General features: G+C 39.4%; 4 protein-coding genes and 1 long non-coding RNA gene across 11 annotated transcripts; 2 read left to right on the top strand and 3 right to left on the bottom strand.

Moving 5' to 3' along the window:
* Window positions 1-42,160: 42,160 nt before the first annotated feature.
* On the bottom strand, window positions 42,161-42,906 carry LOC6548315 (60S ribosomal protein L21). The gene is made up of 2 exons (XM_001973894.3): window positions 42,801-42,906; window positions 42,161-42,735 (listed from the first exon to the last, which is right to left on the bottom strand). Exon 2 carries the CDS (start codon window positions 42,717-42,719, stop codon window positions 42,240-42,242), a length of 480 nt encoding a protein of 159 aa, XP_001973930.1. The 5' UTR covers window positions 42,720-42,735; window positions 42,801-42,906; the 3' UTR covers window positions 42,161-42,239.
* A 26,471-nt stretch (window positions 42,907-69,377) lies between these two features.
* On the top strand, window positions 69,378-87,354 carry LOC6548321 (lipase 3). Its single transcript, XM_026982878.1, has 3 exons — window positions 69,378-69,580; window positions 86,186-86,914; window positions 87,056-87,354. The coding sequence occupies exons 1-3, from the start codon at window positions 69,455-69,457 to the stop codon at window positions 87,077-87,079; spliced, it is 879 nt and encodes a 292-aa protein (XP_026838679.1). The 5' UTR covers window positions 69,378-69,454; the 3' UTR covers window positions 87,080-87,354.
* A 19,109-nt stretch (window positions 87,355-106,463) lies between these two features.
* LOC6548324 (ionotropic receptor 40a) lies at window positions 106,464-134,165 on the bottom strand. The gene is made up of 7 exons (XM_001973903.3): window positions 133,951-134,165; window positions 133,320-133,888; window positions 132,995-133,258; window positions 132,513-132,936; window positions 119,507-120,011; window positions 106,704-106,933; window positions 106,464-106,646 (listed from the first exon to the last, which is right to left on the bottom strand). The coding sequence occupies exons 1-7, from the start codon at window positions 134,051-134,053 to the stop codon at window positions 106,543-106,545; spliced, it is 2,199 nt and encodes a 732-aa protein (XP_001973939.2). The 5' UTR covers window positions 134,054-134,165; the 3' UTR covers window positions 106,464-106,542.
* A 5,619-nt stretch (window positions 134,166-139,784) lies between these two features.
* Window positions 139,785-141,160, bottom strand: LOC113564617. 6 transcript variants are annotated; one of them, XR_003408143.1, is made up of 4 exons: window positions 140,804-141,160; window positions 140,507-140,711; window positions 140,371-140,446; window positions 139,785-140,111 (listed from the first exon to the last, which is right to left on the bottom strand). It is a non-coding gene; the product is annotated as an uncharacterized LOC113564617 (long non-coding RNA). The 6 variants fall into 6 exon arrangements; XR_003408140.1 differs by having other exon boundaries at window positions 140,507-140,696; XR_003408141.1 differs by lacking the exon at window positions 140,804-141,160 and having other exon boundaries at window positions 139,785-140,015; window positions 140,081-140,111; window positions 140,507-140,767.
* Window positions 141,161-141,207: 47 nt separating this feature from the next.
* LOC6548595 (iron-sulfur protein NUBPL) lies at window positions 141,208-142,341 on the top strand. Of its 2 annotated transcripts, none has more exons than XM_001973904.3 (3): window positions 141,208-141,310; window positions 141,376-141,568; window positions 141,627-142,341. In XM_001973904.3, exons 2-3 carry the CDS (start codon window positions 141,397-141,399, stop codon window positions 142,337-142,339), a joined length of 885 nt encoding a protein of 294 aa, XP_001973940.1. In that variant the 5' UTR covers window positions 141,208-141,310; window positions 141,376-141,396; the 3' UTR covers window positions 142,340-142,341. The 2 variants fall into 2 exon arrangements, with proteins under 2 accessions (XP_001973940.1, XP_026838684.1); XM_026982883.1 differs by having other exon boundaries at window positions 141,368-141,568.
* The last annotated feature ends 1,838 nt before the right edge of the window (window positions 142,342-144,179 follow it).

Below are 144,179 nucleotides of genomic sequence, written 5' to 3'. Positions count from 1 at the left end.
TTACTTACGGTTGTGAAAAATATAATTCAAGCTCGAACAGTTCGAATGATTTAAATTGCCAAGATCATAACACTCGTGCCTTTTTGTTTTGTTTAAATTCGTTTTGTGTAAGTGTTGTCCGAGTTAAAAGCCAACATGGCAAACCCCAATAATCTAATAAGACCACCGGTTCTCAGTTCAAATGAGAGACTGGTACCCGTAGAAAGACCCGACCTGCCTGAACGGCTTAATGGGCCAAACGGTAGCCCAAATTTTACCTGGACTGATGAAACAAATGAACAATGACACACTTGAATTTAATGACGTGAGAGATCAGGTCGTCGAGCCTGAATACAGAAACAATTTAGGGGACTTTGACAGGGTACCTGATATCGTAAAATCGATCAGGGAATTCTCTGGGGTCCCAGCAGAATTCGGCTCTTGGAAAAAGAGCGTTGATAGAATCATGGAAACTTATACCCCATTTGTGGGTACTCCAAAATATTATGGTATACTTCATACTATAAGAAATAAAATTGTCGGAAGTGCCGACGTGGCACTCGAGTCCTACAGCATTCCGCTGGATTGAAATGCCATGTCAAGATGTCTCACTCTGCATTACGCAGATAAACGAGACATAACTACACTAGAATACCAAATGTCAATTTTGGTCCAAGGTCGCCAACAGTCGGTGGAAGACTTCCACCAAGACGTTTATAAAAATCTCTCGCTTATTTTAAATAAGCTTAGCTGCATGCAAATGACCCGAGAATCCGAGCATTTCATTACAAAAATGTACAGAGACACTGGACACTTTTATTAGAGGCCTTCGAGGAGACTTACCTCGCCTCTTGGCTATAAAGGAGCCAGCCGATCTCCCTTCAGCTTTGCATTATTGCTTAAAACTTGAAAACCAAACATACAGATCAAACCATGCGGCAAATAAGGGGCAACAGTCGAGCTTCAGGGTAAACGAAAAACTCATACCGGCACAGTGTTGCATTTTTTAGATTAGAAGACTCCTCACTGCCATACTTCGAATGTAGAGTGAGGAGTGGAAAGGTTCTAAAGGTGTTGATCGACACGGGCTCCAACAAAAATTATATTCAGCCCAAACTGGTGTCGAATGCAATACCAAATAACAAAAGTCTTTCATAGCTGCTCCGGGTGGCGATATAAAAATAACACACTACAAGAGAGCAGACCTTTTTGACTGGGAAATAAAATTTTTCCTATTAACATCTCTTACGACATTCGACGCAATTCTCGGCAAAGACACCCTGAAAGAAATGGGAGCACAGATAGATTTAGGAAATTTGACCATGACACTAGGAAATGGGAAGAGGATTGCTATCAAGGAACGAAGGTTCGAGGCTGTTAATACAATCAGCCCCAGAATAGATCACTTGGGACAAAAACAAAAAGAAAAACTGAATCGGGTAATTAATAATTATCCAGGTCTCTTCGCAGACCCAAACCAAAAACTGACCTTCACAACAAATGTAAAGGCAGCAATTCGAACCACATCGGATACACCTGTGTATTCGAAGTTTTATCAGTAACCACGGAGCTTTTGCGCGACGGAATAATTCGACCATCAAGGTCACCCTACAATTCACCAGTGTGGATTGTGCCAAAAAAAACTCGACTCCTCTGGTATAAAGAAATACAGAGTCGTGATTGATTACCGAAAACTCAATATGGTAACAGTGGCAGATAGGTACCCTATCCCCGATATTAACGAGGTTTTAGCCCAACTTGGTGACAACAAAGTTTTCTCGGTGCTCGATCTTAAAAGTGGGTTTCACCAGATCCCACTAAAAGACTCCGATATCGAAAAGACCGCCTTCTCCATAAATCATGGAAAATACGAGTTCACTCGACTCCCATTCGGTCTGATGCACCATCAATATTCCAACGCGCACTCGACGATATCAATCGACTCAATCAGAAAAGATTCTACCTTAAAGGATGAGTTGGCCATAAGGCTACAGAACCAGATTAGGCTCGTAAAAGAAGAGATAGTCAACATTAAATTTGCCATTCAATGGCAAGGCTGGGTGTTATGAACACATTCCTGCTAAACGAGTTCGAGTTGAAAGAGATCGACAGCCTATTGAAAATCAATAATACGCCGACTTCTGCCTTAACGGTCGAAGAAATGTTAAAACTCTCAGACGTTTCCGTTTTGCATAACGGAACTACAATTTTGTATATTATCAAAATCCCAATTTTAAAACCAACTAATTTCCTAAATTATCAAAAAAGGCCGGTAAGGAAAAACAATAATATCATTTACCAGCTAAAGAAATTTTTAAATTTAAAGACGAAATGTACGGAATTAATGCCTTCTGCAAAAGTTCCAACAGCTTAAAAATATGTAAAGATAAATTCATTAGTAATTTAAGTAAAGACCTTTGTCTACCCGAACTATTAAATGGAAAGCAATCAAGGTGTGAGTTCGCCAATGCAGAACACATCCCTGCAATAGAAGAAATAGACGACGGGCTGATATTACTCAACGACTTCAATAACACGGTGAACTGGAGGGACATCGAGAGACGATTGAGCGGCACTTACTTGATAACGTTCCTGAACGAGACCCTGAAAATCAACCCTCTCGCTAGAAGCACTCGAGCAACTTCTTCTGAATAACACATCCGAGTTGCGCAAACTTCGAACGCTCTCAACAATAAACAGAGTGTTCGGCGCAACAATACTAATGATGATTGCTGTCCTGATCTTCGTGACAAATCGGTGCTGCCGGAGACAAAAAAAGGTGGTTCTTCAAATCGACGCACCTGGCATTCAAACCATTGACGCGGTGCCCAAACCACCACAGATCACCCCACCAACAATGCGTTTCAACAACATCCCGTTTTTTCGATGACCGCTTGAGGACAAGCGTCGATTAAGAGGGGAGGAGTTATTGCCCTATAAGTTATTGTCCCACATCTTATATTTCAACATCATTTCTGGGTAAAAACAAGTGCCAAAAATGCTGACCAAAGGTCTGCATTCTTTCCGCTGTCAACGACCAGTTAAAAGTGCGATCATCTGCACTTGTTTTTTTCTCAAATAAGTTTTCTGGCGGTTTTATTCTTTTATTTCTACAATTCGTTCTAGCTTTTTCATATCCGATTTGAGGTTAGGTTTTGTGCGCACTTCTAATTTTCCCGGCACCATCATGTTTTCACTCACCCGTCTCGCTCATCGCACACACACACGCGCTGCCTCCGCTCTACGTGGAAATGGTCTGTGCTTCGCCGCTGGTCGTGGGCCGGGCACCAACTTTACCTTCCTCTCCTTTGAGGGCGTGCCAACTTTCGGAGTGGGTTTTCTGACGATCTCGTGTTCTCTCTCTCCCAGACATCTCCGATCATGTGACCAATTTTCGTGAACAATTTCGTTGTGTGCGCCTGTAGGTGTCTGTCTGTGTGCGGCTAGCCTTCCAGCCTAGTGATAATAATAGTGGTAATAGTTTACTTTAGCTATCGTATTCGGCTTTCGTTGCGTTATTTCTATTTCTTATACTAGGATTAGGATGTTTGACAGCTAATTTTTAAATTATATTCTTAAAGCTAATATTTACATTATAATTTATTTATTTAATTTATAAGTTTATTTCTAGAATTTCCATGGTTATTTCTATTATTTACATTATTGTTGAGATTTTTGTTGAGCTTTTTAAATTTTTATTTACTTTACTTTTTATTTTTAACCCTATTTGTGTATAGTGATTTCGAACGAATAGATTTATTTGTATTGTTAGAGCACAAGTCTGCATCAATGCGCATATGCAGAAGTTACGAAAGTGATTGATGTTATCGCTGAGGTGGCGGAGAGATAAATTGTGCCTCTAATGTTGACAATAAATATAAGCAAAATTTTTTGCACTGCCGGCTGCTGCGAAACTCGACATACTCCCTACGTTTGAAGCAAGCCTTTCAACAGAATCCCTAAGGGGCATCAGACGCAGCTAGCTGCTCGCTTCGAGGGGTTTATCACTAGTAAGGTGGCAGTGGCTAGGAGCACAACGTCCTTACTAAGATCCTGTGCAAGAAGAGCAGCAGACGTTCAAGGCAGTGCAGAGGTTCGACAGCATGATGTGAGTCAGGAGCAAGCATTTCTCCAAGCTGTGATCTTTCTTGTGGCGAAGGCGAGGCCAAATTTCTCAGGTGAAGCAGGGTATGGTGCTTAGATCTACATGCACTGCAGCTGGCGGAATTTCATTGCCTCAGTGGATGACCAGTCTTGAGGCAATTTATCCAAAGAGCGAGACTCCTTGCTTCTCTAAGGTTCTCAGGATTTTAAAGCTCTGGCAATAATATATTGATGGCCCAGAAGCATTGCTGAAGACACAGGTCGATGGGCTGAGACTTCTGGCAAGCACTTTACTTTACTTTGCACCTGGTTGCTATGGCAAAATTTATAGTCTCCAGTGGCCTGCATCGCTTCTGCTTGAAGACTGGGTCCTTTGAATTCCCCTTCCCTTTAGCCTGACTCGCCGAATCCAGCTTTTGGACAAGTACGTGGGCGATAATCCATACAGCGATTTGTTCCATTGTTGTATTTAACCGACAAGTCACGAAGCATTAAAACGGAACCACCCTGCTCTGTCCTTAGCCCCAGAATCTCAGTAATATTAACCTGAACAAGGAAGAATGCTATAGTCGAGTTCCCAGACTATCAGATACCCGTTACTCAGCTAATGAGAATGCGAATGAGAAATGTCTTTATTTTCTGGCAAATCCGTAGAAATTGCGAACAAACATAAAAAAATTAAAAATATTTAAAATTGTTTCAAAAGTGTGGCCATGAATGTTTTGGGCGGCTTGTGGGCTATAGAGGCGGCGTGGCAACAAGTTCTTTAGCAAATTTTAAAATTTAAAAGGCTAAAAAAAAAAAAATTTTTTTTTCTAAAGTGTTGACAGTGTGACAGTTTTGGCTGGTAGAGCGTGATCGTGGCAAAAAGATTTTTGGCAAATCTATTCAAAATTTGTAATACTATGTAGTGACCAACATAACATTACACTGCAATAACTCTTCAAGACACCCTCGCCCTAAATTATAGCAGCTTTTGTGTAACCCAAAAAGTGAGAGAATTGTCTTAGACCAATCAGGACAGAATATGATCGTAGGATTGTACAGTTAGAAAAAGAAAAGCTATAGCAGCGACCACCGGCATGCAGCTTCCCAGAGCTTAATTCATTATCGGATTAAACCTCGTGGCGAACGCTCCCAATTTTTGACGCTGCCCATTTAAACTGCACATACATGTGGAAATATAATTAAATTATATATATCCAATCGCATAAAAACAAGAGTGGGATATTTCAATAAATTTCCGTGTGCGATTTGTGTGAAAGTGGCAAAGAGATTCGACCCCAAGGCGTAAGAAAGGCCAGGCCTATATAAGGGCATTTGGTTGCTCTACAGCCGACTACCCCCCCGTCTCGTCGACCGCCGCATCAGCTCATGGTTTAAACCCCGTTCGCTCCAAGAAGAGGCCACGAGGCGACATAACCTTCAGCCAACAAGTTACGCAACCGGCCACCTGCCGAATGATAACTGGCCAAATATATTGAAAGGCTAGAGCTCATCCAGATTATTCAGCTGTGCAGAAGTTTAGACGACCGGATCAGGTTTAATTATATTTGGACATCATCAACGTTACGCAAGGAAGATCATCTCCTATGACCAACGGAGGTCTAACTTTGTGATTCCGTCTTATCGCAGCGCAGTGTAGCAGCCAGCGGTCTCCTAAGGTCTTATCGCTGTGCTGCAGTTACATTTCGAGTTTTGTTTTGATTCTTGATTTTCTTTTGTACAGCAATTAATAATGAATTAAATACTCGCAGATTGACGGAACTTTTGGCATTTGAATAGGAATTTAACTTAGAACCTTTAAAATGTGATCTACAGCTCGACAATGTCAACGTGAACTTGGGCCCAACTTTACGCACATCATGGAGTGGATATTTAAGGTCGTGAGTACTACCAAACAACAATGATAAAAAACCTTATTATGAATCACCTATATTAAAATTCTACAAAATGCCACTCGAACGTCTAAATAAAATAAGATCTGCATTTGACTAAAGATTATATAACTATATTTGCTAATTTTATATTCAATTACTTATGACTCTTTGCTTTATACTTTACTTTTATACTTTATTTTACTCACTAAATATAAGCGAAAATGAAGAGTTAGAGAATGACTAGGATAATTATGCGTAGGTTAAAATTTGTTAGTTTGTAAAAGAGATTTAATGGAACCGCTTATTAACCTGAATTTATATAATATATTATAAATGGAATTATAATTGAAGATATATTGAAAAAGAATGAATTGTGAATAAACACTTGAACACTTTCTTAAATATGTGGTAGAGTTATTTTGAACTTGGCCAAAAGACAATGTAAATATTTTAAGTAGCATTGTCATGGTAGGGAGGGTAAAGACTTAGGGAATTATTAACATCCAAAATTCCCAATACTTATCAGAATCCGAAGCTTATCTTCACACGTGTCGGCGTGTATCAGAAGTATCAATATAGAGCCATTTCTTTTATTAATCGATAGTCCAGTTTTGAATATTGTTTTTGAGTAAGACGCACTTATTAAAATGTAGTAGCGTTTCGTACTATCCTAAGCTAAAAGAACCCCGACCTGCGGCGAGCTAGACCCGAGCATAGCAAGAGTGCGCATCCCTAGCGAAGGAAGTACAAGGTCCTCTTTCTTAGTAATTACCACCCACTATTAAAAGACCAACTAGTTAAAAATCTTTCGAACTACGTACACTACACATTTTTGCCGCCCAGACGTGAAGCCCGACCAGTCCTTAACTTGTTATAGCACACTAAGCTCTAAAGTAATCCATCCACAGTTAAAACACAATATAACTAATTCCAATAAATTAACATATTGGATTGAGAGCATCTATTTGGAAAGGATAGTAAAACTTAGGAACATGCGATTTAATTTGAAAGAGAATTAATCGACCAAGTGGAACTGTTTGGAATCCACAGAAGCTCATCACCATACGTTTCTTTACTCAACTTTATTTACAATTTGATTTTTTTTGGAATACATTATACTTACACTTCAATAAGTCCGTATATGGTCCGATTTTCAAGTAAATAAAAGCATGAGGCAATAGACCACCTACAATCCACTAACAAATAAAGATACATCTAAGATTCTGATAGAAGTGATCGACATAAAGAAAGACAAACCAAATAATTACAACATATCTTAACAACAATAATATGGCAGACAAGAATAGTGCAGGTAATGCAGTTGAAGTTTCACAAGGCGTTGAAAATAGCTGTGCCATATGTAAAGAAATCTTAGCACCAACCGTTTTGTCAGCAACAACATCGTGCAGGCATACATTTCATAAAAAGTGCATTATAAATCACTTAAAAAGTACACAAACATGTCCAATTTGCAATGCAGATTGCAACGAATCGAATTTATCTCACTCTAATAACACTCTGTTCGCTGAATTAGATGCTGCAACAGCTGGCACATCCGGCGTAAGCGAATGTCAAGATAATAATGATATTTTACCATTAAGGAGAAATACCAGATCAGGCAGGATCCGAGGTACACCTAGACGAGGAGTGTCTACAAGAAATACTTACACAGGAAATTTGGATAGGATCTTAACAGAACCTCCAACGAATTCCAGTATGGCTCTTAGTACTCAACCAGAGTTGATGAACTTTATACAGTTTACTGTTAGCCAACAACAGGCTCAACTTATGGATAACCTTACCACTTATTTAGGGAAGACTATAGAGACATCTATTAAAAGTCATTTAGACAACTTACAATTATCTCAGCCCACACATACAAATTACGCACATGACAATATCCAACCAAATACAGATTTGAGCAGGAACTATTCCACTCAAAATCGGTATTCTCAGAATTTAGACAATAATGTAGAAGAAAGAGGCGGAAACAGGAGCAATGCAAGCTCATATGTTAGCCCGGAAAAAGTATCAGGAATCATTCAAAAATGGGGATTAAAGTTCAATGGTAGCAAAACAAGCATCAGGATAGATGAATTCATTTACAGGATATGCTCACTTACCAAACAAAATCTAGGTAATGATTATGGACTTCTATGTGACCATTTGTACCTTCTGTTTGCAGGAAAAGCAAGCGATTGGTATTGGAAGTTTCATCGAAAAAATCCAAATTTCGATTGGAACACATTTTGTGGCGAATTTAGGAAGAGATTCGAAGATATAGAGACAGATTATGATATTTGGGAGGGAATCCGAAAACGCAAGCAAGGAGAAAATAAAGCATTTGAAGATTTCCAGGAAACCATGGAACGGTTGATTGACAGACTGCAAAATGGAGTTTCCGAAACACAATTAGTTGAGTTATTGGTTAGAAATTCGAAGCCTAGCTTACATCATGAGTTGCTGCATCTTAAAATCCCAAACAGAACACAACTCCAATACGAAGTGCGCAGGCATGAACAGTTTTATAACAATCTCAGGACGTTTCAGCCGAAACCCTATCGCTCCTGCGTGGCAGAATTAACCACTGAAGAAGAGGAGACAGGTTTAGTAAGAGTAGGTGAAGAAGTAAACCAAATTCAACGTCGAAATACCACAACTTGTTAGAATTGTGACAAACAAGGCCACAGATTCGATGATTGTATGGCTAAAAGAATTATATTTTGTTACGGTTGCGGACTTAAAGAAAAGTACAAGCCAACATGTCCAAACTGTAATCCGGGAAACCGACAAAAGGATGTTTCTCTGAGTAACAAGATACATCCGTAGATTCAGAAGTTGCTAAGTCAAAATCAACCACTGAAGCCCGTGAGTTCCAGGAGATAAAACCTTTAGGTCAGCCTGATATTCATTTTTCCTTTATACCCTTACATATAAGTATTCTAAATTACAATAATAAGCGTAGAGAAATATTTGGTAAAGTAGGTAGTATAGGGACTCATTTAAAACCCAGACGATCTACTAGCCGATTGAGAGAATTTTGGAAGAAGGTTCGTCGTGACCGACAGAAACTTATTTCCGCTATAGTACTTAGCTCTGACCAAAGACTCTATACGGATATCAATATAGAGGGTCAAACTTACAAGGCTTTATTAGATTCTGGAGAAACAATAAGTTGTGTAGGCGGATTAGCTGCTCAGAACTTCCTTAAACACAACAACGTAAAAAAAATGTTCTAACGAAATTCGCGCTGCGAACGGAACAAGAAGCAAAGTAGTGTCAAAACGTATAACTTCCATTAAGTATGGAGATACGATAGACAATCTTGAATTATTTATAATACCAGAACTTCAACAGGATGTATATTTAGGCATTGATTTTTGGCAAAAGTTTGGATTACTAAATAAAATTACGAGCAATCCGACCATTGCTGAGTTAGACATTGGTACTTGGATGATGATGAAGATTCTCCAAAATATCATGAGCTGAACGAAGGAGAAAGACTTCGGCTGGAGACAGTAATAAAAACATTTCCATCCTTTGCTTCCGAAGGTTTAGGTCGTACTACCTTGTTCACACATAGCATTGATGTAGCAAATGCGAGTCCTGTTAAACAACGGTATTGGCCAGTTTCACCTGTCATTGAAAAGCTGATGTTCGCTGAAGTGGATAACATGCTAGCCTTAGATGTTATCGAAGAGTCAACTAGCGCTTGGAGCAGTAATTGCGTGTTAGTGAAGAAAGGAGACAAGAACCGTCTATGTCTTGATTCTAGAGAGGTAAACAAGGTTACTCAGCGGGACGCATATCCTTTACCTCATATAGACGGCATCTTAATCCCGTTACCACCAGCTAAATTCATAAGTGGTATCGACATGAAGCATGCATATTGGCAGATACCGCTCGACGAAAATTCTAAGCAATACACTGCGTTTACAATACCGAATAGACCGCTATATCAGTATAAAATGATGCCCTTTGGTCTCTGTAACGCGGCCCAAACTCTTTGTCGTCTTATGGATCGAGTCATTCCAGCTCATCTTAGGAATAGAGTATTTGTTTATCTTGACTACTTATTAGTTTTGTCTGAGGATTTTGAATCCCATATGCTTTTACTACAGGAGATAGCTTTATGCTTACGTAAAGCAAATCTCACTATCAATGTCAGAAAATCTAAATTTTGTATGAAGGAGATCATATATCTCGGTTTTATAATTGGGAATGGACAAATAAGAACCAACCCAGATAAGGTTAAAGCGATAGCAGAATTTCAACAACCAACTTCGATAAAGCAGTTGCGAAGATTTCTAGAATTAGCGGGATGGTACCGACGGTTTGTAGAAAGCTTTGCCACTATTAGTTTCCCTTTGACGGAACTTCTTAAAAAGAACAATACGCTTGAATGGAACGAAGAGGCTCAAACCGCTTTTGAAAACTTGAAATCATGTCTTACTGCCTCACCAATTCTCATAACACCAGATTTTTCCAAGCAATTCATTTTGTTGTGGGACGCCAGATCTTTTGGTGTTGGTTGCGTACTGGCTCAGGAGCGAGATGGAGTAGAACTTCCGATTTCGTATATGTCCGAAAAATTGTCCAAAGCACAACGTAACTTTTCAGTTTCCGAATTAGAATGTCTTGCCGTTATAAAAGGAATTAAAAAATTCCGCGCGTATATGAAGGCCAGGATTTCCCAGTCATAACAGACCATGCAGCCCTTCAATGGCTGATGCGGCAGAAGGATTTATCAGGAAGGTTAGCTCGATGGTCAATGAAGTTGAGAGCGTTTACGTTCACTATAAAACATCGTAGCGGTTCTCAGAACGTCGTTGCAGACACCTTATCCAGACAGAACGATCCAGCCATCGATGAATTTTGTCCAAATGGACCCATAGTTGACGTAGATTCCCTACATTTCAAATCCACGGAATACTTGGACTTAATAAAGACAATATCTAACAATCAATTAAGATTTCCCGATCTACAAATCAGGGATGGATATATTTACAAAAGAACTACTTTTGTATCAGACGATATAAAGCAAGAAAATCCATGGAAACTATGGATACCGTCGGCTTTAGTACCCGATATATTGTTTCAGGCTCATGATGCACCAAGTTCATCTCATTGTGGCATGAGTAAAACTGTAGAAAAACTAAAAAGATATTTGTTTTGGCCTTGTATGGTTACGCAAATACGCAACTATATATCTAATTGTGTAATTTGTCGTACCACGAAAAGTCCAAACACGGTTCTAAAACCGCCAATGGGTAAACCGTTAGCCTCAGACAGGCCATTCCAAAAATTATATTGACCTCTTAGGCCCATACCCTCGCACAAAAAAAGGTCACATAGGTTTGTTGATTGTCGTTGACCATAACACCCGTTTCCACTTTTTGTTACCTCTTAAGAAGTTCACCGCTCCTAAAATCTGTGATTACTTAAAGGGGGCTATATTCTATACGTTTGGCGTTCCAGAAGTAATACTTTCTGATAATGGCAGTCAGTTTAAGTCAAGCTATTTCCAAGCTTTCCTTACTAGTTTTGGCGCACAGCAAAAACTTACAGCCATATATTCTCCACAGGCTAACGCGAGTGAAAGACTTAACAGATCGGTGTTAGCCGCTGTAGGAGCTTATATAGGGAAAGATCACACAAATTGGGATGACAGCTTAGACGCTATTAGCGGATCTTTAAGAGCGTCGTTACATAGAAGCACAGGTTCGTCACCTTACTTTCTGACATTTGGACAAAATATGATCCTTAACGGCAAGGACTATAGTCTCCTGCGTACTCTAAATATGTTAGCGGACGACACTCGGTTATCTAAACCGGAGGCTTTAGAACTGCAGAGACGGCAAGCTAAACTGAACCTAAGCCGATCCCATGAAGAAAACGCGAATAGATACAACCTACGCACTCGGCAGATAGAATTTAAAAACGGATATTTCGTTTACGCTAGAAACTTTACACAAAGTAATGCCGTAAAGAAATTCAGTAGTAAATTGGCACCCGTATTTATCCCAGCTAAAGTTTATAAGAAACGTAGCTCGTACTACTACGAATTAGAGGATGAGAGAGGAAAGAAATTAGTAGTATTCCATTTGAAGGATATACAAGCTAGAAAACAAGGAGTTTCTTCAGATAAGGCTTCCTTGAAATAGTCTCGTTACCCTTATCTGTGGGTGTAGTGACCAACTTAACTTTACACTGCAATAACTCTTCAAGACACCCTCGCCCTAAATTATAGCAGCTTTTGTGTAACCCAAAAACTGAGAGAATTGTCTTAGACCAATCAGGACAGAATATGATCGTACGATTGTACAGTTAGGAAAAGAAAAGCTATAGCAGCGACCACCGGCATGCAGCTTCCCAGAGCTTAATTCATTATCGGATTAAACCTCGTGGCGAACGCTCCCAATTTTTGACGCTGCCCATTTAAACTGCACATACACGTGGAAATATAATTTAATTATATATATCCAATCGCATAAAAACAAGAGTGGGATATTTCAATAAATTTCCGTGTGCGATTTGTGTGAAAGTGGCAAAGAGATTCGACCCCAAGGCGTAAGAAAGGCCTTATTATGAATCACCTATATTAAAATTCTACAAAATGCCACTCGAACGTCTAAATAAAATAAGATCTGCATTTGACTAAAGATTATATAACTATATTTGCTAATTTTATATACAATTACTTATGACTATTTGCTTTATACTTTACTTTTATACTTTATACTCACTAAATATAAACGAAAATGAAGAGTTAGAGAATGACTAGGATAATTATGCGTAGGTTAAAATTTGTTAGTTTGTAAAAGAGATTTAATGGAACCGCTTATTAAACTGAATTTATATAATATAAATGGAATTATAATTGAAGATATATTGAAAAAGAATGAATTGTGAATAAACACTTGAACACTTTCTTAAATATGTGGTAGTTATTTTGAACTTGGCCAAAAGACAATGTAAATATTTTAAGTAGCATTGTCATGGTAGGGAGGGTAAAGACTTAGGGAATTATTAACATCCAAAATTCCCAATACTTATCAGAATCCGAAATTTATCTTCACACGTGTCGGCGTGTATCAGAAGTATCAATATAGAGCCATTTCTTTTATTAATCGATAGTCCAGTTTTGAATATTGTTTTTGAGTAAGACGCACTTATTAAAATGTAGTAGCGTTTCGTACTATCCTAAGCTAAAAGAACCCCGACCTGCGGCGAGCTAGACCCGAGCATAGCAAGAGTGCGCATCCCTAGCGAAGGAAGTACAAGGTCCTCTTTCTTAGTAATTACCACCCACTATTAAAAGACCAACTAGTTAAAAATCTGTCGAACTACGTACACTACAACTAATAAAAAATAAAAAAATATCAAAACAGTTTTCAAAACTGTGGACGTGGCGTCTATGTCTCTGGAATCTGCATGCTTAATGCCAACTTTCTAGCTTTATAGTTCCGTATACAAACGAACGGACATTGACAGTTCGACTATTGATTCTGATCTAGAATATATATACTTTATATGGTCGGAACGCTTCCTTCTGCCTGTCATATACTTTTCAATGAATCTAGCATACCCTTTTACTCTACGAGTAACGGGTATAAAAGCCAAACGCCGATAAGCAAATCTGTATGAATTCCAACGCTGTAGCATAGCTGCCGTCCGATATTTTCAGTGAGCGAATGGTTTCGAACGCAGTGTCCCACAATGCTTTTTCAGCACAGCCTCTAGCGAATTTTGGAAGTTCAAGAGGGGGCAGAGTCGGTGCCCTATACCGATCGCACGGAGGTATTCCATCAGCAAAGGTGGACTGTAATTACGTGGCGCTTTGAAATCTCCTTCAGAATTGAGGATTTAGGCGTTAGGAGAACAATATCAAATTTCTCACTCAGATTACTTTAACTTTCGTCAAAATCCAGTTCTTCGAGCTCTGTGAGAATTTTCTTAAATGTTTGCTCATCGGTCAGCTTCAACCTGACATGCAGAACGGAATTGTCAAACGAAGTGAGCGCAGAGCTTGACAAGGAATCCACTAACCGCTCATAGAATGGAATTCATAAAATTGCAGTCGCCTTTCGCCTTTAAAATGTCACCCTGTTCGCGGCAGCGGTAACGTTCAGAATTTTTAGCAGCCATGGCAACAACAACAAACCGGCAGAAGAAGCGACTCGAAATTCGGTTCAAGCGGGAGGATGAGCGCAAAGAGAATTAGCGGCAGCTTCCGTTATTTGGCTAAATACGGTCGCGCAAAAATGAATCCTTATGTATATGCAGTTTACTTTTACTTCTTATGTTCACTGCCTTTAATCTTGTCTGAATATTGCAACAGCAACTTAATTAAAGTTAAAGCTTTAAACAGTTTTGTATAATTTGCATTATGTATTGTTTACGCACAATTAATATCAGGGCTACCATATTGAGTTAATAAGCTTTTTTATTAGCGAAATAAAAAGACGATTTTGAACGAATAGGCGTCGGCCCCAGTCCACTTGTCCGAAGGGCATCGACCCAAAACCTTGGTATCTCTCTTCCTCTACCCTTTGTAGCGCCTTTAACTCCGGCGAGCACTAAGGGGGGGGGGGTTAAAACAGCTTTATTGCAAACTTCTTTAATGACAGATTGTCCTTCCTTTGCTTCACGGCGTGTCGGCTCGAATGGGGCTTAGGATGTTATGGTGGGGAGGTGTATCGTCCGTGAGCCCGGACCACCTTGACCGACCAATGACTCCACTGACCCTTCTGACCGTGCTAGGTTCCTGTGCGCTGCCGATGCCCTTCGTTGTCCTGCGGCGTCCTCGACCGTGGTCCCGTGTTTAGGATTGGGGCTTAGGATGTTATGGTGGAGAGATATATCGTCCGTGAGTCCGGACCACCCTGACCGACCAATGACTCAGGGACTGTCCTCCTGCGCCGCTCGCGTTCTCACTGAAAATTCACTTGTCCCGGGGCACAGATTTTTGCGTACTCTCGCTTATTCTCCCTAACTGATTGGTTATCCTCTTGCACGTAGAGCTCTTCGCGTGTTTAGCTGACTGTCCGTCGCGCGGCCGCGCCGGGACTGCGCCCGTACTCTGCCCGATTATCCTCTTGCACGTATGACTTTTGCGCCCGCTCGGGTACAAGGTCCAACCCAGGTCCCGTTAGTTCACGGTGCGTCCTTTTTGTTCTTGTCCAAAGTCCGCACCGTTACCGTTCGACCTCAAAATAACATATTACCGTTCGACCATGAAAATAAACATAATGCAACCGGACAGATTTCAGTTGACATTCTACTCCACATTAGCCTATAATACCCAAAAGATTAAAGAAAATAAAATTAAAATCTAATAAGAACTGACAAAATTGTGAAATTTACCCAAAATATAGACAAGACCCCATAACACGTTGAAAATCTAAAAATCCCTATAGGAAAAGAGTCAAAAATGAATAATTAGATGAAAACCAATAGAGGCCAAATAGTAACACGTAAAATTTAACACAGACTCCCGGTAGCCAACGGCTGTGTTCTCCAGGCAACCGCCGGGTGAATCAACAGCACGTTAACCCCACATCTGATTTTTCATCTAATCTGACCGGTGCCAGCGGTACCACGCATGCTTGGTTCTTACGAACGCTCTAGGCAACCGCCTGGTTTACGTACGCAATCTCCGACACAGTCGACCGGGTCTTCACCACTCCTTATACTCCTGTCCAGCTCTAGTTCGTGCCGTCTCATTCTCGCTCTCTCCAACTCTATTCTCTTTTTCCAACTCTTTTCCTCCAAATACCTTTTCTCGTATCGCACTGCTGTTACTACGCACAGAATTGTTCCGTAACTGGCAACAAGCTGGCCCTTCTTCCGTAGTTGACATCCGCATTTGTGCGGAGTTTGTTGTTTAACCACTTCAGTGTAATGTGATCCGTCACCATCTTAAAATGACAGCCCTCCAGGTATGGCTTTCATTTAAGAATTGGCAAGCACTCCCTCTTGTATTCATCTAGGGTGCGCCCAATTACGATAATATTATCTTGGTACGCCAAGGCATGTGGTGACATTTCCGGTCCAATCACCCGGTCCAGTGCTTGTTGAAATGTGGCCGACGCGGAGTATAATCCGAACGGCATCCCTCGCCACTGGAACATCTTTTCCTGGACTGTGATTTCCTTTATGGATGTCGTGTTTATCTACCTAAAGTCTAGCTGTATGGGCTTCTCGAGTGCTCTATGAGTCCCTACCCTTAAATATTTGGATTTCTGCTTAATCGGTTTATCTTTATTCATGGTTATCGTGTGCTCGGTTAAACTTGATGTTTCAGCCATAGAGCGAAATTCCAATAGTTTTGCTTCCAGGAATTTATCCACGTCGTCTTCCTTGCCGTCTTTTGGACCACTGCGACCAATAACTTGTCCTCGAGCCTGTTTTCGGCCGGTATCCGAATTTTGTGACCGGCGCATCAGCTTTCGGTCCCGACTTACGTGAGGAAGTATCAGGAGGCTCATGTAGAGTCTTCGGTTGCCGAATTTGACTTTTACCTCGAGCTGTGTACTGATCTCGCCGCACCTTCCATCTGTTAACCTTACTTGCCGTCTTATCCTTGTAATCGATCCTCGGGCAGCCAACTTGTCCACCAGCTCTTCGCTAACGCAGCTCGCTGTTTCCCCGGTGTCGATTGTGGACTTGTATGTGTCACCACCAATCGTCACCGCTGCGGACAACTGCTGCTCCTCTTCGATTAGTCTGCCAGTTAGTTTGGAGAGGCGGCACCTTGCGGCTCCTGTGGACAGTCGACAGTGGAGGACTTGGGCCGAGTTCATGGAGACTTCCCAGACATACTTCCTGCTCAGGGGATACTTTGCAAAACTGGCAGACAAGGTGCGGCAAAGGAAGCAAGCGTTTATTGAGTCATTCAAGGACTAAAAGAAGATGCAGACCCTAATAAGGCCTCTGGGACACGGAAAAAAGGAAACGCTAGAGATCATTAAGGAGAACTGCACGCCAGACCTACGAATAGCGCTAAGAATCTACCACGTGAACAACCTAGAGGATCTCATGAACCTGGAAGACGAGTCGCACAGCGTATCGCACAGGGAATGGAAAGCTTTTGTGAAAGAGCAAAAATTTAGCCTAAACAAAGACCGGCCGCGGCACAGGTCACGTGCAGAAGGTGTGAGAAAACAGACCCAGGACCAGTGGGCTCAGGGCTCACCCTACGGAGGCCTCCCATTACTTCCCAAAGATTCTATAGAACGACACCCTCGGGCTAAAACCAAACCCACGTTGCCAATCCCCAAGAAGCCTGTCGCACGTGCGGTGCACGTGCGGAAATGAATCTTTTTAACGTATTCCCATGCATCATTCCTGCATTGCTTTGCGAATCATGTTTAGGTGCAAGCTCCAACTCCACCTGCTCCATGAATTTGAGGGGATTTTCTCCTCCGTCAAAACTGAGAGATTCCCTGACCTGTTTTGCGATTTTCGCGTAATCCGGTTGACTAGAGTTGGATCTCTCTGGACTTGGCCTTTTTTCTTTGTTCTATTCTCTTCGTTGACCCACCTGCTGCACTTCCTCCATGCTCAGACGAGCGATGAGGTCTTCGGATCGTTTTCCGTTTCGCCGTTTTCAGGCTGGGTCTTTCGAATGCCTTCGGTTCTTCCAGACAGCGACATGCTATCAACCTGCTTCTTAAGGCGAGAGCTATTTCTTTCCATACTGCTTGTTTTTTTCTTTTTTTTTTGTATACTGCCGGGATAATCACGTTTTGGACGCCACATGTAACGAACTGATTTTTGTTGGTCTGCTCGCTACGCGGTACTTGCAGCTAGCTCAAAATATGTTCTTCTCACCAAATTTATATTAAACTTGATCACCCCATTACCAGTAACACTTAGCAGTTTTTGTTTCCTTGATCTTTATTTGTCTCTTTTTACAATTTGGTTTGACTCTCCATTGTGGGTTTCACCTCCGTCGTGGAAGTGATTGCTTGCTCTGGTACTGCCACCCGTAATTGGTGGCGAGGAAATGGCTTATGGGCTTAGGGAAGCGTTATCGTTCCTAGGCTAGGGTAACCAGGTGCTGGGCTCTCAAGCAAGGCGCTAGCCGCAACCTATCCTTTGCTCTGTCCCCGCCGGTCCCGCCAGACGCCTGTTCAGTTCCTACAAACGCTCCGTGCAATCGCCCGGCTTACAACGCAGTCTGTAGTTAGACTCCTATTGAAAGACGAACGTTCCGCCCTAACCTTTCGTCAAGCTTGTGCAGACGGACCTGGGCGAGTCTCCTCGGCGGCCTCATTTCTGCTGTTCTGCCGCTCTCGTTGTCCTGGACTGCGCTACTGGGTGCTTGGTACTTGTTCTTGGTCACGGTATCTAACGGCTGTGTCCTCCAGGCAATCGCCGGGTGAAACAACAATACGTCAAACGCACGTTTGCTCTGATCGGTCGCGCCGGTACCACGCATGCTCGGTTCTAACGAACGCTCCAGACAACCGCCTCGTTTACGTACGCAATCTCTGACACATTCGTCCGGGTCTTCCACACAATTCCGCCGCGCACTCGGGTCCTTGCTAGGATTGGCGTACCTGTTTCTCAGCTACCTGTGTCTCAATTCGAAGACTTGCGTCGCTCCTGGCTTACTTTCACGGCTGTAGCTGCCCCGCTGATACCGTTGTTTCGCGTTGTTCAATATAAAGGCCACACTTAAAATAATATAAACCTCGAGGTGACAAAAGTAAATTAAATTTATTGCAATCCATTTTTTTCAAGTTTATTGAATAAAATCAGTTACAGTTTTGACTAAACTGATTACTTATTGCAACAGAGGCTGTCGCTGGGACGGATCCTCATATGAAACTAGATTCTAGTTGCAACGACCGAGATAACGAGTTAATAACATTTGTTATTTTTAACAAATCGTTTCGTTTAGCACATCTGATGTTTTCAAATTTAGAAGACTCGCAAAATTATAAGCAACAAAACTGCTCAAGACACTGCTGACAAAAAGACTTATTCAAAAGTCTTCGGCATCTTTGACAAATTCCGGTTGCGAATAGGAGCATATCCTGCTGTTATAGTAAATAAAACTCTTCCAACGGATCAGAAGCGAAGAATCACAAGTTGATATAATGGAAGGACAAGCACAAGAGGAATTAGACCTACAACAAGATATCAGTCAAGAAATCTCGAGATTTATTCGTAGCTACAAAAAAGATTCAGCAGAAAGAAAAATAAAGTTGACTTACACTACGTTCAAGCTAAGTTGGCTGCACTCGGTGAGACTTGGGAACCTTTAAAAACAATCTCTACATCCCAGATAACACACAGATTTTCGTAAATCATACGAAAAGTACAGAACTATCATGACGCGGCAAATTTGGCTGTGCGAGCATACGGCACCCATTGAATTCAACCGGAAAAAGTTTATAGAGCCGGAAAACCCCGTTACAAGTGATTTGATAAACACAGAAAATTCCTTATTCGTTCACAAAGAATATGATAACCCAGTCAAAGGAGGTTATGATGTACAATCCTTCGTATATTTAGAGAAGGAGATTTAACTGGTTCTTTGGGCAATATGAAATACTTCAAGCTTAGAAGATGTACACTTGCCCAAAATCAGCATCTTAAAATGCTTTGGAGACTTGCGCCAATGAACCAAATTTTTAAATCAATTAAAATGCATTTCCATGACACAAGCATGCCCTCGGTATGGAAGACACCACCGTAACTTGAGAGATTCAAAGATTGATCTTAAATAAGAGAACTACATGAGCGCATGCAACAATCCTCAATATGTAGCAGACATGATCCTATCACCTTTTTATGCAATGACACGTATTCCGTCGCGATCCTAATTCACGAAAAGAGTTATACAGTACAACCATTGAGTCTCTAGCATCGTTGTCCAACTGGGACACAATAATAGTTGCCATTATTAAGCAAGCCCTTTACGAGCAGATGGCTCTAGGGAGTCTTGACACACTTCTGAACTGAAATCTCCGAGAAAAGACTTCATAAAGCATATATTGCACTGTTTTGCTGTTTCGCCACAATGTCAGTAAGTCTAGAGCTAGTGAGTTATCTAACGACAGGTGCACTCTTGGCAGTTTGTAACACTGGTTGATTTTCTAGAGCGTTTTGATGCGCTCTCCTACGTATTTGCAGAATTCGCTCTACTTCTACCATTGACTAAGTTAATCGTATCTTGATACCCTTGAAATGGTTTGGTCGAGTACATTCCTTTCATTATTGATTGCTTCAAGTTCAATGGATTTTTTAATTTCTGATTCTATGTCGACTGTAGAGCAATTGAGTTGGTATTATTGGTGTCTATGGTAAGTAGAAAATTGTAAGTTGAATTGTAAGTCGGGTCTTATAGAAAATGATTTGAATCTTAAAAACGTGTCCTTTTCTGTTTTATAGGATATTCTACAGAGTGCATCCTTACCAACATTTTCTTTTCCCAATTTATAGATAATTGGCTTGATGCTGACATTTGCATTTGAGCTACTCAGAGAATCTGTTAGATTCGTTTTATTGTTTGCCTTACATCGCCCAAATTGTCCGTCTGTCCGTTCGTATGAACGTCGAGTTCTCATGAACTATAAAAGATAGAAAGTTGAGATTACGCATGCAGATTCCAGAGACAAGACTCAACCAACACACATTTTTGAAATATGCTTTGGCATTTTTCAGTTTTGAATTGGTTTTGTAAATTTCTATTGATTTGAAAAAAAAAAAAAAACTGCTTGCTACACTTACTATAACGTCTACAAAGCGACAAAAACAGCCACCCCCTAAGTTTTATAAACTAAATAAAAATTTTTCAGTTTCTTATTTGATTTTCAAATTTCTATTGGAAAGGCAACCATTTTTTTTACACGCCCACTCTAATGCCTACAAAACCGCCCGAAAATGCCAAGCCCACAGCTTTAAAAAATGTGTTGAAATTGTTTCATTTTATTATTTTTTATTTTTTTTTGGCGAATTCCATCGATATGCCAAACAGAACGGGGAAAGACTATAAAGTTCTCTCTTGTTGTATATTGTAATTCAAACGAACACTTGTTGCCTCTTCTCTCTTATTTTACATCGTAATTCAAACACACACATATCAGGTTGTATTAACATATGGCTCTCTTTTATTTATTAATCACTTGTACACTCTATATGTCCAAGTACAATACAGAATATAACCCTCGTTCGCGCAGCAAGCCCACATACGTCCGCACTCGCTAGCATCTCGAATGCAACTCCCCTACTCTTCCCCTAGCTCTTCCTCTTGACACCCGGCCTCTCCTGACATTCTGCCGTCCAGGTTTGGAATTAAGGAACACATTGGCTTCATATGGTTGCTTGACATTATGTTACAGTAGCGTCGTTGAGTAACAGTGTGGTCTGGCAGATCTTTATACCCAGGTCCTTTATACCCAGCATCCTATTTATGAGACTTTCCTGTAGCCTTTGGTACGAAGCTAAAGACGACTAAATCGTTTACTTCGTTGGTTGTGCGTGCTTTGCGTCAAACCTAATTTTCCATTTCTTCTGCTCGTTTGTTATATTTGCTGCTGCTTGCTGTCTTTTAATTTTTTATATCCGATTCGGAAATGGAATCATCTGATAGTGCCTGTATTAGGCGGTTGTTTGTTACGTCTCTTTGGTTAAAGTTAAAAACGAAATCGTTTGAAGAAAATTTAGTGGTGGCATTTATGTGTGAACTAAGGCTCCACTGTATCTTGAATAACTGCTGGTCCCATTCTTTAGTATTTTTTGTGCTGGTCCTTAAAGCATTTAATAACGTTTTATTCGTTTTTTCAGCTTCTGAAGTGCTTTAATTACTGGCGTTGTCTTCGTTGTTCGTGTTGCTGCCAAAAACGTGTATTTGGTAAATGCGCATACAATGTGAAGATTTACACTTTTGCTCTTTTGGGACGGGCCTATGTGATCCATATTTATTGTACGGAATGCTATAGGTACAGTTCAGTGACCCTTCAGGCTTGCCTCCTTTTACTTGGTATATACAGCACTCTGGGCACGAAAATATGTACAACATTACATACCTCCTCATGCGTGGGAACCAAAAGTTGCGTTGAATATGGTGGATTGTCTTATCAGTGCCGTAATGTCTGTTCACATTATAAACTAATGGGTACACTTAATGAGTTCAATTCGGGTGTTTGAATCTAACTGACTCGCTACTGCGAGGGCATCGCCTTTTTTTCATTCTTACATAGGTTCTTATCATCTAATTATATAATGTAGTGCTTGTAAGACGCTGCAGTCTGCGTTGGTCAATGCAGCTGAGGTTTATCTTAAATCTATGTTTGAAGCCTATGACCGCGCTAGTCACCTCCCGCGGGATCATATCTCTTGACACTTCGGCAATAGACCACTGCAATCGTACTTATCTGTAGTTGCCACTTATGCTGTCCCGTGACATGTTTATTGTAGCCCATAAATAGAACATATTTATAGATTGTCTACTTATCATGTCTAAACATATGATATGTACATATGAGAACATATGAGAAATGTACGGCCAGTAGTTGTCTCTCATTTATGTGTTGCCTCCGGATATAAATGACCATTATAATTATAATAAATTACTTTTTGAGGAGTAATTATTGTTGTATCCCCTAATATTGCTGTGCATCCTGCAAGTAGTTGTATAATGCCTTGATTGGGCAGTCTTATAACTTGATGCTGTTCGTTGCATCTTATATTAGCTGTTGTATTCCGAAACAGTCTAAATAGCGAACGGTTGGATCCACTTATCTCTTTGATGAACGAATTGCCTTGGAATTCCATCATTTCGCATGAGTGTGCCTTGCTTGGTTTCAATGGAGATATTTCGCAAGAGTGATCATCCGCGTTTTTCTATGCCCAATTACTTTCGCAAAGCCATGTTGTCGAATCCTCTTGTCTACATTGGTTAATTTCGATTTCAGACATTAGGTGATATGCGTTTATGTCTGTATTGAACGCAAAATATTTAGAATTCAATTTCGGAATAAGCTTTGTTCCGTTTGTCCACAGTGGTATTGGGATTACTTCAAAGAGATCCGTTTCCTGATTGTTGTATATCGGCAATTTTGCTTCAATGAATAGGACATTATCCTTCAACATAGCTTGTGCCTTCATCAGTTTATAGATCAGTGGTAATTGTATAACTGAATTTCCACCCGGTAGCATTTGTTTTCGTCCTAATTTTTGCTTAACTTTTTCGAGCTCCTCCAGCATTTTGTTAGGCGCAATTAGTGTAGGATGAATTCTTCCTTCACTAATGTCCGTTATCATTGAGATCGCTGTTGCTTGTAGGTTTTCTGCCTCTTCAATCCAGTTTTGCACTTGATTTGATAACATAAGGAATTTAATTGACTCCTTATATACCATAAAGTGCTCCTTCATGGTTTCTGCAATAATATTGACTTGTTGGGTCAGTTCTCCCAAATTCCGGTTGGCTTCTATCGTAGTTGCTCTTACTAATTCTTCCGTGGCATTGATGACCGAGGTCTGATTGTCAACATATTCCATTAGATGTTTTTCGTTTTTTATGATCGTTTGCATATTTTTCCTGTATTCTATTTGCATTTCCGATATCAAAGAACAGTATAAACCCTTTCTTTCGGTTGGTACTGTGCCGTAGTATTTTGTCTTTTTCTTTTATGTTGTCAATTTTTTGTCCGTATTGTCGTGCCGAAGAAATCGCAGTAGTCCTTGAAGTCTCCCATTTTTTTGCAAACCAAGCGGGATTTTTCCAGGAAGTCCTCTGATTGTTTTATGACATCAAAATAGGCTTGCATGTCATAATAAAACAATAATTGCCAACTGGATGTAGCGACATCAATTTTACCAATTTTGTTCACCATAACTGCAGCTTTTGCGTCGATGTCGTAAATTTTCCCAAGTTCTTTGGCCTGTTTTTGAGGTTCCGATTTTTCTGTCGCAGTTGTAGCTTGCAATATCAATAAACAGCATAGCACGGTAGCTATGCTTCCAGTGCCATTCCTTTTGTCTTTTGGAACTCGCTGCCTAAGCTTCTTGTCCTTGCGTAGCTGCATTGACTCCGTTATAGATGGCGTTGCAGCTCCAGCTGGTTTTGCTTCGCTAACACGAAGTTGACAGATCTTATTTAGCGATCTTTTTACTTCCCCCTCGTTTGTTTTGACCGTGACTACCCGGACTTTATCATCTTGTCCTTTAGTCGTACTAATGATTCTTCCCATTGGCCATCTTGCAGGGTGAGTGTTCTCATGTTTTATAAGAACCAGCTGTCCCTCCTTCAGATTTGGCTTTACTTGGCGCCATTTGGTTCGCTGTTGCAATGACACCAGATACTCCTCTTTCCATTTCTTCCAAAAATCACCTCTGATGCGTTGAATAAGCTTCTATCTATCCAAAGAGCTGATTGTCTTACTTTCGTCAAAATGTTCAGGAGCTCCAATTAGAGGTCTTCCCACCAGGAAATGACCCGGCGTTAATATGTCCTCACCATCGTTTTCGCTCCTTACAGTGACTAAATGGCGCGAGTTTAGCACTGCTTCGATTTGACATAGCAGCGATGCGAATTCTTCATATGTAAAGCTGTTTTCACCAATAACTCGTTTAAGGTGATGCTTCAATGATTTTACACCGGCTTCCCATAAACCTCCCATGTGGGGGCTTCCCGGGGGAATAAAGTGCCACTTGATGCCTTCTTTTTCTAGTGTAGGTGCTAACTCATTATTGTTTTTAATGGCAGCTACAAATTCTTTGTCCAATACTCTTGTTCCATTTTCTGAGTATCTCTTGCTTGTATCGTATGCATACAATACATTCCCTTAAATATTTCTTTAAGGAATTTTGCATGCCAAATATCCAGAACTCCCTCTGAATATAAGTTCTCATAATGTTAATTCCGCCATGCAGAGTTTCTTTATGAGAATCCTTTACAATTAACCAAATCAAATGTGACTTATCCAGTATAATTGGATGTTTTACATTATACGGTATCATTGAGTTTTGTAGTCATCCACCAATATATATAACTCGAAGTACGCCATCACTATCCAAAAAAGGATTCAGCGCCTGTAAATTACTCTTTGGGTCTAATGGTCTTTTGTTTTTGAGTAGTCTGACTTCGTGTCCAAAATCTAGCTGTTGTTGTATCTTTACCACAGCAATCTTCGCTAGCTTTAATTCCTCCACCGTAAGATGTGACGGCTGTTGCGATTTTCCTCTCAGCTTTGTTATGAAGCGTAATACATACGCCATTACTCTAAGAAGTTTGTCGATCGATGAATACTTCGATAAAAGATGGTTTTGCAGATATTCGGATTTTATCAATGTGGATACCACAACAATTTCCGATTCTTTTTGAGTGGGCCAGTGTTGTGCATCTATAGATAGCCAATTCGGCCCTCTCCACCAAATTTCACAGATTTTAAGAGCTTGTGGTGATATCCCTCTTGAAGCCACGTCTGCTGGATTTTCTTCCGACTTAACGTAATTCCATTTGACATTGGGAATTAGTTTATAGATTTCTTCCACTCTAGTTCTGACGAACTTATCTTTGCTGCGCTTGTTCTGTATCCAAGCAATAGTAATTTGCGAATCACTCCATGCATGCGTTGTAATCTTGTTGCTCCATATAGTCTGCACTTTCGCTAATAACTTAGCTAGTAAATGCGCAGCACATAATTCCAACTTTGGAATTGTTTTCCTGTTTTTTATAGGATTAACTTTGCTTTTTGCTGCTAGCAAGGTGACTCTGCCGCCTACTTTTGTATACACAGCCGCTGCATATGCTTTCTCTGATGCATCGCAGAATCCTTGTAGCTCCATAATACCTTTGGAGCATCCAGTCCAGCGTGAAATGCTAATTTCTTCTAAATCTGATATACCTTTAGCATATTCCATCCACCAGTTTGCTAAGTTGGATTCCAATTCCACGTCCCAAATCATCGGTAACTTCCACAGTTCCTGAATGAAACATTTGCCTTGAATCGTTACAGGTGCCAACCATCCTAGTGGGTCGAAAATTCTGGACAACTGTGATAACACTAACCGCTTTGTTATGCGTGTTAGCATTGGGTTTTCTGCCGAAAACGTAAATGTATCCTTCTTCGGATCCGATTGGAGTCCTAAGGTTTTGATCGATTCATTCTCCTCAATGCAGATTTTCTCCGTAGCACCGTCGTCCTGAATGTCGGCTAAAATACGTTCGTCATTTTCAACCCATTTTCGCAGATGCATGCCGGCCTTCTCCATTACTTGTCTCAATTTCCTTTGAAGTTCATAGCACTCGTTGACTGTGTCTCCACCAGTTATGAGGTCATCCATATAAAAGTCGTCTCTTATTGTTTCTGCTAAGACGCTATCCTCTTGGCAAAAGCGATCTGCCAACTCTGGTAGACATCGGACTGCTAAGAAAGGTGCTGCCGAGGTGCCATAAGTTACGGTTGTTAACTTAAACTCACTGATCGGCAATTTTGGATCATCTCTCCATAGGATATATTGGTATTCTTGGTCTTTCTCAGCAACCTTTATTTGGCGATACATTTTTTCAATGTCAGCTACCATAACATATTGCCACTTACGCCATTTAATTAGAATATCGAATATTTTCTTTTGAATCTTAGGGCCAGCTATAATAACGTCATTTAGGCTTAGTCCATTTGTCGTCTTTGCGGATGCGTCAAAAACTACTCGTAACTTCGTAGTTAAGCTTCCAGGCCTGATGATTGCTTGATGGGGTAAATAGTATTTACCTTGACCCGTTGTCTTTACAGATTCCATATGTCCCATCTTAAGGTATTCTTTCATGAATTCGTTGTATGCAGCCCAGTTCTTTGGGTTTCTTTGAAACTTCTTTTCCATTTGCATAAGCCTTGCCATTGCCTGTTTGCGAGAGTCCCCCAGCTTTGCCTCTTGGTGGAATGGAATTGAAACCACAAATCTGCCTTCCTCGTTGATGACAGTTGTTTCTTGGAATTTTCTTTCGCATTCTGCATTGCCTGTAATCGTCTCATCGGCTTCATCTTCCAATTCCCAAAAGCGTTCCAGGTCCTTTAGATTTATTGTTGTAGTGGCACTTATAATTTTTTGCTTTGCTGCTCGAGTTATATTTCCGGACACAATCCATCCAAATCTGGTTTTTTGTCCCAAGATTCCATTCACGGTTTTTATTTTCTCCATCATAATCAGGGGAAATAGCTCCACACCTATCACCATGTCAATTCTGCTTGGCTCGTTGAATCGTGGATCTGCTAGCCTGTAGCCCTTCCACTCTTTGTTAATATCAATATCAAACTTTTTGCTGGGAAGGGCTCTATGGAGTGTTGGTAAAACCAATGCTTCCGTTGATGCTTTGAAGCTGGTTGGAATTTTTTGCTTGATCGTCAGGTGGACACTATTTTTTGATAATTGAGTAGTCTGGGAGATACCTTCGACCTCTGTAGTACTCCTTACTCTGGGAATCCTTAATATTTGTGCTGCTTCGTCTGAAATCAGCGTCTTCTGAGATCCACCGTCAATAAGCGGCCTCAACTCGTTGTAACCTCCAGCTTTGTTTTTCACTAAAACAACAGCTGTAGCCAATAGTGTGTATTGGCCTTGCTTAAGGCTATTGCTGTTGATACTGCGTTTTGTGTCTTCATGACGAAGGCTGTTGTGTCTTTTGGAGCATCGATTGCATGTAATTTCCTTTCTGCAGTCGATAGCATTATGCTTTCCAAAGCATCTAAAGCACATGCTGTTCTTTTGAACGAATTCTTTTCTTTTTTCGATTGATTGTGCTCTGAATTTGAGACACTTTATTATATCGTGGCCATCCTTAGAACAAAAGGCACACGATCTAACGTGCACTTTTCTTGTAGCAAGCTGAGCGGTATTTTTGGTAATGGCGTTTACTGAGTTGTATTGTTGCTCAATAAACTCCAGTACATCTTGTAAGGACTGTATAGCTCTTGCCTTTTTTACATGCTGTTCATACAGCTGCAAGGCTTCTGGCGAAAATTTCCGCCACAGAATTTCTGCTAAAATTACGTCAGCAGAGCTTCCTATTTTTCCTTTTTGCTTTATGATGAATATGCTCTCGGTCGCAGTATCCAAAAACTTCCCTAAATTTTTCTCATCATGGGGCAGCAAGCACTTCAGTTCCATTAATTTGTTGAAGTGTTGGGAGAATATTTTTCTGCTATTCTCATAGCGTTTGCAGATAAGCTCTCACGCTGCTGCATAGCTAGCTGCTGATCCCGTTATCAAATGGCTAACCACCATTTGAGCTTCTCCTTTTAAGCAGGCTCTTAAATATCCCAGCTTCCTTGTGTTGCTGAGATCCTACCTGCTGTCTATTAGCTCAGAGAACAGCTCGTAAAATGTTGGCCATTCCTTCGCATTTCGATTGAACGTTGGAAGGTCCACTTTTGGGAGTTCTGGCACGTCGTAGTTGGAACTTTTGAACTGTTTCAACTTTCTCTGAAGTACCATCTCTAGTGCGGCAACATCAGATTGCAGAATGTCTGCCTCATCTTGATCAAAGGCAGTTCTGTCATACTTGTTTTCAAGCAGTTTCAGTGTGTCCGTCACGTTGGACCAATGACTTTTTATCATTGCCAGCTGCTTGACTAGTTCAATCTCACTTGAACTATCCAGGGTTTCGTAGATTAGGCTTATCTGTTGCCTCACCCTGTCCGCTATTCTGTCCACCAGTTGAACCAGATTATCAACTGGACTGGAGCTCCGAGCTGATGCGGTATCAGATAATTTTGATCCGCTTGGTATATTTATCTCTTCAAGTGTTTCTACCTTTAATTGTGACTCCTTGTAGGCCTTGATAGCATCCATAGTTTTAATAAATATTTTATCATTAAAATATTGATGATCGCCAACTCCCAATTTTACCAGCGCATTGTGGTTAGTAGTAAATCGGACTACCAATGCTTCAATTGCTGGTATAGATGCCTTTTCCTTGATGGCTGGCAGTATTTTGTTCTGCAGCTCTCCTTGGTCTTGCATCAGATCTTTCCGGCAACATATTGGGAAAACAATCACTGTGATTTCTGCTTTCTGCTTGTATTCTTTGGCGTGATCCGTTGGAGGATTTTTTGATTGGTCGCCCAGTTGACCTAGCTGTGCCTCGACTCACAGCTGATTGATCAGCCAAGGAAAAGCAAGAACACAATGTTTCACATTATAGTCCTAGTACTTTAAGGCGTGGTCTTTTATTCTGTGTTTCTTACCACTGGTGGGGAAACAACAGAATCACTCGAATAACCTTGCTCTTTTTACTTTGAAGCGCTGGTTTTTTTCTTCTGTGTTTCTTACCACTGGTGAAGGAAAACAACAGAATTTCTCGAAGGACCAAAATGTTCACACTATAAACTAATGCGTACACTTAATGAGTTCAATTCGGGTGTTTGAATCTAACTGACTCGCTACTGCGAGGCATCGCCTTTTATTCATTGTTACATAGGTTCTTATCATCTAATTATATAATGCAGCGCTTGTAAGACGCTGCAGTCTGCGTTGGTCAATGCAGCTGAGGTTTATCTTAAATCTATGTTTGAAGCCTATGACCGCGCTAGTCACCTCCCGCGGGATCATATCTCTTGACACTTCGGCAATAGACCACTGCAATCGTACTTATCTGTAGTTGCCACATATGCTGTCCCGTGACATGTTTATTGCATCCCTTAAATAGAACATATTTATAGATTGTCTACTTATCATGTCTAAACACATGTGTAGACAATGTCCTTCGTGGTTTGCTTTTGTTATCCTCCAGCGGATTGCTTGGGGTACAACTTATTTATTGCCGTTGGCCGTTTTGCGAAGAAACCTTCTCGCATCAATAACGTAATCTGATTTTTACTTGGATCCATTTTGAACTCTTGTTCTTAGTTCTGAATACTTCAAGTAACTGTGTTAGTATTGGGTCTTGCCTTTCTCCGTGTGGCAGCGTTGGTTGTCTGCTCATGCCATCCACGTGTGGTATATCCGCTCCTGGTCGATTTTTACAAGTGAAATCAAACTCTTGTAGTTTGAGGCACCATCTTGGTATTGCTGGCTGTAGCTCTGTTGATTCCTTCAGAGTCATCACCGCTTTGCAGTTAATATATACGGAATCTATCCAGTGTCTCCGTAATTGCTAATATGTATTTCTAACGTATAGCTTGAGTATCTGCTCTCTGCGTCACTGCATAGCTGGCTATTATTAAATACAGGCTTAATTCCGTCATCTTATCGTTAGAACATAATTCCTGCTATTCCCAGTCTACTCGCATCAGTGTGTGATTCATGATATTTCGTTGGTTCGTACAGGGTCAACACCGGCTCCTTGACAAATTTTCTGAAGAATCCTGTAATTCCCAGGAATCTGGGACTTCTGTACTTCTGTTTCATTACATGGTCTTTGATATTCGTTGATGCACTCAGTCTTCTCGTTGTTTTCTTTTTCTTTGCGATCAACCGTTACAATTCGTTTTGAAAAATAAGAACTATATAACAGGTAAAGGTAGGCATTTCCGACCATATAAAGTATATATAATATATTCTTGATATCTCGGCAGCGGGCAGACTAAGCACTACTCTATTACCAGAGTACAGACGTCACTCGCTTAACCCTGTTCGGAAATACATTGGAAATAAATAAATAAATTTTATGTAATTTAATTTTTTTCATTAATGTGAAAAAGAACAGAACCACATACATTTTATAAATTTACAGTAGATTTTTTTTAACCCTGCAGTTCCTCGAATCCTGCAACTAAAAACAACACAAAATCGTCGGCTTCGGCAGCAGCTTCGGCTGTTTTCTATTTCAAGGGTAATCGATCATGTGGAAAACATAATAAGAAGTGCCGAGTCTTACCAAATTAATTGATGAAGTGATTACCCGCTCGTAATAAATATATGGATGTGATTCATCACTAAAACCTGAAATTAATGGAACTACAGAGAATAAATATAATAGTATTGTTGGGTATTGCAGCCGCCAGCAGCACCTAAATTTATGCCTTCAGTTATGCCAACATTGGCGACACAATTAGTATACGGCAACATAGCTTTCATTATCTATGCAGATCAGTTGTGGTGAGTAAGCTCTCCCCTCTCGCGCTCTCTCTCTCTTTCTAGTACTCTTGCACATACACATTTGGCTTAGCGTTCTTCTGTTCTCAATGCAATTTTTTTTTGCATATACGCATCGATCCAGAATCTCGTTCGCTGAAACCAATAAAAAAAAGCTTATTAGCTCAACAAGTATATATTAACTATTTTCTGTAAAAGTATGTACTTTTTTGTTCTCCTATATAGCCTAAAGTCTTATTTATAAGGATGGTGCTTTTAAAAGCAAATTGTAAAAAAGAGTACATTGGATGAATAAATTTTAAAAATATAAGGATTCGCAAATTTTCGGTTTTAATGCCGATTAGGTTAAAAGATTAGTCAGAAGATTGCAAAGCAATGAGCAAGATATTTAAGACCACATAAAATGTATACATATAAGATATGATTTAAAGATAGATGCGGCAAGGTAGTTGCGCATAAGATCCTCCACCTGCGTCGTTTGCTGCAGGAGATGTCCTTGTGGCACGGTATTTCTGCATGGGTGTTGCGGCACGTTGCTGCCCACAACATAGTCACCTCGATGTCGCCTCTGTAGAGTGCGGATCGGGACCAGGTGGTGGCCACGATCGGTGACTATAGCTCAGGTGACCAACTGGAATAAGCCGGTAGCAGGCTTTAAATAAAAGTCTCGACTACGATGATGTGCCTTTATTCTTCGGCTGTCAGTTTAGAAGTGATTAATATAAAAAAAGAGAACTTAAGATTACCCTATCTCGCACAGATCACGGCCGACGACCAGCATCCGAAGTAAACCATTTATGTGTCGTTCGTCGTCACACACAGCTTTTTTTTACTGCTGTTACTTGTTAACTTATACTCTTAACCAGTATCAACAGACAAATCGATGTATCAATGTACGTCCATCTGCTTCTAAGCAAAGTAATCTGTTTTTTAAAACGATCTGCATGAACATTTCTTAAAAGTTTTCGATTCATTGCCTTATTAATATAAGACGGATCGGACATCTATAACATATGTACATAAAGCTGCCACATATCATCAATATTTTTGGCTGTGTATACAAATCCCATTAACATGAAACAGCTCCATTGACAATGACGAGAAAAGCAAAGACTACAGATGAAAAAGTTGACGAATTAGCGAGGTGACGAATTCACAAGGACAACGATGAGCACCGCTCTCTTCGATTCGGGCTTTCCAACGCTTAATTTTTGAATTTGGGTTCTTGTCAGAGACCGCAAATATAACGGGCTGATGGTCCGTAAATATGTTTATGTCATTTTTGCCATACAGGTAGTGTTTGAGGCAGTCCAAGGCACAAATGATTGCCAATAATTCCCTTTCATTTGTAGCATAATTTAATTCCCTTTATTTTAGTGTTCGGGATATCATTGTTATAGGCAGGTTGTCCTGGGACAATACTGTACCTATGCCAAAAGATGACGCATCGGTCATCAAATCAAATGGTCGCGTAAAATCAGGATAATGAAGAATAACGTCCTCTAATGCAAGGATACTTTTAAGCTTGTCAAATGCTCTAAGCTGAGACTTATCAAAGCTCACCGGAATGCCTTTTGAACGGTATTTGCTGACCCTGCCACCTTCACCTATCAGAATATTCGTCAAAGGTCTTGCTATTGATGCGAAATCCTTTATGAAGCATCTATAATAACTTGCCAAACCCAAGAACGATCTCAGCTAGAACTGAATTGCTGGGCTGTCCTTGATGGCCTTGACCTTGTCCTGGATCGTCTTAATACCCTCCTTTGTGACAACAAAACCAAGAAAGTCAACACTTTCTTTTAAAAACTTTTGACTTTTGCCTAGACACAAATGTTGGCCTTATGGAGGCTCTCTAAGCCCTGTCCAAAATGAACAATGTGGGATTCTTCAGTTTCTGAAAAAACAATAACGTTATCCACCTAAACGTAACAAATTCTAAAATCGACTACTAAGAGCTTATTGGGCGATCCCGCAGCGTCGGTGACTTTTTTACCTACAACCCATAGGTTATTGTAGGGAGACCTGGTTGGCGAATAATACCATTTCTGAGTAGATCTCCCGATCTCCCGATTCACAAAATTGGAAGCACCCATAGGAAACGCATACAATTTTTAATATATACGGGCTCATTATCCTGTGTCCGACTGATCGCTACCACATTTGTGTTGAATGGTAACTTCTCATTGGGGTCATCAAAGGCCCTCGAGTTTTTACACATAATCTGCTGAAAATCTTCTTGAACTTTTGGGGGCACGACAATATCCTCAAACTGCGTGACGTTAACTTGAGCGCATTTTTGAAAGTGTCCTTCACGTCCTCTATTATACTTGATGGAATTGGCCTTGACGTCAATTGTCGCACCTACTTGCGCTAATAGGTCAAGGCTAATTATGCCGTCAAATGTTTTAAGTCCGGGTAATAAGAAGAAATGGCTTTCTACACCAAACAGATCAAGCTCACATTTGCGTTCTATTTTTCCAAAGCCATGAAGTGACTTAACAATAAAGGGCGAGTCGACGGAAAATGAAGTCAGCAATCCTATCTCTTTCTGATATAGCTTTTAGAGCCCCCGTCTCCAATAGAAATTTTCGTTGCTCCCCCGCTGGACGAAACCTCGACGATGTTGGATCTACGTCCATCTTCTCTAACGGTCTATTGTCAACAACGAGTCGTTCACCATTATCCCTGGTAAAATACTGATTTTTTAACCCCTCTTGAAACGTCTGTTCATGATTGGATTCTGATGTCCTTTGTAATGGACGATTTTGGGCCAGTCTGTTTTCTAAAGTTTTCTTGAGCCCAGAAATAAAGATACGCAGGGCATCAGTACTATGCTTGTCATTCATATATCGGGCATGGTCAGTCTCACATCTCATAGTCACAAACCGTCCAAAACTGTCACGCCCACACTTTTGAAATCGGTTGATATTTTTATACACACTTTAAAAAAAAAAGTTTTTTTTCCACAATTTCTACCGATATTTCAGAAATGTTGAAATTTCTCGTTCGCACTTCCACTAGCTGAGTAACGGGTATCTGATAGTCGGGGAACTCGACTATTGCATTCTCTCTTGTTTTGTCAGTACGTTCTCGAACTTTCGATTGGGTGGGTACTGATAGGACCCCATCTAAAACCTTATTATTTGTATTGGATGAGCCTTCTACACATATATAGTGAAATATTCACATATATAGTACTGTTCGAACATATAAGAATATAAGAATTAGGCGATCCCATGCAATCCACATTAAATATAAACAACCACATCCGGAGTAGGCGATGCCGTTCTCCTTACATGCACTGAAAATCTTTCGTTATTGTATAAGTTAAATAAAAGATTATTTATTTATTTTAAAAGAATGTTATTCGGATCAGATGTCCTGGATTTATTTGCACAAAATTTGGAACTAAATCTGAATTTGCCTTTGCCTGCGTCGGTGCCAACTCCGTCGCGACCTCTGCCTGTGTCGGTGCTGTTGGCTGCCGTCAGCGCTCCCACGGGAAGCCCTCCAGACGCTGATCTTGCACCTTTCGGTTATTGCAACTGCAAGGCCGGATGCGCGTGAGTTACCACCCCACCCCCTACACATCCACGCCTCTAACTCTGTCGGACACCGAACCGGGAAGACGAACAACTGGAACACCGCATCCGGCCAAGTGCTGACTTCGCGTACAAGGTTGCACAGCAACATTGTCTGCGAGGGACCCGGCCAGCCGAATGCTGAAGCGGCACAAAATATCATGTCTATGTTTACATTAAAAACCTATGTACTCTTAAGAACTACACACTTATGTATAAACTCGAAAACAGAGTAACGGAGAGCTAGAGGAGACTTCTCCGAGACAATAAAAATCACTCTGGTTTTAAACTCGAAACAAAGCAGTCGCACTTTATTCAATCTCTGAAATTCAACTTACAATATTGACAACTAAAAGGATTCATACTTCCTTGACATCGAAATCCAACGTTGGCAACCTAAGGATCTATTCACCTTCATTATCCGAGATCACAAGCTCCCCCCCCTTGGACACACTGATAACTCGTGCAAGCTTTTGCTGTTTGTGGTTCCAAATTCTTTTGGTTTTAACTCCTCTACCTTTAAAGTCGAGTGAACCCACTCGTTGCGGTCGTTGATCTGTTTGTCATTTGTGGATCGGTTGATATGGAATTTTGTAACCTTCTTAATCAAGATGCGGATCGTTATTTCGACGATTCCGGTGATTATGAAGCAGCTCATCAGAATATCGGCTGTGTGGGAGGTCGTTTTTAACAGCTCTAGGGTTTTAGTATTATTGACATTAAGTTCCTTGACCAATTCTAGGATAGCTCCGGGTGCGATTTCATCGATTGTGGAGATGTGTTGCTTGTTAATTCTAGTGCAGGTGGCAGGGCGACTTTTTAGGAAATTTGGCAGGCAAGATGAATTACTAATGTCTTTCATATTTTTATGTTTACAAAAAATTTATTATTTCATTATAGTTATTACATTTTGCAGTTTTTAGGAATATTTTTTCCTTACATCTAATTACATTTTCGTTTTCTATTTTGTTGACATATTGGCGAATTTTTATTTGCTTAATTAGAATTTGTTCGCATAGCTTGGTATCGGTTACAGGAATTTTTACAATATAGATTAACATTGGTCCGTTACTCGCTATGCTTACTTCTGCTATGTGCATGCCTTCCTCAAAATTTGTGTAAGGTAATTGATTCTGATCTAATATTCTTTTAACTTCATTGATCTCCTGGTCTCCCAGTATTTGAGAATTGCTTAGGTCTGCTTTTGCCCACTGAGATTAAGAATTTCCTCTTTAAGCATTTGAATTTGAAACATTAATGTGGTGCAAGTATCCCTTCAAGCGTCTCCTTCATATTTTGGGCTGTTCATTAAATTTCTATTGGCCAGCTTGATTTTATTTATTTGGTCATTGATAAGCCTATTAAGAATAACATGGTTATTGTTGTTAGTTAGAGCTGAATTTATTTTTTCTTGAATTATTTCAAAATCTCTGCTATCTAGGGATCCAGCCAGCCATTTCCAAGCACTACCTATTAGATCTATATGTCTTTTCCTTATACTCTTGACTTTCAAGCTGTTGATTAGGTTTTTAGCAATCCTGATTTTAATTTTATTAAGGCTGTGTAATTAATTTTATCAATGGTATTTTGATATTCCTTTATGTCAATAATATGGCTCAATCTAAAGATCCCTTTTTGAACCTTGGCTAGTCCTGTAGTCAGTCGCACAATGTCCGAATTACTGTAGTCCGTTATTTGTACGTCAGCAGCACACACAGTGAGAAGGGCTCTGTAAATGAGGGTGTTTAGTTTTGAATGAGTTTTTTATAAATATATTAATTCTCCCGCTTTTTGCTAGTACTGTACTGTTTCTGATTGCCTTGACAATTTCTTTTTTGTATCTGGCTGGCAGCTTGGTGCCTAATCTTTTATTGTTTTGTACGAATATCTCTTGTTCAGGATAATATTTTTTTATCTGATCTCTACTTTTAATATGATTAGCTAAATCTTTTTCCTGTTCTGTCTTTTGTCTGGCTTTCTGTCTGCAGTAGTTTAGGGTCAAGTGATACTTTTCTGCCAAAGAATAAATCGACCGGTTTCCTGTTTGTGGTTGAGTGTATTGAATTTGACGACTGATCTCTCTATAAGGTCGTTTAATGAACTGTGTAATTTCTCGGCCTTTTGGCATCTAATAATTTCTGAAAGAGTTGAATGAAAGCGTTATATGACCGTTAGCTTAACTGTTGTATGGTGATGCTTTATAGACCTTTATATTGATCTGGTCTTGCAGCATCCGCATTATGGGACCTGATCCAAGGGTTTTTCTATTATCACTATTTCTGGAATACCGAAGTTTATTAATGTTTCCTTTAGGGGTTGCTTAATGTCTTAACTTGCTCGTGAATTGACTATTTTAGCCTTTGCGATTTTATCTATTGCTGTAAGGACCACTTGTTTACATGTGAGGTAAAAGTCGACGCGAATAATTTGCCCTGGGTATTGTGGTATTGGTGAGCTTTGTAGCTCTGGCTTTTTTGGTGTCTTTCATATTTTTGTTCTTTGCAGGTCTGACATTCCTTCGTTATTTTCATGATTTTAGCCCACATTTGTGGAAAATATACAGCTATGGCCTGTTTTCGCTGCTGTTGCGGTGTGCTCTCCTATGTTCCGATATAATTACGTTTTCTTGGTCATTTTCGTCTGTTAGGTCTGTAACTATTTTATTAGAGAATCTGGTTTTGTAATTATTGAAAAGTGGATTAATTTCTTGAAGTTTCCCTAGGGTTTTCTCTTCAGTATAGATTCCATTTATGACAGACGGATTTAGCCTTTCTCTTAGAATTTTTAGCAAATTAATAGATATTAGTTTTTCGGGAGAGCTGTGCACGGTTCCTGTCACTGCATTAAGTTCTCCATGCGGTTGCAAGGGAGGTCTACTCAATACATCGGCAGCCACGTTTGCCTTGGCAGGTTTCTTCTAAAATAGCTTTCCATCTTTTCATTTGGTCTTTACGGATTTTTGGATTAGTTGGGTGGGTGAGAGACTCGTGATCTGTGAATATCTTTATTTTGGTTGGACCTCCTGAGCTAATACAGCTCCTGGCATAATCTGAAGCATCGGTGGTCAATTGGAATTCTTAACTATAGTCTGGATAAGCAAGCATGACTTCTTCGGAAGCGAGAGTTTGTTTTAGCTTATTGAATGCTTCCCTAGCGTTTTCGTCGAGGTAGATTAGAGTTCTGCTTGAGGTAATTTTGAAATACGGCATCGGCCCTCTTCCCCTCTTAAAAACGCTATAAGGGGCTTTGGCTCGGGATATTCTACGATGGCCTTGACTTTTTCGGGATACTTTTTTATTCCAGTATCGGCAATTAAGACCCTAAGAATTAAACTTCTTTTTTGAGGAATTCGCATTTGTCAAGCTGAATTCGCATATTTGTTCAGCGTATTAAATATTAACTTGATGTCTTTTAGATGGTTATCCTCTTTTTTGCTAAATATGATGATGTCATCGATGTATACGAAACAACTAATCCCTATATGTTCCCTAAGGATATCGTCCAGCGTCCGTTGAAACATTGAAGGGGAATTTTTGAGGCCAAACGGTAGTCTGGTAAACTCATATTTTCCCTGGTTAACTGAGAATGCCGTTTAATAATAAGAAAACCAATTCTCTAATTACCAAATTTCGAAAAAAAAATTTATTTTAACCACAGATGCCAGTAAATTAGCCCTTGGGGCTGTACTTTCTCAAAATGGTCATCCTATTTGCTTTATTAGCAGAACACTTAATGAACATGAATTAAATTAAAGCGCTATAGAAAAATAATTATTCGCCATAGTTTGGGCAACAAAAACCTTTGGACATTATTTACTAGGAAGACAGTTTATCATTGCTAGTGACCATCAACCTCTTAGATGGCTGCATACCTTAAAGGAACCAAATGCTAAGTTACAAAGATGAAGAACCAAATAAAACGAGAAGGAGAATTCAGTTGCCGATGCATTATAGAGAATTAAAATTGAAGAAAACCATCTTAGTGAAGTTACTCAACATAATACAGAAGAAGACAATAGCAACCTTATTCGATACCCGAAAAAATAATAAACTATTTCAAAAAACAAATCATTTTCGTCAAGTCCGATAAAAATAAAGCAGAGCATTCAACAATATTTGGTAACTCCATTACCACAACTCAATATGATGTAATGACACTCGAAAAGGCCAAACAAATTTTAATTAATCATTTTATTCATAGAAACATTACCATTTATATTGAGAGCGATGTAGATTTTGAAATAATTCAAAGAGCACACGGAGAAATTATTAATAGCACCTACACTAAAGTAAGTACAGTCTCTTTCTATTAAAGAATGTTAGTTCATACGCCGAATTCAAAGAAATTATACTTCAATCACTTCAATGACTTTTACATCCAGGTATAAAGAAAATTACAAAATTTATTAATGAAAATCACTTCTTTCCCAATAGCAGACTACTAATTCAGAATATAATCAACGAGTGCAAAATATGCAATTTGGCTAAAACAGAACATAGAAACAAAAAAATCTCTTTTAAAATCACACCTAATCCCGAACATTGCCGAGACAAATTTGTGGTAGATATTTATTGATCTCAGGGAAAACATTACATCAGTTGCATTGACATTTACTCTAAGTTCGCTACACACTTAAGCAAACTAAAATAAAGGACTGGATAGAATGCAGGAACGCATTAATGCCCATTTTTAATCAGCTAGGTAAACCAAAATTACTAAAGGTAGACAGGGACGGAGTTTTCTCCAGCTTGACTTTAAAGCGAAGGCTTGAAGCAGAAGGAATCGAATTGCAACTCAACACGGCAAAAAACGGTGTAGCAGACGTCGAAAGACTAAAAAAAAAACAATAAATGAAAAAATCAGCATAATCAATTCATCTGATGACGAAGAAGTAAAATTTAGGAAGATAGAAACAATCCTTAACACATACAACCATAAAATTAAACATGACACGTCTGGACAAACACCTGATCAAATTTTTTTATACGCTGGGCATCCAATATTAGACACTCAAACTATTAAAGAAAAGAAAATAGATAAAATAAATGAAGATCGACAGGAATTTAATATTGACTCTAAATACAGAAAAGGTCCAATTCAAAGAGGAAAATTGGAAACCCCATTTAAACCAAATAAAAATGTAGAAAAAATAGATGAAGACCATTACAAAATCACTAATCGAAATAGGGAAACCAAATACTACAAAACACAAAACAAAACAAACAAAAGATAACTAATACCGTTAAACTTCCACAGGAACCTTGTGTATAATGATGTTGTTTCTATTATTCACTACGGGCCACAGTCAACAAATTCAAATAACCAACCCAGATTCCGACCTTGGCTACTTACTCTTCTCAAGCAATCCAACTCAAATACCAGTAGTATATGAACATCACTGTCTAAGAATTAATCTAACGGAAACCAATGTCTTTAATAATTCTTTTGGTTACAAAATCACAGAATGAATCACTCGCTCCGAATGAAATACTTATACAATAAATTACTGAAAGAATTAAATCAGCGAAACAGGCAGCATGTTCTAATTGACATAATAGATTCATCTTTTAAATTTCTTTTTGGCACACTTGATGAAAGTGATAGATTGCAAATTAACAAAAAAATAGATGTAATTGCAGATTCAATTCAACTTCATAAACTAAATTATGTCATAAACTTTGTGATTGAAGGACTACAGAAGCTTACTAATTATGAGAATAACCGCAAATATATAGAAGACATAGAAATGGGCATGCTACTTTCACGTCTTGGAATTTTTAATCCAAAATTACTCAATTTAGAAAGTAAGTAGTTAGAAAGCATTAACAACCAAAATATAATTTTCATCAAAACATCACCTATTTTTAATGGGTGGGCAATCGTATTTATTAAAAATATTAAGTTTTTAGGGGTGGGCGACCGATAAAACTATTTTTTAAGGTACAAAATTGACCACACAAATAACGAATTATTACTTATTTCACATATCCCTACTATTAACCAAAAAACAATTAAAATAATTTCCTATCCTGACCATAATGGGTATCAGTTAGACTATTCAGATCAACAAAAATATTTTAAAGATGAGATTTAAATTTATAATCAAGACAAAAAGGAAGTTAACAATGAATGCATTAAAAATAATAATTTATTTATTATAATTGAGCGTACGAATCCAATTTGTAATTTTATACCAACTCCCTCAGGGAAATAATCTAATACGTTAAACCAAATATACTTATATGGAATTTAGCTGAAACTACAATCTCAAAAAATTGTCAAAATTAAATGGGGATATAAAAATAAATGGAAGCAGAATTATAAGAATAAAACAAATTAAAGATTGAATGTTATTTTAAGCAAAAATTCTTTAAGTCCAGCATTTGATTTAACTCCATTGTATTTACCGATTAATGTCACTAAGATAAAAATGGTAGAACATAATGACGTTTTAAATAATTTCAGAAAATAATTCCACATTTTATATAACAATAGTAATTGTAATTATTATTATATTTTATCTTGTCCTATCAAAAATTTCTACACTAAATCCAGTATCGTTCTTATATTTAAAACTTAGATAACAAGAAAAAATTGATCAAGAAACCGAAAAAAAAAAATTCAAGAACCACAACAACAAATAAAACCGTCCACAAAACCAGTTGCCTGCATAGTACCCTGTAATGCCAGCACAAGCATAAGCAACCCTTTTAAGGAGAGGGAAGTGACATATTCACATACCTAGTACTCTTCGAATATGCTGAGTAGGCGGTCCCACGCAATCCACATTAAATATAAGCAACCACATCCGGCACTCCAAATCTCTAGTTATTGTATACAACCAATACCCCAAGCGGCAGCACAAGAAATATTTTTGTCGCAAGAGTTAGTCTTACGCTAAGATTTAAACAATAAATCTTTTTATTTTATTGTTAGGGATGGTCTTAGTCCACGGGACGGGACATTTGTTCGACTCGGTTTAACTTTAAACATTTCACTATATGTATAAAAAAAAAGTTATATACGATATTCTAAAATGGTATATTAAGCTATTTATCCTCATGATTAAAAATGTTTAAAATTCAACGAAAGAACGACTAATATCTAATGTGAAACAACTTTTTTTCGCCATTAGAAGATATGAAATGCATACAAATTTACATTTTGGCACAATTTTAATATACTAAAACAATTGTTTAATTCAAACATTTTTGAATGCCCTTTTTTTAATCAATTGAAAATAGGAATATTTATACCTGGTCCAATCCAATATGTAAATATGAATAGTTCCAATGAATAAATTTAAAACCAAAAAATGATGGTTAAAGCTTTAATGGTATCTTTAGCATGAAGAATTATTATTTAAATTCCTGGGTAACTAGAATTATCTGCATATGTACAGCTTCGAACATAATAATTTTCAGTAATAACCAACGTCAATGGCTAAACTCGACTCGGCAGTTGCCGCTGATCCGCTGAGTTTGGTTGTATACCTTATTGCGCTGCAAACTTCACCCTTTAAATTTTTGCTTACCGGCAAAAAGAAAATTACAAAATCTGTTTATATTGGGCACATATTTGTTTACTGCAATTATATCAAATATTTCATTCCGTACAATTTCCAAGTAACAACATCCCTTTAGGCAATGAACTCGTATGGAATCGGGGCAAGAGCAATCGGTTCCTCCAGTTTCTTAACGAAGTGCGCCTTCTTCGGCTGTTCCGGCTGGCGCTTAAGACTGACCCATTGCCCCTTTTCCTTCGCCTCCTTGAGCAATCGCTCATTTTCCTTTACGCGGCGCAAAAAATCTTCGCGGCACTTGGAGTGGTGAATATGCTCGATGCGCACATTGACTCGCTTGGCCAGGATTTTACCTCTGACGCGTTTGTTTACTATTACGCCAACGGCGTGCTGAGTCACATTGAATATGCGTCCGGTTTTGCCATGATATGCCTTATAGGGCAAACCCTTCTGTACAGCACCATGCCCCTTTATATCAACGATGTCTCCGATCTTAAAGACCCGCATGTATGTGGACAACGGAATAACTCCATGCTTTCGGAAAGGACGGGAGAACATGTCCCGTGTGCCGCGACGATAGCCCTTGGAGTTGGTCATTTTAATTTATGGTTCCCTGTAAAAATTGGCATCTTAATAGATCTTCTTTGTCAAATTATGCTGAATAAATATGGACCAAACCTCTTCGAACTGACGTCCACGCGGTCGAATAGTTGGGAAAAGAAAGAAAGATGGCTACTTGGATAACGTTGCCACCTTACAAGTTTAATGAAATAAGTAAGGCTGCAATTGAGAGTTTAGGAACTAAAAATTACGCCCCGTCCACACTAAGTTCTACATTATGTAAAAGCATATGTAAAAGCAAGTATAATTAAAGTCTTGATCAACAGCATTTGCTATACCTTTGTATAACCCAATCCCAATATAAAATATTTATCTCGCGTTAGTCAATAGGGATTTGATGATATTTCTATTTAAATATTATGCATAAAATACAAAAATATGTGTGTCAGATACAAATAAACACTGACAGCTCTTGTGTCCGACCGAAAACGTTGATAAAGGCTCTGAAATAATAAACTGACTTGCGCGAATTTATTGATACAATTGTAAGCGACTTAAATTTTTCCTCATCAATTTAAGAAAGATATCGTCCCGCACTGTATTTGTGATTTCGCTTTGTGCTTCGCTTGCAATAAACAGGTTGTATATAAAGTTTTTTAACTATTTAGTATATTTATTAGTACAAATTATTAGGATACAAGTAAAAAAAATATGCAAACTTATGTAAATGAACAATTTTCAGTATTTGAAATGCAAATATTATTTTGTTGAATGTTTTTGTTATATTCTAATTTGATATTTTTAAAAACCTCACAAAAAGGGCCGCCAAATTTATTGTTTCTTTTTTTAGTTCATTTTAATGCGTTTGCTCATCGTTTGCTACTTTTTTTTTCCAAATTTTAATAATATATTTTATATTCAATAAAAGTGTATATGTATGTAAAGTTCAGTTGTAAATGGTAGCTAATTCGAGCGGCGATTTTAACTAATGAATATTAAAATAATTTCTTAAAAAAAACAATAATCACCGCAACAATTTTTTAATAATATTTTATAAGATCATATTACAACGAAATTGACCAAAACAATAATCAAATTCGTTTCTTGAATCAAAATTGATTTCGGACCGCAAATCGACTTCTAGCACAACTACGCACACATGCCTTTGCTTACTTTTTGAATTATATTTTTAGGTTATTATGCTCTTAATTTTATGCAAGCGGGGGGGACCAATTATTGCCGCCACCAAAGAAGTGGTTGCATAGTGCATAGCCAATGTATGGCCGTTACGCATCTTATTATTCTAGTGTCTTTGGCTCCAGGCTCTCTCGAATTTTAGTTCAAGAGCCAGAGAGAGCGCTCTAGAGCCAGCAGCTCTCTTGTACGCATACAGCGGCAGTCGATCACTGTATGTGTGCACACGTATTGTCATGTATTGTAAATTTTACAAAATATGCGCTTAACTTTATTTTTGACATCATGTAAAAACTTTAATTTTGCATTGCCTTAACATAATAATTATTTGAATACATCATAGAAATAGTAATGAATGAATGGTCATAATAATACCTTATTACTTTATACTTGAATAATTGTGGTTAGAGTATTCAGCTTGCGACGTGAAAAAAATTGTATGTTAGTGATTCTTAATGATGCTTATGTCCGCTGGTCCTGCCACAAGAATTCAATTTTGCAAAAAGCAGGTCGCATATTTGTATTTATTTTATAAATATTAATTTTTGAATAAGAATTATTTTCATAAAAGTTTTGTAAGGTGGTAACCGTAGAAAACCTTCAGTTAACGAATTTAATATAGTGAATGTCAAACTAATATCCCTACAAATTTTTAAATGATGATGATGTTATGTTGCCAATAGAGTTCGATTCAATTATAAGCCTTGCCTTGATAAAAAGAAGCAAGAATATTCTGTATCATTTTCAGAAATTGTACAAGGCATTGGACAGGTACTTTGACCAAAATATGAATGATATTTTGTGCCATTGATTTACTGTACCCATTGAATTAACTTCGAGTAGATATTTTGTTAGATATATTGCTAAGGGATCCAAGTGCGACAAATGCAGATCGTTGATTTCAAAAGAAAGCCAAGCATTTTAAATATCCATCAGAGCATATCATACATGAGTAAAACTACACTATAGAATCGGACTTTGGAAAACCAACGGCACCATCTGGGTTTTCTTTAATATCTTCAAAATATACATTAAAGTTTTTGAAAAATTTGTAAAAATAATACAAAATAACTGTGTTGTAAAACAATCCATTAAGTGCACAAATAAAAGTAGCGATTTCTCATTATGGTTTCAGTCAAATAATGAATGTTATGTGCATCAAATTGATCTTTTAAACACATTTCTTTTTAAACATTTCACTGTGGTCCAGAATCCGATTTTTTTGGCATAAAGTCGAAAAATTGAGTTACATGGTTCAAACTGCACACATTTTATTGTTATGGCATTGATAATTTGTGACAAAAAAATTTGTCCGCGACCACTGAAGTTGGTAATACATAGATGAAAATTGTTTGGTATTGGCAAAGGCTCTCCTAGCCGTGTTACCGTTATTGCTATTGCCGCTTCCATTCTGCTTTGGCATGCTTATGCGAAGGCTCATTTCGTTCCAAAACTTTTCTTGAACATATTTTTTCCGTTTGCTCATTTCAATCTTATCATCACCTTTCGTATGCCATTTTTTTAATTCAATATTATATGAAATGTTCATGACAAATTCTAAAAATCGAATCCAGGCATGCAATGGACTTATTCCGAACTGCAAAGCTTCAGACTTTGGACAAAAAGATCAGAATTAAAACCTGTTATTTCTAATATTTTTGTTGGAGTGAAACCACAGATAGGAAACATTGAGTAGATTTAGTTGCAGTTAAAGCGTTAAGCACTTTGTCATCAATAAGAATCATACGAATTTGATACGTTACTGTTATGTTACGATTTTCATTCAATTTATAAACAGAAGGTTTGAGATTATTTATTTGAGAATCTAAAAGGTTCTTTTCCATCATTATGTGGGCCGTAGTTACTTTTACTAGTTCTATTATTAGAGACCTGCAAAATCGTATAGATTGTGGTGTTCTATTGTTCCATATGTTCTTTTCAAAAGAGCCTATAATTTTTATGGGTATAACAGAAGTAACAAAAATGGAGCGATCTTAAAGCTGTTCGCCAGGTGTTTCGGTAGTGAATTTCTGCTTGTATAGTGAATGTCCCGTTAAATGTAACTATAAAAATTACTGATTTTTTGTCTATTTCCTTTAAAGTCTTGGATTCCAAAGCGCTTTTATTAATTTCATACGCCATATTTCGAAAAGTTCGCTGTGACTAAAATCAACCGTACCGATATATTACCAAAATGTGCGAAAAGGGAGACGAATGGGGATGAGTTTTGATTTGTGGCTAAAGACAACACTACCAAGTACAATCTTGACCAATTAGTTGCTTTCAGCATGGAACAGCTTATTAGTTATATTCCAGGAAAGACGGAGAACGCATGTTAGTTTTGTAAAAAAATTCACATTAATTGGACATTACACAACACTAAATTCCTAGAACTATACATAAAATAACAATATACATTAAAAAGTGCATACCTTGAAGATAATTTATTTAAATTTCCTGGACCAATTTTACACGTGTGGCACTAAATAATCTGTTCGCTATCTAACTTTTAAAAATTCTCATAAAGCTTTGGTGGCGATTTTAAAGCTTTTTATTAACATGTTTTTAATGTATGGATGTATTTACTTTAGAATTAAAATAAGAAAACAACGATATATTAACATCGAAAACTTGGCTTTATGCCAACAAAATCGAATTCTGGACCACAGTGCACTAGACTAGAAACTAGGCATCAACTTTTTAAATAATAATATAATAAAATATTATATTACGGACGGCACGATGCGCTGATCAAGCGCTCTGCTGGGTCCGCTGCCTCCAACCTAAGTCTTCGCCCTTAATAAATTTGATTTGTAGTTAGTTCGTAACGGACCAGGATAAAGAGCAGTTGGCTCTAATAAAATAATACAAACATAACTGGTTTAATTGGCGCACGCTTAATTGACGATACTGAGACCGACGAGGATATAGAATTAAAAAACTTAATGGATGGCTTTACAGACAAAGTAAAAATGGTTAACGATCGAGAATTCCAAAACCAACCTCAGGACCTCCAGCAAGAGGCAACACCAACACAAGAACAGGCGAAATCCTTAGGTACTATTAGTAACAAAGATGTAATTAGGCTCATGGAAGCGGCCTTAAATGTCGCACTAGAGCACCAACAAAAAATATTGTCAGACCAGCTTAAAAAGGTTTAAAATAGGAAGAGAAATAGGCACAACGCAGCTATCCCTTGAATTGAACCACTAGACTTGGTGAAGTCCACACCAATTTTTGACGGCAAACGAGATGAGTATGTGGCATGGCGAACCGCAGCAGTTAACGCCTACGAAATCTACAAGCCATATTTGGGTAGTTCTAGAACCTATCAGGTCATAGGAATCATTCGTAACAAGGTAATAGGTCTCGAAGTAATGCTTAGGTCACACATTACACTACTAAACTTCGATGCTATAAGAGCTAGAATGGACTGCGCATATGCAGAACAAACTCCAATCGAGGTAACCCAGGAGCAAATGGTTACTATGCGTCAGGAAGAACTCCCCTTAATGACCTTTTATAATAAGATTGAAAAAAAGCTAACTCTTATTATTAGTAAGACTTTGTTGTCTTATGACACAAATACTGCCGCTATCTTAAATAATAGATCTCGGCAGGACGCTTCGAACGCATTTGTGACCGGGTTAAAAAATAAGTCCGACATGTAGTTCTCTCAGCTGCGCCCATAGATTTGTATTAGCCGTGGCTCAACGGGAGGAGTCTTGCAATGAACGAGCCAGGTTCGTTGATAAGAATTTAGAAGAAAAATCTTACAATTCGGCAAACCGTCGCTAGAGTTACCGTTTTCATAACACCACACAAGTTAATAACCACAACAACTCCCAGGGTGCTTTCCAGAGAAATCAAAACAATAATGCACCAGGCACTAGTAATCAAGCTTATAGCTCTCAATTTTATAAAAACCTAGGAAATAAAGGCCAAGCGCAACAGAGCAATGAATCAAACAATCCTCGAAAAGGCTATGCGCAAAACCTAGGCCCTGAACCAATGGACGTCGATCCCACATCACGTTCTAAATTCAGGGGCGAGCAGACAGCTCGAAGTCGTCAACGGTTGAACTATACGACTCAATAGCAGTCAAATGACCAGGAGTAAAGGGTAAAGTAATCCTACGAAACACCGGAAATCGAGGCAGATAACACGTCCGATTCCGAAGCATGTAATTTTTTAGGGAAACGGTATATTCAAAACTTTACCCATACCCGGTGGGTGTAGCCGATTTCGTCAATACGGAGGTTAAACTACTCCTAGCAGACCGAATAATTAGGCCATTCCGGTCGCCTTAAAATAACCCAATTTGGGTTGCTGATAAGAAGGGTTTTGACGAAGAAGGTCATAGAAAGAAACGTCTTGTTATTGACTTCAGGAAAGTGAATCAGAAAACAATCGATGACAAGTATCCTATACCATCCATATCGACCATACTGTCGAACATTGGAAAAGCTCAGTACTTCACGACTCTTGATCTTATGGTAACTTATGTAGTTACCACTTTATTTAATTAAGAGATACACTGGAAAGTTAATTTGATGCCGTAAGCTTGTTACGCGGCAAGGCTGAAGTCGAGAGTGGCCAGTCTGACGATATCAGAAGATATCGTCCTCCAGGAAAGGTCTTGGCGTTAGTTCTTGTTTACGCCCTGTTGCCAGACTGGGCTTTAGTCTGGGCGCCACATCTACTCCCCCTCAAGTGACTTCGCCAGGTGGTGAAGGTAACGGTATAAATTCTGGAGCTGCAGGTGCAGGGCTCGGTGGAGTAGGTGGCTGCGAAATCTGTTGGTCAGGCGGTGGATCCTCGTGGTGGTCTTCGCAAGCGTCAGCTTCAGCTAAGAAGGCAGGCTTGAGGAGGTCGACTGATATGGCCTTCTCTTGTCCATGAATGCTGATGATGTAGAACTTGTCATCATCAGTGGTTTTTTCAAAGATGCCACTCGTTTGAAGACGTGTGTACAAGTTCTCAGGTCCTTACAAATGAAAACAGGTGGTTTAGCGTGATGTGCTGCAGGAGTAGGTCGGGTTGCCCGGGCTGCCCGGGCTGCGACTCAATAAATTCGTTGGGGATACGAATAGTGGTGCCAACAAGCATTTCGGCTAGCGATGACTGGAGGTCCGCCTTAAACGCCGAGCGGAGCCCCAACAGAACTGTAGGCAGGAGATCCGGCCATGCTATGTGAGACTTACACATAAGGGCGGCCTTGAGGGTACGGTGCCATCTCTCCACGATGCCGTTTGATTGAGGGTGGTATGCGGTTGTACGTATCCTTTCGGCTCCAATTAGTTTAGCCAGCTCAGCAAACAATGGGGATTCGAATTGAGTTCCCTAGTCCGTTGTTATAGTGAGTGGGCAGCCAAACATGCAGATCCACTGTGTATACGGAGCTCTCACGACAGTCTCCGCGGTGATGTTGGATAGTGGAATAGCTGCAGGCCATCTGCTGAAGCGGTCGATGATGGTAAGACAGTAGCGTAAGTTACGGATAGTGGGAAGATCAATCAGATCGACGTGAATGTGCTCGAAACGATTGTCAGGAACATTGATCTTCTCCACCGGGCTGCGTGTGTGGCGATGGATTTTGGCCCGCTGGCAAGGAACGCACTGTCGGGACCAGAGGGTGACATCACGGTTAATTCCTGGCCAGGCAAACCGCTGCTTAAGTAACTTTGCAATTGTACGGCCGCTGGGATGCGCCAATCCATATACTGCATCAAAAGCTTGGCGTCTCAGACTTTTGGGTAAATATGGCCGCTCGAATATCGCTTGAGCACTGAAGCTAGACGGCATAAGCATGTTGCTCGCATGAGCTCGCGATACGTGCTGTAGCCTTGCTCTTCCGGAGATAGTTTCCGCGAGAAAAACCCGATGGGACGCCAAACGTTGCCGACTAGTTGTTCGAGAGCAGCACCGATCGCTGTATCGGAGGCGTCCGTTTTAAGGGCGAGGTGATGGGGAAAGGAAAGAAGAGCACACGGCACGTAAAATTCCTTGCTTGCAGGCCTGGAATGCATTCTCTGCAGGGCCGGTCCAGGCTATTTCGCGCTTGTCATTTTTGGTTGCGCCTTTTAGGTAGTCTGTGAGCGGGATTTGAGCCTGAGCTGCGTGTGGTATGAGGTGTCGGTAATAGTTTGATATGATAGTTTGAGGCTTGGGAAAATTGTTGATTGCTTGCGGGGGCTTGAATCCGCTTGCGGTGACTTGGAACCCTAAGAAAATTACCTCACTTTTACCAAATTGGCACTTTTGAGGGTTAATTTGGAAGTGGTTCCTCTGCAAAATCTCAAAGATTGTCTGGAGGTGCCTCAAATGCTCCTCATGCGTTGTGGAGAACACGATGATGTCGTCCATATAGCATCCTAAAAATGGAATGCCACGAAGCAGGTTGTCCATGTGGCGCTGGAAGGATTGCGCTGCATTGCGCAGTCCGGGTGGCATGCCGACGAACTCGAAAAGGCCGAACGGTGTAGTGACGGCTGTTTTTGGAATATCATCTGGCGCGACTGAGATCTGGTGGTAGGCACGCACCAAATCGATTGTGGAGAAAACCGAGCATCCATGCAGACGTTGAAGAATGTCTTCCCCATGGAGAATCTGGTTGCGATCTGGAATAGTGGGAGCATTAAGTTTGCGATAATCACCAGTAGACCAGTTGGCCTTCTTGGGGACCAAATGAATAGGACTGGCTCATTGGCTGCAGGAGGGACAAATCACTCCTTGCTGGAGTAAGAGGTCGAAATCACGGCGTGCCGCTTTTAATTTTTCGCCTGTAAGCCGTCTTGGCTTGTCGAAAACAGGTGGGCCAGTTGTTTGAATGTAATGCGCAACCTCATTATGAATGCGGGTTGCTAAAGGCACATTAGGACGTGTGATCTGCACAAAGCGACTAAGAAGATTGGAGTACGGGCGATCTATTCCACTAGAACTTTGCACGCTGATTGTAGAAACGTTGTAGAGTTTTGCTTCTGCAACTTCTCCTTTGGTCGAAATAGCTTTTGAGGGATCCATAAGGCGTTTACCCTGAGGTCGAGGATGAGGCCGTGGTGCGTGAGGAAATCTGCTCCGATGATTGCTGATTGGACGTTCGCAACCACGAACGACCAGGTGAAATTACGCCGTAGGCTAGATTTAGCGTGCCGTAGGTATAAATTATAGACGTGTTGGCCGCGTAGAGTTTGAAGTCGTCTTTGCGACGATGCTTTCCCTTAATTATCGAAACAGGTGAGATGACTGATCCGGAATCGATAAGGAATTTTACGTTCGTATTACGATCGATTATGTGAATTCGGTACTCCTTTGAGAGGCGAGTGCTGGGAGATCTGCTGTCACCAGTCGCCTGAAGAGATGACAGCTTCTTTAGTTTCCCTGCTGTGGCACCCAGGCACAGGACGAATTTGGCATGATAAAAGCAGACACGTGGTGCTCGGAGTTGCTACTCGTTGCGATCGGCTGGGCGAGAATGGCTGGGAGGCTGCAAATCCTGCAGAAGAGTTAAAGAGGCCTTGATGGCAGCGATGTCGTCCACGACAGCTGCCGGCGCGTATTCGCGGGTGTTGCCTCTGAATTGTGCCAAGGAGGACCCAGCAGCCATGACAAAAGAACCCGATTCGTCTTCCATGAGATCGTCAGCGAGTGCAATTTGAGCTTCCAAAGTTGCTCAAGCCCCGTTGAACGTGCTGCGGAGCTGAGTGACCCAGCGGACTCGCAAGGCGTCTGCAGACGCGCGCCCATCAGCAAGAGTTGTCATTTGCCGAAGGAGCTGCGAGGGCTTCTTGTCCCCAAGGTCAAGCTCCAGTAAAGCGTGCTGCAACTGTCTGTCCGGTGATTCCGTAAATCGCTTGATGATAATCTCCTTCAGGTGCTCGTATTTGTTGGCTTCCGAGGGTTGCCCCAGAACATCAGATACTTCAGTCATTATATCAGCATCCAAAGCACTGATTAAATGGTAGTAACGCGTGTTATCTGAAGAAATGCGGCTGCACAAACCATAACCGCGCATTTTGCTTCCAAAATGGCGGTAGCTTGATGGCGCCAACCGACTCGACGACAGGGATAACGGTTCCTGCGCTGTTTCCGCGTTGAATTTCATCAGAGTCCGGCGAAGCTGACGGTGCGCAGAATCTCGGGTATTCCGCATTTTGTTAATTGCGCGGTCACCAATATGGTAACTTATGTAGTTACCGCTTTATTTAATTAAGAGATACAATGGAAAGTTAATTTGATGCCGTAAGCTTGTTGCGTGGCAAGGCTGAAGTGGAGAGTGGCCAGTCTGACGATATCAGAGATATCGTCCTCCAGGAAAGGTCTTGGCGTTAGTACTTGTTCCGTGTTGCCAGACTGGGCTTTAGTCTGGGCGCCACAATCTGAGGTCGGGCTCCCATCAAATTGAACTCGCGGAGGGCGATCGAGAAAAGACAGCATTTTCGGTCAACAACGGGAAGTATGAATTCTGCAGGCTTCCCTTTGGTTTGAAAAATGCGCCCAGTATTTTCCAACGGGCCATATATGACGTTCTGAGAGAACACGTCGGTAAAACTTGCTATGTTTACGTCGATGACGTAATCATTTTCTCCCAAAAAATGAAGAGTCATGTCAATGATATAAACGCGGTTCTAAAAACTTTGTGCGATGCAGGCTTGAGAGTATCTGTAGAAAAATCTAAGTTCTTTAAAGAGAACGTAGAATATTTGGGAATTAGAACTTCACCTGAGATGGTTAAGGCTATAAAAGAGTTTCAACTCTTTTTGGGATTGGCCAGTTATTATAGATGTTTCATAAAGGGGTTCGCTGGCATCGCAAGACCTCTGACGAATATTCTAAAAGGTGACAACGGAAAAATTGGTGCAAACCACTCAAAGAAAGTCAAACTGGAACTGACCAACGAGCAGCGAAAATCATTCGAAAAACTAAGAAACATCCTAGAGTCTGAGGATGTCATGTTGGCATACCCAGATTTTACTCAGCCATTTGACTTGACCACTGACGCCTCTGGAAGCGGCCTAGGGGCTGTTCTTTCACAGAAAGGTCGTCCGATCACCATGATTTCCCGCACGTTACACGGAACCGAGATTTCAATGGCAACAAATGAACGAGAACTACTAGCAATAGTATGGGCACTTCAAAATCTCAGAAACTATTTATATGGCGTAAGGAAGTTAAACATCTTCACCGACCATCAACCACTGACCGGTTCAATGTCGGATAAAAATCTGAATCCCAGGCTTAAAAGGTGGAAAGCGTTTGTCGATGAACATAACGCACAAGTGTTCTACAAGCCGGGAAAAAAAAAACCACGTAGCCGACGCCTTGTCGCGACAAAACGTAAATGCTTTAGATAATGAGACACACTCCGACATCGCTACTATCCACAGCGAGGAGTCGTTGACCTACACTGTAGAGTCAACAGAAAAACCTGTAAACTGTTTCAGGAACCAAATAGTGATCGAACAGGCGGATTTTCCGTCTATAAAGTCAACATTGCTTCGCTCACTAAAAGATTTAGTAAAAATAGATGTCGTCAATGCAATCCACTGCTAGCTACCTATACCTATATACTATTCAGCACGATTTAATCGTCGCTTTTCCCTCAACGACATTTAGACATTGTAAGAGCTTGGTCATTGATATAACAAACAGTACCGAACAAAGGGAAATTATGACCACGGAACACAATAGACCCCATAGAGCAGGACAGGAAATGGGCCAACTAGCGGCAGAAATCACCGCAAACTGCAGAACGTTTTCGAAAAGCAAAATACAATCGTCACCCAGTGCAACAAACCATAGGGGAAACACCAATTCCCGGTTATACTGGGGAAATTATTCACATAGATATATTTTCAACTGATCAAAAGCATTTTCTAGCTTGTATCCAACCAGTCGATTCAAGAACAATCGTAGATATCAAAACTCCTATACCACAACTAATAAATCTGTTCCCCAAAATAAAAACAGTTTACTGCGACAATGAAAGGTCTATCAACTCACAAACCATACGAACCATCCTAGAAAATAGGTATGGTATACAGGTCTCAAATGCACCCCCGTTGCAAAGCACATCTAATGGCCAAATTGAGAGATTTCATAGAACCCTAGCGGAAATCGCACGGTGCATCAAGGTAGACCAAAATATAACTGATGCGACCGACCTTATTCTATTTGCAACAATATATAACAATAACAGAACTGTCCATTCGGTTACAAATAAAAAGCCTCACGAAATAGTTCACGCTATTCCACCAGATCTTGCGGGCACAATAAGAGACATGATTAAAGAGGCTCAAGAGAAAACACTTAGGTACTCCCTCCTGGACCATGAAACTAAACGAGTACTCACACGCTAACCACATACCAATAATGGACGGAGACATTACTCTATGGGACGAGTACGGTTACATGGGACATACAACGAACGTGACGTGAAGAAGCACATGAGGCGGGTACTTGAAACGGACTTGAGACGAATGGAGACTCTCTTGGATACACTAAAGGTACGTCACCGACAAGCCCGTAGTCTTAATTTCCCAGGGACTGCTTTGAAAGCAATAGCGGGGACACTCGACTCTGACGACTGGGAGCAGGTGAGGTTTAGACAGGGACAGCTAACTGACTCAGCAAACGGACAGATAGATATAAAAGACAAAATACAATTGCAATTAAACACACTGACCTCATCCATGAATTCTATTTTGAAATCGGACAACTTGGACACAGAACATTTGTACGAGACGGTTTTTGGCAAAAAACCGTTTTGCAATTACAGAACTTAAAAACTTAATACTTGCAATCACCCTATCCAAATGAAACGTCATAAGTCCAATAATCCTGAATGACGATGATGTAAGGGAGATTGAAAGTAAACATCCCACAAACGTTAGTGTATCAGATATTTTAGAAGTAGCTATCATAAAAACTTTTCAAAATCGAGACCTATTGTATTTTTTAATTAAATTTCTGAAGCCTTTGTTAACTTTGTAGAAAAATAAGAATATTTCCGGTACAATGTGAAAATAAAATCTTAGATTTCGAGGATGGTAGAACGGTCGCGGATTGCGGAGCGGAAACCTTCGCCGTCAAGGACTGCAATGTATCAGCGGGCACCACCTTCTACAGGAGATCAAAAGCGCCAACCTGCGCACAGCAACTTATCTCTGGTATGGTTGCCCATTGCAACACCCAGCCTGGACACTTAGACCCGGGCACCATTATCGACGAGGGAATGCTCATCACCAACGATATAACCATAAGTATCACCGACGAAAAGGGAATAAGCCAGATAATATCAGGAAATTACAAAATTTAAATGAACGGCACCCTTTACGTCATTAATATCGGAACATCAAAGAAGAAAGCCGCAGTTTCAGCCATGGCTCAAGTAAACCTCCTTCAATCCCGAATGCTATCAGGCAACACCTGGATTTTTGGTTCTGTCTCCTCCACAGCACCTCCACATAGCCCTGGTCATCCTTCTTGATTACCGCCTGAAAGTCAAACGTCAACAACCATCTAAGACCATAGAAGCTGGGGACGACGCTGATCAAGCGCTCTGCTGGGTCCGCTGCCTCCAACCGAAGACTCTGCGGCCTATATATATTATAATTGATTTGTAGTTAGTTCGTAACGGACCAGAATAAAGAGCAGTTGGCTCTAATAAAATAATACAAGCCGTACTGGTTTGATTTATATTGAATGACGTTGAATGTAACCGTTGAATGTAACTATTAAAATTCATGATTTTTTTGTCTATTTCTTTTAAAATCTTGGATTCCAAAGCGTTTTTTTTAGTTTTGGTGTAAGTCCAATCCGATACACATTGAATTTTTCGGATGTTGCTGTGCCATATTTTGAAAAGTTCGCTGTGACTAAAATCAACCGTGCCTATATATTACCAAAATTTGAGAAAAGGGGGACGAATGGGGATGAGTTTTGTGGCTAAAGACAACACTCACAAGAACAAACTAGACCAATTAGTTGCTTTCAGCATGGAACAGCTTATTAGTTATATTCCACGAAAGATGGAGAACGCATGTTAGTTTTGTAAAAAAATACACATAAATTGGACATTACACAACTCTAAATTCCTAGAACTATACATAAAATAACAATATACATTAAAAAGTGCATACATTAAAGATTACTTTCCATAATTTAGTTAAATTTTCTCGACCAAGCTTAAACATGTGGCACAACATAAAGCAACTAAATATTTTGGCGTAAATTTCTATTCAGAAATCATCTGTTCTCTAGCTAACTTTTAAAAACTCTTATTACGATAGATTCTAAAAACTAATTCGGCCAAGTGTTTCTAATACTAGGGCAGCCCAATCAATAGTAAACCTATACCTCTCATCGATATCAGAGAACCCACGATAGTTTCTGGAAAGGGAGGCGCGCGGTGAATCTAACTTTGCTTTCTGATTTGGCACGAGTAGTGAGCGGACTAAAAGTAAGAGTTGTAACACGATAAGATCATAACCGTAACATTGTAACCCACAGGAAATTAAAGTGCTTGTCTAGAATTGCTCGCAATAATAAAGATTATTGGAAACGACGTGAGATTGAGTATTTTGGGCAGCGCTGCAAGTTTTCAAACTCCCGCAACATTTTTTAATTTCTTTTATGGTGAAACTTGTACAGAGCGGTGCTCTGACACGTGCTACATTTATCATGAACACACCTGTGACACCCAGCGGACAGGAAGGGAATGATTTTCAATGCTCCCTGTGCAAGATATGGGACGAAGAAGTCACAATCTGCTGCAATGGCGACGACTGGTGCGCCGCAACAAGGGATGTCAAGTCAGGTTGGATCTGCGGAGAGTGCAACACTGATGTCCACAAGCAGGATTACATGATGATCGGATCAAGAAAGATCATTGAAGGTGTATCTTCAAAAGGCCATTATCAAGCCCGTGCAGGCGGTAATCAAGATGAGGTAGAAGCGGATGGAGCAAACGCCTCAACAATGGAAGCACTGTGCCTGCAGGCAGAGCTTAGGTTGTTTGAAGAAGAATATAACATTTTATAACTTAGACAGCAAGTGCTACAGAGTTTCTGTCGAGGACTGGAGCACGGCGGGTTGATTTCAGTTGGGAAGAAAAGATGCCTGTGGCATGCAGTACATAAGCCCCTAGCGACTGGTAACACCCCACAGGATATACAAGGAAGCACCGCGCAGAAGTATCCATGGCTGCAGACCAGCAGAAAGAATATCCGCGGAGCAGCTGGCAGCGCGGAAAACCAATGTGGGTGAACTAGCAAAGTTTTCCGGGACACCTGAGGACTGGCCCATGTTCTTGGCCACATACCATAACCGAGCTGTGTGGCTTTTCCGATGCAGAGAATCTAATGCGCCTACGCCACGCGCTGGAGGGACCAGCGAAGTTAGGGGTTAGGAGCCTTATGCTGCATGCAGACTGCGTTCCGCGAATATTGTCTACTTTGGAAATGCGTTTTAGAAGGCCTGAAATAATCATTGACTTGCTGTTGAAGCAAATGAAACAATTTCCTTAGATCAAGAAAAATAAGTTGGAGAGCTTAGTCGACTTTGCAATGGAGGTGCAAAATGTGTGCGCCACCATGAAGGCGTCTAAACTAGAACAATATCTAATCAACCCGGCTCCTACTCAAGAGATGGTATCAAAGCTACCCTGCATATTACAGACCTTTTGGGGAATGCATAAGATGACTCTGAGAGCATGTACCCTAGCAGACTTTAGCACCTGGCTTTCTCGCTCCTGGCAAGGAGCGAACAATGTTATTCCCAGTTCTCAAGCAAGAACTGAGAGGCGAGATGTGGTGAATGCGCATGCGGTTCGTAAAGTATGCAAAGTGTGCTCGAAGGGCTGCAGGTCTGTACAGGAGTGTAAGGAGTTTACTGAGATGACACTCCGTGAAAGTTGGAAAACAGTAAGGAGACTTCGTAGAGCTCTTAGCCTTCCGGAACAAACCCTAAATGCGGAACACTTAAAGAGCAAGTTCAAGCACCTAAAGCATTTACCGCTGGAAGGATATGACAGGGCCCAGCCCCGGCTTTTAATAGGCCTTAACAACTGTATCCTGGGACGCGCCCTCCGCACAATGGAAGGCAATTTAGAGGACCCGATAGCCGAAAAGACTCGACTAGGCTGGACTGTTAAAGGTGGCGGTACGGACACAGATGCCCCAAGATATCACGTGTTCCAGATATGCACGTGTGAGGAGGAAAATAATAAGGAGATTCTGCGACTTCTCAGACAGTGTATATGGTCTGAACAGGACACTGGTTATGGAGTGAAGTGTGTGAGCCAATCCGACGACGACCTGCTGGCTTTACGCTAATTAGAGGCGAATACGAAGCGAATAGAAGGGCGATTCGAGACAAGCTTGCTATGGAAGTATAAGCCCTTCAGCGCGCACACTGCCTTAATCAGAAGCTGTCAGAAGCGTTAGCCGGATCTGGCTAATGAAATGCGACGACAACTGGACGAGTACGTTCGGAAAGGATACGCCAGAGTAATCACACCACAAGAAGCCATATTGGTACCTAACAAGCCGGAAAAGCTTCGCAATGTGTTGGACGCAGCTGCGAAATCTAACGGTGTCCCCCTTAACACCATGCTGATGAAAGGACCAGATCAGATGGCACACTTGGTACCCATACTACCCAGATTCAGGGAAAAGTGAATAGAAATTGGAGGAGATATTGCAGAAATGTTTCACCAGGTGAGAATAAACGTTGAGGACCAAAATTATCAACGATTTGTATTCATAGATCCTGACACGCTAACTCGGCAGAACTACGTCATGTATGTATTGACCTTTGGAGCTAGCTGCTCCCCAAGCTGCGCGCAATTTGTGAAAAACAAAAATGCCAAGAATTCGAGAAACAATACCCCAGAGCCGTAAAATGCATACTGGAAAACCACTATGTAGATGACATGTTGGATAGCGTTGACACAAAAGAAAAGCAAAACCTGGCCAAGACCGTCCACCACATACACTTGAAAGCAGGATTCCAGATACGCAACTGGGTTTCTAACTCCCGTACGATCCAGAAGGCACTGGGAGAGGAGAAATCTACAACGATACCACTGGATGATGGCGACGATAAGCACACAGAAAAGTGTTCGGAAGGTGGTGGGATACGAATGACGACATGATTAGATACCGTGTATCCCCTCGATATAAACAAGGGAAAATACTCCAAGGAAAGCGTCGCCCTACTAAACGAGAGTTCTTAAGCATGATGATGTCAATCTATGATCCGCCAGGACTCCTTTCATTCTACGTGATGTACGCTAAAATAAAGGATTAAATGGAAACGCTGGCTTCAACACATCCTAACGTTGAGAAAATGGGTATCCCCAGATGCTATATGCCCAAGGCGATGTCGGAGCGTCAGGTCGAAATGCACACCTTCGTAGACGCCTGTGAAAACGGGTTTGCAGCTGTGTGCTACCTACGTTTCAGCTGTGGCCCCAACATACAATGCTGCTTACTGGGCAGCAAAACAAAGGTAGCAACATTGAAGCAGATATCTATTCCACGCCTGGAATTGATGGGAGCAACTCTGGGAGCCAGATTAGCGTACTCAATGGAGGTGTCACTAACCACGAAACTTAGCAAGCGGAAATTCTGGACCGACTCGAAAACGGTGTTAATCTGGATACGCTAGGACAAACAATCTGTTGCGTTTCGGGTATCCGAAATCCTCGATGTCACTAGTCTGGAAGACTGGCGCTGACAACAAGGCTGATTCTGAGTTAAAAGCACAATTTGTTGGAGTCTACCCCGCTCATTGTCCCAACACGCTTTTCCACCTGGATGAGGCTCCTGCGGAGTATGGCTAGAGTGATATGGAGCCTACGACGTTGGAAAAGAAAGGACCTAACCCAGTTGGAAGCCAAGAGGACTATTTTTAATGCGGAGAGGACTCTGTGGTCGGACGCACAGGCGGAGCACTACCAATACGAGATAGCACTGCTGCTTAAGGGACGACCCTTGACAAGGAAGAGCTCGCTGTACAAACTGGCACCGTACATCGACGAATATGGATTCAAGAACGCGTTAAGATGGGCAGCGGTCAGGACCGAGTGGTACTACCTAGTGAAAGCCGGATTACGCAACTAATAATTGCGGAACTTCACAGAAAACTTCTGCACGCCAATCACGACTTTGATTAACGAGCTGCGACAGAGGTTTTGGATATCCAAGCTAAGGCCGACAGTGGCTAGAGTACGTCGGGCCTGCCAAATATGCAAAAATCGACGGGCAGCTCCTAGGCCAGCACGGATGGCGGAACTTCCATATCCAAGCCTGGCTGCATTCCATCGTCCCTTTAGCTACACAGGAGTGGATTACTTTGGACCTCTTCTGGTAGCAGTCAGACGAAGCTCGGAGAAAAGATACGGCGTTTTGTTTACGTGTCTTTCTACAAGAGCAATACACTTGGAGATAGCGTGTTCCTTAACCAAAGACTCTTGTATTTTAGAAATTCGCAACTTCATAACCCGGCGCGGCAGTCCAGTTAAGCTTTGGAGCGTCAACGGAACTAACTTCCAAGGGGCTAATACCGAGCTACGAAGACATCTTGAAGCGCTAGACAAGGACCAACTGACTAGGGAATTCACCGGTCCTGAGATGAAATGGAAGTCCATCCCTCCTGCATCGCCTCATATGGGTGAGTCTTGGAAACGCTTAGTGTGTTTGGTGAAAGTAGCCGTGAATTCCCTTCTAACAAGCGCACGACCCTCGGATTCTTCGTGGAGCGCTCATGGAGGTAGAGATGATTGTCAACTCGGAGCCGCTAACCTACATCCCTGTAGAAAACGAGAACGAGGAGGCCCTCACACCAAACCACTTCCTCCTTGGTAGCTCCAGTGGTAGTAAGCCGGCCGTGGGACCTACTACTGAAGGAATGCTGCTTAAACGAAGGAGGCATCGCAGCAGCTTGCAGATATGCGGTGGCTCTTAGAATACTTGCCGGTCATTACGAAACGTGGTAAATGGTACCACAACAACAAACCGCTAGAGGAGGACGACATCGTGTACATCTGTGACCCAGACAATCCCAAATCCAGCTGGCCAAAAGGGCGTATACTGGATGTGAAGATTAGCGCCGACGGTCAAGTAAGGAGCGCTAGCGTGAAGACTATATCTGGAATATACGTGAGACCCGCCACAAAGCTTGCAGTTCTATCTATCGAGGCAAGGACTCGCAACAACTCTCATAAAGCTTTGGTGGCACTTTTAAAGCTTTTTATTCAAATTTTTTTAATGTTTGGATGTATTTACTTTAGAATTAAAATAAGAAAACAACGATATATTAACATCGAAAATTCGACTTTATGCCAAAGAAATCGAATTCTGGACCACACAGCACTAGACTAGAAACTAGGCATCAACTTTTTAAATAATATTTTATTATATAATATGTATATTACAACGAAATTGACCAAAAAATTAAACAAATTCGTTTCATAGATCAAAATTGATTTCGGACCGAATATCGTCTTCTAGTCGAAGTACGCACACTTACACAAATTTTTGCTTACTGTTTTCGCTCACACAAGCAAGTGTATTATATTAGTTTGGCAAATATCTCCCTTCCGCCTTTTTGTCTTTTGAATTTCGCGGCTATGTACAAAGCGCTACAGAGCTCGTACCTGGCAATACTATACATAATTTGAAAGGTATTGACATAACCTACAAAACGACGCTATTCATGATTAGTTTGGAATTGCGTTCAACAGTTATAGACGTGTAAACATGAAGTTCACTAACGCCGAAATTCGCGCTTTTTTAAAGTTTTCCTTTGTTAAAGGCAAATCCGCTAGAGAAACGTTCCGTGAGAATAATGGTGTTTTGGGGGATGGTACTCTATCACTTCGAACCGCGGAGGAATGGTTTCGACGATTCAGAGCCGGTGAAACCGACACCATGGATAAGCCAGCCGGCGGAAGACCTGTGACGACAAATACCGATCAAATCATGGAATACATCAAGTTAGACCGGCATGTGGCATCTCGTGACATCGCCCAGGAGATGGGAGTTAGTCACCAAACCATTTTAAACCATCTGCAGAAGGCTGGATACAAAAAAAAGCTTGATGTTTGGGTGCCGCATGATTTGACAAAAAAACCTTCTGGACCGAATCAACGCCTGCGATATGCTGCTGAAACGGAACGAACTCGACCCATTCTTGAAGCGGATGGTGACTGGCGACGAAGAATGGATCACATACGACAATATCAAGCGAAAACGGTCGTGGTCGAAGGCCGGTGAATCGTCCCAAACAGTGGCCAAGCCGGTATTGACGGCCAGGAAGGTTTTGCTGTGTGTTTGGTGGGATTGGAAGGGAATCATCCACTATGAGCTGCTCCCATTTGGCCAGACGCTTAATTCTACCATCTACTGCGAACAACTGGACCGCTTGAAGCAGGCGATCGACCAGAAGCGTCCAGAATTGGCCAACAGGAAGGGTGTAGTGCTCCACCAGGACAACGCCAGACTACACACTTCGTTGATGACTCGTCAGAAGCTACGGGAGCTCGGATGGGTGGTTTTATCGCATCCACCATATAGCCCGGACATAGCGCCAAGTGATTACCACCTGTTTCTGTCCATGGCGAATGCCCTTGGTGGTGTAAAGTTGAACTCAAAAGAGGCTTGTGAAAAGTGGCTGTCCGAGTTCTTCGCAAATAAGGAGGGGGGCTTCTACGAGGGAGGTATTATGAAGTTGCCGTCTAGATGGAAACAGATTATCGAACAAAACGGCGCATATTTGAACTAAATCCGATCACTGTAACACTTTTTATAAAGCATTGAATAAAGAGCAAAAAAGGAAGGGAGATATTTGACAACCTATTATAATATTTTTCGATTTTTATGCTCTTAATTTTAGAGCAATTATTGCCGCCACCAAAAAAGTGACTGCATAGTGCAAAACCAATTTAGGCAAAACCAGTTAGGCATCTTGTTATGCTAATGTCTTTTATTTAACAATGTGCATTGTATTGTTTGAAGTTTTCATATTTTTTCATTGGTAAACGGACAAAAATGGTAAAAATTATCCCAAGGCAAAAGCAAAAACGGGTAACATTATATGAAAAATTAAGAAATTTTATGATTTTTAGAAAAAAAAAATACTGTCACCCACAATATTCTTCCTTAAATGAATAGTTACTGCGTCCAAACAAAGACATTAGAATAATTATAAGTAAGTAAGGGACATTGCTTCATACAACTGGAATGACTTCAGAACCGGGCGCTGCGTATGATAGCAAACTACTGTTAATTCGAACAGCTTGTATTGTATCTATCTATGTCGTATCTAATGTATTTCGTAGAAAGATCATTTTATATCCTAAAAATGAAAAACAAAATTTTATTGTTTTTCCAATAATAACAACAAAATGAGTAGTTTATTTAAGCAGTAGAGCAAAATTTGGCCCCTATTAATTCGAACGCTGCGAAAGCTTTTCTGTACATCAAAAGACAAACAGAACAAAACCATCTATAGTAACAGAACCACTGTCTATGTAGTTGTACAATATCACAGGGTAGAATGACAATAATTTTAAAATTACTGCAGATCAAGTAAAACTTTGCATCGATATCGCGTGGTAATAATTAGAGATTATTATACATCTGGGTATATAATTACGTAGAAAAACTGGCCAAAATTGTTAGTCGTAAAAATTTGCTAATCGTAGCAAATCTTTAATTTAACTACTAAGGGTCGCAGAATTTTGGAAGAACTGTCAAGCTAAAATGGAGTGGAAGGTGTTCCACAAGAGGGAATTTTTCTTCTCCATTTGGCGTTGGACTCTGTTTCATAATGCTTGTAAGAATATTCTGAAAGGCTTCTGGATGTGCTATCCCTGAGAGGCTTCTGGATGCATTCATGAAAGGCTTTTCTGTAAGCTTTTCCTGAATGCCTTCTGGTTGTTTTTCAAAACCAGTATTTCAGAATATTTATATTACAAAGCTTTCGTAAACGTCACTTATGAAAGTTTGTGGATACTTTGCAATTCACGTTCTGTCTTGAGAAGGCATTGGCGACCATGTTTTCGTTGCCTTGTTTGTAGAAAATTTTTCCGTTATGGTCATTAATAAAAGATTTCCATCGCTTTATTATGGCATTTGTATTTTTTATCGGATACTGTATACGTCAAAGGCTGATGGTCCTTGGAAATGTTTACCCTTTACAAATAATTTCTCTAGTTCTTAAGTCCATAAGCCCATACAATAGAAAGGAAAGTGTATTTCGTAGCGAAATGTTTATCGTTGATTGTTCTAATGATCCAAGTTATTGGGCGATTTTCCGGAGGCAACACCCCAGTCGGAAGTGGTTTTCCGGAACCCGTTCTTTTTTCAGTGAAAGTTGTATTGCAAGATAAAAAATTAGTATTCCATTTTGACAGGCGTGAGACTTTCATTCTTACTTCTTGCGCAATCATTCTGTAAACTTTCCCACGCAACGCATCTGTAAGCACTCCGTGAAAGGCTTCCGGATAAATTCCGTGAAAGGCTTCTGGATGTTTTCCAAAACAAGTATTTCAGAATAATTATACATTTATTTTTAAATTTATAAATAATAATAAACTTCTACTTGCAACTATAAAACCCAATCGGAAAGCCAAAGTTTGATATTTCTAAGGCACCAGAAAACACTGAAGAAAATTCAAATGTTTTTTTTTTTGTATGTGTTTAAATCTAAAAAATTTCAACCATGTTTGCCATAATATAAGTTATGACAAGCCTTGTGCTTGCCCAAATTGATCCGGCTCTCGTAGACGCATAGCTCACCTAGTTAAATGATGGACATCACGGAAGGTGCTGTAAGAGAAGCTCCCTAGTTGGCAAATAGCCTTGTCCCGTTTTCGTTACACCTAGTTGACAAATAGCCTTGTCCCGTTTGCGTTACAATTTTTTATACCTTATATTAGGTTGTGCCCAAATTAAAAAGAGGTTTCGCTTGTATTATGTTAGGGGGTAGGCCTAAGACTGACTCTGCAGTCGGGGCAGGGTCTCACCAGAGCTTCGGCTCTAATGCTGAGGGCAGCGTTTGCTGCCAATGCTGGGCTGGGGGCGAACCCGCATAACCGTTGGATTCGGTGTCGAAATATGAGCCACGCTATGTTTGCAGTCGTGTATCCAACGTCCGGCGAGTCTGCTGTTCTAAGCAGCAAGGTCTCGTTCGGAGGCGTGCCAAATTGTAGCCAGGGTGACAAAGTGTCATCTGCAGACACAGGAACTTGCAGACAGCGCGATCGTCGGGTACGTTGTGTTGATGGACAAGGGCGGGGGACCAGTCTCCGGCGGCGCAACGGAGAGGGCGCGTGCAAAAGCGGCGGTCGGTAGAGGGGAGGAGGAAGGTGCATGGAGAAGGTTCATACCTCCTCCTTCCTTAAAGATACCGGGATACCTTTGGTCGATGTTAGCTTCCTCCATACGATGTACAGGGCCACTCCGATAATCAAAGCAAGCCTCCGTCAAAAAGAAAAAGCATCTTGCCTGACCACCTTTTAACAGCTAAGGGATGCAATAGTTTTCATCCATCTTCAGGAGGCTCTTCTCTGGGCAAACAGTCGTGTTGCCTATGGAGAGACAATCGCCCATGGCATAGGTTTCCTTAAAGTTTACAGCGACCTTGTCATGCTTAATCATAACTAGTTTTCTCTCAAAGGTCACCGGGAAAAGGAGAAGCAGGCGGTAGTCTTTGGGGGATACCTTCGGCATTGCCAGAATATATAGAAGCGCCGTTCCATTTGTCAGCACGGACGGGCGGGAAAATTCCAGTGCTTCGACTGCATTCTGGTAAAGCAAGTTCCTGACTTCAGTTAAGATCGCCTTTATTTCTCCGTGGTCCAACAAACAGGAGGCCAACTGAAAAGCTTGGTTCAACTCGCCGAACTGATTGTAGATGATCAGATTCTTGTGCAGCAAGGTCGTCGCCGCGTGTACGTCTCCATTGATGGTGTTGACTCTCGCTGTAACCTCGTTAAGTTGTATCGAGTATTCATGCGAGGCGTCGAATAGTCCAGCGCTTATCCTGATTTGTTGGTCGGCCGATTTTACAACGTTCTCTTGTGAACGTCGTTGTCCCAGTCCAACGTGAGCCAGTTTGAATTGGCCGTTGTTACGCCATACTGTGCCCTCTTGCAACGGGACAAGCGGAGCCTCATACTTAAAGATGTCAGCGGCTCCCAACATATGGGCGAAAACGATGCTTGAAATACTGTTTAAAGAAATTAACCTCGTGAGCAACACTTTTTTTAAGAGTTATGAACTTATACTGGGGGCCTGGGGTTACGTGTGGGTGAATATTAAGTAACGCTGGTGTTGTGTTTCTTTGGAAAGGGAGGAAAAAGTGTGAGTGTATTACAATATTATTATATATTTTAAATCAATACAATGTCAACGGATGTTATAAAAATATATATATGTATTTGTTTCGTATTGTCTCGTGGAATTGTTCCGGAACACGTTCTCTCATAACTCCCGTGTTGTTAACAATTCAGAGCTTAAAGAACAGGTGCAGCAGTCTTTGATACAGGGGTGGAACGATGAGCGTGAACATATGCGTCAGGAGTCTAGGATCTAGATCTAGGATCTCTGTTACACATTTTTTAACGAATCTAGTATACGCTTTTACTTTACGAGTATCGGGTATAATATATACGGGTATAATATATAAATTAACCACTGTCACTTACGGAACTGCATCTGCACCGTTTGTTTGGCTTCCTGAGTTCTGATAGATATTGCAGATAAATGTAAGAATAAAAGAAGATAGAATACTATAGTCAAGTTCCCCGACAATCAGATACCCGTTACTTAACGAAATTTCAACATTTTCTGAAATATCTGAAATGAAAAGAAAACCTTAAATTTTTTTTAAAATATGGGCGTGACAGTTTTAGGAGGTTCGTGGGCGTTGGAGTGGACGTGGCAAAAATTTATTTGGCAAATCTATAGAAATTTACAAAATATATAAAAAAATTAAAAATATAATAACTTTTGTTTAAACGTGTGGGCGTGACAAATTTGGGCGGCTTGCGGACGTTGGAGTGGGTGTGCCAAAATGTTTTTTTAACAAACTTATAGAAATATATAATAAAATGAAAAAATTTTAAAACATTTTTCTAAAGTGTGGGCGTGACAAGATTTGCGTGGCAACATTTAGAAACAAACTTGCGCTGCGTCTATGTCTCTGGAAGATGCATGATTAATCTCAACATTCTAGCTTTTGTAGTTCCTGATATCGAGGCGTTCATACGGACAAACGAACGGACAGACGGACATTATGAAATCGACTCGGCCATAGATCCTGATCAAGAATATATATACTTTATATGGTAGGAAACGTTTCCTTCGGCCTGTTACATACTGTTCGTCGAATCTAGTATACCCTTATACTCCACGAGTAACTGGTATAATTATAAGTAAAATAATTAGGAATGCTTTCTACATAATATATATGTATAACTTGCTGGAGCTAATTCCAATGAAAAATAGAAAGACAATTACCAAACTGGAACTGTGTGCAGCTCATTTTCCTAGTGAATTAATCCGAAGACTATCAATTGACAATAAAATGGATATTTATAAGAAACGTTATTCAATGACGAAGTAAATGATCCGATTTACATATTAATGAAAAAGTATTCCAGTGTAGAAGAGCTGCTACGTATAGTAGCACACGAGTACATAAATATTTTCGTGCAGATAAAAGCAAACAAGGCTTTAGAGCATTAGAGTGGGCGAGGGAAAAAGTTTTTTGATAAATCCATAGAAAAAACAAAATATCAAAAAAACAAAAATATCACATTTTTCAAAAGTGTGGGCGTGACAATTTCGGGCGATTTGTGGGCGTTAGAGTGGGCGTGGCACCATTTGGAAACAAACTTGCGCTGCAAATACATGTGTCTCTGGAACCTGTATGTCTAATCTTATTTCATAGTTCCTGAGATCTCGACGTTCATATCGACTGACAGGCGACACCGCCCGATCAACTCAGCTAGTAATCCTGACCAAGAATATTTGTATATACCTTATATGTATATAATACTTCCCTTTACCTGTTACATACTTTTCAACGAATCTACCATACCCTTTTACTATAAATTTAACGGGTATAATAATATTCACTTCACTACTCACTCACGTACGAGTTAAACGAATTCACGTACGAAGTCACGTACGTAGAATTAAATTAAAATAACTAATAAGATTCATACAAATAAATGAATATAATGATTTATTTTGAGTTTGATTGTATGAATATGATTTATATGATTTATTGTTAATACATACATACACACACATACTTGTAAGTACCAAGTTGGAAGTGGAATTATTTCGGAACATTTTATTTATTTTTCAAGTGGAAAGTTTTCCACAAGTTACTCCTCCATTTTCGCGGGCGTGACCCTCTCTTTCATACTTCTTGAGCAATCACTCTGTAAACCTTCATGTGCAAAGCATCTGTAAGCACTCCGTGAAAGGCTTCCGGATAAATTCCGTGAAAGGCTTCTGGATGTTTTCCAAGTATTCCAGAATATTTATATTACAATTCTTTCGTTTCTAATACATACTTTGTATTCTAACTAAAGGAAAGGGAATGTTTCCAAGGAATATAATATAGTCCCGTCTTAATAAATATTTTATTTTATCTAACTTCAAGATTGCTGAAGCATGCAATCTGCAATATATAGATAAAATATAACTTTATTAGGACTGCTTAATGCTGTTAATGTAGAAAATACAAATTCAATGGAAAAGGAAACACGTTTTTGTCTGCGTCTATCGTTTTCGTTATTTTCTTTTCGTAAGTACCGTTTGCTCAAAATTTACATTCCGCTTTTACTATGGCAATTAAAAATATATTGTCAAGCTATGTAAGAAAACAAAAGTCCACACTTAAGAGAAAATATATCCAATAAATATTTATTGTTTTTTTTTTTTTTTTACATGTATGTGTAACGTATGTTCGAAAACGTATATTAATATTTACAATTGTATATACTTTCATTGTAAAATTAAAATATAATTGTTAATATAATGGTTTTGGCTTGTACCCGAAATGCACGGTTTTAAAAATATGAGCAATCGGCAAACTTTATTTTCGTTAACATACACAAAAGAGTACAACTAAATTCATTATAGTAGAGCAATATATACGAATGCACCACGAATTCTACCACGCTTCTTTGTCGTGTAAGATTCATTGTTTCGTTGTTCTGTGTTAAAAGAAGTAGAGTACTATTTTATAATACTTATTTTCTTTGACGCTGCTGACGGAAAGAATGTTAGGTTATCAACGTTAAAAGATTAAGAGCAATTGTCCATAAAAAATAAATGCAACTAGAATGGACGGACTTATACAAAGCTGCCGCTATCACTATAATCTAATGATAACATAATGTAATGATAATGATAACTGACCAATTTTAACTTTGCGGCATAATATCAACAAGGAAGCCAAACGGGAAATTAAATTTGGCAGTTCGCTGTAGTTAAACGTAACTGATTGGCAACAATTGACTGCAGAACGGCGCGAAGAGTTTCAGTGTTTAAATGTATATTTTGACGTGTAATCAAATGGTGAATAACAACCCGACCCGCGGCTCTGCCGTGCTGCTTATTTTGGTGCTGTTGCTACTGAATAGAAAAATCGGTTTGGTAGATGGCCACAAAGTTACGGTAAGATTTTAAACTGCTGTGGATTTAGGTATAGAAAATTTGTGGGACACATGCTTAATGTTTTTCAGTTTTGGTTTGATTTTATAGAAATAAAATTTTTCAATTCTTAAGTTAACATTCTACAACTAAGCTTTATCTTATCATCCTAAATAAATTAGTTGCTTGCTCTACGATTTTCACAAACCAATGACTTGCCAGTTTATTAGGTTACAAAAATGCCTTACATCTTTAAATAGTTATTTCTCTCTTTTTTAAAAAGCGTTTTTTTTCCACTCTTAGATTTTTAGTTCTTAAACTTGTAGTCCTCTTGAGGTATTTTATATTTTACAGATTAATGAATATAAAAAAAAAAAGAACCCCAAGCATTCTATTAGAATTATAAATGTTTAGTTCGAAATTTTGTTGCTTTAAATGTAATCCCTAAAAGTCCAGTCAAAATCAAGGGAGCACCAGGAAAGTGAACTTAGGTAAGTAAGTAAGGAACTGTTTATATTTATTTATTTTACTTATTTTTGCTCATAACTTACAATTATTGTTTTCTAAAATGTTTTAAAGTAATTTTCGCTAGATTTACTGTCCAGAAAAAGCGTCTACCATGTTCTCTAAGATCTCGTCCTTGGCAGCCAAACCCAAGTAACTACTAAACTCAACTAAAACAAGAGAGAATGCTATAATCGAGTTCCCCGACTCTCAGATACCCGTTACTCAGATAGTGGAAGTTCGAACGAGAAATTTCCACATTTTCTGGAATATCGGTAGAAATTGCGGAAAAAATAATTAAATGAAAAATAAATTACATTTTTTTAAGAGTGTGGGCGTGACTGTTCTGGGAGGTTTTTGGGCGTTGGAGTGGGCGTGGCAAAAAGTTTTTTGGGAACCTTATAGGAATTGACAAAATATATTATATTATATAAAACGTGCGTCTTGTTGTGCCAGCTTCATTTCAGTTTCGTTGGAAAATTGAACTACATGTTTAAGTCGCTTAAAATAAAAAATATATTCAAACAATTTACCTGAATTTAATGAATGAATTAAATTCGAAAATAATTAAAATTTTTATTTAATTTAATTTAAAATAATTTACTTACGATTTTCTTCCAAACTGACACTTAATAAGAATCGCGTCTGCTCCTCACAAAACTGAAAACGCAAGTGACTCTGCGAAAGAGGGCGCGTGCCTTTTGTGTATATGAGAAATCCGTTTATCTATTTCGTTTTCTTATTGTTATTTCCCTTTTGCTTTTTGTTATTTGAGGGGCTGACTATGACACTGGTGAGTTATTATGTAGACAAGGTGTTGGATATCTTTTTATGTTGTTTTTAGTGTGATGAGCATTGTGATGAACAGACTTTTGTGGCTTATCAGAGATATTTTGTTCTTGGGTAGGTGTACCTGTATTATTTATTTGCTCATACATGCCTTTCGCTTGTAAAAGGTTTATCTGGTATGTTGTGGTTATTTATTTTTAAATAAATGTGTGTAGGTAATTTCTCAATAAGGGATTCTATACTGAATGATATTAATCTTAAATATAGAGTTTTTTCTTCAAGGTTTTTTCTAATTCAAGCTTACTGGTAAGTGTTTGCTCCGGTATTTATACTTCCTCCAAGAATGATCGTACACTGCCTTCAAAACACCTCCAAAAGAGCTGATGTTTTTGTTGTTGTTTTCAAGTTAATTTATTGGTTATTATTATGTTTTTATTTATTTTATTATCTGTCTTTACGATATTTAGTTTCTATCTTATGTATTTATCTTATCAATATTCTTACACTTTATTTTTTCCCTTTTTATTTATTATTTTTGTAGGAATTTATTAATGTCGCATACAATATTTTATTAGGATAAGTTTAAACATTAAGTGTATTTATCGGCTTACAAAGATCTTCATAATCACTTGTTTTCTTTACTTGTTTATTTCTCTTTGAAATAAAATAAGACATAAATAAGATAAATTTTCTACATAACTACTACTACTAGTAGTGTGAGAAGTAGCACACGAATCGGCGGTCTACCAAAAATCGAGTATTTTGGTTTGCATTGTAAATGGCGAAGGACCCAGACCCTATAGCTTAAACCACCTCGAGTTTGCCGCGAAGAAAGCCTCGATTAAACCTGCAAAAGGGCTTCATATACTCAGCAATGTTAGATGCTCTAAATGGACCCTCTGTATCACGTATGCGTTCTACTTCGTACCGCTGCCCATGATTCTCAGCATAAATTATCTTATGAAGTTCTAATGTACTGTCACTGTATCAACTGCAATATTTATTTACAGTGAATTTATGTAAACAATAAAAACTGGCTCGCGAAATACGATCTTCCGCCCACGCCGTAAAGTCAAATGTATGTGAAGTGCAAGTGTCAGCAAATTCCCATGATCAAAGCACACAAGCGATGCAAGCATATACAAATTGTCTCCCGCTCACGCTGTCACGCTATGTATCAGTGAGCATTGGAATTTATAATATATATATGCAGTCCGACCTATGTCAACTTCTGCGGTCAGTGCAGCTGCGACCCATAAGACATTAATTTATTCAATATTTTATTATCGAAGGGTTTTAGAACCTCTTCTGCTTCCGAATAGTAAAGAAACATAATTTAAATAAAATTCGCAATAAAAGTGTTATTATTTAATCGAAGACGAACTATTTTACTATTTTCCAATAAAATGTGAAACCATCATACTAAGAACTTTCCTTTAAGTGTTAGTCCGATTCTGTATTGGGTTGTTGGGTAGTTGGAAGACACGATCGTTTTTCCTATTTAAATCAAACGCATTCTTATTTTCGTCCTGTATCTCTTTGATGTGCTCTTGGGCTGACTTCCGATACTTTTCTCTTTCTTCGTCCAGCTCTTTACTGCAAGCTCCTACATCAAGTGCTTTAATAATCCTGTCGGTATGAAGATCTTTTGAATCCTTTCGACTTGAACGTTTCCGCGTGGTAACCTGTCCCTATGAGCAAATGCTGGATGTTGTTTAACTCCCAATAAAACATAAACGCCAAAGATGTCAAAGCAGTGTTTCTATCTTCTCGAGACAGATTAATACTTTATCGACACCGGTCCAACGAGTTGGGTAGAGAAAAAAATACGATTAAGATGTTGTTTCGATGAGATCCAGTGTCTTCCTGGCAGAGAAATGTCCTTGATTGTGGGCTATTTAAATTATCAAATTTTCCATAGCCGAAGGTACAACTAAAATTTCGCGATGTCTTTGAAAAGAACGTCGTTTTGGATGTAGAAGTCCTGGTAGTCCTGGTCCCCTTCCAATAGGCTTCGAGCTGCTTGTGTATATTCGTCTTTGATCTGAGCATCCTTTAAGCCATGGGTTAATGATTCTGACAAATTGTAACACGAGGCTTGGCTCAGAGCGTCAGCCTGTTTCCTGCAAATACAAAGTCCAACGAGCTACCCGAAGAGGAACTTCCTTTTTGTTCATAGTTATTTTTAACGCGTTACAGTCGATTACAATAGTGAACTTAATGCCTAAAACGCAAATATGCCACTTGACTATAAAAGCCAAGACCTTTAGCTCGTACGAATCGTATTTCTCCTAAAACGGTAATGTCTTGCGACTCATGAATTGGACTGGATGAAAAGAACTGTCTTTAGTGTCCTGCTGCAATAAGGCTGCGCCAAGCCCGAACTTGGACGTCTGTGTGGATTTCTGTCTGGTTTTGAACAAATTAAAAACTATTTCGTTGAAATAGTATGAATGCTAACTGTTGTTTCTCCGTGAATGCATACTTTCAATCACCTCTTAACAAATCCGATATCGCAATGGAGGCGAATGCCCTTTACTTTAATTTAAATTAAATTACTTTCATTTTTGTACACATACAAATTACAAAACAAGCTTATCATTATATAGACAAAACTTTTGCGAATAAAAACTTGTACAATCAAGTTCTTATATCTCATCATCCTCTTCCGTAGAGCACACCGTCCCTAATTCAAACCCTAAGAAAATGTGTATTTAAGGGATATGGTATGTCACAAAAAAACGATTGATAACGCTTCAAGAGTAGAGTAAATATTTAGAAGCGACTTCAAAACTGTAGTTATACATTTTTTGCTTTGCTCTGGAGAAAATTATGAAGCCACTTGGGAATTTTTAACCAAGCTGTATGAGAGTAAACGAAAATTTTTGTGTGAGCACATTGAATTGGCGATTGGATATGCCAAATTTAAATTTGGAATCAAATAAGCAAGTAAAAACATATAATAAATCAGAGAACGCCTAAGTCGAGTTCCCCGACTATCAGATACAGAAATTTTCACATTTTTTAAAGAATTTTACATATTACACGATAGATTACATTTTGATAGATTGAGACATTTTGATAGATTGATAAGGATGTTTCAAAAGTTGGAGCGTGACAGTTTTGGGGGGCGTTGTTCGTTAGAGTGGGCGTGGCAAAAAGTTGTTTTGATTAATAAAAAACTGAACAAAATATTAAAACATTTTTCAAAGTTGTAGGCCTGGTAGTTTTGGTCGGTTTGTGGGCGTTAGAGTGGACGTGACAATCAAATTTTTGGCATACCGATAAAAACATACAAGAGAAGTACAGAACTGAAAACATATCAAAACATCCAAAAGTTTGCGTGTTACAGTTTTGAGCGGTTTGTGGTCGTTAGAGATGGAGTGCCAACATAATTTAACAAGCGTGCGCTGTGTATATGTCTCTGGAATATGCATGCCTAGTCTCAACTCTCTAGATTTTATGGTTCCTGAGATCTAGATGTTCATACTGATGGGTAGACAGACGGACATGGCCAGTTCGACTCGGCTATTGATCCTGATCAAAAATATATATACATTATATGGTGATACATTATATCCTTCTGCTTGTTATATACTTTTCAACGAATCTAGAATACGTAAATGTTATGAGTGCGAAAAATAAAATATCACCACTTCGTGAAAAATGTCTAAATTTTAAATCTTAAACTAAATAGTAACAAATTCAGTAATAACAAATGTTTGCGTATTAAATTTACTCCAGTCCCACTAATTTAATATTTTGTAGTGTATCCCTTATTAGCAATAACAGCTATGCAACGTTTTGATATGAAGTCAACCAGGTCCTGGCACAGTTTTAGGGATATTTTGCTCCAGGACTCCTTAATTACAGCCCAAATGGGTTCCTTATTATAAGGCTTAGAAGCTACAACTGCGTTTTTAATATCCGACCAAAGATTTTTGTTTAGAATAATTTCTAGTGTCTTTGCATTTAGCCAACGAGTAACGCGTATAATCCGTCACTTACGGAATGCATCTGCACCATATTTGGCTACCTGAGTTCTAGTAGATATTGCAGATAAATGTAAGAATAAAACAAGATAGAATACTATAGTGGAGTTCCCCGACTATCCATTTTAAAAGTGTGGGCGTGACAGTTTTAGGAGGTTTGTGGGCGTTAGAGTGGACGTGGCAAAAATTTATTTGGCAAATCTATAGAAATTTACAAAATATATAAAAAAAATTTAAAATATCACAACTTTTTTTAAACGTGACAAATTTGGGCGGCTTGCGGACGTTGGAGTGGGTGTGCCAAAAAGTTTTTTAGCAAACTTATAGAAATATAAAAAAAAAATGAAAAAATTTTAAAACATTTTTCTAAAGTGTGGGCGTGAAATTTGTATGCGGTTTGTGATCGTTAGAGTAAGCATGGCAACATTTGAAAACAAAATTGCGCTGCATTTATGTCTTCGGAAGCTGCATTGTTAATCTCATTCTAGCTTTTGTATTTCAGGACGGACATGGCCAGTTCGACTCGGATATTGATCCTGATCAATATATACTTCAATGAATTTATATACTTTATATGGTCGTGTTTATATACTAATATACCCTTTTACTCTACAAGTAACGGGTATAATTTTTTTAAGCAATTCAAGAACATTTTGCGATTGCAGCGCAGCTGCGGAAAGATGGAAAAAGTCCATATCTTATCACAAGATCCATTGCTTAAATTTGTCCCTTGGAAGAAAAAACTCGTTTGAAAAAATTCAGGCTGACCTTAAGCCAAAAAGACGAAGTAGAGCGAAATCGGGAATATCCAAGAACGGAATTATCATGGCAATGTTTTTGTTTGTTTTGAGCTGCCAGTTTCCTAGCGCATTACCTAAGTATGTAACACCAAGATATTATATAGACAAGATAAATAGCAATATATTTAGATCCTTAAGGAGATGTGGATAGTGTTAAAACTTCTTGGAATTTGTTGATCTATTATAAAATGGATCCATATTTTAAAATGATAACGAAAGGTAATGCGCTTATAAGGGAGATGAGAAAGGTTTGCGAAAGGCTTCAAAGCTTTGAAGGGCAATGTAATATAGTTTTAGATAATAGGCAAGGTCAGTTATCGAAACTTAAAGAAAACAGATAATTGTTTATGATGAAGTCTTGATCCAGAAGCAAGCGTGTTCCGTTCGAATTTATGGGTACAATATTTTTTATTTGGTATAATGGTTGAATATGGCGGAGAGCAATTAGAAGAAAAAAATAAGAATTTATTGGATATCCAGAACAACGTTGATAAACTTATTCAAAAACAAATATCAAATACAAACTACTTATTTATGAAAAAGAACAAAGTTATTTCTTCTTAACAAAAGATGTTACCGCAAATTTCAGGAGAATTGACAACATGGCAGAAGTTCTTAAAGAAAATGATGTTTCTAAGGAACCGATAAAATGTATGCTTACGAAAGAACTGCACTCCTTTATCGAAGAAGGCGAAAAAGTTTAAGCAGATATTATATGCCTATCGATTGAAATTAATCACGGTACGCTAATATACAAATTTGTTAGACAAATTCAGCTCAGAAAGGAAATTTCAACAATTCAGCAAAGTCTTTCTGAGAATCTATTAATTCAACGAAAACGCTCAGGTGCGGAACCTAAGGAGGTATATGCTGTTTACAGCCAGGGGTTTATTTATCTACTTAATATTAATATCAATATTAAATCATACCGAGGAACTTGAACGATTGAATAATGAAATTAAATACATGAAAGAGCATAATTACCAATTGAAAGATTTAGATTTCCATCATATTTCCGGACATGCTGGTTGAATTATTGCTTAATAATTTTAATGGTAATATAATGGTAATAACTTATATGTGCAAGCAATAAGCTTCTCAGGTCTGTTGCCAGTACTATAAATATTAGTATTTACGACAAAACACAAGAGAATGCTATAGTCGAATGCCCAAACTATCAGATACTCGTTCCTTAGCTAAAAATTAAACATTTTTCAAATGTGTGGGGGTAACAGAATGGCGAGTGGGCGTGGCAAAAAGTTTTTGGCAAATCTATAGACTATTTAAAAATCGAAAAAAATGCAAAACATTTGTCAAAAGTGTGAACGTGGCAACATTTAGAAACAAACTTGCACTGCGCCTATGTCTCTGGAAACTGCATGCCTAATCTCAACATTGTAGCTATTCCTGAGATCTCGACATTCATATGAACGGACAGACGGTCGGAAACACTTCCTTCCACCTGTTACATTTTTTTCAACGAGTCTAGTATAACGGGTATAATAAAGATACAAAAGAAATAATACAGTCCACTATATCGTTGCTTTTAAAAGAAAAATGTGCTACAAGATATTAAAAGTGAATGTTATAAATAAAGATACAAGCGGTTGTATAGCATTTCCGGAAGATAAGGAATGTCGTGCAGTGAAAAATTCCTGGACTTTCCCATGTCTGCGGAACATATGGACACTGCGTTGGTCTAGTTAGATAAAAGATTATAATATCTGAATTTGTTGTTAGCTACCTAAGCCACCTTAAAGAAATAAAATTCACTTTGAAATATCAACTCAACAAATATATAGGTTGCTTTATTTGCAGCCTCTTTACGCTAGTTTTATTTGTGAAAACGCACTTCAGCATTCTAAATGTCTTTCACATGCTGTTCAGCTTTCGGTCATTTAGCTCGAGATTTTATTTGTTTTTTTAAATTTTTAAATCAAAAGTAATAACTTCAGAAGGAGCTGAAATACTAGAACAATAAGCAGATGCAGTCATTGAATTTTAATGGATGTAACTCCGAATATTTTTGTTTAGTGATCTCCAAAAACATACAATGTTGTGTATCTTTCGTTTCTTTTTTTCCCAAAAGTAAAAGCTCGAATTATGCGAATTGATAAGTGATTCGAGATGGATCGGCAGGTTTTTGAGTGTACTTAAATCTTTCGAGAAGCAAATGGAATTATTGAAATTTGGTTGCTTAAAACCACATGGCAAGGAACATCGCCGTTATACAATGTTAGATCGAATTATTAAAAAAAAAAAAAACAAAAAAATAAAGTTTATATGAATTTTCTAAGAGAGTAAAAAAGCAAAGTGTAATAATTTCTATCAGAACAGAAATTTCATTGCATAGTCTTATGAAAATCTTAAACGGTGTAATAAATTGTTAAGCAAACAAAATTATGTTATCATTTCATTATAGCCAAATGGTTTTATAATGATATAATGATAGTTCTCTTTAAATTTAATTGAACTCGGCTGATGATTTCTCGATCGTAGTGTGGAAATGAGTTGTGATTAGCCTTTTAGGTAAGTTTAATTTATATTATATTACGATTCCTAATGCTTTAGATTGGAGTATTGTTAAGGGTTTTTTGCCGAGAGCGTCGTTTGTCGGCGCGGTTCTACTAACTCTTTTTTCACCGTCGTAAGAGAGTATGATTCTTTGCTTGTATTCTAAGTTGATTGCGATCGTAGTAAAAACTCTGAATCAAGGACTGAAACTATTGTAGAGCTAAACATCTTAGACTGGGCACTTGGACGGATAAGGTGATGTTTAATGACTTCGTTACTACAATATAGCACGAACTCCACCGACGTAAATTCAGATCAAAGGTTCAACGCGCAATGCGGGTGCACAAATTCTTCTGTTGGATAGTTTTAGCCAGAGAAATACAGTCTTTGTTGAGTTTGAAGCGCAAACCAAGTAGGTAGACTCGAAATTTCTTTAATGCTTCATACAATACAGCAAGAATTGCAAGGTCGTAACTTTTGAACTTTCTTTCGGCCTCGGAAGTCTTGTATACGGGGAGCCATTGATCATCGTGTGGGGATTTCTCTAATACAACGGCCACTATGCAGCTCAGTCTCCTGCTGTTGATGCTGTTTCATGATTGGCTTTTGGGTGATCAGAATATTAAGATTGTAGAGAGCAGTCATCTAGTTTTGTCATATCAGATTAAGGTTTAGCTATTTGTGAAATGTTGGGAATACATTTGTTACAATACCCGCTCCTTTTTACATTTTTTAGTAATAAAACATTCGGGTGTACTTACACGTACAGGTAGACGATGTTAAATGATGTCTGCAGAATAAGGACATTTCTTGTCAATCGGGATTACAATCAAAAATTTAGTTTTAGAGTTTCCCTACATTTAGTCTATGATGTAAACTTATTGAGAATAATTAATTTATCAAACATCGTTTTATCTCTGGTCCCTTCGAATACACCATACATACGTGCATACGTACATAAAGCCATCTAGGTAAATACAAATTTTTCTATTGACTCAATAGCTTTTGAAAAGACAGGCCGCGAACGGCCGTTAGGAATTTCACCTTTAGAAATTGATAATTCTCGGCTACCCTCTACCGGCTAACAGATTCAAAATAGGAATCTAGTTAAGCTTAATAGCGGTTTTACATCGAAGTACAACTACTGATCCTTTATCAAGGCCCGGCAAGGTCGTTTGTATTTGAAACGGATGAAATCAAGTATTCGGTCAGGTGTGTCGATAGTATATTTCATTTATAGAGTTAAAGCGCTAACACATTAAACGTTAGAAAGAACTTCTGTATTCTTTGTAGAAGCGAAATAGTTTTTTATTATGGAAAAGTCAACGAACCTTATTGGCGATAAATCGGAAACCGAAGTCCAATGAAACTTTCTATAGTTTTTTCAACAGTGTAAATGTCTTTATCGATCAGCTAGAGATCAGAGTTAAATTTGAAAATTTGTAAAAGTCTTACCATTCCGTTGTGGTGTCTCCGAGTTGTTGTAGTATTTGATTTTCAGAGTAATTCTGAATCTGAGTAAAAGGTTAATGCGTGTTTTTTCGTAAGCTCAAATTTCCACAAAGTCGTGCACAGATTCATATAATTTTTATTGCATTATTTATTGCATCATTATTTTTACTGCATTTTAATATACCAATATAACATGTAAGTGAGATCTTTATTTTCAATTTACCTCTTTTAACGTCAACCAAACATGTGTGTCATTTTTTAAAAAGAATACACATAATAAATAACGCAATAAAACAAATAAAAAAAGATTGATTGCAATTAAAAGTTCAAGTATAGTGATTGCCATTTACAAATTGTTTAAAAACAGTGAAGAAGGAAAATTAACTTTCCTAAAACTTTCCTAAAAAGTAGTTCTTTCTCATACAAATTTAAAGTAAAAAAATCGCAAACGTATCATTGTCCGATGTATAGAAACAGTAACGAAAACAACGACAGTGACGAGGGCTTAATACAGAGCTATAAAGACATAAGAAATAATAAACTACAAGGGGGATACATTGACGGTACTGAGACCGACAAAGATATAGAATTAAAAAATTAAAAATTTTAAAAAATAAGACGGCTTTACAGACAAAGTAAAAATGGTTAACGATCTAGAATTTCAAAATCAACACCAGGACCTTCAACAAGATTCAATACCAACACAGGAAACCTCAGGTACCATTAGTAATAAAGATGTAATTAGACTCATGGAAGCGGCCGTAAATGGCACACTAGAGCACCAATGAAGAATATTCTCAGAAAAGCTTAAAGAGGTTGAAAATAGGCAGAGAATAAATGAGGGTGGACCCGTAGTAGTATTCGAGCAAATACCTCACAACGCAGCTATCCCTTGTAATGAACCACTAAACTTGGTGAAGTCCATACCAACTTTTGACCGCAAACAAGATGAGTATGTCGCATGGCGAACCGCAGCAGTCAACGCCTACGAAATCTACAAACCATACTTGGGTAGTTCTAGAACCTATTAGGCCGTAGGAATCATACGTAACAAGGTAATAGGCCCCTCGGGAGTAATGCTTACGTCACATAATACAGTACTTAATTTCGATGCTATAATAGCTAGAATGGACTGCGCATATGCAGAACAAACTCCCATCGTGGTTACTATTATTAGTAAAACTTTGTTGTCTTATGACACAGGTACTGCCGCTATCTTAAATAATAGATCACGGCAGGACGCGAAGAACGCTTGTGTGACCGGGTTAAAAAAATCAGTCCGACACGTAGTTCTCTCAGCTGCGCCCAAAGATTTGCCATCAGCATTAGCCGTGGCTCAACGGGCAGAGTCTTGCAATGAACGAGCCTGGTTCGTTGCAAGCTTTAATAAGAAGTTAGAAGAAAAATCGTTCAATTCGGAGAATCGTCGCCAGGGTAACCGTTTTCATAACACCCCACAAGGTAATAATCACAACAACTCCCAGGGTGCTTTCCAGAGAAAACAAAACTATAATGCACCGGGCACTAGTATTCAAGCTAAGGGCCCTCAATTTTCTAAGAACCAAGGACATAAAGGCCAAACGCAACAGAACAATGAACCAAATAATCCTCGGAAAGACTGTACGCAAAACCTAGGTCCTGAACCAATGGACGGCGACCCCACATCACGTTCTAAATTCAGGAGCGAACAGACAGCTCGCAGTCGTCAACGGTTGAGCCATACGACTCAAGAGCAGTCAAATGACCAGGAGTATAGGGTAAAGTCATCCTACGAAGCAGCGGAAATCGAGGCAGATAACACGTCCGATTCCGAATCATGTAATTTTTTAGGCAAAAAGATGATAAAAAACAGATCAAAAGCCTTTGCGGACCCAAACGAGTCCATGCCCTTTAATATAAATACGGTCGCCACGATCCGCACTGACGGGGAAACCGTACATTCAAAACTTTACCCATATCCGATGGGTGTAGCCGATTTCGGCAATACGGACGTTAAACAACTTCTAGCAGACGGAATTATAAGGCCATCCCGGTCGCCTTACAATAACCCAATTTGGGTTGTTGATAAGAAAGGTTTTGACGAAGAAGGTCATAGGAAGAAACGACTCGTTATTAACTTCAGGAAACTGAATCAGAAAACACTTGACGACAAGTATCCTATACCATCCATATCGACCATACTGTCGAACATTGGAAAAGCTCAGTACTTCACGACTCTTGATCTAAAGTCGGGCTTACATCAAATTGAGCTCGCGGAGCGCGATCGAGAAAAGACAGCTTTTTCGGTCAACAACGGGAAGTATGAATTCTGCAGACTTCCCTTTGGTTTAAAAAATGCCCCTAGTATTTTCCAACGGGCCATAGATGATGTTCTGAGAGAACACATCGGTAAAACTTGCTATGTCTACGTCGATGACGTAATCATTTTCTCCCAAACAATGGAGAATCATGTCAACGATATAAACACGGTTCTAAAAACGTTGTGCGATGGAGGCATGAGAGTGTCTGTAGAAAAACCTAAGTTCTTTAAAGAGAACGTGGAATATTTGGGATTCATAGTGTCCCGAGGGGGAATTAAAACTTCACCAGAAAAGGTTAAGGCTATAAAAGAATTGCAACCTCCATCCACATTGTTCAGTCTCAGGTCATTTCTGGGATTGGCCAGTTATTATAGATGTTTCATAAAGGGGTTTGCTAGCATCGCAAGACCTCTGACGAATATTCTAAAAGGTGACAACGGAAAAATTGGTGCGAACCACTCAAAGAAAGTCAAACTGGAACTGACCAACGAGCATCGAAAATCATTCGAAAAACTAAGAAACATCCTAGAGTCTGAGGATGTCATGTTGGCATACCCAGATTTCACTCAGCCATTTGACTTGACCACTGACGCCTCTGGAAGCGGCCTAGGGGCTGTTCTTTCACAGAAAGGTCGTCCGATCACCATGATTTTTAGCACGTTACACGGAACCGAGATTTCAATGGCAACAAATGAACGAGAACTACTAGCAATAGTAGTACTTCAAAATCTCAGAAACTATTTATATGGCGTAAAGAAGTTAAACATCTTCACCGACCATGAACCGACCTTCACTGACCGGTTCAATGTCGGATAAAAATCCGAATCCCAGGCTCAAAGGTGGAAAGCGTTTGTTGATGAACATAACGCACAAGTGTTCTACAAGCCGGGAAAAGAAAACCACGAAGCCGACGCCTTGTCGCGTAAACGTAAATGCTTTAGATAATGAGACACACTCCGACATCGCTACTATCCACAGCGAGGAGTCGTTGACCTACACTGTAGAGTCAACAGAAAAACCTGTAAACTGTTTTAGGAAGCAAATAGTGATCGAACAGGCGAATTTACCGTATATAAAGTCAATCATCCTTTTTAAATCAAAAACGCGTCACATTGTGCGATTTATAGATCGCACAACATTGCTTCTCTCACTAAAAGATTTAGTAAAAATAAATGTCCTCAATCCACAGCGAGCTACCTATACTCGCCTTCATTCAGCACGATTTAATCGTCGCTTTTCCCTCGACGACTGTCTAAACATGTGTTTAGAGATGATAAGTAGACAAACTATAAATATGTTCTATTTAAGGGCTGCAATAAACATGTCACGGGACAGCATAAGTGGCAACTACAGATAAGTATGATTGCAGTGGTCTATTGCCGAAGTGTCAAGAGATATGATCACGCGGGAGGTGACTAGCGCGGTCATAGGCTTCAAACATAGAATTAAGATAAACCTCAGCTGCATTGACCAACGCAGACTGCAGTGTCTTACAAGCGCTTCATTATATAATTAGATGATAAGAACCTATGTAAGAATGAATAAAAGGCGATGCCCTCGCAGTAGCGAGTCAGTTAGATTCAAACACCCGAATTGAACTCATTAAGTGTACGCATTAGTTTATAGTGTGAACAACGACATTTAGACATTGTAAGAGCTTGGTCATCGATATAACAAACAGTACGGAAATTAGTTAAGGGAAATTATGACCACGGAACACAATAGAGCCCATAGAGCAGGACAGGAAAACGTAAAACAGGTCCTTCGTGACTACTTTTTTCCCAAAATGGGACAGCTAGCGGCAGAAATCACCGCAAATTGCAGAACGTGTTCCAAAGCAAAATACAATCGTCACCCAGTACAACAAACCATAGCGGAAACACCAATTCCCGGTTATACTGGGGAAATTATCCACATAGATATATTTTCAACTGATCAAAAGCATTTTCTAACTTGTATCGACAAGTTTTCAAAATTCGCTATAGTCATATCAATCAATTCAAGAGCAATCGTAGATATCAAAACTCCGATACTACAACTAAAAAATCTGTTCCCTAAAATAAAAACAGTTTACTGCGACAATGAAAGGTCTATCAATTCACAAACCATACGAACCATCCTAGAAAATAGGTATGGTGTACAGGTCTCAAATGCGCCCCCGTTGCACAGCATATCTAATGGCCAAGTTGAGAGATTTCATAGCACCCTAGCGGAAATCGCACGGTGCATCAAGATAGACCAAAATATAACTGATGCGACCGACCTTATTCTATTTGCAACAATAGAATATAACAGAACTGTCCATTCGGTTACAAATAAAAAGCCTCACGAAATAGTTCACGCTATTCTACCAGATCTTGCGGGCACAATAAGGGACAAAATCAAAGAGGCTCAAGGGAAAACACTTACGTACTCAAATGCACACAAAAGCAATAAGCAGTACCAAGTAGGCGAAAAAGTCTGGTTAAAAACCAACAGACGCCTGGGTACCAAATTAACGCCACTCTGCTCAGAAGAGGTCATTGAGGCTGATCTGGGCACGACAGTGCTTATTAAGGGGAGAGTGGTCCATAAGGACAAACTTCGGTAAGAGGGTGGCCAATTTAATTTTATATTTTTTATAAATTCTTTTATATTATCACCTTTTTGTACTTTGCTGACGTTTGTTAAATACAATTGCAATTAAACACACTGACCTCATCCATGAATTCTATTCTAAAATCAGACAACTTAGACACAGAACATTTGTACGAGTAATTCAAGAACTTGAAAATTTAATACTTGCAATCACCCTTTCCAAATTAAACGTAATAAGTCCAATAATCTTGAATGACGTTGACGTAAAGGAAGGATTGAAAGTAAGCATCCCACAAACGTTAGCGTGTCAGATATTTTAGAGGTAGCCAGCATAAAAACTTTTTAAAATCGAGGCCTATTGTAATATCCGAAGCCTTTGTTAACTTGTAGAAAAATAAGAATATTCCCGGTACAGCATGAAAATAGGAGATCGAAAGCGCCAACCTGCGCACAACAACTCATCTCTGGCATGGTCGCCCATTGCAACACCCAGCCTGGGCACTTGGACCCAGTCACCATGATCGACGAGGGAATGCTCATCACCAACGATGTAACGATAAATATCACCGACGAAAAGGGAATAAGCCGGATAATATCAGGAACTTACCTGGTATCATATACCGAAAAAATTAAAATAAACGGCACCCTTTACGTCAACAATTTCGGAACATCAAAGAAGAAGGCCGCAGTTACAGCCATGGCTCAAGTAAACGTTCTGAGACATCTAGAGCGCCTTAGTCTGTCATCAATTCACGGAATGAGCGTTAAAAATCTGCAGCACATCAACCACCTTCAATCCAGACTGCCATCAGGCAACACCTGGATCTTTTGCTCTGTCTCCTCCACAGCCTCAATAACCCTGGTCATCGTCTTTCTCATCTACCGTCTGAAAGCACCATTGAATCCGGGGACGACTTCATCTTAAGACATGGAGGAGTTAACACGAGCAAGTCAGAGGGGTGCAACGACCCGCCGAAATGCCATCCAAGAACGGACATCGACGACGCTGAGCCAGCCCAGTAACGCATTTCGCTTTAACGAAAGCGATGTGCAAGGTTCAGCGTAATGCGAGGCTGGTATGTGCGCGCTGGGTGACCATTGAAGGCAGGAAACTCCAGACGGCACGAGGCGCTGACCAAGCGCTCTGCTGAGTCCGCTGCCTCCAACCGAAGACTTGGCGGCCTAAATAAATTTGATTTGTCTTCAGTTCGTAACAGACCAGAATTCAGAGCAGTTGGCTCTAATAAAATAACCATTTAATAATACAAATGGTTTAATTTATATATTCTTAAGCAGAATTACTAACCGAGTCGATCCATTTGCTTATCTGTCCTTATAAACGTCATCAGGAACTATAATTAAGTAGGAACTATATAATAATATTTGCCATTCCTATTCCTGAGACATCACAAGTTTGATGTTATCACACCCACTTTTACACAAACAAATCGACAAATACAAACAAACATTTTGCCCACGCCCCCTCTTAAGCCCAAGTCTTTTGAAATTTCCACTTTGCACTCTCTGTAGCTGAATAACGGGTTTCTGTTAATGAATGAACGCAACAATAGTGTTATCTTTTGTTTTTAATATACACATAATTAATATAATTAATTACATATTATATAATTAATTAGCTTCGGCTTACAGCTGAAACTTATTTCATTTAATGTCCATCAACTTTTTCAAATCTATTAACAGGCAATGTCGATTTCCAAACACAATTACCCGGTAGAAGAGCATACAGTAATCACATATGATGACTACATCCTTACTATTTACCGCATCCCATCGTCTCCAAACCGAAGTCATCTGAACCGAGCGGGTCAAAGCGCTGTAGTCTTTTTGCAACATGGCATCCTGAGTGCTTCCGACGACTGGATTATCAACGGACCGGAGACGTCTCTGGCCTACATGCTCGCTGACGCCGGCTACGATGTTTGGCTTGGCAATGCACGTGGAAACGCATATTCACGGCAGCACAAGCATATCCATCCGGACAGGTCCGAATTCTGGCGATTCAGCTGGCACGAGATAGGTGTCTATGACCTCGCCGCCATGCTGGACTATGCGCTGGAGGAGAGTCAGTCCAGCTCTTTGCATTTCGTTGCACACTCGCAGGGCACCACGACATTTTTCGTTCTTATGTCTTCTCTGCCTTTGTACAACGAAAAGTTGCGTTCCGTTCACTTATTGGCGCCTATAGCTTACATGCGTTACCACTCTTTTATTCTGTCCAAGTTGGGTGGCATTTTACTTGGATCGCCTTCCTTTCTAAGCTGGTTATTAGGCGGTATGGAGCTACTGCCTATTACTAATTTACAGAAACTAATATGTGGGCACATCTGCGCAAGAAGCTCAATGTTCAATTTTCTGTGCTCTGGGCTTCTGGGCTTTATCGGCGGGTGGGGAACACGGCATTTGAACCAGGTTAGTGGCCCTCTGGATCCTAACTGATCGTAACTTATAAAATAGTCTTGACACCAAGTAGACTCTGCTGCCGGACGTTTGTGAAACACACCCAGCAGGGGCATCTTCCACCCAAGTAATCCACTACCTGCAGCTTTACAGGTCTGGCGACTTTCGACAGTATGATCATGGACGGGAGCTAAACGAAATCATTTACCATCAACCAACGCCTCCATCTTACAACGTCCAATACATTAAGAGCTGTGTGGATATGTACTACAGCGAAAATGACTATATGTCTGCCGTTGGGGATGTGAAGTATCTGGCTTCACTCCTACCATGCGCCCAACTATACCGCATTCCATTCGTAGATTGGAACCATTATGATTTTTTGTGGTCCAACAATGTAAAGGAGGTTATTAATAATAAGATAATTCAGAAGATGCTTAAATACGATGAAGTTGTAACAGATGAAACCTAGTATCATGTGCGAGTTTCGGCATATATGTATATATTAATTACATCTTTCGCTTCGAGACATATTAAAACAACAATTTGTATCTTCATATATTAAAGCGCAGTTTTATTTTGTAACAGCGCCTGAAGCGTTTTACCCATATATTAATATTTGGCCTGAAAGTATGCACTTTAAATAGTTCGTTGCCAATTATTGCACTTAGGCTGCACCGGCCTGAGATCAAATTCCGGTCTTATTCTTTTCTTGGAAAATTCCGAAGTGACTACACGCGTTTTAATCGAGTGCGGGTTCAATATAACTAAACATAACCTCAGCGACTTAGTGCTTCTTTCCCACGAGGGAAAATTTTCTCAATTTCTAATAAGTTGGCGAAAGGCAAGGAAGTGTCCAGAGGAGCATCCCTTTCAGACGCAGCGGACAAGACGGCAGAGCGCCCCCTCCGCCATTGCTGAGGAATCAACGGACTACGTGTTCCAGAAGCAACAGCGCCGGACCCCATCGCCGATTGGGATTTTTCGCCCCGTCCAGCGTAGCACCCCTCTTGCAGGGCAGCGGGCACCAGCAACACCATCGCCTAGAAAGGCGCAGCAACTAGCTCGGCAGCTAAGGAAGCAGAGCTAAGCCTCTCCGTCCGGCGGAGCACCCTCTACGGCCAGCAGAGCATCGAGGGAATTTAATCTCAAAGTGTAGCCAGAAGAATAAAAAGGAGTAAATAGTGCGAATGTAGTCCTTCAGTGTTCTCAGTGCAGTCGGCATAGCCGTAAAGGTGGCCAAAAGGCAGATTTAAGTCCCATACTCGTGTCCGAACCCAGGCTGTTGGATTTGGATTTGTAAAATGTGGGTTTTTCGGACCCATACAGTGATCCCTGGATAATAGAGACGAACATTTTTTAAAGGCCACACATTAGTTTTATAAGCGGTCACGAGTTCTCTAAGCGGTCACGAGTTCGGCGAAAGCCATGCTGCCAATGCTTGTTTACGTTAATTACACTGCGAGAAAGAATTTTGAAATTAATTAATTTGATTACAAATCGAATTATTACTAACTGGAAAAAAAGAGAATCATTGAAATGAAATGGAATAGAATTGAACAAAACAAAAAAATTCGTAAATTAAATTAAATTTGTAAATTTAAAAGATTTGGAAGTTAAGAAATTATCTCATAAAAATGATTTAGCCGTCTCGTTAAAATTTTTATTAATAATTAAGCAGTCGTGAACTAATACGGTTTTAAGTTTGAGAGAAAGATTTAAAAGATTTAGCTGGCTACATGTTGTGAACACTATTTGTTTAAATTAACCCATGGCGATCTTAAGTCGCATTCGTTTACAGCCATCGCTCGGGAGATCGCTCTTTCGTCGCTGCAAAAATTATTTCACTGTGAGTAACAACAAACAAAGAATATAATTATTGGCTAGTATTTTGCCAAACATTTTAATTTAAACAAAAGTCACTTTGCCAATTAAACGTTAAAATAAATTGATAATTAAAATCAAGATGAATTTAGTTAAAACTACTTAAAACCGAACCAAACAAAACCGACTTATCTTCGTTAAAAGAATAAATATTTTGGAATATAAAAATTAAACTAAATCTAGTTAGAAAACCAAGTACACGATGAACGCTCAAATAAAAGTTTAGGGAATTTATAAAGAAAGTAAATTTAAAGAAGATATAGTCATGCCCACCGAAATTAAAATATTAATTAAAACTATTAATTAACCTAAGAGAGACACAATGAACGTATATATATATTTATAACTAAAACGTAATGATACCGTTACTGTAATGCTTATTTAGCATGTACTATTCAATTAATTATTATTTTGTATCTTATTCTTTATATTCGGCTTATTATTGGTGATCTAAATCCTACTCTTAGGCGTTGCCTAATCCAACCCATTTTGTACGCATGCAGATGTTTGCGATATTAGGAAGAAAAATTTATTATGCTGTTAGACTTAATTATTATTATTAAAATGTATACTATCGAAATCATGGAGTAATTATTTTTTGTTTGAGCTCGGCAGATGGTTCAGCAGTCATAAGGGGTATCAGAAGGGATCACCCGAGTGAGACTCGAAGATGGTGATCATAGGTTGGGCGGGTCTCCGATGACGTAATAACACCTACGTCTCATTACCGAATTTCCCTCCTCTTTTCTTTCTCTAACAGCTTTAACCGTCTCTTTTGGGATTTGTTTACGTTTCTCTACCCGATTTTCGATATCTTTTCGTATGCCGTCGCAGCACGCTCAATTCTTGATTGATAAATAATAAGCAAATGCCAGATCAGACTGAGCAAGACCTCCACCCCCAACGTCGACGAGCTAGAGCCGGACCTATTGAGTAAGAAGTTATCCTTAAAATGATAATTATTAATATTGTAAATTGTACAATAAACTTTTTTTTTTTACTGGGAATATTTTTTTCAATTCTAACAATCGTTTCGGTACATATAATGTTTAATAATAATATATTAATTTAATAATTAGAATAATAAAATTATACACGACACTCGTAGAGTAAAACGGTATAATAGATTCGTTGAAAAATATGTAACAGGCAGAAGAGCGTTTTCAACCATCAGGATGAATCTTGATCAGGATGAATATCCATGACGATCTGGCCATGTCCATCTTTCCGTATGAACTAAGAGATCTCGGAAATAATTTAAGCTACTATGTTGGATTAGACGCAGACTCTAGTGACGCCTACGCTGTGCAAGTTTATTTCCAACAGTTCGTTTTATTATTAGTCTTGCCAATTTTTATAGGAATACCAAAAACATTTTGTCCACCCCTTTTGTAATGCCAAATCGGTGTGATCTCGGAATCCGGTGATCTTGATATCGTTGCCCTTTATTGTTTTGTGGAAATTTTCGCAAAAATGTTTAGTTTGTGTTTCACTTAAATTGTATGTGCAAATAATGTTAGGCTCAATGTAACATAATAATAATATTTCATAGATTCATTTTTTGATACAGATTCGTGTTGGCATTTCGCTAATTTATTGGTAAAAATTTGAGAGATGCACTGAACAGTGATACTTTCTTTCCATTACTTATAAAATATTCAAGGTTATCGTTTATGTAATAGTTTTGACGGCCTATGTTATCTGGGCAATTTATAATTATATATTTTTGTATGTCTTTATTATGGCTGCTTAACAAAGCTGAAGTTTTAACTGATAAGTTTTTTTTTTACGTTTATTTTTTCTAACTCTTTGTGTTTTAATATTTAAGGAAATTTCCCTACCCTCGTTAATTATAAACGTATTTGTAGGTATTCAATGTATTAAAAAAAATTTTTTTATGTATATCTGAAAATCTTAAAACATCTATTATTTTTTTACGAATCTGTTTATCTCTTCAGATTTTGTTTTATTATTGAACCAGGTATTCGTAAAACCCGTTACTAGTAAAAGGGTATACTAGATTCGTTGAATAGTATGTAACAGGTAAAATGAAGCACTTGCGACCATATAAAGTAATTATATTCTTGATCAGGATCAATAACCGAGGAGATCTGGACGTGTCTGCCCGTGTGTCTGATCGTCTGTTTGAACGTTGAGATCTCAGGAACTATAAAAGCTAGCAGCTAAGATTAAGCATGCAGCTTCCAGATACCCGTTACTCGTAGAGTAAAAGGTACATAGAGACATAGACGCACCGCAAGTTTGTTTTCAAATGTTGCCACGCCCACTCTAACGCCCACAAACTGTCACGCCCACACTTTTGAAAAATGTGAATTTTTTTTTATATATTTGGTAAATTTCTAAACATTTTCCAAACAACCGCCCACTTCTACGCGTAACAAGACTGTTACGCCCACAATTTTGAAAAAGGTCATATTTATTCATTTTTGAATTTATTATATCTTGAAAACTTCTATAGATTTGCCAAAAAATTTTTGCCATGCCCACTCCAACGCCCACTAACCGCTCAAAACTGTCATACCCTTACCTTTGAGAAATGTGATATTTTTTCACTTTTTTATATAATATATCTTGTAAATATCTATAGATTTTTTACCTTTTTGCGGATCTGTTTTGGCTCCGTTTCTTCTTTGAAAAATTTGGTTTTTTCTGGGACCACTCTCATGTTGGCTTGACACAGGCATTTAAGAACTGTGTCAATGTGTATGACGTGGGTCCGCCGCATTTACGGAGAAATAATCAAATCGTCATAATTATAGACGTAACAAATATCCCGATTGGTTCGCGAAGCACCGCGTCAATCGTCCTTTGAAAGATGATTCCTTCCTTCTTTAGTCCAAAGGGTAGACGGCAAATTTCATACTTTCCCCCGCTAATGGAGAAAATTTTTTTTCGCGGTCTTACTAGGATAGTACAAAATTTGGCATTTCCTAAATTCGCTAAAATCATAGGAATACTCGGCATAGGGTACCGATCGGCAATGGTACATTCATTCAGTATCCTGAAATCGATCACCAGCCGTTTTTTTTGTTGCCGTTGGCATTGGTTCTTTTTTTTGTCAACAACCATGTTGGGCTGTGTAACGGCGACCTAGAAGGCCGAAAAATGCCATCCTTTAACACCTGTTTGATTTCTACGTTAAAAAAAATCGCTGCTACCGTGGGATAAGGATACGAGTAGAGCTTGAAATATACGGGTTCTTCAGTCTCCAGACAAATTTTGGCGATCGAGGTGTTTAATGGCAGCGCGTTGTTAGAGTGCGAAAACACTTGTTTAGGGATCATTTTTTTTTAATTCAGCGTTCACTAAACATGGGTCTTCTACGTCATCCGGCCTGAGTTATTAAGTCGAAACCTATTATGACATCAAACGTAATAATGGTATCAAGGACAAATATGTGCATTAGGCACTTTTCTTTGACTTTACTGTAGCCATGAATGGAACACACAGTGAGTGGGGAATCGACTAGTGTTATGTTCTTCAGCTCCCTTAGGGGCTTTGCATAATTTTTTCCGCTTCAGTATCTATTTGAATTCGTAAAATTCTCTCCGCCAGCCTTCGTTCAATGATGGGAAGGGACCTTCCTCTAAAAAACTATAAGGTCATTGGAGTCCAATGAGTTATTGTCGTCCTTAATCGCATTTAGAGCGCTTGCAGCCGCGTTTTCATAATCATCTTCTTCTTCTTTCGCATTGGCATTTTGCTCAACATTGAAAACACTCTTTCGCATTTGGCCAGAATTTCTCTCAGAAGAGTTTGGTGTTTTAGGGGCACGTTTATTACTTGCCTGCCTAAAGTTCGTGGGATGTCTACAGTTTAAAGACGATGCATGTCCATTGGTTCTGCGGATTGATTTTGGACCACGTCGTCATATTTGCGGCATGCATCGGTAGTTTGATTCTTGTTTGGCTTTTTGATTGCTTGGTTTGTGTTTGTTTTTTTTATAAGCTGCGGTCAGCACTAGAATTTTGGAATTGTTTTTCAGGCGCGCGGTGTTGGCTCTTGTGGAAATCAGTATTCTGATTTCTTTGCTCCACCGCCTTGGCATAATCGTCCGCGAGCATACTTCGTTCGATATTGGCCTCTTCCTCTCTTGCTAATGCCAGTGCTGCTGGCTGTTCTTTGGACTGCGTTCTTTGGAAACACAACAGGCTTTAGGGCCATTTTCAACCGGCAACCCGAAATGAACACGTGTAGGGTGTCAGCCCTAACCTCAGCAAAGTTGCTCTTTCGTCGTCATATGACATGTAAATTTTTTGGTAACGAGAAATAACTTTCGTCCGACTCAAGTCCAAGGTGAAATTCTTCACATCTTCTTCACTTTGGAGAAGAAGATTTACTTGAGCTGTATAGACAAATTCACCAATTTGCCACGTTCTTCCCTCTCGAATCGAAATCCTCGATTCATATACGGGAAAAACTAGATGAAGTACTTCATTTCTTTACCGTTCCAAGGGTACTGGTCTCTGACAATGAGAGAGGCCTTCTGTGCTCGACGGTTTCGAATTACTAGCGTACGTTGGGTATCGGTCTGTACAACACACCGACCCAGAAAAGTGAAGTCACGAACACCCTGGCTTCAAATTAAATGAATTGGTTGCCATTGCGGTGGAAAGGTACAACAATTCTATCCACTCATAAGCCAGCGGACCTGTTTTTTGACCGCTCGGCCAGAATCAACTACCAGGGTCTAACTAACTTCAGGTCTAATTGAATACCGACAAGAGCTCGCAAACGCGGCTCATATAAAACAAGGTCTGAGCCCATCTCATATAACGAGGGCGACAAAATATTCGTTGCCTATAAACAAATAAAAACGTTTTAAAGCTGAGGAGATTGCCGAAGATGGGAATGGTGACAGTAAAAACCAAGACAGGCAAGATCTTCCATAAGTCAGACTTACGGAACTGAAAGGGCACCAGATCGTTTGTGTGCGTTTCATACGCTTTCCCTACACGACCTTGATTATACACTTCAAAAACACCTTCACCATAATTTAAACATACCAATAATTCACGCACACTTACAAAACAAAACACAAGCATTTGTTAACATTTACGTACTTAATCCCTTACCTCTAAGCAAATTTAAGTAACACCATAAAAAAGAATATTACTAATAAGACTATTCTCTCCTACCAATATTGCAAGTATCATTGTCGCCCATATGGTGGGAGCCGCGGACATCTTTATATATTTTATGAGGCTCCGCTCGTCCCACTACAAGAGGGCACCGTCTGGCGTGTCAACGGCCATTTCAAACTGGCACATGTAATCGACTTGAGAAGGCTTGAGTCGCTGATCCAAGAGCGCTGGTAGCGCACTACTTGGAGGAGTCGCAGGAGGGCCTGTCGAAAGTGACGGGAACACAGCGTGGACGTCGATCGCTGGACTGGATTGGGTGCGCCTGGAAGTGGATAGCGGGCTCACTGGATGCGTCGGACTGGGACGCCATTCTTCATGCTCAGGAAAATGTCGTAAAATCGGCCGACCAACAAGTTCGGATTAATGCTGGTCTGCTTGATGCCTAACACGATTCCCTGAGGCAACTGAACGAGATTACTGCGAGGGTCAATGCCATCGACGGAGATTTACAGGCGGCTACGACCCTATTGCACAAGACCTTTATCATCAATAGTCAGGTCGGCGAGCTGACTCAAGCGTGCCAGTTGGCTAAGACAGTTGGCTAAGACACGAGAAAGTACAGTCGAATTCGACGAAGTCAGGAACCTGCCGTATCAGAATGCAGTCGAAGCACTGGAGTTTTTACGCCCGTCTGTGTTAAGTAATGAAACGGCGCTTCTGTACATTCTGGCCATCCCTAAGGTCGCTCCCAAGGACTACCGCTTGCTTCTTCTCCTTCCTACAACCATTGAAGGAAAACAAGTCATGGTCAAGCACGATAAGGTCGCCGTAAACTCCGAGGAAACCTGTGCCATAGTTGACGATTGCCTCTCCATAAGCAACACGACTGTTTGTCCGGAAAAAAGCCTCCTGAAGATGGATGAATACGGCTGCATCCCCAAGCTATTGAAGGGTGGTCAGGCTAGATGCGAATTCCTCAGGAATAATGAGGCTCGCATAGAACTGGTCGAGGACGGTACAATGTTCTTATCCAACTTCAATGGGACATTGGAAGCTGGATCCAGCACCCACAACTTGACTGGAACCTACATAGTCCAGTTCTCTAATGAGAGGATTAGTATGGCTGGAAGAATCAACACGAGCTACTCGACGAGCCACCTCATGGTTATGCCAGCGATACTGACTACAGTCACCGGCACCGGGTACGCCTTCGCTTCACTAACGCTCAACATGGAAAACCAGAGGAGACTCTCTGGGATGTCCGAGAGGGTTCCTTTCTCCTTCCTTCTGGAGGCATTGGTCGCTTTAGTTGTCGGAGCGGCTCTTTACACCTGGCCGGGCACCCAAAGCCCTATAATCTGCGGGACGCAGACCTGAATGGGGAGGAGTTATGAACCCTCTCCAAGTATATCCCCCCCGCCCCTAACTGGTCGCTAAGTGCATTCCTCAAGAACGCTGACTTCGCCCCCCGCCTTGCCCACTAACCCGACGACGCATTCGACGGGCGCGGCGGCTACAATGTACGGCGTCCGCAGGCGACACTTTGTTGTTGCAAGCAGCGCAGCCGCCGGATGTTGGGTAAGCAACCACTGACATAGCATGGCTCGCATTTCGGCCACTAATCCAACAGCCACTGACATAGCATGGCTCGCATTTCGGCCACTTACCCGACAACTATGCGGGGTCGCCCCTCGCCCTGCGCTGGCTGCAAGGAGGTCTAGTTAGAACCAGCACCAACGCTAGAAGTCAGTCTTCGACTTACTCCCGACCAGGCACCAACTGGAAAATATCCGCGAACTATTGTAAAATCAAAAACCTAAGTTCTATGAACTAAAAATTATAACGTATAACTAAGCTGCGACTCTTCACTTCATTGGGGGAACCCAGCCACAGGACGAGCCATCGATCTACGAGAACATCCGGAATGTTCTTCATACTTACTAGGTGAGCTATGCGGCTACGAGAGCCGCATCAACCAAGCGGGAAATATATCTTGCTTAACTTATAACTTATAACTTTAGCTTGCGCCCAATGTGGGGCCATATTACAAATTCAAGAAAACGGTGAAAAAAAAAAATATTCAGAACAGTAATGTGTTTTGCCTTGGCTTAAAGAAGGAATATAATTATGTTGTAGAAGTGCAAGTCCATTACAACATCTTTGCTTTTGAATAACCAGAATGCACAGTCATCCTCCCAACATAATCTCTTTAAATCATCAATTTGGTTTTGCACCTTCTATACCGGGTGCACAGACAGTTGGAAGATCACACGCTTGGCCCTCATATTATCGCCAGTTTACGATATTCACGGACTGCTGCGTGGAACCTCTTAGAGATCATACAACTTGTTTAATCAATCTAGTTTAATTATACTCATACTCCTCTATTATTTGATACTAAGGGAATACAGATTTTGACTAGGACTAAAATTAGGAAAGTGATGGATGTCTGGAAACTTTTTTGTAACATTTGGTAACAAGAAAATACATCCTCAAAGGAACTTGAGAAAGTGTCGTCATATACATTTTTTTTGAAAAAGGCAATATTCTGTTTTATACGTAAAACGAACTTTTATAGAAGAGGAACATCGGTCAAGAAATATTATTCTTTTGAAACGTTACGGGAAGGAAAAATAAATATTAAAGACGAATTTTGCTTTTGAATTAGTTTAAATAAAATTTTAATACCAGATTTATCTAAAATGCATTTAGAAATATAAATTCCTAGGGCCTAGTTATGTTGTTACTTGTTTTGGGAGAGACAAGTATGGGATCTTACAGAGAGAATACAAGGAACTGGTTGTCTTCAGCTCTTCCACGAGAATTTCATAACCCACTAGATAACTACTTGTCAAGTGTGAGTGTTATGTAAAAGATTTTAAGGAATTTCATCAAGGAGACGTACTTTTCCAAAATACGGATAGGCAAAGTTTCAGGAACAGGACCAGGAGCTACTGCAGCAGGTAATTTGGACGAAAGCGTGAATTTAGCTGAAGATTTGGACAAAGTCCGCAGCGAACTGAAAAGGTCAAAAATCCTACTGGAAAGGATAGCCAAGATATTCCCAAGAAGCTATTATTATGTCTAGTGAACAAGATGCGATTGATTGGTGAACGAATGAAAATAATCATTGCAAGAAGGTTATAGGAGAAAACAAGATTCTAGCTCTTACCGAGGACTGTTTGGATAGTGATTTGGATGCATTGTTCAATAATTTGCATGTATGGCTGGTGGGAAAGAATGGTATTCAACGCTAGTATGGAGCGACATAAGTCAAGCTTTTAAACTACGGTATACTAACTATCGAAATGACTTTGATATTTTAGAAGATACGAGGCAAAAAAAAAAACACTAGATGAGTCGATTGAGTTCTTACATGATGCTATCATGGCCATGGTTTCCCAAATGTCAGAGCCGATAGAAAATTCTCAGTTAGTAGAAATGCTAACCCGGAATCAGTTATTTGAAATTAGACAAGAAATGTTGTATGTACCTATAAAATCAATGGCTCACTTGTGAAAGCAATCTAAGCTCCGAGAAAAGTGTATCGCTGCTGGAACTGCCATCAGGAGGGGCATGTCTGCTATATGTGCTTACCAGAGCGAATATAAATGCGGGGCAAAAAATACCTACAAGTCCAAATGTCGAATTTGTAGTGCGAGAAAGGTGGAAAACCTGACAACGGGGTCATTCTGTGCTGGGAGTCGAATTGGGACCATTCATAATTATACATAATCATAATACATAATTGCGGGAGCAGCTAAAATCCCAGATTTGTCCATACAATTATAACAATTGTAACAGCACAAACAGAATAAACGGAGAAAACATTTACAGAAAATCAGAATGAAAAAAATCAGGAAAATAAGTTAAATACAAAATTCAGTCTTTTACAGGCCAATAATCAAATTCGATCACAAAATGTTGCACTGAGGTAGCATAAATTACCCAGCTTAGGAAACCAAAGCGATCTACTTTTAGAATGAGAACTTGTTATCGTGCGATCCAAGCTACCAATAAGATATTGGTTTCTGCAGTTATAAAGACTACGATTTTTAGATTTTTGAGAGCATAGGGTCTACTTTGGCAGAAACGCAGTGGGAAAAATATTTGCAATTCACCATTATCAGTCAAAACCGCTCATGCAAATTACAGCGCCTTTTACGGATTTGTTGAATAGTAAAAATAAATTCAGATGGACAGAGCAAGCTCAGCACAACATTGATAAACTGAAAGTGGTGTTAACTTCTCATCCGGTACTTCGCAATCCAGATTTTACCCAGAAATTCGACTTGCATTGTGACCATTGGGTAGGAGAGGTGTTAGTGCGATTGTCTAGGAATGGCGTTGAGCAGCCAATTGTATTCATGTCAAGGAACTTTATTCATCGCAAATAAAATTAAAGTCTCTGTGAAAAGAGAATTTTAAGGGACGGTTAGCACGATAGGTAATCCAATTTCAGTATTATAAGTTTGGAGGTTATAAAAACACCGCATGATTGTAAAATAGCATGGAGGGATGGCGAAAACGTTAGATCTTATTCGAAGAAATTTGTATTGGCCGGGAATGTTTTCTCAAGAGCGCGAGTATATTTGAAGCTGTGAGATGTGTAAATGCACCAAAGCACCGAATGTATAATTTAAACCACCTAGGGGAGAAAAAGCTCAATCGCAACGACCATTTCAGCGACTGTACGTAGACATCCTTGGTCCTTACCCTCGAAGTAAGCAAGGTCACATTGGTTCTAGATCTTTTTAGTAAATTTCATTGGTTACACCCTATAAAGAAATTCACTGCTAAGTTCATATATTTCATATATATGGAGTTCCGGAAACATTAGTCAGTGATAATTTCCCACAGCTTAAAGCTTATGAACTAAATTCATTTTTAACTATTTTTGGAAAAAAGCACATATATACAGTCATCTATTCATCCCAATCGAATGCTTCGGAAAGGTTAATCTCAGCAATTCGAGAATATTTAAAATCTGATCAATGAAAGCGTTACGTACGCCCTATTCGTGAATTCATAAGACTTTGCAGATTCACACATAAAACCAGCCAGAATCTAAAGCAGTGCAAGGGGTACAACCATTTCATTGAGCTATACGAAATGCAGCTCAGAAAATGCAGTTCGGCAATACACTGGTGTCAGATTACCAGTCCAACGGCCGCAATCGACCCCACGGAAATTCTACTCCAGCAACGGAAATAGTTAAGCAACAGGGTACTTTTGTAATTATGTATGTTCCTAGGTGGGAACACTTGGCCTATAAGACCGATGACCAGAGTAGCCAAGAAAAAGCTCTGAGTCGGTATAAAAGACTTCGGCCAACCGACACAGAAGGAGAGTGAAGTTCTTTCTTCTACCGGCAAGACAAGGCAAAGATTGCTGTCTAAAGTGACAGGTCTCGATCTCCTAGTCCAGAAGTCCAGAGAACCCGGGAGGACATCTTCACTCCAATCTATCGTTACAGGATTCCAAAGTCCGGACCTGGAAGGACAAGTAACGGTCCAACGATCCACCTTTTTAAAGCCAGCCGACAGGAAGTCAAGCGGGGACATATATTCATAAAGGAATGGTCATAATTTAAGAATCGGTGTCTTACCATACCTTGCTTTATATGGTCTGAATATTATAACCCATGGAAGCCAACTTCAATTGCTAACGAACCTGCAGCTGTTAGATGAACCGTCTGAACAGTTGGATGGAGATGATCAGCTTAAGTCATTATGTGATGAGCTAAAGAAAAAAAAACATGTTGCATATGATAAACTGGCTTCTCAGTACAATTTGAGAACACGGCCAATTATCTATAAAGTGGGGCAAAAAGTTTTTCGAAGAAACTTTAACAATTTTAGTGAAGGAATTAATGCCAAACCGTGTCCAGCCTTTCTTAAATATGAGAACGGTAATGAAATTCGGCAAAACGGCAGTTCCCGTATAACAGACTAGATGCGTCGACACCTATTAATACGTCATTGCGGCCGAGGAGATTAGGAGCTTAGTGCAATTCTTTAGTTGTATAAGGTGGCGTTACAGTCGATGAAAGAGTCGCCACAGCGGACGTCTTCATCGCCAAGCCGTAAAACCTCCAACAATTTTAAAATCTGACAAGCCACTGGGCTAGAGTCAACTGGAGCATCGCATTGTATGCGTTATCCCATCATTGTTTTTTCAAAGTTCGTCGTTCCTGTCGGCTAGAGTTACATTAACGAAACTACAAGAAGTCAACTGGAAACACAAAAAAAACAAGAGAGAATGCTATAGTCCCCGACTATCAGATCCGCGTTACTCAGCTAGTGGAAACTCTAACGAGAAATGTCACCATTTTTGTGGTTCACCGACAGAAATTGGTGAAAAAAAATTAAAGGAAAAAAAAAAAATAAGAAAATTTCAATTGTGGGCGAGACAGTTTTTGACGGCTATTGATCCTGATCAAGAATATACATAATTTACAAAATCGGAAACGTTTCCTTCTACCAGTTACATACTTTTCAACGAATCTAGTATACCTTTTTAATCTACAAGTAACGGGTATAACAAGGGAAAACGGTATATTTAAGTTCCTCGACTATCAGATACCCGATTTGCGCCGCAGTCCCTGTGCAAAACGTCTAGTAAGGAACGCCCTGGTGCGGATGCACCTGGACAGATTTGCTCGCCGCCCTCGTTTCTGCTGTCCTGCCGCTCTTGTCGTATTTTTGATGGGGGCTCGACACTTGGGCTAGGCATTGCCGTCGTAGGCGAACTCACGGTAGTTAACGGCTGCGTCCTCCAGGCAAGCGCCGGGTGAAACAACAACTCGTTAACCTCACGTCTGCTCTGGCTGGTTCTTACAAACGCTCCGGGAAACCGCGGGACCTGCGTTGCCACTCGATTCGCTTAGTATTTTCGCAGTGTGACCCATCATGTGCCGATTGTTCCTTTATTTTTGCCCATCGATCGACACTATCGACACTATTCTCTCCCCCCTTCTTGCGTTTGCGCCTACTAATTCGTCCTCCTTTTTTTGAGGTCGCTTTAACGTCCTTAAATTTTTATTCAACCAAAATTTGTGCGCGTCTTGAATTTCCACCCCGTGAAAGTGTACTGCGTGTTTTTTTGCAGGCATTTAATTTAATGGGTGTCGAACACACTCTTGACCCTTTCTCCAGCTCCGCCGTGCTCTCTGTGTCAGGTGTCGGTGCAACCCAGCTGCAGTGATTTCTTGCCCTTTGCATTCCGGGGGCTGGGCTTAAGTCTTCTTTTGTCTATCTCTGGCTCCAGTCGTCTATCTTCACGGTACTGATCTATTACGCCGTACCGTCTCTTCCGTTTCTTCGAGGTTTCCTAGGCGATATACCTCTGGCGGTATCTAACGGTTGTCTTGACGGTCTTGTCTTTCTTGGGTGTGCTTCTATGACGCAGTATTCTGGCTTGAACACGGCGCGACTCCGTTGACTCTCAGGTCCTGTTGATCCCTCTCCCAACGGCGGTGATCCTTTTACCAATCCTAGGGGGTAGAGCCTTTTGACTCTGACGTTAGCCATACGAAGAAACGGTTGTATAGCTTCTTTCCTTTGCTTTCTTTTCGTAGATTCTACGGTCTCTGGTGTGTTTGTATGCGGCAGTACTATGGCTTGCTCGTGGCATGTCTCCGGTGTCTTTCCGGTGATGGAAAATACAGATCACTGGCGATATGAAATCCATAATTTGGTACGGCGCATCGAACCTTGGTACCAGGTTGGCCGTTTTTACCAATCCTTGGCTTACCTTTCCTTCTTCGTAGATTGTAATGCCTCGCCTGGTCTTGGGAAACTTTCTCCAGGTTTCTCCGCACCATATCAAAAATCTCCACCATATTCTCGGTGATTTCTTCCGGAGACTCTGGCTGCCTTTCTGTATATATAGTCTTTGTCATATAGCGCGTTCGAGAGACTTGCCTCACGGCCTTATGTCAAAAATGCTGGTGAGCAATCCGTAGATTCTGACACACTGAAGTTTACAGCCAGCATGATTTTGGACCATTTTTCATCCCAATTCCTCTGGCTTGGTGTGGGGAACTGCGCTTTCCTGGTCTTAATCCGTAAACTTTTTCGCCGGTTTGTCGATTGGAGACTGTGTTTTTTATGATTGCACTAGCGGCGGAGCTGAAATTACATCTTCATCAGGATGTATGTACCTCTTACCTCAATAGCGATCTAAGCGAGTGTCCGCTAAACCATTTATAGAGACAGAGAAAATAGAGACAGAAAGGTGATTTTGGAGAGATTTCGTTAGGTCACTCGCAGTACATTAAGGATTTATATTGTGTTCCCATGGCACCGAGAACTGCAAGACGGCGAAGACATCTCTAGATGCAGTATTCCATATTATATGCACAAACGATCAATGCAAAAAATTTAAAGCAGATACTAAGCTTTGCATGACTGAGACGGAAAATATGACACCATCATTTAAAGAGGCTATGAAGATTTTACAAAAATGTTAAATTTGTTTTCATCATATTTGTAAACACGAAAGGTGTTAGCAATAGGAGCTCTGTATTTCTATACTCTAGGAACAATGCACGCATGTATACGTACATATACAACTATCCTGAGGCTAAGTCTAGCGAATATGGTGTAAGGTAATATGTATACTGATTTTCTTTCATTTCATTAACTTCAGTCGCTAATAAAATTCCGCAGCGGACACATGGTGTATTAATTTTCTGTCCGGAGAGGCATCCGATTTTCCGGCAAAACGTTGCCAGCGCAAGCTCGTTGTATTTGGTCGTGGGATCTGGGTAAGCCTCTAACCTCTCCAACATAACGAGAATAAATATTTAAAGTTCCTGTCAAAATAATTGCATTCGAACAGTTTGATAGTCCTCACTGCTCCACAAGCTTACCTGTTAGCTTTATCGCAAAGCGATCGGGCAATGTTTCGGCCACGTTCCCTCCATCTCACACGTCCGTGTGCCAAATGGATCGTCGCTGGCGGCGCAATACGATCCCCTCTTGTCAAGTTTGTTCGTCAAAAGTTATGTCATCGTTTCTATGAAAATGTGAAAATGTTTACCTACTCATTTATGAGTTAAATTAACAGCATTCTTTATTGGTTAATATATATATTGCTGGCTTGTGCCACGAATCATACAAAAATTAACGGCTAGTATACAAATGCTCTACGAATTGTCTTAGCGGGGAGTATCGAAATTCATCACCGGACCACGGTGCACACGTCAGCAAAAAATTCACGACTACAAACGTCGCTCTGAGGGCTCTTGTCTTTACTTATAAAAAAAAAAACAAGACTGATACCCGCCGCTGGGAAATTATATTTATTTTTTTACTAGTATTAAATGTTGAACCTCTAATATAGATTCATATATCGCCTTGGAAGAGGCTAACAATAAAAATATCCTTATTGCCTAATCTCTTTTGGTTACCACTATTACAAAAATAGGTATATATTTATATTTATATATATTTATATACAGATATGTATGGTAATAACGCAAAATTGGCACGAGAATATATGTATATATAAAATGCATAAGGAAAATACGGAGACTGTGGTTCGTCAAACTTACCCCACTTTAATCCTGAGCGATGAGATCTCGACGCCTTGGATCCTGGGTGTTGCGTGCTGATGAGATTATATATACATATACATTCGTGCACCAATAATTTGTAGAATTATCAAAAACGAATGCAATACACAAAAAAAAATATACACGAAGTGTACTTATAATATATATACAGAGGTGGTCAAAAGTATTTACACAACGTGCTTTTTTTCAATTGTCAACTTTGATCGCTTATTGCTGCTGCTTTTGTACTCAGAAACGAACATAACGGTATATGTCGTGCTTCTACATCTATACAGAAGCAAACGAAAGAAGAAGTGGAAAAAAAACTGTTCATGGGCTAAAAATAGAAGCATTGAACTGATGCTTGTCTGTTGTCAGAAGTATTTACACACAATTTTTACGCGTCACAATTATTTACACAGTGCAAATTGAAGATTAGTCTTTGATTTGCATTGAGTAAGTGAAGTTCTAGTTGATGTTGATCGCTTAATTGGAACTTAAGCTAACTGTTAACAGTTAAATTTATAGATTAAACTAAGCATTTAATTTGTAAAATGGCAAAAACAAAGGAGCTATGAGTTGAGCATCGAGCCGAGATTGTCACTAAATTTAAGGCTGGTACTTCTGCATCCAAATTAGCTGAGTTGTACAAAATATCACGTGTATCAACTGTGTACAATTTAGTTAAAAAAAAGGACACACTGGGAAATTTGGAAAATAAAAAGAGAACTGACCGAAAAGTTGCATTGAACCCAAGACTGCAGACACATTATAGGAGTTGTACTAAGTAATCCCACCATAAGTACCGTTAAAATTATTGCAGCTTCGAAAAATTTAATTGGAAAACATATTAGCGATAGTACACTGCGTCGCAGAATAAAAAAAGTTGACATCAACATCTATGTTGTTCGTGCAGTAGTTGATATTACCCCAAGAAACAAGGAAAAACGTCTCGCATTTGCCTTGGAGTATAAAGAGAAGCCTCTCGAGTTCTGGTTTGATGTTTTATGGACTGATGAAGTTGCGTTTCAGTTTCAGGGATCATTTAGCAAGCAATTAATGCATCTCCCAAAACAACTAAAGGGTAATGCCGTCCAGCCAATCAATCGGTTTGGTGGTGGCACGGTGATGTTCTGGGGCTGTTTAAGCTGCTATGATTTGGAGACATGGTACCGATAGAGGGTACACTAAATCAAACAGGATACCTCCATATCTTAAATGAGCACGCATTAACCTCAGGAAATAGACTGTTCTCCACGAATGACTGGATCTTGCAGCAGGACAATGCTCCATGCCACAAGGGCCGAGTACCAACCAAGTTCTTGAAAGACATAAATCAGGCGCTACTTCCATGGCCCGCACAAAGCCCCGATCTGAACATTATCGAAAATGTCTGGACTTATGTTAAGAGTCAGAGGACATTTGAAAGAGATCGCCAGTGCGATGAAACTATAGCCGAAATTACGGAAATTTGGTCAAAATTACCTCTTGAGTTTGCGCACAACTTGGTCCGGTCAATACCAGCAAGGCTCCAAGCAGTCATTGACTGCCAAAGGCGGAGTAACTAGATATTAGTTGGCTTAACATAATCACATATTAAAATAATATAAAATATTTCGTTTAAGTTCAATAAAAAACGCAAAAATCAATTTAAAAAGCTGTGTGTAAATAATTTTGACGCGTAAAAATTGTGTGTAAATACTTCTGACAACAGATAAGCCATGAACAGTTATTTTTTCCACTTCTTCTTTCGTTTGCTTCTGTATAGATGTAGAAGCACGACAAATACCGTTATGTTCGTTCCTGAGTACAAAAGCAGCAGCAATAAGCGATCAAAGTTGACAATTAAAAAAAAGCACGTTGTGTAAATACTTTTGACCACCTCTGTATGTGTTTGGATGTATGGTTTGTTTCATTGCGGCACGCTTTGATTCTGATCCTACAATTACTTGAATCCCGCACTTGTTTTGAAAGTTTTTTTTTAGCTGCATTCGTAATCAGAATACCTGTTCACTATTTATATTAGCTGGCTATTATAACCGAGCTTAATTTGCTGATTTTCTTTTAATGTCACAGCTTACACATTCTTCGTGGACTCCGCCTTTCCAGATGCACTTATTGAGGCTGCGGAATTCTGGACACAATCTTTTCCAAAGTATGATGAAATTAAGGGGGCGCTGTACGCCCAGGATCTTGTCCTTGTGGTCGATCATTTCCGTAGTGCCGTATTGTCGGAGGCCTTGGATTCCCTGCCGCCCATATTGTGATTTCTTGAGAGTTGGTTATCACTGTCGGTCTTCCTTCGCAAGGCGCCCGCTTGACTTCCTGTCGGTTTGCTCGGAAAAATAAAGTGGATATTCCTTAATAAAGCGTCCTTAGGCCCGTTATTTGCCTTCCCGTCCAGCACTCTGGAATCCTGTAACTTTGTGCAGGATTAGAGCGAAGATGTCCTCTCCGGACCCTTTGGGCTTATTGACTAGGAGATCTAGACCTTTCACTTTGGACAGCAATCATTGTCTTGTCTTCAAACGGTAGAAGAAAGAATTTCACTCTCCTTTTCACTCCGTTGGCCGAAGTCTTTTTATAGCGGCACAGAAATTTTTCTTGGCTTCTATGGTCATCGGTCTGATAGGCCAAGTGTTCCCACCTAGAAGTCATATTACATATTTCCCCTATTTTGGGACCCTGTTGCTGAACTATGTCCGTTGCTGGAGTAGAATTTCTGTCTGGTAAACTGACATTCGTTTATTGCCGAATTGCATTTTCTGGGCTGCATTCCGTATAGCTCAGCGAATTGGTTGTACCCCTTCCACAGCCTTAGATTCTGTCCTGGTTTTATTTGCGAATCTACAAAGTCTTGCTAATTCACGAATATATATATTAATACTTAAAAATTGCATTAAAAAATGTAAATGTACAAAATTTAATAGTTTGATTTGCTCTCAATTTAAAGATTCTTACGTTTTCGATTTTATTTTCATTAATGACGTTTAAAAAATGTACATAATTAATCAATAGTTTTATTTGCCTCTTAAATTTAAGATTCTTACATTTATTATTTAAAGCGGCTCAGCCAAATAAGATACACTGACTTACACTTCCCTGCCATGCCTAATCCATTGCAGGCGTGAGCTTTGAATCCACAATCGCACTTGAACTAGTTTTAAAAATGCTATCTCTAGCAGCAGAATTAAACCTGAGCAGAAGAAATACCTTTAGAGTTTTCAAATCATCAAATGATATAGATCAGCACCTGCAGCGAATGCACCAACTCCGAGTGCGATAAAAGCACCCTGCAGCATTCGTAGATTAAGCGGACTGATAACAGTGCTGTCGTAGCTTTCGGTATGACTATAAGCCTCACTGCTTTTTGCCTGCACGCTGTCTTTGTGTATTCTCGTGGCTGCTACCTCCTGGTACTGCTTCGCGTACTCGGCAGCGGTCATTTTATCTAGGATTCCGCTCTCAAACAACTGCATCAAGCTACAAAAAAGTTTAAAGTGCGAAAAAGTGTTAGTCAATCTTACAACTGTTTTTTTTTAAATGTCGGGAGCAGAACTAGCGATCTATTTAATTTCTCTAAAACATTTATACCTTTGCCAATTTAAACTTTAACGTAAATCACATTTTCAAATAATCTTTCTTGCCCACTGTAATCGGTCACTTCTTGCACATATTAGCTTTCAATTATCTCACTATTTTATTATCGCTTTCTTCTTTAACGAGCTTTTGCGCATGCTCAGCTTCTTACGCTTTTGCTTTGGACTCTTCAAGTCAGTCGTAAGTCGTTCTTCGTTTGTTCTAATCTGTCTCTCGCGACACTTACATTCTAAGCGCACTTAACTAATGCTGTATGTATAATAAACAAAATCGTTAATAAATTAAATAAGAATTATACAATATCGTTTTGTACTAATTTGATATTAATTACATTAACATCACATTGGTGACCCCGACGTGATACACCACTAATTTTCGGCTCGGTTAATTATTAAAATATCGTTTTTAATAATTATTAAAAAATGCTTTGTACATATTCGGTGTAAAGGCTCTAAACGAACAAAAAACTCAAACATTTTTAAAAAATTCTTTTGTACACGTGTTTCAAAAGTTAAATACAAAATTTTGAGAAGTGCATAGTGGATCACATATGCTTGGTTACATACCATACAGCTAGTTTCAAGTGCCGCGCTTTCGGTATATATATAACATACATACATACATATATATACATACATATATATACATACAAACACATACATTTTCGTTCTTTTCTATCGCGTGATATTTCGAAGTGACCAAATAACTGTTTCAAAGGTTCACTAACCTTTAAGAGTATATACATTCGGACCTTATATACATTTTGTACAGTTTTTAGACTTTTCGAAAAATTATAAAAATGAATTCGGAGATTACGGGATCTCCTAACCCTATTGTGGCATAAGGCTAAATCGTCTTCAATATTTCGGCAAATCGTGGCTTTAAACAACTTTTCAACTCAAGAAGAGCTAAATAATTTTGATGAGTCGGATCTTGAGGTGCGCATTGAAATTTCTGCTCGAATGCAATCAGACTTTGACGCATCTCAGACCACTCTAGAGAAGCTCGACTTATTGGAGTTGACTTCTGACGCGCGAACCGAATTTAACCAAGTCTATTGCAGTGTCAGATCAAAATTAAATCGTGAACTCAATCGCTTACAAAAATCCTTAATTGCTAATTCCACGGTAATTCGAAATGTGATCGAGGATCAAAGTACTTTTCGGTGTTCAGCTAGCAGCTCTCGACTCCCTGAATTCAAATTACCGCGTTTCTCCGGTTCTTACATGGATTGGCCAGATTTTTACTCCATGTTCAAGAACGCAGTTGGAAAACTCGAGGATCTGAGCAAAGTGGAGAAATTTCAGCATCTAAGATCTTGCTTAGATGGCGCTGCGTTGGACACTATACGATCCCTGGAGCTGACAAGTGAAAATTATGATATCGCATTGGATTTATTATTGAAACGTTTTGATAACAAATTATTACACTTTCAGGCACACGTACGGTCAATTTTTGGGTTCAAAGGTGTTGAGAGAGGTTCTGCAAGCAGTCTACGTGAATTGAGCGACAAAATGAATTCACATTTACGGGCTTTGAGCACAATAGCATCATCGCAGGAAATTGCTGATGGAATGCTGATTCATCTCATCGCTTCAAAATTGGATCCAGCTACACGCGAAAAATGGGAAGAGTCTTTGCCAACGTACAAGCTTCCGAAATGGACCGAGATGTCAACGTTTTTAGAGAAGAGGTGCCGAATGATGGAAAATTTGGAAAACGCTGTGGTAACCCAAACATCCAGCGCTCAGGTGGGAAAATTAAAACCGTATCGAAATGCCCTCATCTCTTCGTCTGGCCCCTCTTGCCCATTGTGCAACGCCAAAGACCATAATTTATTTAAGTGCCCTAAATTCTTGAATTTGATTCCAACGATGCGTTACAAGGAGGCAAAGCGTCTTCATCTTTGCCTAAACTGCCTTCATAAAGGGCACAGCTTACAACAGTGCAAGTCTGGGCATTGCAAGCATTGCCAATCCAAACACCACTCATTGCTTCACATGGATCTGAGCACCAGCACTGTCGTTAGGCAATCTCCTCTTGATTCTCAGCCCAATTCATCTTCTATTCTTGTATCTAAATCTACATCGATTGCATCACCTAAGCCCAAAAATGAAAATCAGACCGAATACGTGATGCTAGCCAAAGCTGTAGTTTATCTTAAAAATCGCTCTGGAGTTTTTGTTCCTTGTCGAGCTCTATTAGATAATGCAGCTCAACTAAATTTAATCACCACTCGCCTAGCCAACCAACTTCGGCTGAAATCCCATCGAACTGGCATACGGATTTCGGGAGTTGGAGAAACTTCTCTCTCATCAAATAGTTCAATCGACGTTGAGCTTAAATCTCGTGATTCATCGTATCACACATCGCTTACTGCTGCCGTACAAAACACAATCAACGGCTATCATCCGCATTTTGACATTAAATCTTCTGATTGGAATATTCCTCTGAACATTCATCTTGCGGATCCACTTTTTAATAAAAGCCAACGAATAGACCTTTTAATTGGAGGTGGTCTATATTATGGATTACTTTGCGCGGGCCAAATTAAAATTGCAGAAAATTTGCCCTATCTTCAAAAGACACGACTCGGTTGGATCGTAGGTGGAATTGTTGCTCCCTCATCAAGAAGCCTTTCAGCATTGGCTGTATCAAACTTAGAAGCATCCCATTCTCCAGAAGTTGAAGATTTACCTAACATTTTGAAAAGATTTTGGGAGATAGATCATTGCGTTGGATCTGCATCTTCCATATCGGACGATGATTTGCTGTGTGAGCAGCTATTTCAAAAGGGATATTTTCGACTCAGTTCTGGACAATATTCAGTTCGTTTGCCAGCTAAATTTCCTTTGAACTCTCTTGGAGACTCTTATGAGCGTGCATTACGCCGTCTTAAGTCTCTCGAAAACAAATTTGCTAAAGACTTGGATTTAAAGTTGCAATACTCAGCCTTTCTTAAGGAATACCTCGATTTGAAACACCTGTCGCTTTCTAACAAGCAGTCTACTTTGCCTCAATTCTATTTGCCACATCACTGCGTTCGCAAAACGGATAGTACAACAACAAAATTGCGTGTTGTATTTGATGGGTCAGCAAAATCAACCACAAACCAATCATTGAATGATCTTCTTTTGGCTGGACCATCAATTCAACCCAAGCTATTCACCACGTTACTTCGATTCCGATTTTTCAGGATTGCCTTGTGTGGCGATATTTGCACATGACACATCCTGATCAATATCTGCAGTGCATTTTGTGGCGCGACAATCCTGATGACGAGGTCAAGGTATACACTTTGGATACGGATAGATGACTTAATTTCGGGAGGCGATTCTGTTGAAGAAGTAACGCAAATTCGAATGCAGGTCAAAGAGCTGTTACGACGTGGTCACTTCCCAATAAGAAAATGGTATTCCAATGAAGCTGCCACTCTCGAAGGCGAATCTGAAGAGGATTTAGAAAAGCTGCTTCAGTTTCACGACGGAACTGACATTACAAAAACTCTTGGTCTTGTTTGGGACCCAAGTCGCGATCATTTGATCTTTAATTTCTCAACAGATCTCGCTGTCGAAAAAGCAACAAAAAGATCCATCCTGTCAACCATCGCTAAATTTTATGATCCTCTTGGATTAATATCTCCCATAGTTACAAAACTCAAAATATTCATGCAGTTGTTGCATAAAGACAATCTCGATTGGGATGAAATCTTGCCTTTAAATCTTCATACATCATGGTTGGAGCATAAATCGCAATTCTCAACTGCCAGATATCTCAAATTTCCTCGTTTCTTCTTGCTTCCTTCTGCGTCTTTGGAAATACATGGATTCTGCGATGCCAGCATATCCGCTTATGGTGCCTGTATATATGTTCGCTCAGAAAGTCATACTTCGCATTTACTTTGTGCTAAATCAAGAGTTGCTCCTTTAAAAACACTCACAATCCCCAAATTGGAATTGGCTGCAGCACACCTACTTTCTGACCTCGTATACAACATCTCTAAAATCGTTCCATTTTCTTGCAGCTTTTATTGTTGGTCGGATTCAACTATAGCGCTCTCCTGGATTCGTGAAGCCCCATCCAATTTCAACATATTTGTTTCTAACAGGGTGGCTCAAATACAAGATAATACCAAAAACATGACATGGAGACATGTGCCAACGCAGATGAACCCAGCCGACATATTATCTCGTGGATGTTCGCCTCTTGAGCTAGTCACATCGAGCCAATGGTGTGAAGGGCCTGCCTTTCTACGCTCAGAGTCAAACAATTGGCCTGCAATCGTGCCACCTATAGCAGAGCTTCCCGAACGTCGTCGTCAAGTTTTAGTTGCAGCTCATCAACTTGATATATCGTTTAGCTGCAAATATCAAAACTCATTTGGCAAACTGCAGCGAGTCTTCGCTTGCATTCATCGCTTTTTGGAACTTCGATTCAAAGATCGCCCTCGCTCAAAGGGTGAACTTACGGTTCAAGACATTCGAAGTGGCACTTATTTACTCATCAAAGGCATACAATTGATTCATTTTGCTGACGAGTTTAAGGCTTTGCACTCGAAAAAGGAACTCTCATCCAAAAGCGATCTACTTTCCTTGCATCCATTTATCGACGAGACTGGATTAATATGAGTTGGCGGTCGACTGCAAAAATCACTTTTGGACTTCAACGCGCAACATCCCATACTGCTTCCAAAACGACATGCCGTGACTTCATCAATGATTTTGTTCTACCATCACAAGTTCCTACACGCTGGACCACAAAGTCTTCTTGCCACGATTCGGCAAAGATTTTGGCCGATCGGTGGACGAAAAACAGTTGCAGCCATTGTCAGCAAGTGCGTACGATGTTTTCGTCTGAAGCCAAAGTTGTGCGAGCATATCATGGCTCCATTGCCAGTCGATCGTGTGCAGCCAAATCGCCCATTTCTCATCACAGGAGTCGATTTTTGTGGCCCATTTTATTGCAAATCTGAAGTGAGAAACAGGCCTGCATCCAAATGCTACATCTCAATTTTTGTTTGCTTCACCACTAAGGCAACACATTTGGAAGTGGTTGAAGACCTCTCTACGTCATCATTCATCGCTGCTCTTAAACGATTCGTTAATATCAGAGGAAAACCAAATACAATTTGGTCAGACAACGCAACAAACTTTGTTGGTGCAAAGAATGAGCTCAAGGAACTTCGTCAACTCTTCCTCAGTGATCCGCAAACCAAGGATTTCAACAACGCCCTTTCCTCAATCGGTGTAAAATGGCATTTTATCCCACCTCGCTCTCCTCACTTTGGTGGATTATGGGAGGCGGCTGTAAAATCGGCCAAATTTCATTTTTATCGAGTTGTTGGAAAAACGATCCTGACCTTTCATGAACTGCGCACTCTTGTTTGTGAAATCTCTGCTATGCTAAACTCACGACCTCTCTGTCCAATTACAGAAAATCCTAGCGACTTAGATGTTTTGACTCCTGGTCACTTTTTGATTGGGTCAACCTATGCTACCTTCGATGAGCCTGACGTCACGCATTTGGACCTTAATCGTCTTGGTCGATGGCAACGCGTCTGCCAAATTCAGCAAAACTTTTGGCGAAAGTGGAGCTCCAATTACCTCTCTCTTCTTCAAGAGCGTGGCAAGTGGTGCAAGGCCGTTCGAAATCTGGAGCCAAACAACATTGTCGTCATCAAAGAAGACAACCTTCCTCCACTTCAATGGCGATTGGGAAGAATTGAAGAAACCATTCCTGGCGAAGATGGAAGCGTGCGTGTTGCCATAATACGCACTTCTACTGGACTAATCAAGAGAGCCGTCAACAAGATTGCTGTTCTGCCCGTCGATACCACTTCGGTTGAAAGGATGCCTCTTCCAACGGGGGGAGCATGTCGGGAGCAGAACTAGCGATCTATTTAATTTCTCTAAAACATTTATACTTTTGCCAATTTAAACTTTAACGTAAATCATATTTTCAAATAATCTTTCTTGCCCACTGTAATCGGTCACTTCTTGCACATATTAGCTTTCAATTATCTCACTATTTTATTATCGCTTTCTTCTTTAACGAGCTTTTGCGCATGCTCAGCTTCTTACGCTTTTGCTTTGGACTCTTCAAGTCAGTCGTAAGTCGTTCTTCGTTTGTTCTAATCTGTCTCTCGCGACACTTACATTCTAAGCGCACTTAACTAATGCTGTATGTATAATAAACAAAATCGTTAATAAATTAAATAAGAATTATACAATATCGTTTGTACTAATTTGATATTAATTATTAAAAAGGGCTGTCAAACCAGTCAGTCCTCGTAATAAAAAACATATTTCATATTACAATAATACGTAATTAATATACATAATTAATGATGCTGCAGGGAAGGAACAAAACAATGATAAACAAAGATAAAACGTTTTCAGGCATGAAACCTACAGGGAAAAATTGTTTATAGTCATTAGTGCTTAAGGTAGTGGGCGCGTCGATAAAAAGGCGATCGATTGTCACTGTCATTTTAGTGTGAGGAGCTACGACTAGGCACAAATGTCAACTGCGAAAGGAGAGCCTGCCTGTTGGCATTTACAGAACAAATCAGAGAATGGGAAGAAACGGAGGAACAGAGGGTGCAAATAGACACTGTGGAGAGTATGAATGAGACGGCATGAATTAGAGCACTAACGGTTTAAGGAGGTCTATATAAGCAGAAAGTCAATGAGAACGAGAATACGAGGAACAACGCTAAGAAACGCAAGCATCAAGGGAGCTACAGCCGTCAAAGTCAACCAAGGAGCAAGATAGCTATGTCGAGACGTTCCAGGCAAGGCCACCGAACTGAGACGCAGGTAGTTGAGGTACATTGCGACAAAGCTCGCCTTGCCACACCACGAATTGAGACCAGACCATGACGTTGGCCCTCGAGTCCGATACTGTTTGAACAGGCGGACCCAATTCTAGCAAGGACCCACATGCGTGGCCTCGAGAGCCCTGCAGATGTTCACCCTAGTCTAAGAACTGTGATGTCTCCCTCAGCCCAACTGCCAACCTTCTATCCACCAATGACGAGGTGGGTGAAGATAGCCAAATAGCAGAATATCGTCTGGAATATTCAAGCCATTTACTTCGCTCACGAGATGTCCACGGTCCTGAAGGGCCATCCGATTCGCACTATCCTTAAAAATCTTAATCTCTTCCTCCAGGACACAGATGGCTTCCAACTGCTAAAGGTCGGAGGACGCCTGGAGCTAGCAGAATACCCAGATACACAAAGGCATCCTGCCCTGCTCCCAGCTAAGGATCCATTTGTGTCACAGTTCGCTCGCCATCTTCATAACAGAACTATCACGCCGGGCCACGGACGCTCGTCGCTTTAATTCAAAAACAGTTCTGGATAGTGAATGCAAGGGACTTGGCGCGACAAGTCGTTCGCTCATGCATACATTGTTGTCGCTATCGACCAACTCTCGAAAAGCAGCCTTCTTCGTTTGCTTTACCACAAAGGCTATACATGTCGAAGTCGTATCGGATCTCACGACATCACGGATCTCGGACATATTTTGTGACAACGCTACAAATTTCGCAGGAGCTAACAACAAGCTAGAATCGTTGAAGCAGTTTCCTTTTAAAGACGAAACTACGAAATCAATCCATAATTTATGTCGCTCAGAGTTCATTAACTTCCACTTTATTCCACCCAGGGCTCCACACTTCGGGGGCATATGGGAAGCTGCAGTAAAAAACGTCAAAGGACTACTCAATCGCACTCTTCGAGAAACCAGAAGTTAACCACTGCAGCTGCCGACGTCGAGGCGATCCTGAACTCTATCCGCTATCATCAGACCCGAATGACCTGGCCGCTCTCACGCCTGGCCACTATTGGGTGACGCATTCCGAGAACTACCTGAACTCCACCAATCGACGACAATCTGGAAAAGTTGGATCGATTGAAAAGGGTCAGCGCACTAAAGCATCACATCTGGAGTCGCTGGAGCCACGACTATATAAACGAACTACAAGCTCACACAACCTGGACGAAGACTTCACCAAATCTAGCTGTCAACGACATGGTCCTCGTTCACGATGATAATCTTCCTCCACAACGGTGGCTTCTTGGAGGCATAGTCAGCACCATCGCAGGAGCGGACAACATCATTCGTGTAGCCAACGTCCGCACTGTCAAGGGAATCATCCGCCGTCCTATACGGAAACTCGCCTTATTAGCTGTCTCTTGAAAGTCGATCACATATTTTCAATGGGGCCCCAATTAGAATAATTTTATTTATATTTGGATGTAGTTACCATAACATCTGTTGTATGATGCTGCCAACTCGTACTAGCAAATGAGTGTCAGATAGAGAAAAGAGAGAATAGAACACTCTGAACATTACATTGAAGTTGAAAAAAGCCACGAGAAGTTGAAGTGAGGAGAAATAATTCAAGAATTGTCATTAAAATGTATACTACTAAAAAAAGCACCATCCGACTTATCATTTATACTCAAGAAAAAGCTTTTGTTTTTACATGTTCATTTCATTATTATTCTAGCAATTTCTATCGATAACAAATTAAATAAATACAAACAAACGATGAATAATAAAAGTTCTGCTGGTCGGACATGTTGCATTGCGTATCCACCCTTGCCTAGGTCAGCCAAGGTTTTCTTTCTTTCTTTCAATTTTTCTTTCAATCCGTTTATCAGTCTCTCACCCTTGATCGGCGACGGCTATGTAGGAATGGTCTAAGCGGTAAGTTTGGATAGCCTGGGACGCTTACAAAACACCGCGGAAAACTTGCCCCGCAATTGGCGGTGCATAAAAAAGCGGATGTTTGTAAGTACGTGTGAACGTGTATGTACAAAACGTGAATATGCATTATTTTTTCTACGTCAGACAGACTAAAAATTCGCGACCCAAATTTAGGGGCAGCGATGCCTAACAATAATTGAGGTATAGATTTAACACAGATTATTTGAACAAGAAAAGTAAGGATATTGAACTATACATTTCAGCACCAGGTCTAGCGGTAGTTTTTGACGTTTGTGGATAGCAACTAGGGCGGTGGACGCCTTTTTGAATGCCCAGGAATTCTACTGGTATTAGGGGATGTCGCGCAGATACGGTTGCTCGGAACTGACTCACTGGTTCGCCCTCGGCAAAGATGGTGGATTAGGATTCTGCCTTCAGAAACCTTAGTAGACGGGAAAGCTTATCTATGATTGTCCAATTCCTTTACCCAGAGGATATGGCGGATTTGCTTCAAAATATATGTTTACGTCGACTCCCAATGAAATTTTCCCGGGCCCTCTATGTTGGGACCCCGGTTTCTACAAGGACAATTGTATAAATAAATAACTTACCCTGCCAAAAGAATTTTAAGCTCACAGTCTTTTATTTAAGGCACACATTAAGAAATTAATCATGCATTTGCATTTAATCATGCTCCTCGCTATATTCCTCATCCTCTGCCGATTTGAGTCATTGGACAGCATCCAGACCATTTAAGAGAAATCTGTGAGCGAGCCCCGGCTCTCTTAACTCAAACCGCCAGATCGCGCAGCATGTTTTCCAAAGGGGGCGCCACCAAAACCATCGTCCTATCGTCCTATCTATCGATAAAGTTCTCCCGTCATTGACTCCAACAGCAGCAAAAATTGAAATTAAGCATGCAGATACTAAAGACGTATATTCTGTGCAAGTCTGTTTCATACACTAACTACCATACACCTCCACGTTTCTTATTCCTTTGTTCCTTACTTTACCTTCCCATTTTCGATCGATATTTTAAACTTAAAATTTCTTTCTGAGTATTTGTTAGTCGAAGAAGACAACTTTTCTTATGTTAAAGTTGATTGTCGGCAGCAGTCAACTCCTTATGATTTCTTAACAGCAAAATCAAATTCCATAGATACTTAATACTAAACAATGTTATTTCTATGCCTATTATAATGTACGGCCGCATCCGCAGTATTAACAGCTCTCTCTCTCTCTGTTTTTCTATGCAATGCATATTTATCGCTAAGCATAGTTGTCGGCGAACTTTTTCGCAGCCAAATACCTTTGTTGTTGTCGCCGCTATTCTAAGCGCAAATTCAAATAAAATTTGTAACTTTTCTCAAATTAAGGCTAAGTTTTGATTAAAAGAATTAAGCTGTTTAGTTTTTTGCATTTTCAAAGTGGTCGTGAGGACATAAATGACGATGAACATGTGGGCCTACCAAAATCCGTGATCACCGAAAATTCCATAGATACTGTGCGTGAATTCATAAAAAATCAGCCAAAATCATCATTGAAAGTCATGGAAATAAAATTGAATATCTCCAAAACATCGACTTATATTTTGGCCGAACATTTGGGCTTACAAAAAGGGCGTGCACGTTTTGTTCCACACAAATTGACTGACGACAAAAATTGCAATTGACAAAAATTGCTCCGAATTCAACATTCAAAGTACATCATTAAGGAGGCAAAAAAAGACCCGAACTTCCTTTACAAGATTGTAACTGGTGACGAAACGTGGTGTTTTCAATATGATCCCGAAACGAAACGCCAGAGTGCTAAATGGAAGGCGCCGGTTCGTCCGAAACCCAAACAATCTCGCCTGGAGAAGTGAAGTGAAGACAATGCTGATTTGTTTTTATGAATCCAAGGGTATTGTACACAAAGAATTTGTTCCACCCGGCCAAAACGTTAATGCGGTATACTACCTTGAAGTTTTCAAGCGGAAAAAATTTAAAAAAAATTTACATTTACAAAAAATGTGGCCGTGGCAGTTTTTTTTCAGTTTGTGAGCGTGGGCGTGGCAACATTTGGAAATAAAAATTGCGCTGCGTCTATGTCTCTGGAAGCTGCATGATTAATCTCAACATTCTAGTTTTTGTAGTTCCTGAGATCGAGGCGTTCATACGGACAGACGGATAGACGGACGGACAGACGGACATGGCCAGTTCGACTTGGCTATTGATCCTGATCAAGAATATTTATACTTTATATGGTTGGAAATGCTTCCTTCTGCCTGTTAAGTACTTTTCAACAAATCTGGTAAACTTTTTACTCCACCAGTAACGGGTATAAAGAGCATTAAGTTCTTTGTTACTGGTAAATGGCAAAAACTAAATAAGTTACACTAAACTAAATAAGGTAACTGACAGCCAGGATTTCCGTTGGGACCTGGCGAATACACAGAGTTAACACGCTGACGATCGTAAAGAAGGGAGCTTTTGTTCAGAGTGGGAAGACTATCAAAGAATAAGAATAACGCTGTTCAGAATGACGTAGAGCAATGTTGCTTGGAAAAACTGGGTAAGACTGTCGCCTTATATTTAGCGGCGTATACTAAAAATAAAACTAGGAAGGGTTAAAAGTGGCTTTACGCTTAGTATTAACGAAAGTATAAAACTGCTTGGGATCCTGTGCAAACTGGAAATTACAACAGTTTAAATAGTTCTTGTAACACATAAGCATTAAGCACTATTAAATTTTACCGAGCACCTAAGTATTTAGAAAAGATAGACAAATTGCATAAATAAAATTAAAAAAAGAACATTTCACCGAAAACACAAAAAAAATCTCCGCTCACAAATTTGAACACAGTTCGAATGGTATGTATCTTCAGTTTGAGTAAGTGGCCCAACCTTGGACAGGACTAGTAAAAAAGGTCCAGTAATCGACCAAGGGAATTTCGAATATGATGAACTGTCTATCGGGTTGTCTCTTTTTCTCTATCGAAATGTTTAGAAAATAACGGCCTATTGATTAGAATAGTCAGGAAATTCTGAAGGCGGCGGAATGTATGACCAAGTGATATAAGTGATATTATATTTATCTGGGCAAATAGTGATTCTAAAGGGCCAAATTGTTTCGGTAATCCGGTCTCAATATTCCCTTGTGGCGATAAGCTAATCTTCACAGGTGGAATCACTGGTTGTGAAACCAGTGCAGACAAAACGAAATCTCTAGATTTCCCAGGCTGCATAACCTCTACCGCGGATTCATCCGTTTGCTCCGAATCTTGTTTATCTGCCGACCTTAGCAACCTGGACCGCTTATTACCTGCTGAGTGACTTTACTTTCCTGCTATACTCGTGCTTACATGGTTTTTAAAGAATATTGTATACTCCACGATACTTTTACATATCTTTTAACTTTTGATCACTTCATTATTTTTTTTCCAGTATGCGATAAAATTTTGAAAGTTTACATTCGCACTTCCTCTATCTGACTTACGAGCATCTGGTCGGGGAACCCCAATGTTGACATCATTTTGGATATCAACATGTTGCCATCATTTTGGATAACCTTGAGACTTGGGGTTAGTGCTATCACTTCCATTTGGTTTACGCATAATGCGGTAGAACTGTATATTGGCGAAAGGGAGTCTGATTTTCATTACGATTAAGGAAAAAATAATCTCCTCACACCCTTTACACCCTACGACTTTATTACGAATTACTTTTAGATATTTTATTTGAAAAATTAATTTACTTACACATTATTGAGGCTGCCTAGGAAGGGACAACCGATTTGTACGGCGACCGCCGAATACCGAGTATAGAGTTTTTGACTGAGCTGAAAGTTATTTGATCCGTATTGCTGAACATTGAAAAATAGTGTTTCACGACCTCCCAGCACTGCTTTGTCCTCACCGCCCTCGGCAATTAGTTTAATTCCAGCTTCCACAGAGTCAATAAAAAATCCTTGAGGATCCCTGAGCACCTGTTGCTTCATCAGAGCATAAAGCTGACGAAACAGTTCTGTCCCATTTTCCAACATCTCCAATGAACTGCTTTCCTTCTCTACATATAGACGGTAACCATCGTGAATCATCGCTGATTGCAGGCTCTGAAGATTATTAATTGGTGGCTCTCGAGCAGGTCGTGCAAACTGGCTGGTCAGTTGAGCTGAATATACATCGGCCAAGACATAGGTTGCGGCTATCCAATACACTATGGTCAAAAACTTCGCTCGGTATCCGTTATGTAGTTCATTGCATGCTGTTAAAATAAAAGAAAATGTGTAAAATAATTTAAAGTTAGAATATTTCAAGTTTACATAATTTCTAGCTGATACTCCTATGTCTAACCAATGCATTAAGATCGAAAATCTGTTTCGAGACACAATTATTTTCCACGGCACCTCAGCTGCCCAATAATATTTATCTTCATCTGCGTGAGTATGCAGAGAAACTGCGGGAGCATCTAAGCTCGATTCTCACTCTATGGATTTTTATCTGGATTTTGAGGACATTGAAAGTAATTTGAAGTAGAAATCTGACGACATTTTCGAAACTATTTATAAATTAAAAGAGGACTCATTATTTCGTTAAATAATAATCGTTTATTATAATTTTTTTTAAATTAAGTTCGCTAGAACCATAAAAGAACAAATTTTAAACTGCCGTCTAGGGCAAGCTGCGAACCATGTAGCCGCCGCTGCCTGCTGAATGCTGAGTCGGCGTCTCTGTCGTGCGCGTACGAGTTTTGATGTCGGCTGCAACTTCGTCGCGACGGCATCCGGTGCAACAGCGCTGTCAGCCAACTCAAGATTGTTTGTGTACTCTCCTCCCCTACTAGTTTGAAACGCGCTCCTCTTTCTCATTCTACGCTGCTACGATTTACAGGCGGCGATTAGTAGTAATAGGGTGTCAGGCTGCCATATGATTGTAAAAATAATCCGGATCTAAGATCCCCGATGTGGGATTGTGTGGAGTGACGTTTACCACGGCTGACCTTAATACAGCAGGTTTCTTCTTCAGGATGCCTCGGTGGTTCACGTAACGGGTGCCATCTGGTGAGACGTGGTCGTCATAAGTCGCGAGAAAAGTTCCCTCGACCATCTGGCTGTACCCGGATGTACATTCATGGTCGCGCTGTTTATTACTGCAATGCCCTCGCCGATTTCAACCGCTGGTCACAGAGCCAGGCGACTGGGGCATTGGGCACATTGTTCATCTGGTTCCAGATACCAGTTGTTGCGCGCATGAAGTATTTTGTAGTCTTCTGCAGAAAGTAGTGCCCACAACGGTAAGGCAGTCACGTACAGCGAAATTCTTCGTTCCACAGTCCACTTCGTTACACCGTATAACCTTCTTCTAGATCTAAAATTGTGTTCTTATGTTGAACAGGAAAATTATGTTTTTTTTTTTTACAACCTAACAAAGATTTGGGATATTTGATCAAAAAATGAAATAATTTAGAATTTTGGAAAGCTTGGAAAGAGAGACTTCTAAGGTCAGTTATACTTGTATTGGTGAGTTGTTTATTTATTAATTTTTTATGTCGATGCTGTCTAGTATAAGAGTGCAGATTAAATGTATTTTTGCAAGTATCAGTGTATCAGTGAGGATTAAGTCCTCAAGGTTTGTAATTATCATTTTATTCTTTTCCAAAATTATTGGATGAAAATGCTTGACGTCAGCATCTGGTTTCTGAATTGTGTTAAGAGCCCTTGAAATAGCATTAAGTCTTGCTTGGAATTTACTGTTGATTTCTATCTTGCTTGCACTCGGAGTATATTGACTGACTTTGTTATAATTTTATTTGTTCCCAGTCATCAAAATCTGGGGTTCCTGCAATTGTCTTATGGGCACTACCTATTATATTAATGCTACGTGCTTATCGGTGGTGAACGGTCAAAGAAGCTTTTGGGTTTTTGAGTAGTTTTATATCAATTTCCATGTCTTGTCGATGTATGTTTCGAAGGATGTCAAGTACGTCGTGTGTCCCATGTAAGAGTACGAGTCCCAGATATTGCGTCTCCGTCGTCTATAGGTACAGGGTGCGTTATGAAAGTAATGCGCATGGTTTCATTGTCACGTAACTACCTGTCGTAGCACGCTCGGACCTGTCTGAAAATTTGGGGCGGTCTCAGTTCGCTCTGAGCAATAGAAGTGGTAGGACGTGTCGTAGAGCGAAGTCATTTTTTCTGTTGTGTCACGGTGCGATGGAGCGTTCGCTGGAACAGCGGTACGCCATAAAGTTTTGTGTGCAACTTGGCAAAAATGCAAAAAATCGATTAGAAATGATCCAGGTTTTTTAAATTTTACTGTAACTGGAGATGAATCCTGGATGTTCGAGTACGATCCAGAATCCAAACGACAGAGCTCCGAATGGCACACACAATTTTCTCCCAGACCCAAGAAGGCGCGCATGAGCAAATCTCGTATCAAAACAATGCTGATTGTCTTCTTTGACGTCCGAGGAATCGTCCATTTTGAGTTTGTACCGCAAGGACAAACTGTCAACGGAGCCTTTTACCAAGAGGTACTCAAGAGACTGAAACGCCGAGTCGTACGCGTCAGGCCAGACATCAAAGACGTTTTCATGCTCCACCACGATAACGCCCCCAGCCACACGGCCTTCGTCGTCACCAACTTCTTGACCCAGAAGAAGATCTCAGTTGTGCCCCAGCCTCCTTACAGCCCTGACTTAGCTCCGTGCGACTTTTTTTTGTTCCCCCTACTAAAGAGAGAGCTAAAGGCAAAACACTGGGAGTCGGTGGAGAACATCCAAGCTCGCGTAACAAGGTTCCTGAAAGGCATTTCTGTCGAGGAGTTTCAGGGTGCTTTCCAGGCGTGGCATACACGTCTCCGCAAGTGTATTGACGCAGGAGGGGACTATTTTGAAGAATTTTAATAATTTGTACTGATTGGATCAACAAATATATTTTTCTTAGAAAATGCGCATTACTTTCATAACGCACCCTGTATATACTTTATGTGGTCGGAAACGCTTTCTTCTGCCTGTTACATACTGTTAACGAATAGTACACTCTTTTACTTTCGGAGTAACGGGTATAAACAAGAAAGAGAATAAGATAATAGAAAATAACTACAAATTATTACGTTATTTTTCAAAAGGATGGAGATGTGGTAGGCACACATATCGGGTATTCACTGTCAGCAACATTAATAAACAATTAAATACAAACACATTGTAGCACTCTGTTGAAATGTGTATGTAAACTGTCAGGCCAAGTGCAAGGGTAATACGAGCACCCTCTTGAAGGCCAATATAATATACTTAATTACATAGTTAGCGTTCTCACGCCGGCCGAGTGCTGACAGAAACACCATGCGTGCCTATGGCTCTCCTCCACTTTCTGATATTTTAAAATCATTCAAGAAATATACTTCAACTGAATCGGGACATTCCCTGCGTCAGTCATTAAATCCAACATTTTTAAAATCAATTTACTTGTGCATAATAAATGGAAACGGATTTAAATGGAATGAAAACGTCAATGAACACGTTTTTTTGCAGACGTGAAGTCTAGCTAGGGCTAGACTGCCCTAGCACGACGACCAATGTCAAATTGTGGCGCCATGGACACAGACCAACCAACCGTGCAAGTTTCCAGCTCATCTGAATCAGCTCCTCATCCAAGCCCTGCCCTAACAGACAGTGCAGCTTACAGCTCACTTCTTTTTCGTGAGACACATCTTACCAGAGCAGTTGCCACACAACGAAGTGCTTTCACGTTGATTTTGGCTACAGCTGTAGTCCGGATTACCAACCAAAACACTGGTCAATCAAGTTTAGCGAGGGCACTAATTGACGACTAATTGAAAGTCTTGTACAGAATCTAGGTCTCCCACATCGGCAATTGAGCAGTATGTACGTGCAGTATTTCGAATTACAGGAGATACATTGAATTGCTTCTAGCGAAAGCAACCACGCGCGTCTTAAGCGCACCATGCATTTCTCACTAAGCTACATGCTGTGTACGACAACTCCTGCAAAAGTTCGTATGGAAGATCATTAAATGACAGTTTTTGCAATAGCCTAGCATTAAAATGGCGCTTTTCTTGGTATGCTTTTGTGGCGGTCATCCAAAAGATGTGCCGATGCATCGACATGCACTGAAACGACTCTCAATATCAGCGGATCTGGTGACGCGATCAAACAGTTATTTTAAAATAGTTCTGTTTCACCGCATTAGCTCTATATACTGCCATCCGCGTGATCAGATCGTGAAGGACGAACGCATTAATTATCTTCTTGCGGAAGATGTCTTTCAACGGGAGATTTAGCTAGACGATGCCCAAATGGGATACCGCGAGCGGTGCGCTTGAAGTACGAAACGATGTCACAGGACCACTTTAGTCAGCTGGCACAATGGCCACAATTTGACCCATTAGGGTTTTCAGCACACGTGCTCGTCATGTCAAAGATCCTCCTGAAAGATCCTCCGCGTTATTTAACCACGCAAAAAAATTGGCAGGTGGGAATTACCATACCTTAAATTTAAAACTATAATGAGCCAGGTTCAACTCAAATAGTTTCAACTGCCAAAGTTTGATTGCCTGGAAAGTTTGATTGCGGAGGGCTAAACCAACTACAGTGTAGGTCAGAGGAAATTGGTCTGTTGGAGACTGTGATGACACTGGCTATAAAGGTGCAACAATCTTTAAAAGCTTGCTAAGTAGATCTGGAACATTATGAACACAAATGGGATCACAAGTATATCAAAAATAAAAGATACAACAGTAGCAGGACGCCGAGCAGAAAATTTAGCAAAATGTGAAAATCATCTGTCGGGGTCAATCTGCCATTCAATACTTTTGATGCAACTTCATCACCAGCACCAATTATTTCACCGACCCCAGGATCCATATCATCACAAAGTTCCGTCAAGGAAAAAAGCGGAGGAACAAAGGAGAAGAGGCCAGTTAATTAGGACGGCTATGTTGTCACAAATCCAGCAAAAGATCAAAAGTTGACGTGAATACTTTAATGGTGAATATTTTACTTTAGATGAAATAACAAAGTACCAGAACCAGAAATTTTCCATAGTTGTATTTTACCTTTTCTGTTATAACAAATATTTAATTATTCATCAGGTTGACAACGTTGGAAATCCATGAAGAGAAACAAACATTTAAGATTAGATACGTTAATAAAGTCATAATGTGTCATATGTGTCAATTGTAGCTCCAGAAATAATTAAATCTAGAACTATTGGATTGCGCACAAGTAATGATTCCTTTTAAGCAGGTGAGTAAACATTCAAGTTATGCGCTTATGAATTTAAAATTCTATAAGAGCCAACTACAAATATGACTCAAGCTATTTGGAATAATTGTCATGTTGTCATGTACTTTACTACCATAAGGACTGGAGTTTTATTTAATGGATTATCAAAAACCTGTCAATACAATACAAATAATATAATACAACAAACCGGCATAATTCCACTCTCAAAAGAAACCATAAGGGAAACCAAAACAGAAGATTACTTCCGGACAGTCATCAAATACCTAAATGGTTAAATAAAATTACCTGATGTAAGCCCCGCTTGGATCACAGAGGGTTTAAAGGGAAATGGTTTTTATAAAAAACACGTGTAATGAATAAAAGCAGTAAACCTAAACATCAAGCTGAAAGCTTGCATCGTGCGACAACGGCAAAGCCCACCAAATAATTTTATTGAATTACATACGACACCGAAAATTATCTTCGCAAAAACTGACAGATTATCTTTAGGACCTTAACATTATAACGATTCTGCCCGAAACCTATTATAAGTTACTTGAACCGTACCTCTAAAACAGAGTCTTTGCCGGGAGATGTAACTTGATGATCTTGGTGTTTTTCTGGACTCTAAACTTTGTCTATTGTGAATAAGGCCAGACTTTACAAAAAGATGGTCAAAGGAATTTCATGATTCCTACATTACTAACACCTTATTCATTTCGCTGGTCCCTCCGATTCTTGAGTATGGATCCACAATACGGAATTCACACGGACCGCATTGAATCGGTTCAAAAAACTTCTTACTGTTTGCCTTACGGCGCCTGAATTGGGATGCCAACCTTTTATTACCTCCTTATTCCAGTAGACTAATGTCAATTCGCACTTTTTAAACACATAAAACACATTTCTTTACTGTTTCCTATATCGCGACTAGGCCCCTCGTTCAGTTGGGCGTACAAATACATCTTAAATACATAACTCTCCATGATTCTTTTGAGGATGTTGCTATAAAGACATGAGTAAAATATCCGACGGATGTGACCCCACTCATTCAGCCAGCTCCTTGGTCCGAATATATTGGAGGCGAAAGCCACCCTCGTGTACTGATCTGCCGACCTTTGGATTTACTCTAAGATCAACAGAGCTCAAGAACCATGGTCAAACTTTCAGAGCCTGAAGGACTTTGCAAGGTAACTTAACCGAGTGCCAAAAATTTTGAAGCTGACCGTAGACTTACACTTTGTTCGTTTATTTTAAGCCGGTCCTATAGCAGGCTCCGTGTTGAAGCTCAACCCCATCAACTAGTGGTGAGGTAATATCAAGATGCAATTACGCACAGCAAGAAATTAACTACCATCGACCAGCTTTAACACACAAACAATTACCTAACTTTACCGTCACAGAACCAGTCACTAGACTATTTTTTAAAATACATTCCAAGAACCACTTTAATGTTCAAATTTGTATGTGAAAAAACAGACTGATAGTTAACAAATTAAAGTGCCTGTATCCGACCGAAATACGAGCGTATATAATAATATCTTGCGACTCTAAAATGTGAAATTAAAAAAATGCATTAAGAGTGGATTAACAAGAGAATATCCTGCTTAAACTATTAAGTAAAATAAAGAAGTTGTCAACCAAATTTTTACGTTAAAAGTGGGAATAGATAATTACTTGAGGAATCCAAACATAAGTGGAACAAGGTGGAATCATCGATGTACTATAGGAAATTTGACTACTTGACTACAGAACGGAAAGAGATATTAGTTTGGGATTTTAGTAATGGGTTACACTAGCGCAAATATTTTATGATACCAAGAATTGGAGGACTTGGCCGCCCCTTTTATTTATTGTAGTTAATAACACCACAGCAAAGATAGATATTTAGTTTATTTTTTTGCATTCATTTATACTACCCATATCTATGTGTATCCCAAAAACTATATTTAAATAACTCATTTTAAAAAAGGCTTTCTCTAATTTCGTATGATCTAAGCAAAAAACAATTGGTTTCGTATTTTACAAAAGTTGACAAGAATAATAATAATAAAAATTCAGCATGCGACTTGTGTAGCTCCTTTTCAACACAGAATTGCTCTGAATTTGAGAAAGTGGTCTTAGGTCCTTCAAATTACAACTTATCCCAAAATTGTATAGAAATTACAATAATTACAGGTATATTTCATTAATGGACTGTGTCGTACTCACTTTTCAAAGTTAAGTCATCAAAAAATGCTTTTGTAAAGCAACATAATATACATGTTTACTATATTGCTGGTACACTGACAAACACTTACAGAACACACACATTTGGTTCCAAGATATTAAAATTTGTTTAACGGGGGAAAACTTAATGTTGCAGATTGTTTTTTGTACGCGTAACAGCTGTTTTAAACTGCTGATTTCTTTGTTGTGATGCCATCTATTTTAATACCTGGTATGCAGCCCTATAGATTTGTCTATTATGAATGCGTACATTTAATATTATATATTCGGACTTTCAGAAAAAGTGTTTTTGCCAGAAAAAGTGGCTAAATTTCGCACAGTGCAATGGAATAACATGGAAAGTGAAATTAACAATATAAAAAATATTTTAAAAATCCAAAAACTTGAAATTTTTTAACTGAACTTGAAAAATTTAGTGAAAATGAAATTCGGCATTTATGTTATTTCAAATTTCTATGAGGGAGATCGAGACCGCACTACTCAGAGCGAGACGGCGAGAGAGCTTCGACGTGCCGGTTTCAAGAAAATAACAAAGCCGGACTGTAACGTGCATAAGAGGTCAAACCGTAAAATATTGCAGTTTGGACCTTGGAAATGGAAACACCAAGACCAAACGGTAGAAGGCAACCTATATAAGCAGGCTGAGCGTTGGAGAAATATCTCTTCTTTGAGACCTTCGGGACGAAGCAAGTCACAGAATCAAGACACAGGTTACTGAAGGCCTCAAAGGCGGAACACGGTTATGGTGAGACGCCTTGCTAAAACACGAATCCAGATCTGACCCTAGCGTTTTCAAATACGCCCACACCAGTTTGAAAACAGGCTAGGGTGGAACGTTCGTCTTTCACTGTGCGTTTTGCTACAGAAATAATCAGGTGTATACCTGAGTCCGGAGCGGCGGATGCCTTAAGAGCCAAGAACCTGTATACCGTAGTCTAAGAACAGTGGAAATACATTGGGAAGTTGATAATGCATCTGCTAAGCTTCAAACTGATTGTGTCCATTCGACACTCGACTCTGAGCATCACCATGTTTCATTTTTGTCCCGAAGCGATGCTCGATCTTGTAGTTGAAGTCCTGCAAATATAAATTCCAACGAGCTACTCGAAGAGGAACTTCCTTTTTGTTACATTCGGTTACAATCGTGTACTTTATGCCTTATATATCAACACGTCACTTGACTGGAGCACCTATAATGGCCAACAGCGCGTACGAATTGTACTTTTCCTCAAACCGTGAAGTCTAGCGACTCATATTTTGGACTGTATGAAATTCTGTCTTCAGGATCCCTTTGCAAAAAAAGGCGCCAAACCCGTACTCAGATGTGTCTGTGTGGATATCTGTCTGTAAGTTGGGGTTGTACAACTTGAGAACTGGTTCGCTGATAAGAGCAGTCTTTAGATTTTCGAATGCTAATTGAATCACCTTTCAGCAAATCCGACAAAGGACCTGAAGTTATGGTGCCACATTGAATTACGTAGCCTAGAAACTGGGCTTTACTGTGTAATATTTGGCACATACTCCAGTTGATGTGCAAATCAAACCTATTCTGCACACAAGCCTTTAAACTCTTTAAAAAAAACTTTGTCTCTTGCTGCGCTGCTTCTCGTGTATTGCTTTGTTTAAAGAAAGTGTTTCTGCGCATTAAGCTTAGATCTGCGCCTGTGTCAACCAGTCCTCAGAATTGAAGTTATGATTGCCTTACCACTTTCAGTTCAAGGCCATAAGCTATAAGCTCGCTTTTTTAGTTTTGTCGCTGGGTTCTACAAGTGAACAGTATTAGTACTGCTTTCCTGTTTCACCTCGACCATGCACTGTGTAGCACGATGACCTTAACGGTAAAACGTATAATTCTTTTTCTTGCAATAATTCTTCATGTGCTACGAAACATTTTACAATTGTAGAACACGTAGAATATGCCGTGTAATTTCTTGTAGAAATGAGCACATCGAAGCTCATTTAGTTCCTCAATCGTGTAAGCCTGGTACAATATAATTATACCCGTTACTCGTAGTGTAAAAGGTATACTAGATTCGTTGAAAAAAATTTAACAGGTAGAAGGATCCGTTTCCGACCCTATTAAATATATATATTTTTGATCAGGATCAATTTCTATCGATATTCCAGAAAAGGTTGAAATTTCTCGTTCTCACATCGTCTATTTGAGTAAGGGGTATATGATATTCTCTCTGATTTTGTTTGCTTTTGCATCTAGAACTCCCTTCACGAAATACTCTATAATTTCCTATCTGTATAGATTGACTGGTTTAGCTATTTCCATCAACGTATATTCATGTAGAGTTTCCCATTTTCTTTGCGCCCGTTGACTTAACTTGGCTTGTACCTCAGCAGGCGATATTTTAACAGCAAATTCTTTACATAGTGCTACCTTTAAATAATCCCAGTTTCATATAGGTGAATATATTGCTTTGAGTAAATAAAAAGTTGACACTGACTCCACTCTACAGCTAAATTATTTAGATTTTCTTAACTTTTGGTTTGCACCCCTTTAGATGCTGCTACACAATGCTTCCGCGCTGCTTGAGACTCCGCGTCCTCCAGATTTCTCCGCCTCACCTCTACTTTTCCAGTACCCGCATCACGCTGTTGACTAGTTTCGCTCGCCTTTGCCTTTGCATGTCGTTGCTCCCAACGCCGTCCTCAAACTACTTTGCAAGCCTTCAGTTCCCCGTAACTTCCTGTATCTCAGACTGACGCTCTGATGATCTACGATGACTGCCGTTACTTCCACAAACGGTTCCCTTGCGCGTTTTTTACATAATCTCCAGTACTTTCATTTGCCAAATGCTGATGTTAGAATTTTTATTGTCTTTTCTTTATATTTGCGGTAATCCCGGACGAGCCCTCAAATTATAGGAATTTATAAATGGTCACGTTCAATATTTTGTTACAATATGTAACATATATTGGGTTTTAAAAAGTTATTTATAATCATAGCTCTCTTAACTTTCTCTTTTCTCTAAGAACTCTACATAACTACTACTCTACTCCTCGCAAAGGAATCGGCATGCGAAATTATCGCAGAAGCAACTCATATTTTGACTAAGACAATAAAGAATAAAAACCAAAAAAAAAACAGAACAAAAATTATCAATAGCACAGGTCGTAACGGCAAATCGGCAAAATGATATGCCCGGACAAATTACCACAGGCAAAATAAAATGCCAATTAGTAGATGGAGTAGAAAGTAGATCGGGTGATTAGATCAACTCCGAGCATGAGGCGGAATAAGGAAGTTAACAAGAAATGTAAGCTGAACAATTAGGAATTGCGCTTCGCTGTTGCTCAGTGCGTCTGGATGCATGAATGGAGGAGAGAAACGACGGACAAGAACGACAAAGTACAGAGTATGTTGATGTAAGCTTGCTTATCTATTGTAATAAATATGAACTTCTCTATCTATGTCAAATATATACATATTTGCAGGAAACATAAATGCATTTGATACGTTTTACACAGTACCTGAACATACTATTTTAGTCCTATTCCTTGACTCTAGTCAATCAAAGTTCGGACCAAATTAAATAATGTTTTTGGAACGAAAACTTTTTTGTACTTTTAAACAATTGCAAGCCATCGACTTCTGTTCAAATTGTTAGAAGATTGAGTCTTGTTACGCCCTCCTTATACGATTGTAAGACATGAAAGTTTACTAAAAAAAAACGGTCCAGAATCTTAAAGCAAAGAAAGGTTTACTTTTTTAATTTTTTAGTCAACTTATAATAACAGAAAATTCGACCACAATCGTTCCCATAAAAAGAATTCAATAGCGTTTTTGTTGACCCTAAGAAGTGTTTATGTTTTTAAATGGGATCAGTAGCTAAGTCAAACGCTGCGATCTCGAGATAACACTAACTCCCAGAAAACACTAAAGCTGCCACGCCCACACGCCCAGTTCGTTATATCTAGCGCCCAAAATCTGTTAATGTGGATACATTCTTATTTAACAGTTTGCTCTTAAAATATAAAGTTTAATGAACCATTTTAAAAATTTGTAAAGTTACCGTTGGTGTGCCCCAATGAAGCCATATTACTTCGCTTTTTGATGGCCTACCTCATTATTGTGTGCAACAGTGTCAATGCTCTCTAATTATGTTTAATTGTGTATGTCAATGTCATTGCCTGACTCTTTTCCCTACGTTTAATAGGAATACAGACTATCCACAACCCTGGTGAAGTTAATTTAATTCGAGATCTCAGGAACTGTAAAAGCTAGATGTTGAGATTAGGCATACAGATTCCAAAGATATTACAAGTTTGTTTACAGATGTTGTCACGCCCACCTTACCGCCCACAAAACTGTTACCCCCACTCTTTGGAAAAATATTTGAATTTTTTTTATTATTTGTGTTGCCAATTTTTATTGGCTCAAAATAGATTTTGGTAAAATCATTTTTGGAGTGGACGTCTAAAAACACCCACCGACCCTCAGTGGGCGTGACTCTACATTTTGTTATTTCTCTAGCCAATTTTCCATATATGGCAGAAACATTTTGAAATTTCTCTTGCTCGAACTGCACTTGTTGAGTAACGGGTATCTGATCGACTATAGCGATCTCACTTGTTAGATATTATTTTGAACGCTACAAAATAAATATAACACATTTAAATATAACACATTTATTTTGTAGCGTTCAAAATAATATCTAAGAAGGGATAATATCTAACATTAAATGAACTGAAGATAATACGAGTTCTTATTTTAAATTGTTTAGCCTCTCCCATTGGTAGAGTTAAAGGGTATACTATATTCTTTGAAAAGTATGTAACAGGTAGAAATATTTTTGATCAGGATCACCAGCCGAATCTATTTGGCCATGTCCGACTGTCCGTCCGTAAGAACCTCGAGATTTCGTGAACTATAAAAGCTAAAAGGTTGATATTAGACCAGCAGATTATATAGAAGAAGACACAGCGTATGTTTGGTTCAGAACGCTACCATGCCCACTTAGGCGCTCACGCTTTTGAAAAAGTTTCAATTTAATTTTTTTTATTATATGCCAAAAAACCACGACCGCCCTATCTTCCAAAAACCGCATTAAACTGTCACGCCCACACTTTTAAAACTATTTTAATTTCTTTTCATTTTCGAAGTTTCTCCCACTATTTGAGTAACGGATATCTGGTAGACGAGAAACTCGACTATAGCGTTTCCTCCTGTTTGAATATAAAAAAGCTCGACTTAACTGTAGAAAACCCTTAAAACAAAGCTTAAGGATTAATTCAATTGCTAACCTTAAAAAAAATACCTTAAAAATATTTGTTACTTACATTGTTTTAAAAACAGACGTATAGCGAACCATATGCACTTCTGAAACAGTTGGTGGGGCATCTGTTGAGCAGACAGCACAGTTCTGGGGTTGAAATTTAATAGGCGTGGAGTTATCTCTTTTAAGTACGTTATATGGTAATATAATTTCCCGAGATGTTCGACATCTGAGTTCACCCGTCGACGACGCCATATATAAGGCAGGGCAATAATGCCATAAAAAATAGGACCGGAGAAAATTATCGTAAGGATTAGATGTGGCCAGATATCTTGCTTAAACGGGCGCATAATGGCCAGAGCCTCATTAAGACGTCTGGGGGCATGTGTAGCAAACGCTCCTGAATCTGCCAGTGTGAAAAAAGAGAACTCGATAGCCTTACGTCGCTCCCAGCTTAGACCGACATCTCCCAAAAAGAAATCTGCCTGCTGCTGAATTAAAAAATCTAAATTTCACTGTTTAAGAATAGGTTTCAAAACCGCTTACTCCACTTTGCAGCAATCCAATGCCCCCCGTGAAGCTGTCGTTGGAATCCCTGCCATCTTCTGACCTCATTGAGCCTTGGGTTCGGCCGGGTGCTTCGATATACTTAAACCGAAAGTTCATTTGCTTGGATAACAGCTTGAGTAGGCGGTGATCACGACCACCCGTGACCCGTAACTTTCTGTTCTTTATACTGTCTAGGCTGTTCAACTCATCGTCCTCTTCGAAGCTGTTATTGCAATACGTTACCCAAAACCACGGCGGAGACTGCAATCAAATATGCAATAGATTAGGCCCTGTATTATTGTTTACATTCACAACGCGTTACATGAAATACAGGCACCCGAAAAATTCGACCTTGAAAGTTGGCGTACACGGATAATGCAGTCGGGAGGAGAGGAATTCGTTGCAGACCAAGGTTATCGCCGTCGTACCAATTAACCAACAGTAGATGACTGTCGCTACATGGTCTAGCTTGGTTGTAGTATATGCGGAAGGCCTTCTTGCGAGGACGAGTTAGCACTACCGCTCGAAGCGGCTCCCTGAATCGTATTACTCGGGAGCTGGGTGGCCAACGTGCTCCCCAATAAAAAATAAATAGGCTTAAGCGATGGGCAAGATGGCGATCGTGGAGGCTATTTAAAAGCTGCTTGGGCTCCGCCAAAATCAGACTAATGCACTCATTTGCACCTTGAAGGTTTTTCTCAATGTGTTGAAAAAAGAGCTCCGTCTTGCTGAATACCACCGAGTTGTAGTTACTGCGATGAAGACGCTGCAGAAAATCGTCAAGATAAACGCTAGGGTCTATTTGAAAAACTCCGTCAGATAGAGCGAGGCTTGGTAGCGCCAATATAGCAATAGAAGGTGGTTGCAAGCCTCTAATAATTTGGGTGAGTGCTAGGTGACAAAAGCTATGAAAACTTTCTGTTCAGAAAAAATAGTATGGACTTCGTACGAACCTATTGCAGTGTCTGACTCATCGTTTGCAATAAAAGTCAGCCTGGTGCTGTTCAGTAAACCCAGAAGGTAGGGTAGCAGGCCCAATGCCAGAAACTTATACATTTTGAATCATCGGGGCAGTGCTGGTGCTCCTGTTTTTTATACTCCTTTTAACAATTATTTACTGTCCAATTATGGCATCAACATCACTAAATCATATGTCAAACGTCTCAAAGGAACTGACAACTTAGACAGCTTAAAAACTGTTAACAGTGCACATGGCTGAAAATCGATTTTGGTTTTTGTTTGGGAGAAACAAATTTAGCAGAAAATTATTCTTAAGAGCACTAAATATTGTACAATTTTTGAAGAATATGTATATATGATTTTACTAGTTAATCTTATAAAAATTATGTAAACAGAAATTATTTTTTTAATTATTTAAATTAAATTTAAATTATTTTGAAAGCAAATAAAAAGTCCTCTAAAATTAAATAAATTATTTCACAATACTGAACTTTATAATAACGACCTTTGAAATATATAAATAAAAGTTTATTAATAGTTTATTAAAAGTTTTGTTACAAATTTTTTATTAATCGCAGAAAAGTGAGTAACAGATAAAAGGAAGATTTTCCGTAATTTCCAATAATTTTTTGGCAAATAGATAAAAAATTTACAAGACTAACAAATAATCGAAAAAAATTCAAAGCATGTTTCAAAAGTGTAAGCGTGACAGTTTTGAGCGGTTTTAAAGTGGACGTTAAAGTGGACGTAACAAATAGTTTTGTAGGAAATCTATTTACAAGACGAATATAAATAATGAAAAAATATCAAATCATTTCCAAAAGTGTGGTTGGGGCGGTTTGTGGGCATAAGAGTGGTGGTGGCAACATTAGTAAACAAATTTGCGCTGCTTTTACTTCCCTGGAATCTGTATGCTTAATTTCAACTTTCTATATATGGTCGGAAACGCTTCCTTTGCCTGTTACTTACTTTCAACGAATCTAGTATACGCCTTCACTCTATAAATAGCTGGTATTAAAATGTCGAGTAGTGTGGCAGTTGTTTAGGGTGGGCGTGTCAAAGTTTTTAAAAACAAACTTGCGCAGCATATGGTGATCATAGTCAAGAATATATTACATCGCTTTCAACGAATCTAGTATACCTTTTACTTTACGAGAAACCGGCATAATTATACCGAAGTAGAATAAATAAATTAATTTTCAAGCACCTATGTGTATAACTTCATTTTGCATTATGAAGAAATATTTTGGGAATGATAAAGAACTAAACGATAAAGTAAAAGTACAAATTATTATTAATTTATTGGACTTAAAACAAAAAGTAGGGCTAATAAGCTTTTCTATTACTTTTTTTAGTAATAAGTCGGCAATTTAAATGTACAGATTCTCGAAAGAATGTAGTTAATTTTAGTTTCTTACAGCGACTTAAGTCTCAAGAGAGACTTAATTGCAGAGCGAACGCTCAATGACTCTCGTTGAACGCTACTTCATGGATGGCAAGTTTTAGTCCTTAACATGAAACAGAAAAGACCAGACTCAGTATTACGCCACTTTGATCACTGCAGCAGCACAGTTAAACATTCATCCTTCCATCGGGACCAAAACAGCCAGCCATCCACATTCGGGTCTTTAAACGACGAAGGAGGGCCACCAATCAAAAAATTTGATGAATTTAAAATATCGAGATTTATACTATTGGTCGAGATAATTCTCGACCGCCGATATATGGCAAAGAAGGGTTTTCAGCTCATCGAAGTTTTTCGACACTTCCTACTGATTTGCTTACGTTTCCCCCCGGTACGATGATTGGGTGACGGTCTACTCTGTCAATGATGAGTAAAAACGAAAGAATTGAGCTAGATGGCTTACTATTCCTTTAATGTAAGGCCACACCTCCCGAGGGGCGCTGCCGTGTATCGTACGTGATAATGGAACGAGAAAATATGTAAATGTTTGTTACGTCAGCGTATTAGTGCCCGTGTCCTGAAAAAGGACTAGGGCTGAGGGAGAGGCATCCGATGTTCAGGCACCAGGTTGCCAGCGTAAGCTCGCCGTTTTTGTTCGTGGGTTTTTGGTAAGCCTGTCACGTCTTCAACATAACGAGAATAAATATTTAAAGTGTCTGTAAATATAAATACATTCGTACCGTTCGTCAGTCAGCAGTCCGCACTGGCCCACAAGCTTAGCTGTTAGCTTGATCGCAAAACAATCGGGCAATGTTGCGGCCACATTCCCCTCATTTTTATTTGCTGACTTCTATAAAGCGAGCTTAATTTGCTAATTTTCTTTTGATGTCACTGCTAACACATTCTTCGTGGACTCCGCCTTTCCAGATGGACTTATTGAGGCTGCGGGTTGCTGGGCACAATCCTATCCAAAGTATGGTTGTCGGCCCTAATCTGAATATCGGCTTAAACACTAGCAGCACAGCGATGAAATAAAGGGTACGCTGTACACCCAGGATCTCGTCTTTGTGGTCGATCACTTGGTCGCATTGTCGGAGGCCTTGGACTCCCTGCCGCCCATCTTGTGATTTCTTCAGTGTTGCGTCGGTCTTCCTTCGCAAGGTGCCCGCTGGACTTCCTGTCGGTTTGCTCGCAAAAAGGTTGATCTTCCTTGATGAAGTGTCCTTAGGCCCGTTACTTGTCCTTCCCTTCGGAAAGGGAATCCTGTAACTTTGTGCAGGATTGGAGAACCCACTCCGGGTTCTCTGGGCTTCTTGACTAGGAGATCGAGACCTTGCAAATCTAGGAAACCTTGGACAGCAATCTTTGCCTTGTCTTCAGCCGGTCTTCTCCTGAGTATGACACCTCCCAGAAAAAGAAAGAACTTCACTTTTCTCTTTCTTGGTTGGCCGAAGTCTTTTTATACCGGCTTAGAGCTTTTTCTTGGCTACTTGAGTCATTCGTCTGATAGGCCGCGTGTTCCCACCTAGGAGTCATATTTCCCCTATTTTGGGAGCCAATAGCCTGTTGCTAAACTATGCCTGTACCATTGACAATGGAGTACCATTTCTGTGGGGTCGATGGCGGCCGTTGGTCTGGTTATCTGACACCCGTTTAATGCCGAACTGCATTTTCTGGGTTGCATTCCGTATAGCTCAACGAAATGGTTATACCCCTTCCCCTGCTTTAGATTCTGGCTGGTTTAATGTGCGAATCTGCAAAGTCTTATAAATTCACGAATAGTGTGTACGTAACATGCTAGTAAGATCTAACATGCTAGTATATGTTAACAAAATTTTAGTATTGATCGCTTTAAGAGCGGCAGATAGTAAGGATTTGAGATAATAGGATAAAGTCTATTATAGTCAGAACATGAAATACATAGTTAGATCTACACTGATTTAAAATAAGAAGTTTCTAGTGAACAGAGAAGTTTAGCCGACTAAACAAGTTGGGACTATCAACTTCACCACGAATCAGATTACATATAGACTGTTCCAATCATGGTTCTCCGTTTAACTAGGGAAGGTAAATAAATTAACATTATTTTACTAGAAAAAGGAGGTAATATAAGTTTTGCGTCCCAATTTAGCCGCCGTAAGGCAAACAGTAAAACGTTTTTTTGTACCGATTCAACGCGGTCCGAGTGAACTCCGTATTGCGGCTTCAAACGGGTGATCCATACTCAAGAATCGGACGGATTAGCGAAATGAATAAGGGTTTGGTCATGTAAAAATCATTAAATTCCTTTGACCACCTTTTAATAAAACCATGCACATCCCTGGCCTTACTGACAATAGACGAAATATGGTCTGAAAATTATAGTTCATGGTCTAGCAGAACACCAAGATCATTAACACGTGTTATTCTGTCCAAAGAGCAGCCGCTTAGCGTGTATGTCGCGTGTCTTGGGTTTACAAAAGGTCATAACTTTACTTGGAGCCATTTAAATTTATTAGAAATATTTACAAGAAATGTCCTTATATTTCAGGCATAATTGAACATCGTCTGCATACAATGATATCAAATGCTTTACTAAAGTCAGTGTATATGACCTCTGTTTGAAGATTATTTTTTAAGCCCTGTATTAGGAAGGAAGTTAGATCCGTAAGGTTAGTGGTTGCACAAAGGTGCTGCAAATGAGGACTGATTTTCAAAAATGTCTGTAATTGCTTGCATTCTATTTGTTACCTTTTTATGGAGATAGATCAAAAAGGACTCCTTCCATATTTGAGGGAATTGTGAAGCTTCCAAAGATAAGGTAAACAGTTTCAGTAGAGGCTTACACAGGGCTTCCGCAGAGAACCTAAGCACACAGCCAGGAGTTCCGTCGGGACCTGGCGAAAAGACAAGCTAAACCCGCTGAAGATCGTAAAGCAGTGAGCTTGCGGTGATACCGCATAAGAGTAAGGCTGTTCGGGATAAGGTAACGTAGAATATGTTGTTTGTTTCATCGGTTTTCTTATTATGTGGAGCAAATCCAGTTTTCAGAAACAACCGAGCAGAAGCTTGCCTGTCGCCAATCAGTTAATCTGATTATTCCCTCTCAATAATAGATTTTAAATAAATTAGAAAAGAAAAATGTTTTAAAGATTATAACACGGTCATCATCACCTATAAAGGCAAAAATAAAAGCTACAGACAGGAAACAAACAGAAAAACCGAAAATATTCGAAGTTATTAACCCTAGGGAAGTGTCAGATTAACCGTTTCTAAGAATAAACAAATTAAATTGGATAATACAAAAATGCAAAAACAAAGTAGTATCATTAAAAATTAACCACTAATGGATTGAAAGATCTATGTAGATTTATTATTTCCAAGGCTAGAACAAGAAGGCAGTTAATCACAAAATTTATCGATTAACTCCTATGAAGAAATATATAATATAATAAAATCCCAATAGCCAAATTTAAAGAAAAAGGTAATTTATTGTTAACATAGTTGGAAATAACTATATTGCCAATAGTAACAGAATTAAATTCAAATAATAGCAAAACTCCAAATATTTTGGATAGGTACCACAATGACGTCGATAGAGGTCATTCTGATATTTGTAGAACATTGGGGAAAATAAGAATTAAAAATGTATAAAAGCCTGCTCAAATTTAAATTATCAAGAACCTTGAATGTGCTGAGAATTAGAATGTGTTCCGAATTGCCCTCGCCATCGCCATAACCTAGGTGGGTTGCGAATTTTAGTTATTGCGAAAATCTCCAAGCCCATCTACACATACCTCTTAAATTCACACGTAGCAGTCGGCGTGACAAGGGTGACCTCAGAGTCTTATGAAAAGATTCATAGAGATGTAACTGATATTTGAAACCATTATTATATTCGGTGATACATCAAGGTAATGGTATAAATTCTTATTTGCAGATTCGAAATACGTCGGAAAAAAAACATCGGCTGTATATGAATAATAACTCTAACATTATATTTTAGCTACCATGATAACTTTCTAGCTTTTTTAAAAGGTTAGATTCGATTTTATGTATGACCAGAAGGGCAAAGGGCACAGAACATGCAAAGACAAATTAGGCAATCGGCACATAGCCAAAGGGAAATAAAAATTAGAGAACGAAATGGATTAGCGGATTCCTTTTCTTAAAGGCGCGCGTTCTTTTCGCAGGTTCACTTGCGATTAAATATTTGGGAGAAGTATTAAATAAAAATGGGAAGTATTTCCAAGTCGTACATTATTATGCAATTATTGGCAATAAACTTAAAAAAGTTAATATTATTTAATGTAAATTGTTTTAATACATTTATGTGTTTGTTATATTAATATATACTCGTTATTCGTAGAGTATATATGTATATGTATATATTCCTTAAAAAGTATATATGTATTCCTGATCATGGTCAATAGCCGAGTCGATCTGGCCATGTCCGTCTGTTCGCCCGTATGAACATCGTGACCTCGGGAACATTCCGAGATCCAGATTTAGATTTTAGAGACATACCCGCAGCGCAAGTTTGTTAAATTATTTGAAAAAATTATACAAAATTAATCAGGTTTTATTTTGTTACGCAATATCTACCGATATTCCGCAAAATTAAGAAATTTCTCTTTCCCTATGTGAATAACGGGAATTTAATAGTCCGGGATTCTATATTGTTTATATTAAGATTAATTGACCATGGAAAATATTTACAGACTGACGAAGGCTCTTACCAAATGAACTGAATAGAAACTGGGAAAAACTCTGTAAGACAACAAGAGTGTGATTTAAAAATGATTAAAAATTATGTGATTAAAAATATAATGGTAGTTAAAAAATGTGATGACTAATAATGAAAGGTTATTTAAAAAAGTTAAGAAAGATAGTGATGCCAATGCTAAAATCATCAAAAGTTAACATGCAAATTAAGCGGTGATTTAGCGCTCAGGATGAATACTTGGTAGTGATTCACTGTTGATAAAGTTTGAATGAGATTGCATTAGAAAATTCATTGCCGACGCACTGAATTACCGAGCTGTAAAGGATAGTGCGTCTGCGCCACACGTGTTCGGTGCTGTTCAACAAAAAAAAAAGTCTCGCTGCGGAAGAATAGAAAAAAAATATTAAATTGGAATTAAATATTATTATGTGCCACTTACTTGCAAAGTTCAATCCGAAATCTGAAAGCCGTCGCTATATTTCCAAGGTATCAGAAATGGCTGACGATCTTGACGAAGCAATATAACAATACATTGTACATTTGCTTCTCTTTCCTATGTCTGCTTCTTTTTAATTTCGTCATTTGATTTTCGGAAGTACCCTTTCTTAAAAATGTGCTTGCCCTTTTTACTGTGGCAGACAATGCTATTAATGTATATTTTGTTTTGATTTTGTTACATAATTTATGTGTATGTATGATGTACATACATATGTTATAAAATGTATATTAATATTACCAATTTTAAAAGGACTACATTGTAAAATTAAGATATAAATGATAATGATACTGGTATTTCTGCAGAAACTGTGTGTAGACAATACATGGTTTCGGGAAAGACATCAGAATAATGTGTATGTATACTGTATATGTTTGTATACTGTATAGTGTTACACTTTACAAGAACTTCAGTAAGGATTTAAATGTTTCTTCGATATTTTTCTGCTATATACAGAAAATAGTTATGAAAAATGTTAAAATGTGAATTAATCGTTTTGAACGATTTATTTAAAATTTGTGGAGAAAGGGAAAATTTTTGGGGGAAACCCCAAATAAATGGTTCAGTATGGACATTAATTTGAAGGAAAATTGCTCAGTTCTTTTCAGATGCACAGTCGTCCAAAAGAAAATACTAAATACCTCCAATTATTTCTTGAGTTATCGAACATTATCGATACACACCGGGTATTGTTTACATTAAATAATATCTAGAAATAACTTCGCAAAATAGGAATGATAGAAATGTGTGAGAATCGGATATAATATTGTCGTCGCTGTTTCCACTAAGAGTTTTATATTTAAGGTAAAAAGTTAAATGGTCGTTTTATATCCATGGGCCCTCTATTGACCAACACGCTCTGGCGTTGCTACGCAACAAAATTAACTGGGCCCCAAAAGACTTTGATGGCGCGGGGATTGCCTAAGAAGGAACCGATTATTGGAGTGCAAGATATAATAGTCGTTGCATCTGGAAAGGGGGGTGTAGGCAAAAGTACCGTGGCAGGTGTGTACTCACATACATATGTATTACGATTCATGGGGGTTATAGTGTCTTTTTACAGCTAATTTTGCCTGCAGCATGGCAAAACTTGGAAAGCGAGTAGGATTGCTTGACGGTGATATATTCGGGCCTACTATTCCACTTCTAATGAATGTCCATGGTGAGCCGGTTGTGAACGATAGGAATTTGATGATCCCGCCTCAAAACTACAATGTAAAGTGCTTGTCTATGGGCATGCTGATACCTGTAGAGTCCTCTGTTATCTGGCGAGGTCCTCTTGTAATGTCAGCAATACAACGGCTGCTAAAAGGTGCTGATTGGGGACTTTTAGATGTTTTGGTTATAGATACTCCACCGGGAACTGGAGATGTACATCTCTCACTATCCCAGCATGCTCCTATCACAGGTGTCATCCTTGTAACAACACCTCATACTGCAGCTGTTCAGGTGACATTGAAAGGTGCAAGAATGTACGAAAAGTTAAATGTTCCTATCTTTGGCGTAGTAGAGAATATGAGGTACACCATTTGTGAAAACTGTAATCAACGATTGGAGTTTTTTAAAGACAGTGATATAAATTCTCTACCACGTAAGTTAATTTCTCTTCCGTTAGACTCACAAATAGCGGAGTGCAACGAAAGTGGAGTGCCTGTTGTAATAAAGTATCCAGACAGCAAGTACTCAAATCTATTTAACCAATTAGCTGAGGATATTACAAAAATTCTTAGCGAAAAAAGTTGTAAACAAAATAAAGATAACAACAGTTCCCAGTAAAAATATAATTTGTGTATGTACTTTTGATGTGGTGGCCTATTTTTTTTGTTTTAAGCCTTTACATCCAGCTATACACCCCAAAACAATAACATGCTTTACAGTGAAGATTAAGAAAAGATTTCGAACTTATAATGCCCTGGGGAAGGTGGAGTTGTTTTTGCAGGTAGATTTGGTAAAATACAGTGGCTCACAGCTTATTTCAACCACCGTCGATCTGAAACTTCAACGGTCTGTAAAAGCTGAACTAAAAATTTTATCAAAAAAATTTAAACGCAACATATTTCTTGTATGTATCAAGATATTATTAACTAACTTATTTTATTTTTAATAATTTTTGTAGTATTATTTTAATAATTAATAATGAAAATGAAATAGTGAATAGTGAAAGTGAAATGAGGAGTGGGCTAAAATAACCCCAGAGCTCACCCAAAAATTAGTGGATTCGAGCCGAAAAGACCTTAAAATGGTTGTTAACAACAAGGGAGGTCACACAAAATTTTAAAAAATTGTTTATAGTTTTAAGCATAGGAAAAAATACCAATTTTACAAACTGGTTGAAATAAGCTGTTGCATTGATTTGAGGAACATTTTCATTATTAATTATTAAAATAATACTACAAAAGTTATTAAAAATAAAATAAGTTAGTTAATAATATCTTGAAACATACTAGAAATATGTTGCGTTTAAATTTTGTTGATAAAATTTTTAGTTCAGCTTTTACAGACCGTTGAAGTTTCAGATCGACGGTGGTTGAAATAAGCTGTGAGCCACTGTATGTGTGTGAGCTTACGTCTCGATAATTCCGAAAAAAAAAATAATCGAATAATACATTTAACTCAATATCTTCAGGTGAAAACGGAAGCAACTACATTTATTAAATAAAAGGAAAACAGATTTAAAGTTAATTGTGTTCAAAATCGTAAAAAAGTCTTTATTATTAAGTAGCAAATCGAACACAAACGTTTTATAGTATTGATCGCTCAGTTAAAATTTGAGATAATAGGATAAAGTCTATTATAGTAAGACTAGCAAAGCGAGTTTTTCCCTTCCTTTGAACTTTCCTATATAAATCAGTAATTCATATAAGTATTATTATATTTTAATGATTATAAAAACATTTTTTTCTTTTATTTTCAAAGAGAAGATTTCAGAAAATAAATACAATTATAAATTAAAAAAAGGGAGAATGCTATAGTGAAGTTTCCCGACTATCAGATACCCGTTACTCAGCTAGTGGAGGAAGTGCGAACGAGGAATTTTAACATTACCGAAATATAGGTGAAAATTAAAACAAATTTAAAAATTTCAAAAGTGTGGGCGTGGCTTTGGGCGGTTTGTGGGAATAACAAGATACGTAAAGCCATACGATTTCTTTAGAGCTGGCTTTAGGCTCTCTCGAATTCTCGAATATTTTTAGATATTACGGCCAAAATGGTGTTCCGCACTCAAGATGCTCACTGAGATGCAACCTTGCGGAAGAATTATTACTTTTTTTTTTAATAAATAATATTTCATAAATAAAAGCATAGCGGTTATGTTTGTAGCATATCAATAGAAATTGGAAATACAAATAATAAAATAAATAAAAAATTGTAACATATTTTTCGAATCTGTGGGCGTGAAAGTCTTGGGCGGTTTGTGGGCGTTAGAGTGGGCATGGCGCAAAAAAATTGTGACTACCAATTGGAATTTCTTGAAATGTCAGAAACATTTCAGTCAATAACCCTCCAACGCACACATACCGACCAACGAATTTGATTCTTCGAGGTCGCTGTGCAACTGTCTTGTAGTTCTTAATATGTGAATGCAGTTGATTTCCTGTTTTCATTCGAAAGTGCA

The sequence above is a fragment of the Drosophila erecta genome, unplaced genomic scaffold (assembly GCF_003286155.1).
Source record: "Drosophila erecta strain 14021-0224.00,06,07 unplaced genomic scaffold, DereRS2 tig00000246-arrow-arrow-pilon, whole genome shotgun sequence".
Taxonomy (NCBI): Eukaryota; Metazoa; Arthropoda; class Insecta; order Diptera; family Drosophilidae; genus Drosophila; species Drosophila erecta.
The sequence above is the reverse complement of the archived record's forward strand: the minus strand, read 5'-3'. Positions and strand labels throughout refer to the sequence as shown.

What these genes read in the sequence shown, in the direction of transcription:
- LOC6548595 (XM_026982883.1), top strand. An exon ending in AGGCAAAAGTACCGTGGCAG is followed by an intron (nt 141,569 to 141,626) that starts GTGTGTACTCAC and finishes GTCTTTTTACAG; the next exon opens with CTAATTTTGCCTGCAGCATG.
- LOC6548315 (XM_001973894.3), bottom strand. Translation starts at nt 42,719, where the DNA reads ATGACCAACTCCAAGGGCTATCGTCGCGGCACACGGGACATGTTCTCC.
- LOC6548321 (XM_026982878.1), top strand. Translation starts at nt 69,455, where the DNA reads ATGTATATTTTGACGTGTAATCAAATGGTGAATAACAACCCGACCCGC. An exon ending in TAGATGGCCACAAAGTTACG is followed by an intron (nt 69,581 to 86,185) that starts GTAAGATTTTAA and finishes ATCTATTAACAG; the next exon opens with GCAATGTCGATTTCCAAACA. An exon ending in GAACACGGCATTTGAACCAG is followed by an intron (nt 86,915 to 87,055) that starts GTTAGTGGCCCT and finishes GCAGCTTTACAG; the next exon opens with GTCTGGCGACTTTCGACAGT.
- LOC6548324 (XM_001973903.3), bottom strand. Translation starts at nt 134,053, where the DNA reads ATGTATAAGTTTCTGGCATTGGGCCTGCTACCCTACCTTCTGGGTTTA. An exon ending in TGAGTCAGACACTGCAATAG is followed by an intron (nt 133,889 to 133,950) that starts GTTCGTACGAAG and finishes TTTGTCACCTAG; the next exon opens with CACTCACCCAAATTATTAGA. An exon ending in TTGGATTGCTGCAAAGTGGA is followed by an intron (nt 132,937 to 132,994) that starts GTAAGCGGTTTT and finishes TTAATTCAGCAG; the next exon opens with CAGGCAGATTTCTTTTTGGG.